This window comes from Columba livia, chromosome 3 (genome assembly GCF_036013475.1).
Source record: "Columba livia isolate bColLiv1 breed racing homer chromosome 3, bColLiv1.pat.W.v2, whole genome shotgun sequence".
Taxonomy (NCBI): Eukaryota; Metazoa; Chordata; class Aves; order Columbiformes; family Columbidae; genus Columba; species Columba livia.
In genome coordinates, this window is record NC_088604.1 from 17,103,764 (window position 1) to 17,216,114 (window position 112,351).

A 112,351-nucleotide genomic window follows, 5' to 3' on the forward strand; every position below is an offset into this window, starting at 1 on the left:
CATAGCACAGTTTAGAGAAAGAGGTCGTCAAGGAAGCAGATGGCTGAGAAATACATGTCCAGTCTTTATCTCCTTTCCCAAACACGCAAGCACCCATCTGTTCCTGCAGAGGGAAAGCCTTTGCAGTTGTTCTGGACAGACTAATTGCACATTGGCCAAAACCAGACTATTGGAGCCCATCAGGAAAGAAAGGGGCAGTTGTTGAATCTCTGTGAAGGCTCGCAGACCTGTCAATGTGCATCCAAGAGAAATGTCTGAATTGTTGAAGAACGGCTGCAGAATCTCTCACCCAAGGAAGACACTGAAGCTTAAGTGTGGTGTGCCTCCAGGTACATGCCATGCCCTACAAGGACATAGGAGATGAAATAAAGGACACAAAAATCAAAAATAAAAAGTGAAGAGAACTTAATCAAGAGTTGGTATAGCCACAGCTAAGAATAAACTGCAGGAGAATGAATGATTTACCCGATTACCATGTCTAGCACTATCCAAAACACAGCATCATCCTTGACTCTTCCAAAAACCAGAAAGCATATGTGAATTACTAAGCAAAGATTGAATAGAAGGGTGGAAAGGAACATCTTTATGCTATTTCCTCTTTATTTAGTGACATTGTTGCATGTATACATAAAAGCCACAACTTGCAATTTCTTGGAGCTGACAGTTTGATCAGGTTCTTCAAATACACATTAAAAATAACAGTCTGTGCATGGTTGAAGCATAGGGTTTCCCAGCAGGTTCCTTGAATTAACAGATTTTGACAGAAACTGAAAAGAATTTTAAACGACTTTTTCAGTCAAAGGTCTCTTTACATTTGGAAATTCCAATCTGGAGAACATCTATTATCAACTTAGCACAGAATGTGAAAAGGAACTGTTGAAGTCTGTTCTGCAAACGTTTGTTCGTTTATACGCATCTCACTCCTGATATGGACAAATCCTGTATTCTTGAATAGAAACTTCTGGCCAACAATGCACCTCAAGGTTTTACCTGGCTCCTCATGTTCCATTTTTAAATGAAGGAATTTATCTCAAACCTTTCTGGCTACCTTAATTTGATAGAATCACAGAACAGTAATATTTGAGGCATGAAGGGACCTCATCACATTGTCTAGTTCAGGCCCCACCGTGCTCAAAGGCAGGTCAACTACAGCAGGTTGTTCAGACCTTATCCAGTTGGGTTTCAAGGACCTCCGAGGCTGAAGACTCTGCAACTCCTCTGGGAAACCTGTTTCAGCGTTTGACCACCCTCACTGTAAATAACTTATTTCTTATATTTAAATGGAATTTCCCGTCTTCCAATTTGTGCCCATTGCCACTTGTCCTTTCTGGGCAGCAATGCTGATTCTGTTGTCTTTTACTACCTCCCTTTCGTTATTTACAAACATTGATAAGATCTCCTGAGCATTCTCTGCTCCAGGCTGAAAAATCCATCTGTCTCAGCCTCTCCTTGTATGACACATGCTCTGTTCTCTTCCTGACCCTTTCCTGAACTTACTCCAGTACATGCACCTATCTCTTGTGCTGGGGGGCCCAGTACTGGGCACAGCACTCAAGGGAGATCTCACCAGTGAGGAGAGGAAGGATTACTTCCCTTGACCTGTGGCAATACCCAGGATCCTGTTGGTCTTCTTTGCTGCAAGCACACATTGCTGGCTCATGGTCAACTTTTTGTTCAGCTTTCCAGCCTTCAACATGTACTACTGCATGGGGTTAATCCTCAGCTGCTGCAGGACCTGGTATTTCAACCTTTGTTGAATTTCATGAGGTTCAGGAACAGGACGAGTTGGCCCATTTCTCCAGCCTGTTGAGATCCCTCTGGTTGGCAGCACATCTATCTGCTCTATCAACCACTCCTCTCAACTTTGTATTGTCTGCAGACTTGCTGAGGGTGCACTCTGTCCCCATCATCCAGGTCCTCAAAGAGACTAAACAGTCCTGGCCCCAGTATCAACTCCCATGGTGCTGCACTAGTGACTGGCCTCCAGCTGGACTTTGTGAAAGGCCAAACCCTTTGAGCCCAACAGTTCAGACAATTTTCAGTCCACCTCACTGTCCATTTATCTAGTCTGTACTTCATTAGCTTGCCTATGTGGATGTTATGGCAGACAATGTCAAAAGCTATGCTAAAGTCAAGATAACATGCACGGCTCCCCCTTCATCTGCAAAGCCAGTCATTTCATCACAGGCTACCAGATTGGTCAGGCATGACTTCCCGCACCTATACCCAGACTGACAACTCCTAATCATCTTGTCCATGATATATTTGAAAATAGCTTCCATGAAGATATGCTCTGTTACCCTCTCAGGGACTGAGGTGAGGCTGACAGGCTTGTAGTTCCCTGGCTTCTCCTTCTTGCCTTTCTGGGAGACATGTGTGATATTTGCTTTCTTACAGTCCCCAGGAATCTCCTCCAATTGCCATGAACTTGCAGATATAATTGAGAGCAGCCCTGCATGCATGGATGAATTCCACCAAATCCAATGGACTTGTGTGTGCTCTATTTGTTTAAATATTTCCTAACTCGATCCTCTCTCCTCGACTGAGATTAATTCTTCAGAAATCCAGACTTTTCCACTGATCTCCATGGCCTGGGATCCCTGAAAGCAAATCTTACCAGTAAAAACAAAGGCAAATAATTTAGTTCTGCAGTATAAGACATTCCATTTTATTTAGCAACAATATTTCTTGTATCTGTATTAGAAGTAGCAAAGGAATAGAGGCAGTGACTGAGGGGTGCCTCTTGAGCAACCTGCAGCTGAACAGTATCTGTCTAAAATCACTGTTCTTAGATGTGAACCACATATGGATATTAAAAGATGAAAATCCGTTAGAAGAAGATGAGACCATTCTCCTGCAGAATCATATCGTGATACTGGCAACGTGATTCTAGTCTAGGGAAAGAAAGAATGAGAAATCTCTCACAAAACTGGAACAATATTTTAACAATCATAAAAAAAGCCAGAATCCTTGTGAAAATAACACATTTTCTTTCTCAAACAAAGCCCGTAACTTTTATACCTAAATACTGGAGACAATGCAAGAATGAAAGGCATCATCTTCATGCCTTTGAGAACTGAATTTTGAAGTTTCTGATCAAATTCCTGTTATTGTAGCGTTAAGGAAGTGGCCTTGTTTGCTGAACTGAAGCGATACTGGAAGAGCTTCCTGTTTAAAACAGCGGGGAGTGCAGCCCCGAGAACATCAATCATGCAGTTCATGCTATTAACTCAACGGGAGCATTGTAGAAACAGGGCTCCATTCAGCTTCAAGGGTCTCCTGCAATGTTCTGTACTGCAGGAGCCTGAAGTTCATATTTCTTCATGGTGACACAGTAACTCCCTAATAGAAGCAGGTATAGTCGGGGAAAGATGGAGCAACTTTACTGTGCCAGGGAATCAGATCAGCAGTCACGCATCCCTGCTCTCTCTAGAATCTTTCTAAGAGCTGCAAAAAATCTGAGTTGTTGTACATTCACATTTCTTCCACAGAACAGATAACAATTGCTTAGCTTAATAACTCAAAGTCCAAAATTTAAAGGTTCATATTCCTTATAATTTTAAACTATGTCTACCATTGCTGGTATTTTTAAAAAGACCTTTAAAATGGCTGGTGTTGTCTCCCATAGAATTATACCTATTTTTAAGTTCATTGTCTGTTCTACATTCTTTCAGAGAATTTCACTTTAATATGGTACTTTTATATGAAAAACAAGAACAGTTAAGCTCTTCATTGTTCTCTCAATTTTACAGTAATTATAATTCACATTTAAACAAGACAAGCAGATACAGCCAGTGCTCCTATGACATCTTTAATACTCACAATTCCTTATTAAAAGTAAATACAATCATAATTTGTCCCTAAAAATGTCAAAACTAAGTGCAGGATGAAACAAAACAAGCAGCAACATGTCAGACAGATTTGGTCTCTACAAGAAATCTATCAGGACAAAATGTTACGAGATGGACTATTTTGATCTCCATAACAGCAAGCTGATGTTATGAATAGTTTTTGTTATGCACAGACACATATCTTAATCTCCACAGAAGTGATGAAGGTGCTAGCAACCTAAAGCAAGAAATGGAATACCGCCTATTTGTTCAGGCTGTTTCACAGCCTTAAATATCCCCCCAGTTAGAGTACAGTTGAGAAATATGTTAAATTTACTATCATCAATATTATCAACTTCAAAAATCATGGAAGACGTAATAGCCAAACTCGGCTCTTACATACAGTTTAGGGGGTTCAAAGTAACAAAGTATTGTATAAAATACAGCAGGAGAAATCCATCTAATGTGATGATAATTTAACTGAACTGATAGGGAAAAAAATTAATTCATCTATATAGATTAATATGCTTCTTCAGTTTCCTAACTAGGTTTTCTGAAAAATAAATTTATATCTTACAGTGTTTCAGGTTCACACAATGTAATTTTAGCTGTTTGACTGAATGGTTGAACAAACTCATAGCTTTATTTATGCAAATAATGCTGCTTATCTAAATGGAACATATACCTGAGCCCATATATGACTTGAAGTAATTCTCAGAGACTTGAATACTGACATGCATCTTTGGCTGCTGTTCCTGGAACGTTACTCATTAAAGCTTTGGCCATGTTGTGGGGAGGACTACATGATGATGACTATATCTCACCAATCTGTGCTTGGACAAGGCTCACATGCTTGCAGAGGGATGCTTAGCAGAGAGGATGTCAAACTTAGATGCAACTGATAAAATTAAATCTCAGTGAAGTATTTCTACGTTCAGTGTCTGAACAGTGTGAGGCTACAGGACCATTTCTTCTCAGGTCTCTGGGTCTCCAAGTTGAGCAAAACCTCCCCTATCCTGCTGCTCTGCTAAGCAAACACTTACCCACCAGAACTGATGGCAGCAGTTTCTTGCTGGTTGTACCCAGCATGAGAAAGGCACTGGGGAAGCAGGTGGGTCCTGGAACAACTGCAGAAACATTCAGGCTCTGACTCAGTGACAGGTTCAATTGTGCAGGGCTGCTCCAGGCTGCTGCTGACAGGTCTTATATCCCCAGCACCTACTTCCCATTTGTCACCTGACACTCACCCCGATTCTGACACACACCACCAGTTTTGGCCGCTGAACAGTCCAGCATGACTTACTGGCTGGCGGAGAGGAGGTACCTCAAGCTGTGCTGACTGATGCTGTTGGAGTTGGAAGCAGCAAGGAATGAATTTTAAGAGCAGGAGTCTCAAAACTGTGTGTGAAGGAGACAGTGGGAACAATGAGAGGGGTCGGAATGAAGTGTCATACGATAAACCCTATCCTTTATAGTGGTGGTACGTGCGCTTCTTCTAAAGAATTTAAAATGAATGGCAGACAATAAAGCTAATAAGATGGATGGACACTAAAGACATCTTACGACAAAAACTTACAAAATGTTCCAGAAACAGGAGAGTAAGTTAAGCTTAAATGAACACAGAAGGACTAACCCCAGAAACCCCTCAGGGAAAAATTCTGACTTCTTACTGAACATAAATATGATCAAAATCGAACATGGTAATTCGTAAGAACAGGGACAACCATTCTGAACTAAGTAGCATTGATCATAGGGACTGAGAAGGCTATTTAGGGTGAGCTAGTCCTGAGGGACAGAAAAAGAAAATTCCACAACCCTCCCTTTCTCTACGCTAAGTTAACTGTGAACCTGAAGCAACTGAAAGGAAAAGTTATTTGTTAAGCTTAATTTTAAGTTGCATTTTTGTTATTTACTTTGCACCCCCTCCTACACTTCAACCTTTGCTCTTAGAATAGACTCATTTTTCTGTGGAAGCTTATCTTGGCATTAAAAGCGACTCATAAGCAACTCTGGGATGAATAAGGCATATTATTATTTCAGAAACAACTAATCCAAATAAAGAAGAGTGTTAGTCCTATCTTGCTGCACTCACCTAGGGCAAGTGGGAGGAACCTTGGGAACTGAGCTCTCTAAGCAGCAAGGATCAGTTTGAGAACCTGTAACATCAGATATGGAGAAAAGTCAGGTTTCCTGTTTCAGCCAAGGAGACACAATAGAAAGACAGCCCAGAAACCTGAGAAACTTGTTAAAAGCAGTTATTTCCATGCTCTGCTCTTACAGTATGACAGGAAACTAAACTAAACTATGTATTCACTGCACATTTATTCATATGCATTTAATATGAATGTGCTTTTGATAGTTAAATCAATAAAAAGGTAGACTTGTCAGATTTTTACTACTGTTTTATAGTAGTAGGTTCCTTGCAAAGTTATCACCAGCCTCCCCCATCCACCATATTTCCCATAGTCTGGTAAATACCTAATTAAGATAAAACAACTGTTCCTAAACTCATAACTTAGCTTTGAAATTCATTGCTTTTGAGTTCTGAAAAAAGTGCCTCTATTCTCCAGACTTTTCAATGAGTGTGACAAGAGTACCCCAGTTGCACGTGGCACTAGTTATTACACCATGACATGTTGTCCACTGTCAGTTTGTACTGGTTCCCCACGAAGAATTTTAGAATAGAATTTGCTCTGAAAAGCCAAGTCACTCATTTATCAGAGTAACAACCTCTTGAAGTCAGTTGTTTCGTCCTTGACATGAAAGCAGGAAGTTCCTTTAGCAAGGAAATTATCTTTTCTAAAATCTGTACCCGAGAGTTGACATTTACAACTGAACAGTAAAGCAACCTTTCACTCATCCTTCTTTACAAGCTCTGCCTCATTTTGTCAACAGACTTGGTGTTATAGTTGAAAACCAGAATGGTCTGAGCTGAACATGAGTCTATGTTTTCCAGAGACACCGATGCATTTCCCCATCGCAGAATTTACAGAACTTAAACACTCAGAGGAAAGAAAGTTGGTCCAAAACAGTTTTATGATAGAAACCGATAGCTGTCTTAATACCAGAGAAGCTTGCTTGCTCTCAAAGTAGTTCTAAGACTGAAACAAAAGAACAAGTCAAAAATCAAAATCCAAAGTGTTCTTCTGAAAGAGCCAAAGGGAGACTTTAGCTATCCTGTAGCTAGCCTGTAGAAAGTTATTTATATTTTTCCTAGTAAGTAGAGAGCCAAACAAATGTTACTTGATCTGGCAATCAGCAGTATGACCATGAAGAATTCCTACTAATATTAAGAGGAATCACACTGGGCACTGCATTACTCATATAGCAGAGCTGGCTAATTAAAGATTATATTAGTTTCGAAAACAGCTGATGCATGTGAGGCTTATTGTGCTGTACAGCATATTTGAAGGGATAGCAAAAGACTGCTTTGGGGGAAGGGTGAGACAAAGATAAAACAAACACCGAAACTTAAAATAGAATTTTCATTAACAGTAATTCAGTTTGACTGGCACTAGCATTTTCAGAAATGTTCTTCTCTTTGGAATTGAAGTCTCAAATATTTCAGGCCAAGCAAAGCCAGATAGGTAATGCTAAAATAAGACTTCACGATGGAAAAGTGATCACCTCTCTGCAGCTGATACTGAAAGCCATTTTCGTTTTAATCTATTTTGCTAAAAGGAGTTTCAATAATTGTTCCTATTTTCTGATTGTGAATATGTTCCCAGAATGACCTTAACAAACAAACAGGGGAACAAGAATTGTATACAATGGTACATCTAGCAACTGTGTCCCATTGTCCCTTCCCATCCTCTGCCACAGCTCTTCTCTTTTTGTTCTTTATTGTATGTCATATGGGAAGACTGGTATTGTAAACACCTGAATATATTAAATTGACATCCAACTAAACAATGTTTACAGGAAACCTCCAGTATCTGTTACATCAATGTTACATCATTTCTGACAGATTAAGCAACATCTGCAGGGCTGAGAGATGTCTTTGTGACTATTTTTATAACTAAGAACTATGAGCACTAATGGGACCATAAAAACTTAAACACAGAACATCAGAAGTTCATGCTATGCCAAACCACTCTCCAGGGATTATTTAAATCAACATGTTCTCCTGCATTTTGACTGACAGCCTTTGGTATAAATAATAATAATTTCCTTGTGGAAGTACCACTTCTTGGTCACTTATATGCAAATGGTTAAAACAGGAGGAAAGTAACTAATGTTTATTGAAAACTGTTCCACTCAGGTGAATAGTTTAACTACTCTGGGTACATTAGGTTCTTTATATCACTGCCAGCCTTCTTTTTCACAGCAGCATTTAACTTTTAGGACTAACTGCACTGTTACGATGTCAATGTGATGTGGAATGCTACCTGTCCCCAGCCAGTGCTTCATCTTCCCACATACAACATCATTCTCTCACAGGCAGGACCTTCTCAGGAAACATTTGCAATGAAATCTTCTTTAAAAAAAAAGAAAAAGCAGAAGACCTAGTTTTACTGCAGTGCCCACAAAAGCCCTTACCATACATTTTACAGCAGATGTCAAAGACAAGTTACTTTTTCTCTGGCAGAAATGGCTTATTTTCCTGTTACTTCAGTCTCAACCAACATTTGTATGCTTCACTTTTAATTGTGAATATAGATTTTAAGCTCTGTGGGACAGGACCCCTTTTGTTTCTCCATGTAACCAATCTCCCCTGTCCTTACAAAGGGACTATTATTTTGTGACTATTTTCAAGGTCTCTCTCTCTGATGTCTTCTCCAGCACACCTGAACAAAACCACAAGAACATCTTCCTAGAACACTGCACTACTCCAGTAGAAACTTGTGAATGATGTAATTATGTAACTTAATGCCATAGCTGTAAACTACTTATAATGACACTGTGATTTACACTATAGATAAATGTATCCTTCAAGTATGAACTCCTAAGATCCTAGAACTCCTGCAGGGAGGCATGCTTGTATTTTCCAAGCACTGCAAGAACACACACATCGAAAAAAAAAAAAAAAATAAAAACTACTGGAAAGTTAAGGGCTGTGTTTTAAAACCAACTGACATTTATGCTATGATATAATGAGCTTTTTCTCAGGGCATTTTGTTAATTGAAAGTACAGAGTTCGTTCAGTAGGTCAATTATTTGCTGCAAATATTTCATGAAAGTCTCAGTAACACCACCTCCACGGATTTATACAGATGCACCAGAATAATTTCTTGTGACTAGACTATGATTCAGAATTAGCTATCAGCATTTTCTGAAGCAGCTCTTTAGTAGCTTCATTCGAGAATGTTTAGGTTAAGATTTCCAAAGATTTGTGCTTAGGTATATGACTCCTTACTAAAAGAAAATCAGATAAAATTAGCTTAGTTTCTATATATATACATATAGTGTAATGCAGACTGTACAGAGCCTAGTGGCATTGCACTCCTATGAAGTTACTCACACATATACAGAATTTTAAGGGACTGATTCAGAATTAATTGGGAAAAGGTGGGGGCTTTTTTCTCCTTTCTGAAAGCAGCTCGCTTTGCTTTACTACAAAACCATCATACTATTGCTTCTGAAGCTGCAGATGCTACCACAATTCTAATTGCCTGTCACGCAGTGAAGAAATCTAATTAAAACCACTTATTTGTACCTATTAGCCAGTCTCTTTAAACGCAGACAAAAAAACCTTACCCCGAGCTAAACCATAAGTACAGAGTGTGGTATGCAACTCAGTCAGAGAAACAACAGATGTTTTCAGATAATGACACTTACCTCCATTTTCCTGCTACTACCAATTATCATTAATCAGGAACTTAAATGGCTATGTAAATCACTATACCTAGCCACCACTGCAGACATGGTTCAGACTGTCAGAATGATATTGGACAAAGCATTTCGTCTCTCACATAGTTAAAATTGTGACATTTTTGTGTTGAGGGTAGATTACTGACCATAGCATGGTTTAGAGGTAACATATACAATCATTATTATAAATGTATAATAAAATGCAAGGAATAACCTGTAGTCTTCTCTCAATAGATCCAGGATTCTTGAGCAGTTTTATAAATAAGAGCAGTATAGTCCTTTGGAGGTTTCCTTCACCACATCATTAAGAACAACTAGGGTTACAGTTACTTCAAAAGAAAAAACTCAACACTAACACAACAGAAAGCTGTAATGTAAAAGAGGCAGGCAGGGCACTAAACCAGAATGATTTAATAAATAGCCTACTGCACAAGCTCATCTGGTTTGCTGCCCTTCCTAATGTGAAGCCCTCACCCAAGACTTCACTCACATTGGATAGTGTTGACCGGGCAGATGGAAGAACTGGCCTGTGCACCGATTTATTCCATCGGCATCACCATGTCACTTCTTGAAGGAAACTGCACCTCTAGGCTGAACCTACTGTAAAGGTACTTGCCCTTGTACCATTTAAAGTATTTAAGAAACAGGCCATTAGTAAATGAAAACCTGTGGCTTATAGTTGTGACAGGCATCTTTAAGTCAACGGGTGGTTGTAGGAACAGGGTTTTTACCCATTTTTTGTGACTTCTTCATGGTGCGAGGCCACCCTCACACCCTGTGTGCATCCACCACTCATCCACAAGCCTGCTCAGCTACAGAACGGCCTCTATGTCCGTTCAGGCCAAGGGGGTGTCGGTCAGGAGCAGAACGGGGGCCAGATCTCGTTACTTCAGCATCCGCCTGCACCCACACGGCTTCGCGCTGCCCTCGGCGACAGCCACCTGGTCCAACCGGCACCGACCCGCCAGCACCCCGCTTCCCCGGGGCGCTCCTTTGCCGGGCCGTCCCTGCTTCCTATCCCGCGCTGGAAAGCATCACTTTCCGCCAGGTGCCCCCACCCATCCCCGCTCCGCGCACAGCCGACGCGTAGGGAGGGGAGGCGCGGCCGGGCCCAGGCCCCTGCCCCGCGCCCCGCACCACCGCCTGCCGCAGGGCGAGGCCGCGCCGGACCCTGCGCGGTACCTGCGCGCTGCGCGCAACTTCGGCCCGCCCTCAGCGCGGAGCGGCCGCCGCGGGACCGTGTCCTTCCACTGCACTGGGCCGCCCCGTGCTTCACCTCAACGACCCCCGCCCGGCCGCCCACCATCGCCGCCCGCCCGCCCCCTGCGCCGGACCGCTGCCGCCGGAGGGGAGCCGCCTCGTCCCGCCCACCCGGCCGAGGGGCGGGGATTGGGTCAGCGTGCCTGTCACTCTGCGGCGGCCTCGCGCGCGGATTGGCCGCCAGCGCTGTCAGTCGGCGGCGGGGCCGCGCCGGCCCCTTGTTGTCACGGCGCCGTGCAGGGCTGGGGCTCTTCGCGCTGCCGCCGCCGCCGTTGCTGCCGCCGTGGGAGCCCGGGCGGGGAGCGGTGCCGCTGGCCTCGTCACCCGCTCTCCCGGCGTGGGAAGAGGCGCGCTCGCCATGGCCACCAGCACCACGGGCTCTACGCTGCTGCAGCCCCTCAGCAACGCCGTGCGACTGCCCGTCGACCAGGTGAGGATGGGGAGGCGCCTGCCCCGCCGCTGCGTCCCGGGGGCTCGCCGGGGAGGGGCGGTGCCGCGCCGGGCGAGCGCCCCGGCTCCGCGCCTTTCCGCCCCGCCCTGTCCCCCCGCGGCTCCTCCATCCTCCCCGCCTCCGCCGGGCGGGGGGCCGAGGGGAGGGTGGGCAGCGCCCGGCGGGCCGGCGGCGGCGACTGCGTGAGGGGAGAGTGGGGGCGCGGCCCGCGGGGGCGGGGGGTCCGGCCGCGCCCCGCGTACAGGTGGGCTCCCGCCGGTCCGGCAGCGCGGCCGCGTCCCGGGCCCGTCCCGCCCCGCCGGTGCGTGGCCGCGCCGGGGTGAGGCCGCGGGGGCTGCGATCGCGGCGCCGGGTCGGCCAACTTGTTGGCATCCGCCTTTGGCCAGATGTGGCTCCGCAGCTGGGAACGGGGCCGCTACCAGCGCAGCGATGCGAAGGCTGAGCGATAATTGCGAATGCAAAGCAGTGCGCTGTGCCTGGATGCGCCTGCCAGGGGTTTTTAAATGCAGCGTTAAACAATATGTGTGCTGCACACAATGCTCTCGGGGATGCATGTGTACTTTGTTGGCAGAGCGTTTCTGTGGCATCTTTTGTCCGAGTGATATAAAAATTCCTGAAGGAAGGCTGTTAATCCTGTTGTCTGCACAAAACACCAGAAGATTTCGGAATAAGATTGGGAAACTGAGGTTTGCAGAGTTTAATGACTGAAGTTGTACAATATTTTTTTTTTAAATTTTTTTTTTTTTTTTTTTTAGTGGGGGAAGTGGTCTAGACCTTCCAAATCTACAGAATATTTATGTGGTTTTGAATACATAAGTAGCCTGAAGTATCTCCTATAAATTTCATGTCAGGAATTATTATTAAAAAAACCTGAAGTCTTTTAATGAATGAATGAAATACATCAAGGAAAACAGTCTGTGTTTATGCAGAGAGAGGTTGATTTTACAAAATATACCTGAGTGAGAAAAGTAAGTGGAAAATAAATGTGGAGGAAGGAACGTGTGTAGTGAAAGAGTTTTGTGATACACTGAATTACTGAACTACGTGCTTTTTCCTTCCCCCATCCTCCCACCATTTGTTCGAATGGAGGAGAGAGAACCTTAGGTTAGGATCCACATGAAAAAGTACCTTCTAGAACACTGACAAAAGCAGGCAAGTTTAAATGGAGCTTGCTGTGATGGGAGAGATACTGTGCACAACTTCCAGTGATACCTCTGCCTGGGGTCAATGGCACCGCCTGGCTCGGTGCCTGGGACGTGCAGGCTGGAAGCTCTTTTTGCCGTGTGCTTTGTATTCATTTCCATAAAGTGCGTAGCTTCTATGAGGTACCGTAAAACAAGTAAGAGATGACCATCTTTTCATGGCATGATGCCGGTGTCATATAATTATCTATTCATAACAACAGCCATAAATTTAATTGCTTCATGACGTAATGCGGCTTCTACCCAATTTATTTTAAATGTTGTGTATTTGGCATTTTGATGATAATAAAGCTACTTTTTATCGAAGCCTGGAAAACTTCACTGTATTGAACGTTTTGCAACAGACGCTCCTGTAAAGCCAAGATGTTTTTATAACATACTATTTGAGCTCTGTTGGAGCTTTTGGGGATAATGACAATGGAGGGTGGCTAAGCACATGGTTTAAAAGATTTGTTATAAGCAGTTAAAAACCATGCATACGTTGGTTTTAGACATCAGTGGGCTGTACGTAATACAGGTCCAGTTGTGTATGATGACTGGAGTATGAATTGGGGACTTACAAAATTACGCTGCACTGAGGAGAATGTATCTATACCTTTTGTTTTTTTAATCAAAGTTAGAGTTTTGTGACCTCTCAGCTTAAGAGTCTATCTTGATTGTAAGTTCGTGATACAGAAAGAATGTGAAATGTGTTCAGTGTAATCAAATCAAAGATAGTAAAAGGAGAGAATGAGGGCAGAGAAGGAGAAGCGTTTATACTCTTTGCTGTGTGTGCTCAAAGATTGTGTGACATTCAGTGATACTATGCTCATACTTGGTATGAGAAGGTCGCAGTGCTTTGAAAAAAATTAAGAGAGTAAAGGTTTTTCTGATCGGTAGGTTGTTTCTGCTACTTGATCCCAATCTGTACTGTGACTACAGTCATATCAGTATGGCGGGGACTTGAAATGAGCACTCCAGAATAATTCCAGCACTCAGAACTGAAGGGGATGATTGGGTTTTGTTTCTTCACTTCTATGTTCAGGTTCTGACCCCAAGTAACTACTACTCTTCACATCCAAAATGTTGTGATTGTCACATTTAAGCCATTACTGTCTAATTATCCTGCTGTAAAGTTGTAGTGAAGGCAAAGGTAGCATGTGTCAGTGACACTCTGCTGTCTGGGTGTTCAGACAAATGGATGAAGAACCTGCCTATTTGGCGGTGAAAGGAAGTAGGAATTTCAGTTAAAGGTGAAGTGGATAAGGTTGAACTAATTAATCAGATCCAAATCTGTGTGTAGAGTGAATGTGAGAAATAGATTACTTTTCGACTTAATGCTTATGAGAACTAGAAGTACAGAATTGTTTGCGAATGGTATGGTTATGAGCTTGTTAGAGATCAGTGCGGAAGATGGAGTATGACAGCTCCACCAGAGCTGTTTGACACACTTTTATGAACGGTCTTCTCTGCATGCCCAACTGTGTTACAAGAGAAAAGCCTTGTTGCTGTAATAGATTGCTGTTCCTAGATCTTTCCTGCTTGTACTAGAGTGCTAGTTGGTTGTAGGAATGGAGAATAACTTATTTTCTGCTTCTATGTACATCCCCCAACCAGGTATTATGTGATAACTTGCCACTATGTTAAGCCTTCCTTTGACTCTTATTTTGCCTTGGACCAGGTTAACTGAAGTGACTACTTGGAAAAGCTGGTGTGTTTTTGATAGGCTTCTTGTTCCAATTTTTCTATTGTTATTTTAAGTCTTGTGGTGCAAGGGAGGATGCTCAGTGTGAACAAGAACCTATGATTATCTCTGTAGATTTGGGAAGGCAAACTTGCACACCTTTCTTTTGTATTTTATTATAAAGGGAAAAAAAATGCTCCTTGGTGGTGAAAAGCCTGAAGTAAGGACTGTATCTTTTCACTTCTTGGAGAGTCTCTTTGCTGCTCGGAAAAGGAAGAATCCCATTGGCAACTGTATCACCTGGGGTCTTTAATGAATGAATGTATGTTAACGTACCACAGTATAACCCTCTGTCTTGCTGGGGGAGAGAGGGAATAAATTCAGTTTTATCCTTACTGCCCCTGAGAGCTAAAGAGAAGTATGGGAAGGATTATCATAAAAAACAGGCTGCTAGAGAATCATGTATTGCATAATGCATTGAGGTTGCAATTTTATTATAGTTATGTCTCTCACCTAGCCTGCTGTTTTTCCTGTGTGTACTCATGTTGTATTTGTGCCTCTGCCACTTTCTTCTTTCTCAGAGGTAAATTGTGACAAATAGCGCATTGGACCTGGGTCAGTTTCTAGTTCTGGCATTGTCTTGCTGATTGTCTATTGACAAATGACTTCTCTTGATGACATGTCAGCCTGCCTGTCATTAAATGGGAGATATTTAAATGTGCTGAGAGACGAGAGTGGTTCTTGGAGAGCCAAGCTTTCTTTTTGCTTTTAGGTCTTCGCAGGGTGAGGTGAGTTCAGAGAACAACCTTTGCTTTCACTGCTTCCACCAGAGGGAGCAAATTTTTTAACTGCAAATCGGCAAAAATTATGTGGGTTACTAATGCCCTTCATTTGCCATAGAAACAGATAACTCTACTGGAGGGGCAGCTGAGCAGGGGAGATAGGAGATTGACTGTAACAATATGTGAGTGTCAACTTTTTGCATGGTTTGTCTAAGAGATTGATCTTTAGATCTTGCAATATGATCTGAACAACTGGATCAACTGAACTTGAGTGATTATCTTCTAGATAAGAAAAGATAGTATGGTTCCAACTGCTAGCAGTATAGCCACGTGGAGATGTACAGACTGAATAAAATGTCGTGTTTATGATTATGCACTTCACATAAATTCCAGGATGTAAAGATAGACAGTGTTACTTTTCAACGAAAAAAAAACCAACACCTTGCTGTTCCCACAGTTTTCTTGGTTGGTGTTTTTTCTTCCCCCACAGTCTGATTTTAGCTTTTATTTGAATAAATTTGCTCATTTGTGTAGAATAAATATAATTTTCTATACAAGTACCATCAACCTTCAAAGAATCTAAACTGACCTTTTATAAATAATAAGCATTAAAATCCAAGTCCTCCTAAACGTGAACGGTATAAATCATATGTACTCCATGAATCTGGTCATCACAGGCCAGTCTGCTCCATCTATATCTTTGCATAATTTTCTGCATGTGCTTCTTTGTGCAAAGGATTAGCCAGGTTGCTTTCAACATGTGCTTAACGCACTAAGTTCCACATAAAAGCAAGTATCATTGACATATGTTGAGCCTTCATGTTTCACCTTGTTGCCTTCAAGGAGAGTGGGCAAGATCTTTTTTCCTCTTACGTATGTCTGAAATGTTCATTTCTTCCATGCACATGGCTGGCAAGATATATCCGCAAATTTTTTACTTTGTGCTTTGGAGATAAGCCACAGCTGGAGTTTAGGTTGAAGAGCAGGCTTGGAGGTGATGTAGAGACTCACTTTGAGATTGCAGCATTTGGAGAGGCTGTATGTGCGTGATCTGCCTGCAGGCAACATCTGGATGTGTCTCCTAGTTAGCACTCTGTTCTTTCAGAAAGTTTTGGGCATTGGTGATGCCTCAGCCTCCCTTGTTTTCTGCCAAGGCAACCTGAGTACTGAGGATTAAAATGCTTTAGTCTGATAAAACCCCTTTTTGTCTAAACATGGAGTGGAAATAAAAAAGTTTGTCCTGTATAGCTGTCCAGAATTTAGTTGGCCTAGTATTTGTATTAAGCATTATGAAACTATAAAAAAGAATAAAGTGAGGAGTGTCTCAGGTTTTATTCTCTTTTAACATTTATTCTTAGACCCTTGTGTGCAGGTGTGAAATACAGAGCAGCATGTTACTGTTTTTTTCCTGATGTGACCCAGGAAACTTATGAGTAATAGAAGTGAGGAAAAGAAGCATTTGTGAGTGTGTCAAATCCAAACACTAAAGATGAGGGAGTGATGGGGTAAGAAAATTGTGCCACTGCTTTGCTCTGTGCTTTGCTTACCCACTGCTAGCAACAGTCAGAAGACCAAAGGGTGGATAGCAAAGCCACAAGCGGGGCATCACGGAATGGTTTGGGCTGGAAGGAACCATAAAGATGACCTAGTTCCAACCCTCTGGCCATCGGCAGTGACACCTTCCACTAGACACCTCCCATGACAATAGATGGAGACTGTAGTAGGTGAAAGGAAGCTGGACAAAGGCCCTTTCTCCATCTGTATGTGCTGTTCTCAATGACTGGATGTTTTGAGGTGTTTGGATTCACTAGCAAAGTCCTGGGATGGTGTTTTTATCAGTTTCTTAGCTTCCCTTTGAACTACTGGGAGAGAATATATCATCAGAAGGGTCCTAGTCTCTCTGCATTGACACCCTTCCCAGATTTTGGGATTCATGTTTGGGTGTTGACTTAACTCTCCTGGTATTGTTGGTTGAAGATACTCCAAAATGAAAAAACGTGTAAAGAAGGATGAAGCTCTTGGGATAAGAGAAAAAATTGGGAAGGGAAGGCAACTATCTTGAATGAAGGAGTGGATGCTGTAATGGGCAGAATTGGAAAGGAAAGCAGACTCTGGTTACGGTGCTGGAAAAGATGAACCCATCTATTAAGGCGCAGAAAGATTTAGTGCAAGAAATAAATACTTATATTTAATTCAGGTTCGTGAATATTGTTGTGAGGACATAAAGTATAGAGCTACTTTAAATTTTAATTTTTAGGGAGGCAGCAGTGAATTTTCATTCTGATACACTCTTGCTCACTTTCATACTGGGTATGTTTTCTCCAGGTTTTTGTGAAGCAGTGGAAAACTCAAATATAATTACAGCCCAAGGTTTCTACAGTAAACATCTAAAATAAACAGTCTTTACCTGAACAGCCTATAGTCACCTGCTTTGTTTTGTCAAATTGTTTTTCCCATCCTTAGGCAGTTCATTAATGTGGTGTAAGTGTGAACACTTACTGACCTATGTTTGCCACAGTACAAGCTGTTTCTGAATTCAAAATACAGTTCAGAAATTGCTACAAAAATACTGCAGTCCTGGAATGTCGAAAAGAAATACAGGGGGTGTCCAAAGAACAGGCGAATAACATAAAAACAATAAGACATAAGGAAGATTACGAGAGTCACTTATTTACTGAGTACATATTTACCACTGTGTTGCTCTGTCTTTGAAGTGTTACTGCTGTAAATCTGTTGTACCACAGGTACGCAGATCCTTTCCCTCTGTGTGCTTTTTCTCAGGTACAGTGCTGACTTGAAACAAGAGTTCTGAAAACCGAAAAAACTTATTTCAGTTATCTTTATCATTCAGTAGCCCTGATATTTGTTGATTTAACTCCTGTTTACCTGTTCCTGTGTTGAGCTGATAAAGCACAGTGATACATCCTTTGCAGCTTGATTGTGGCGTGTCATCTTCACATTTATTATTTTGACTAACGTGCATGTTTCCTAATTAACAGATGTCCAGGGTTTTTTTCTTGTTTTCCAGGCCTTTGAGTGAGAGAATCTAGACTGTGGGGTTTTGTTTTTTCACTGGAAGGTGAGAAGAACTACACATACCCAGCTGAAAGGCAGTTTACTTAATATGTGCATCTTCACAGCTTTTTTTCTTTTCTTTTTTTACAGAAAGTGTTGATGCAGTTCTTGAGTATGGATATTTTGTTTTCCCTCTTTCCTTTGGAAAGTACTTTAAATTCAACATCAGTTATTATTAGACTTATAGCACTTGTTCAAGTGAACAAAGCTGTTTGGCAATTTCCATTTGTCTGTAAATTTAAGTAAATGCTAGTTATGTCTGCTTGTTTTAAGTGATGTTTTTGGCAGGTAAGCCATCTTTTGTAAAGGAAACCATCCATAACTCTGCCTTTTATTGTGGAATAATGTATCCAAAGGTGAAGAAGCTATTTTGGGTTTGGCTGTAATGGTGTGATTTGCTGTAGCTGGGACTTTGGTGTTTTCTTTTACTTCTAGTTAAAGTGACCCAAGCTGCCGAAGGAGGTACTGTTATCCTGAAACATGGCTTGTGAGCACACTGTTTGTATACCTACAGTGGCATATGCTACCCATATAGATCATTCTTCAGCTTTCCAACCTGCCTGCTGGCTGAGTAATGCTCTTCATTCTGCTGCTTCCTGTCAATCATTCATATATAGGTGTGTGTGTATATATATATATATATATATATAAAATTAATAATTCAGCAATGACTAAGCATGTCACTCAAAAAGTGAACTGACAGCCCAAAACATAGTGAATGGGTTTTTATTTTTCACAGTAGAAAAGCTAGACAGAAGTTGAGGCCACTGTGAATCTGCAGGAATATTGTTAGAAGCCCAGTGATGGCTACCAGATCTGTAGATGGTCTAACCTTGGAATGTGTTAATAAATTATTATCTGTAATGGGATTGAATATAAGAAGTTAGATAAAATATCTTAAAATGGAAGCATAATTTTAGATGTTACTAAAATATTATAAAAGAAAATGGAATTAATTTGAAAAACTCTAACAGCTCGAAGTAGTGTTCATTACTTCTGCAGGTTGCTGTGTGTTGCAAATGTTTTCAGGGCTGTTGTGCTTGGAGACTTCGTAGGTGGCTGATTTCATGCAGATGATTCCTCAGCTGGGAAGAGCAGGAGGATAATGGACATGGGGGAGTAGAGACTGAGCTGAACAGTAGTTCATTCAAGGCAGAGCATGGTAAACTCCTTTCTTTTTTCTTTTTTTTTTCCCCCCATGGAGAACACTGAGAAGCTGACTCTCATAAAGATGGAGAACATTAGTTTTACTTGCTAATTAAGTCGACTACTCCTGTTACTGGATTTCTGCAGGCTATACAGACAAGAGAGTGTTACTATCTGTGTTTTGTTTATTTTAAGATGGTTTTCAGTTTCTCACATATCAGCAGAATATAATAGTATTGAGGTAGATCTTAATGGAGAAAAGTGTCTGTTTCCAGTTGCATTTGAGAAGGATACCTCCAGAGATGTTAATTATTTTGCTTTATTTTTTAAGCGGCTAGGAAAGTGAGAAAATGGTAAAGTTTTTACAAAATTTCAGTCACTTTAGTGTTTCTCTGGGCATTAAATAAAACCTTATTGCTCAAATACACATTTGAATATATTGTATACTGATGACACTTATGTGACAAAGAGTAGAGATTTGGAGGTTGATGACTATATGCATGTGTATGTGACAAAAAGCCACACTTCTGAAAATGTCATAGCTCAGCTGGTCTTTGTCTGGAACAGTGTTTTGCCAACATAATGCCAGGCTGTTGTGTTTCAGTGTCGTAAACCCATTTTCCCTGATAGTCTGAGCTCTGTAGCCCTTAACTGACCAAACCAGTTTTTGCTCAACAGGAGCAAGTGCTTTAGGTCCCTGTTGATGTTGAGGAGAGAAGAAAAGCAAAACAAAGCACACAAGCAAGAACCCCAACCCAGTACTATTAGTCCAGTTTCATCTTTGAACCAACTTGTTTCCTGGTTTTTGTCTGTTCTGTGGATAAGTCGCTGTTACATGTGACAGCTCAGAGTCTATAATGCTGAGTCCTCAAGAGCTCATCAAAGAGAACACCCTTCAGCTGACATCTTGCTATCTTTAATGAATTAGTTTTACTTGTTTCTACTGTAAAATGTGTACATTGATGTTTCATTTTGCATCTTTATTCATACGGTTTTTCTTAGAGTAATTCTGAGTAATGGTTTAATAAGCCTTGTTTGAAATAGCTTATTGGATTTGATGCTCATTCATTGAACAAACCAGATTATAATACTTGTGCCCACATCATGTACTTCATGATGTTCTTCGCTCTCTCCAGCATTATTAAGAACTACAAGCTAGAGACTCAAGTTAATACTGGAAATAGAAGTACTATTATTAATGTTATGTCATGGCTGTCTTTGATGTTTTGGACTGAAATCAGCTTGGAAAGAAAGCATTCAGAATCTGATGAGTAAGTCCTTACAGCTGCCAGTGCATTCATATGAAGATGAAGTATATTTGTGCAGCATTAAAAAGCTTTGCCAGTGGTGTCAAAGTTGATAGACACAAATGTTTCGAGTATGGACTTGAAGGAAGTGGCTGCTATTAGAGGGGCTGTGCTTGGAAGTCTCGTCTGAAAATGAGTGTTCCTTTATATTTGGTACTATATAAACACACAGTAACAGACTTTGCTACAAAGCGCACACTGCCTTAACATAAACATCTCCCATATGGATACTACCTTAAAATAAGCATTACTGCTTCTCCTCCATTTCTGCAGATTTCAACCATGAAGTGAGGTTGAGCCTGAAGGGCAGGACTCTTAATTAGCCACATTTTCATCATGGAAGACACTTGTTATTGTTTGATCAAAAACTGCATATGAAAGCATTGCCACAAAATTTACGATCTTTGAGTTGAAAGAGGGATCCCTGTTTCTTTCTATCAGTTAAACAAGAAGAGTTCTCCTTATTAATCTTTTGAGTGTCCCTCACCTTTATCAGATACCTGTACCATTGTCTCTGGACTTCTCTTTCTGACATTTCCCAATAAATTGAAGAAAATTACCACACATTTGATTTTTATTTTTGTCACGGAATTGCTTTTTTTTCAGCTTTACTGTGGAAATTGTTATTTTTTCCTTATTTTTTCCCCCCCCCCTTTTTTTTTTTAAAGTATCAGGGCAGCAATTTTCAGCAAATAGTTGGAAAATTGATCGTTGGCTTTCAAATGATACTTATTCTGACTCTTCAGAATAAGAGCTCTTTCAGCTCTTAGTAGTTCGGCAGTAAGCAATTATTGGATAATTGTACAAACTGTTAGTTTTCTTTTATACGGGATGAAGGTTAGCAATTGGGCAGAAGAAGATCCATCTGTACTGCTGTCTGGTGGCTCTGCAAAAAGCATCAGCTCTCCTGCGTTATAAGTATTAATAGCTTTTTGTGAACATCTGTAGTTGTTTTTAATTCCTTAGCTGGTTGTTTTGGTGGAAAAGGGAAATGGTTTTGACCTAGCAGGCAGCAAGAACAAGAAAATACTGACATTTGAGAAACAAGGCACAACCGAGGCTTCATTAATTGTGATAAAGTTGGGCAATTTTTGACAAGTATGTATCGACAAATATGATGCTTGGAGAAGTTTGTGTTTTTATAATATTGCTGCTAGTAAAATAGCCCTATAGACTCAGGAAAAAAAAAATCAAAGCTTCAGCTTTAAGATCAGTTCTTCTTTTTAAATAAAATGTGCATTATTCTGTCTTGATCTCCCAGCTCTTGCAAGAGCTCTTTTCAAAGAGTTTTTGTAGTTCATGTTATAACACGTTTTTTTAAAATGTCTTTTCTCTCTAATAACTGTTTGTTGAAAATAGAGCCATAAGATGGGAGAACAGGAATTCTGCCCCATGCACCTTGCTCACTAGCCCTGTCAGCCAAGGCAGGAAGCATCTGTGATAACTTTATTTCTGTGGCAGGGTGGTGGGCCAAAAATGGCTGGAGACAGGGAGAGAAAGGGTGCTGGCATCTTGCAGCTCAGAAAAACTGAATTCCATGGAGGAGACATGCCATGGTGTGGTGAAATGGGTAAAAACCCTGAATCTGTGGCTGTAGATTCATTGTCTCTGCAGGTTATTGACTGTTACAAGCGACAGATCTTGCATCTTGAAACTATTATTTTAGGCACTGTGCATGATCGGGTAGGATTCAGTGCTTCTGCTTATATTTAGGTGACCATTTTCCAAAGCCTATTTCATCAGCAGTGAGAACTATACTGCCTTTTTAATTTTTAAATTAACAGCTTAAAACAAACAAAAATACCATACAAAACCAACCAACCAAACCAAGCAAAAAACCCACATGGGCTTTAATTCATCCAGAGTGTGTTATTGAGGCCACAGGCATTCATTGCGGTTTGCAGGTTTGAATACTTTTTTTTTTCCTTCTGAACAGAGAAGATTTGTTAAAAATGAGAAAATACAAAGCACAAAGATGACATAAATTCCAAGGAGGTTATGTGTGACATTGACAGAAGAGCGTAAAATGCAGCATTCCTGAATTTTATTTGGTGCTTTAGCCTCTAGACCACTGTTTCTCTTGTACTTCATAGTCTGTGTTTTGGTTTTAAGTGCCTCTCGGTGCCTTGGTAGAGCTGGTGTGCAAAACTTTATACAGTCGTGTTGCTGCTTCTCAGTGGATTGTAGGCCGTGTGGGCCTGTATGATTAATTGTGCCGTCCAATTAGGAATTATCTATATCAGTTAAATTCCCCTGCTGCTTTGGCTGCTTTTTTGAATGAGGCAAATGCCTTCTGTGCTGTGAAATAGCACGATTCTGGAGGGTTTGGCTGCAACGATTGGCTTTTGATATTAAAAAGAAGCTGATATGAAGAGGAAGCTTAGCCTAAAACCTGAATTAGTGGATAAAAATGGCACAGTAGTGTATTAAAAATCAGTTTTGTAGGATAAATAATATTTGCTTCCATATTTCTTTTTAACATGGAGTTTAAAAACTTCTTTAATGGTTTATTAAAGATGCTGCCTATATCGGAAGGTTTGAGATTTCTCGCGGTTCAAATTAAATGTTTTGCCAGACTTTCTCTTGATGGTGAAAATCCTTGTAGCTGTCAGCGACCTTTTTCTCCTTTTCTTTTGCTACATGTAAAGGTTTGATCCCTCAAACACTTTTTTTTTTTTTCCCTAAGAAATAACTTTGTTTTTACAAATGCATGGCATAAATTACTTTTACATTTTTAAAAGACTTGAATAGATGTCTTTAAAAGTTTTATTATAAACTTTCTTATGACTTTTATGCGCAAATGGGAATTTTTTTTATGTAGATAGCTTAGTGCAGTTAATGACAATGGGTTTGCATTTTCTGTAGCTACGTCAAACATTGAAACTGTGAATTTATGCTCATGTTTTAGAGTTACATTCGGCACAAAGCGTGCCTGTAAACTGCACTAGCTGTGTCACCGGTCTTGCACCAAAGTAGTTGACTTAATTTTCAAATTGCCAGAGTACATACAGCAGGTTTTGTAATAGCTTAGTATGTCTAAGTGTTATTTAACACACACCTACATTAATCATTGCTGAGTAACCAGTGCTAGCAATTTATATTATCAGTGTAAATTTTTTATTCTTCTGTGCACATGATTTTCCATTACATGTTGCTCTCTAGGTGGGACTTTGAGGTGTTACTCTCATTATAAGCTGAGCTGTACCTGAGGAGGTAAAATATTCTGTGTTTGTTTTCTTACACATGTGCTAAATTATAACTATTGAGGGTGAAACTTGCTCTTCCATACAACTGCATCAGAATTTTTTCCCGAGGAAGTCTCAGCTTTAAGTGGATTGGGCCACTTCTTATTTATTTTATAAAATGGAGATGCTGATTGGAACAGGTTTTACTAATTTGAGGCACAGGGGACAAGTTAGAATTTGGTTTGAGGAGTTAATCATGCTGCTTTTGGGAATGTGTTGTCTTTGTGGGTGTTCTGCTCATGTCTGACCGAGTCATGAAGTTCTTAAACAGTGTATATGAAACAATGTAATAAGAGCTTGACCTAAGTTTTCAAAAGGTACGCAAGTGCACTGCTCCCAGATGTTGAAGTTACTGTATATAACATTTGCCAACAAAATAACTGCTTGTTTAAGCACCTGGCTTTTGTGGAAGCTTTCGTGATGGTGATGCCCAGCTCTGTCCTTGTTCTTGCTCTCTTGCTGTCTGAATGGCTGTTCCATCGGTCTGCTAGGAAGCCAGATAATTTTTGTGCTCTATTTCAAGGCAAGTTGTATATCTTCAGTTCTTCACGTATCTCAGTGTGAGGATACAGTGAAGCCATATGTCAACTCCACATGGGTCAGTGTGGGTTAAGATGGGAGATGCAATTAGGAAAAAGCTAAATGTTAAATTTTGGCTTTGTTTACTTCAGCAAGTAGTGCAGTACAGGAGGAAGGCTTCTGTGGAATTTAGTGATTGGCACTGAGGATCCAACATTGATCCTACAATTATTTTGGGAAATACTGCTTTTGCCTTGGGTCAGTCCATGGGCTATATGAACACTGACCTTTGGAACAGATATTCTAGTTTGGTTTAGCTTAAAAGAAATCAGGTTTGTGTATTTGGACACCAATACAATGCACACCAAAGCATCTGAAGCAAGGATGACTGGGAGATTTGCTGCAGAAGCCCTCTCCTGATCTGAACTAAAACACTGTACAGATGCACACATTGTCTTGCAGCTGGAATTAGAAGTGAATGGGATACAATTTGGGAGCCCATATAGTCCATTTCTCTTTCTACCCTCTATAGGATTGGTAAGGGTTTACACTTATTTCCATGTGGAAATTAATACCTGTTTCTAATAGCTAAAGTGGTAGATATCTATGCTTTGTACTGAAGCAGCCACAGGTAATTGCAAACAAATAAGCTTCGACTTTGTGATATATATGCTGTGCTTTCCATTTCTTTATAAAATGTAAGAAATCAGATATTCAAAGTGTTTACCAAGTGAATATATAGCCTGTAATAGCAGAAAAGTGTCAGATGAAGATTACCTTTGTGACTGTAACACAGCCCAGTGGCAGCTACATGCTCTTCCATATGAGCTCCTTCTCTTATTCAGAATACAAATCAGTAGTAAACCACAGAGTCTGAGTGACCTGGAGAAACAAGATGATGAAAGTATGTTGTAGTGATGATTTTCAGTTTTGCTTGCATTTTGAGATACTTTGGGCCTGATTTATGGGCATGCTGATATTCAAAATAGCAGCTGAAGTTATATTTTCAGAGTACAGCTTCAGTTTAAGTTGTGTTAAAAGTACTGACTGAAGAACTAGGCACTGAGTGTCTGAAAATGGGGAACCAAAGTTAGTGGGCATTTATTTTACCCACTGGGTTTTCATCGCTGTGTGCCAGTCAACCACCTTTCGAACAGGAATAGGAATAATGATCTTGCAATGTTTACATTTATTTTATGTAGGCTTCCCACATTTAGGACAGAACTGCATAAGCATGTCTATGGGGAAATGTAAGGTGTTTCTATTCAGTACAGGATGCAGATGGTAAGCATTTAATGGGTCATAGAATGAGAGCAAAAACCGTCAATTGTCTTTTTGCTGAATGAAGCAGAAATCCTGCTGGCGAAAATGGAATAAAGCAGCAGAAAGAATATTATCAGAAGCAGGTATGCGTAAGGGCTAAACTGAAGCTGCATGGCTCACAAATCTTAACTGCTTCATAGCTTGGTTTTACAAATATGTCTTTAAAGCTTCGGGAGGATTTGATGTGATACAAGTCTGCAAAACCTTTGGTGCTTTGTAATCGGCATTTGGTACACAATGAGGCAAGTGTCAGGATTGGATTGTTAAGAGTAGAGAAGAAACACAGGGCGGTGTGTGAACATCCTGGTAATGTCCTTCGTGCATCCAAGTATGCGTATGTTTGTGCAGATTTTGGGAAAAGCAGTTTATAAATACACACTAGTAGTTCTGGAGCCACTTGCGAGGAAGGCTTTCAGAACAAGATTGTGTTGCTTGAGTCATTTAGTTGTGTGTGCAAAACACGAACATAATGAATTGACATCCTTGGAACTTTTGCTTTTGGGGTTGGTCTGAATTTTATTGCTGTTCTCAAAATATTCTTATGGAGGGAGGTGGGGTTTTGGTTTAACGAGTTACTGTTTTTCAGATAGGGATTTTGGTCATTTGGGTTAGTAACTAAGCAAGAGCAAGCACTCGGGAAAGGAGTCAGCAGGTAGGGAGCGAAGAGGGGACACTTTGTTCAGATTCGCTTTGCACATTTTCATGAGGCTTTTCCACATTCCTGAACCTGCAGGCTCACCCTGAATTGTGAAATTCAAGTTTGGTTTTGAGAGATGATGATACAGGTCAGAGATGCCAAGCGCTTCTCCCCTTTGCCATGGTAACAGTAAGTGCCAGATGATGCCTATTTTTCTTCCCTGGGTCTTGCTACCCTCCTTGGAGAGGTAATCTGGAAAAGAGGGACATCATGAGACACCAACAGGCAAATTATCTGTAATGCAGCCAAAACAGTGATGTCTGGATGTTCAGTAAAACCAGCAATGCTGACTTGTCCACTGTGCTATCGCTTATGGACACAGGTATTCATCCCCATTTCCTTCCCTCTGTCTTTCCACCTCAGCTTCACAGTGTATCTGTCCCAGTTTTCTCCTCTGTCTCCCTCTACCTCCTAATATGTCTTGGGTGACAATTTTTTGGGTCAGTAACACGCTCTGTGATATATACATAGCTTGATTTCTGTAGTAAATATCAAACACAAATATTGAGACTGAATTCATAGTTAGGTGATTTGGCTTTTTTTTTCATTTTTTTTTTTTATTTCTTGGCTTCTATTTTTTAAAAAAATGTTATGAGTTTGTTTCCCTGTCAGTGGCTCATTAAACTTGACAGTTTTGTATGAAACCTTTCCACTAAATCCACAGATTCGTCCAGAGTTATAAACCTTGCTCTGTTTCATTTGCATCATTGCTTACAAAGGAGAGAAAACAGGTCAAGTCATACCCTGAAAGAATATTTCCTCATTCATTTAGAATTTTTAAAATGCTGTTAAAAGCATAATGTGGATGTGGGAATAAGAGAATGGATGGTAAGGTGTATGTGATGGTTTAGTTTAGGGAACTACTCTTGTTAAAAAGAGCAGCCCTGTCTTCTGAGCCTCTTTCCCTGTCAGCACTTAATGGCTGTGGAACTTGGTATTACAGAAGATTTTAGGGTGGTTCAGAAAAAGGGGAATTATCCTTGTATTTGCAAATGGGAAATCTATGCAATTGTTACAAAGATGATAGTTCTGTACAAAGTTGGTGTTATTTAGCTTCTACTGGAAATATTACCATGTTTACATACGTTCAGACCTTTACCTGTTACTGCCTGAAGCTTGCCTGAAAAATGATGAAGGAATGGACTGGCTGAATTATAGCACTAGAGGCGTGCACTGTGTTCCTGCAAACATCAATCTTAGGCCTGTTGTCATTAATATAAAAACTGTTGTCATTGTACCCTGTAGTATTAGAATAAAGTATATATTTCAGCTAAGTGACATCAAAGAGGCTGAAACGCTGTTGTGCTAAGGGCCAGTCAAGCGTGCGGTGTGTGCAAGCGTCTTGTATTGAAGTGCTTATGACCTGAGGGAGTGGTCCCCAAACTGTTGCTTAGGTTGACTTGGGATGATGCTATTAGACACAGAACATTGTTAGGCAGTTTTCTGCAGCAGAAAAAAAATCCATGGGATGGGAAATGTTCTTTTCTAAATAAAGGAATTCATCCAGCTTTCTGTAGCTTAAGCCAGTTTTGGTAGCGGTTACTGTATTTGAGGAAATTGTTTCTTTATTATGCTCTTACTGTTAATTTTTTTTCCAGGCCACAGTCAGAATGATTCTTTTCTGCTCATTGGTTTGTATTTTTTTAATTCAATTTTTCAGTGCCCTAATGTCTTTAAATATTTAATATACAAGAGATTTTCTATCTTCTAGAATAAATGGCCTGAAGCGAGGAGGAATTTCCGAAACTATGTTACTTGAATGTACAAGAAGAAAGTCCAGTGCGCAGCCAAGCTGTTTATCTGATTATGTACCACTGAAGTGCACTTTGTTGAGCTCTGCTTCTGCACGGGACACTGAAGTGATCTGCCAGGGATCTGTGTAGCTGATATGGTTTTATTTCAAAAATCCAAGTGAAAACCCAACCTGGGTCTTCACGCTACTGGGAGAATATAAGTGATTCCATGGTTGATGGAGTGGTTTGGTATACAGAAAATTTACGGGAAGATACATACAAATTATTATTTTTTTTCTTGGTTCATAGGGTGCTTCTACAGGTTTGATCTGTGTTTTCTTCTCAGCTGCTCAGGAGAGCACTGGTTTGTGCTCTATGGAGGGGGGTTCTTGGGAGAAGCTCTCTGAGGCTGACGTGCTAAGAGCTGTGGCAGAGCCAGAGGTTCTGCACATTGATTGATTGAGTATTTCTGTTAATCTTTAATACACAAGTGTGTGACAACTTTTTTCTTTTTTTATACAGGTCAACTTTGTAGTGTGCCAACTGTTTGCCTTGCTTGCGGCTATTTGGTTTCGAACATACCTTCATTCAAGCAAAACTAGCCCATTTATAAGGCATGTTGTTGCAACCCTCCTGGGCCTCTATCTTGCACTTTTTTGTTTTGGATGGTAAGTTGCACTTAAATTCACTTTTCAGGGACTTGTAGATTTTCATTTCTTGTTTGCAGGAAAGTGTTATGAAGAATGATCTAATTCTATGGTTTTTAACTGCTGCAAATGATGTAGCTTAAATTTAAAAGCTTAGATTTAGAATTTAAATTTAATGGGAAATTTAAATTTAAAAGCTTAGATTTAAAATTTAAAGCTTAGATTTAGCTTAAATTTTCTGATGCAGGGCACAAATTTTGAAAGATCTTCCATTTGCACACTGGTAAGTAACATGCTGTTTTGGGAGGATGAAGCAAGTGCAGTTTGTTTAATTTGTACCAGCTTTTCTGTAAAATTGCTTGAGAAGTATTTTCTTGAGGCACAGCACAGGTGTGCTGACTAAGGTAATTTCTCTTCATATTCACTGCATGACATAACTTGCTGTGTCTTTTTCTGAATATTGAATATAGTCTGACATTTTGGAGGAAGAGTGGCCAGAACTGCAGTACTGATGAAAAAATACCTGGAAAGGGCCTGGTCTCAATTTGAGAGTGTTTGGGGGGAGGAGAGGCCTCTCTTATGTTTTGGAGGGAAGGCGTGTTTTGTTTTGTTCTTTTGGTGGGTGTGTGTTTTTTCTTTTTAACACAAATTTTCTCTGACTGCTGTTTTCACATCTTGATCTTTTCACAGTGTAGCAAGCCAGAATTTTAGTAGGTCTAATAAAGGATATGCATTTAGTTGAGCAAATTTTTTTTTTGTGTTCACAAATAGCTTACTAAATGGCTCTCATTTTCCCAGGCTGGTTTAAGATTAATTAATTGCCAGTTTTGTTCAATTGCATGGTAAACAAAGTGCTTGCTTGGCGTTAAGTATATAGAAGACTTATACTGACTATTGCTGAACTAGGGGGAATTAATCAGGCTGTTGTGCAGGTGGGAAGGTGCACACTGTGTGCACAAACAGCGTGTGTATGAATAAATCTTGGAATTCCAAACCACAGATTTGGCCTCTGCGTTGACATGTTGGAGAGGCTTCTCAACATGAGTTGATATGTATTACTTTTAAATTTAGGGAAGGAAAATCAGTAGGTTTTATTATTTGGATTTCCATGTGCAATTTACCTGTATATGCAATTCCATAACTCCTGTGCATTTCTTAAACTTTTGGCTGTGGTGTTCTGCTTTCAGAGAATGATCTGATGACAAATACTTCCAGTTTTAGCACCAAATGAGCAGGATGATGCAGGAGATAGGTGCTCCGCTGTGTGGTTTTTGTGAGAGCTGTGTAAGCTTTCGAAGCACATTCTGTATCCATTGTATTGGAAACAGATATTGCTAATTGTCGCTTGTAATTAGAAAGTGTTAACAATATATTCATGTCTGAAATATGGGGATCAACGACTTTAGAAAGAAACAATCTCCATCCCCAACAGACAGAAATAAAGGTTTGTAGAAGCTTCTCATTGGCAATACACACTGGAAAAGAAATTTGAGAGAAATTATATGCCATAGTAGAAATCCTGATTATTCTGGTTCATTTTGGATCATACTTAAAGCAATTATTTCAGTAATTAATTTCTGTTTTACGAAAAGATTTTTTTCTTGCAATCATGGAACTAAAAGCTTTTTAAAAATGCTGAAAAGAACATAATTTGAACTGTTAAAAGTATATGTTTTCAGAAAGCTGATACTTCTGTTGCACTTGTGCCAACTCTTTTTCCTATTGCTTAAGTATGTGTTACGCAAGCATGTTTTTCAAGAGTTTTGTTTGGTTCCACTCCCCCATCCCCAAGGAATCTGAGTATATGTATAGGTTACAATCCTTGTTACAATATTTATTAGTCATTATGTTGTCCTCTTCAATTTCGGGTATGTTAGTTTTTAGTCACATTTGTAGTGCTTGTGGTAGTGGTGTAGGACAGGAAGAGAAGGAATAATTTCCTTGGGACAACAGCAAATAGCATAAAAGGCCTAGAATACCCTTTGTATATAGCTAAAATGTACTATTTTAGTTTGTATTTAAATGTTTCCCTTTTAATTTTTGAATTGGAGATCAATCATACTGCGACCGTTAACAACGCTGGAAGAGAACTATTTTCAGAGAGTGTAATCCTGATGTAGTACTACATGTCAGCCCCATTTTGGTCAGGTTTTGATATTTTATCATGTCCCTTTCTCCATTTAAGAAGCAAACCACTTAAATTTCTGTCATTTCACTAATGCCTGTTTTTGCTACACAATGTTCGTAATACATGGCTGCTATGAAAAGAAAAAGTGAATATGTTTTTAATTGGCAATTGCTTAAATTAAACGTGCATTTGAATTTTAGGTAGTCATATCTTAGTTGAGACTAGCTAGTAGTGAAGCATGGCAGTGTGTGCAGATTGGACCTTCTGTTAAAAGCCCAGATTTTCAAGGTCAGTTAATAATGAAGTGAATTGTTTTCCCACAGTTCATCATGTGTAGACTTTGTGGGATTTTAGCTAAATAGAACTGGGTTTCTTTTTGAAAGCTTTTGAAGACAGTTCTGTATGAATAGATGACTTGTGAAATTAGGAAATTGCTGATGATAAGCCGAAAGGAAGTATCCATATAACAAAATAGTAGCTGTTTTTGATGGGAAAAATTCCAAAACTAGATTGTTGTGTCATTCAGCACATGTAAGTGTGCTGCTGAGGCACTTACAGTACCAGAGCCAAAGAGAATCAACCTATCAGATGCTTTTCCCCGGTGGTTTGCCAGCAGTGCTCTGCTAGTGCTCTCTCTTTAAAAACAAAACAAACCTCCCAAACAAGGATGGTGTGGTAAGCTGTGAAAAGTAAATAAGAACAAGAGGTTAGAACACCTTTGTTAAATAAATCTGTGGGTTTGCGGTACGCAGGGGTTTTTTTTTTGTGTTTTCGAGACCATCATCGCCATGATCCCTTTATGACCTGGGGTAAATAGACTGGCTGTACAGAGTTACCATTTATATTGACTGGGAAGTCCTCCCATATGCAGATATTGTGGAACTAAGATATTGTTTGCCTTATCAGAGATACCTGTTGTTGGAAACAGATAAAAGATGAGTATGGAAATTGAACCACAAAATATTAATGTTATTTGTACATGAAATAATGCCAGGTGGAAGTATTATGGGATAGAATCCTTGTATTTTAAGGATTACCAGTATTTACTATCTTCTTGTTTATGAGTTCTAGCCAAGTCTGTAGTTTTTGTTAATTGCTGCTGTCTGTGTTGTGCTAAAGGGCAAAACTCTCAACAGAAGGCAGGGCTGTAGGAAACCTAAATAGAACAAAAGGCTTTGCTGGAAGCAGTGATGGAGTTAAAATTTGGCAAACCTGTTTAATTTCATGTTAAATAAATACGTGCAGGCAGTTTACTAGCATTAATGAAAAAGCCATGAGGGTTTACTATTATTTTTTTTCCCCCTAGGTATGCCTTACATTTTGTTATACAAAGTGGAATTTCCTACTATATCATGATCATAATAGGAGTGGAAAATATGCACAAGTAAGTTTCCATTGTAAAATATTATTTTGCTTTTACAAGAATGCTACTGTTTAGGTTTTTTAGTAACTGTGTGCATATGTCATACTTCTAGTTGTCTCATAATATTTCAGTACTTGAATTCCGCTAACCATGGTTTTATTTCCAGGAGATAAAATGGCTTCATCAGTATTTTTGCCAGCTTTTTGAAATATGTAAAGCTCGTTAAAATTGGTAATATTCTACTGAGACTTCTTTTGTGTTCTCAGCATTCTGGCTTTTTTTTGTCATTACTTAATCATAAATAATTCTAGGTGTCTCACAAATGAGTTAACTCAATGTAATTTGATAACTGCCAGTGGTAGAAGAAGGAAGATGTCAACAAAATTTGTGTGAGAAATACTGTTAGGTACTAAATGTTTGTCATTTCCTTTTTGGGTGTGTTGTTTTGTAAGAATAACACGGTGTGAATGCTGTCTTAGGTTAAGAATACTATTGTAAATTTCCATACATAGGGCATTATTTCAGGTTTGCTTGAATGCATGATTAGATTAACAGTATCTGAATCCATATAGAATGGTGCTTGTTTCTCTTTTTCAAGCATTCTTAAAAGCAGAAAGACATTTATTTTATTACTGCATGCATACATCTTACTATTTCACTAGCCTAGAGATCAGAACTAAATTAGGTTCCCACTGTGTTAATTCCTGCATAAATGTTTAGTAAAATAGTAAATCCTTGCTTGAATAGGTTCCTGAGGTGTGTGAGGCTGTCAGGAAAGATGCTGGTAAAAGAACCAAAACGTGTCGCACGGAGCCCAGGGGTAATATAAGGTTGAGTGCTGTATCGCAGGATGCAGCTGGTACCGCCTGGCCTCAGGACTGGTGAAGGGCCCTGTAAGTGTTTTGCTGCTGCAAAACATGTGCGTGTATATCTATCTATCTATCTATCTATCCATCTATCTATCTATCTATCTATCTAATCAGAGTATGCATATATACCTGCATAGCCCAAGTTTGGGGATTTACTTTGTACATCACAGAGGGACCCACTGGCTGGTAGTTCTAGTTAGAGGTTATTTGTATTGTTCATAAGCTTCTTTAACTTGGAAATTGTAAAACATCAGATACCTCTACATGTAAATATGGATTCAAATTATTTTTGTATTGGAAAAGCATTTTTGTAGTGTACAAAATATTTTTGTCTATTATCTAAATTCACTCATTGAAGTAAGTTTCCTGTTTCTTTACCTGCCCTGCCTGGTGTAATGTGGATTTCATGAGTGTATGGATTAGGAAAACCATTTTCTTTCAGCTTCGATCATCTCACGGAATCACAGAATCGACAGGGTTGGAAAAGACCTCAGAGATCATCGAGTCCAACCCTTGGTCCAACTCCAGTCCATTTACTAGATCATGACGCTAAGTGCCATGTCCAATCTCAGTTTAAAAACCCCCAGGGATAGTGAGTCCAGCACCTCCCTGGGCAGCCATTCCAATGCCTGACCACTCTCTCTGTAAAGAATTTCTTTCTAATATCCAGCCTAAATTTCCCCTGGCAGAGTTTAAGCCCATGCCCCCTTGTCCTATTGCTGACTGCCTGGGAGAAGAGACCCATCCCCACCTGGCTATAACTTCCCTTCAGGCAGTTCTAGAGAGTGATGAGGTCACCGCTAAGCCTCCTCTTTTCCTAATACAGTTCCTCAGTCTCTCCAGCCTCTCTAAAAATTGTTTAAACAGGTAAGAAGCACCTGAAGTTCTTGGACTGCTTGTCAGTTCAGCTGCTGTGTGCTAGGCATGCCAGCCTTCTTTACCATGTGAAGCAAGGAAAGGTTTTTGATAAACTTCTACGTTCTGCAAAGCAGACTTTGAAGTCTGAGACTAATACTCTTCTAAACCTCTGTTGTTTTATTTTGGATCCTAAAAGTCTCTGCTCCACAAGGTTCCTACCTTTGTGAGTTTCCTGAGGGAACTGAACCTTGTGCAGCTGTTGCTTCCAGGTTGGTCTTGACAATAGGTGGTATGTTAAAGCCTTACTTGAACAACAGAAAAGGGAGGCGAGTGTGAAAAGAAAGAAAAGGATAAAACCCTGAGGCTTGTGGGGTGGGGAGGGAAGAACTGACCATATTGAAGAAAACCTCACCTTTATATTTTAGCAACTTTAGAGCACAGTTAATTAACAGAAAATGAGTTACCTGAGACTTAGTTTTAACAAAAATTGTTCAATTTTAGCTCTTTTCTTTTAGCTCTTATCTTCTAATTTGTGGCTAAGCTATCTTAATATTTATTTGATGGTTTCATGGCTCAGGTAATTGTGAAACTGAAAAATGTGTTTAAACAGGTTCTCAGTTCTGATGAATTTGCATTTGGTAACAGATGTTATGCTAGTTGTTTTTTTCCTTAGAAATTCTTCTACTCCTCTTAAAATACAAAATCCCAAATGCTACAAGGTTTTTCCTTAAAGCATTTGGCTACTGTTAGCTAAGAGCTATGTAAGCAATGCTTGCACATGTGTTTTGATGACAGGGGTTTTAAGGTTTCTTGGTAACTCTCTCTCTCTTGACTTGATTGTTCATTTTATGGTTGGTAAATAATGTTGCTCAGCCTGTGGGGAAAGTTAATCACAGGGCTCACAGTTGCTTCACTGGAGTCAGTAGTTTTTTCAGTGACTTCACTGACAATATATAGAAGTCCCAGCTGTGTTGGTGTAGAAAATAAATCTGTTTAAAAATAATACCTGTTGAATTGGTCATTTAAATTTCTTAAATGTGCTAATTTAAAGTCAAATGATAGACATGATATTCATGTCTGATATCTTCTGTTTTATACTTAAAGTTTCAGAATGATAGTTTTCTTGTTCCAGAGGTTGGAGCTGAACTACCAAAACTTAAGGAGGTTATTTCTGGCTTTAGAAAAGAAAAAAAAAAACCAGACTTATCTGTTTTCTGGCACATTTAAGTTACAAAAAGTAAATTTATGAGGGATCCAGAGACCTGAGATAATAGCAGTAAATCTGTAAGGAGCTGACATGCGTGTGTGTGTGCCACAAGGGCCACAAAGCTGCTGAAGGGACTGGAGCGTCTCTCCTGGGAGCAGAGGCTGAAGAAGCTGGGACTGTTGAGCCTGGAGAAGGCTCAACGGGATCTCATCCATGTGTGTAAATACCTGGGGGAGGGAGCCAGCCTCTCAGTGGTGCCCAGTGACAGGATCAGGGGTGATGGGCACACACTGAAACACAGAAGGTGCCATCTGAACAGCAGGAAACACTTTTAGTTACTGCGAGAGAGGCTGTGGAATCTCCCACCTTAAAGGTATTCAGAAGCTGTAAGGACACGGTCCTGGGCAGCTGGCTCTGGGTGTCCTTGGGGGTTGGACCAGATGACCTCCCGAGGTCCCTGCCAACCCTGGCTGTTCTGTGTTTCTGTTTTATGTTGATGTACGTACAGTTCTTTGTGCTGTACCTGCATTCACGTATGTGAGCTGTCTGAACATGGTAATGTGAAGTGATATTTAAACAACTTTATTTTTACCTGGTCTGGCCCTTGTGGAGGAGCTTCCTGGTTATCCCTTCCCTTGGGATTTGGAAACATTAGTCTGTATTAAGTTCCTTCCCTTGCGCAGCCAGAGCCGGGACAGCGCAATGCCTTGGGCCCTTTTCCTTCGCGCCTTGCAGTGGCTTTGACAAACAGTGGGAGATTTGGGAAAGGAGGGGTGGAGGAGATTTTATGATTTGATTTTAGCAATCTCAGATTAAGAGATGTATAAATCATGTTCATCTGAGTAAGCAAATTCACTCAGGATGTTAATTGAGGCACTTAATTTGTCAGGCAGGCTTTGGTCCAACTAGAGTTGGACCAAGGGTTGGACTCGATGATCTCTGAGGTCTCTTCCAACCCAGTCGATTCTGTGATTCTGTGATTCTGTAATAATGCTGAATGTCACAACTTATTGATAGACAAGTTTGCTAGTTAGCCTACAACTTGATTGCTGTAAATGCTAGGTAGTGTTTAGAAGTTACGGTTTCAGTGAGATACAAAATGGATCAAGCAAACTACTCTCACTCCTCCTGTGAACTATTGGCAAGGTTTTCTTAAGCATCTTTGTCTCTTCAGAAGTGAGAGCATTCATAACCTGACATGATTTTTAAAAATGGGAGTTATGCTGTTTTTTGAACTTCTGTCTTTTCTAAAGGCCCTTGATCAAGGTGAATGTAAGTTTTTGTGTGGTTTTTGTGTGTGTATGTGTGTGTGGGTTTTTTCAATTGCTGTCTGCTTTTGATTTGATCACAGATGGCTTAGTCTATGAAGAACATACATGATAATGGGTAAAGATTTTTTTTAATCTGCAAAAGAGGATCTGAAGCAACATCTAAAGTTAGTCACCATCAAATCAGACTGAAATAACAATATCTAAAAATCATTAAGGGTTTGACTAAGAAATGCTATCAATTTCTAATAATAATTTTTCAGCAAATATAGGATTGGAAGCCTGCCAGTATGATTACAGTTCTTTGATGCAGACAACCGTAAACTATCTGGTATAAGTTCTCAGTTACAAATTTGTAATTGATGTAACTTGAATAAAAAAGTCTGTACATAGGTAGCTGCCAAAGAACAACAGGTATAGCACTGAGAGTAGCTGGATTCAGAATTTGAAGTATTAGTAGCTATGAACTGCTCTGCATATGTAAACTCAGTATTTCTGCTCTTCTGCTTCTATGGTTAGTGCAAATGAGATAAACCTATTTCAAGAAACTAATGAGAGCTGAAGAATATTAAGTATGTTCTTATCATTCAAGCAGGTATAAATGCAAAATGGAGGAAGATGAGATCTATTGGTTCTGTAGACTTAAATAACACGACTGAAAAAACAAGTAGTGTTCTGTCACTGCAGGCATTTTTGTTGTCTTATCAGATCTATGTTAATGGCAAAAAAACCCTACTTATAATTGTAAAGTTTGTGTTTGATTAAAAAGCAATTAAAAAGTAGGTTTTTTAATGAGAATCAAATACATATTAAACAGTATAATTCCTACAGTATGCATAGAAATCTTAGCCCTTTCTATTAGAAATAAACACCAGGGCTAATGAATGGCTGTATTTAGGAGCACATTTCAATCATTATTAAATAAAAATAATCGGTTTTCCGTTTTGAAGTGATATGTCTTTTCTCAAAGAAAAGGGGTTGCACTTGTTGATTTCCCTCTGTGAAAGGGTAGATGGTCATTATATGCGGCTGTCTCAGCATGAGCAGTGTTGTAACTCAAATAGCTAGTGCAAATCTTTGATGTGTAAAAAAGATGATCAGTTTTTTTATTTCCAGAGAAGCGGTGAGATTGCAGAATTTTGTTCCTTTCTAGTAGCCAGGATTAAGGAATGATTTGGAAATACTGAATCTAATGTGAAGAGCCATAGCAATGATTTGGGAAACTGAAACCAAGTATTGTTAAGAACCTTATTGGGTTCTTATCAAGGAACTACAAGACAGTAATGCATTTATATTGGAGACTATAATGCAGAGAACTTCTAGTTTAGCAGACAAAGCATTACAAAAAATTGAGTTAATAGTATTGAGAACAAGATCGCTATTTTCCTTTACATGGAAACACTTTTCTGCTGTCAGAACAACAAGGAGGGGCTGGTGGGGATTGTGAAGCTCAAGGGCAGCGTTGGATGCAGTGACCATGAAATGGTGGAGTTCAAGATCCTTAAGGCAGCGGGGAGAGTGCACAGCAAGCTTGCTACCCTGGGCTTCAGGAGAGCAGATTTCAGCCTCTTCAGGGGTCTGTTTGGTAGAGTATCATGGAATAAAGGCCTGGAGGGAAGAGGGGCCCAAGAAAACTGGTTAATATTCAGGGATCACCTCCTTCAAGCTCGGGAACGATGCGTCCCAACAAAGAAGTCAGGCAAAACCACCATGTATCCTGCATGGATGAACAAAATGCTCCTGGACAAACTCAAATGCAGAAAGGAAACCTACAGAGGGTGGAAGCAAGGACAGGTAGCCTGGTAGGAATATGAAGAAAGTGTATGAGCAGCCAGGGATCAGGTCAGAAAAGCTAAAGCCCTGGAAGAATTAAATCTGGCTGAGGATGTCAAGGGCAACAGAAATAGCTTCTGTAGGTATGTTAGTGATAAAAGGAATACTAGGAAAAATGTGGGCCCTCTTTGGAAGGAAATGGGAGACCTGGTTCCTCAGGATATAGAGAACACTCAATGACTTTTGTGCCTCAGCCTTCACCAGCAAGTGCCAAGGCAGGGACTGAGAGAATGAAGAACTACCGTAGGAGATAAAGGTTGAGACCACCTAAGGAACCTGAAGGTGCACAAGTCCAAGAGACCTGATGAAATGCATCCATGGGTCCTGAGGCAACTGGTGGATTAATTTGCTAAGCCACTGTCTATTATATTTGAGAAACTGTGGCAGTCTGGAGAAGTTCCTGCTGGCTGGAACGGGGAATCATAAACCCCATTTTTAAAAATGGGAAAAAGGAAGACCTGGGGAACTGCAGGCCAGTCAGTTTCACCTCTGTACCTGGCAAGATTATGGAGCAGATCCTCCTGGAAACTCTGCTGAGGTACATGGAAAACAAGGAGGTGATTCATGACAGCCAACATGGCTTCACTAAGGGCAAATTGTGCCTGACAAATTTGATGGCCTATTACGGCAGGATTACGGGGTTGAATGGATAAGAGCATCTACCTGGACTTATGTAAAGCGTTTGATGCTTTTGCACACAACATCATTGTTTCTAAACGGGAGAGACATGGGTTTCACGGATGGATCACTTGGTGGATAAAGAATCGGCTGAATGGTTGCAGTCAATAGCTCAATGTCCAAGTGAAGGCCAGTGATGAATGGTGTTCCTCAGGGGTTGGTATTGGGACTGGTGCTGTTTAGCATCCTTGTCAGCGACATGGGCAATAGGTCTGAGTGCACCATCAGCAAATTTTGTTGACAACACTAAGCTGTGCAATGCAGTCGACACGCTGGAGGGAAGGGATGCCATCCAGAGAGACCATGACAGGCTGGAGAGGTGGGCCTGCGTGAATTTTGCGAAGTTCAACAAGGCCAAGAGCAAGGTCCTGCACATGGGGTGGGGCAGTCCCAAGCACAGATACAGGCTGGATGGAGAATGGATTGAGAGCAGCCCTGAGGAGAATGACTTTGGAGTGTTGATTAATGGGAAGTTCAACATGACCTGGTAATATGTGCACACAGCCCAGAAAGCCTGAAAGCCAGAAAATCGTATCCTGGGATGCATCAATAGAAGTGTGATCAGCAAGTTGGGGGAGGTGATTCTGCCCCTCTGCTCTGCTCTCTTGAGACCCCACCTGCAGTACAGCTGCTGGGGGCCCCCAACACAATAAGGATGTGGACCTGTTGTAGTAAGTCTGGAGAAGAGCCATGAATATGATCAGAGGGCTGGAACACCTCTTCTGTGAGGACAGGCTGAGAGAGTTGGTGGTGTTCAGTTTGGAGAAGAGAAGGCTCCAGGGTGGCCTCCTATAAGCAGCCTCTCAGTAGCTAAAGGGGTCCTACAGGAAAGCTGGAGAGGGACTTTTTACAAGGGCATGTGGTGATATGACAAGGGGTAATGGCTTTAACCTGAAAGAGGGGAGATTTATATTAGATATAAAGAAGGAATTATTCACCCTGAGGGTGGTGCGGCACTGGCAGAGGCTGCCCAGGGAAGCTGTGGATGCCCCATCCCTGGAGTGTTCAAGGCCTGGTTGGACGGGGTTTTGAGCAACGTGATCTAGTGGAAGGTGTCCCTGCCCATGATGTGGGGGGTGGAACTAGATGGTCTTTAAGGTCCCTTCCAACCCAAACCATTCTATGGTTCTATGATAAGAAATACTATTATGGCTCTGTGCAGAAGGGTACTTCATCTCTCCTGTTGGTTAGTTAGGTTGTTTTTTTTTTTTTAATAGCAGAGCATATAGTCTGGCTGCTAGATGGTCTTCCTAGTTAGATAAAATCTTTGAGGTTTTAAGTGTGCAATGGCAAATGATTTTCTTGTTTTATTTGCAGAGGTGATCACTATTTTTTTTTCTTCAAGAATGTAGCTTATATTACACACATATCTTAAAAAGGTAAAAAACAGAGTTAAAATACAGAACTATCACAGATAACCGAAGCTTGTGATCTGAAATAGGCTTAATGTTTTCATTAAAATTTCTCATGGCTGTTGATTTTGTCCATAACTGCCAAGTTTCCTCTTTATATGGTTAAATCAGATGATCTACTTGAGAATGTCTTGAGTTAGCTGTGCACAGCTCAGGTTCTTGGATCCTGCTGCTGCTATCTTGGTAATGTGTGGGGACAGGACGTGCATGGAGCACATCCGATAGTTCTTTGAAGTTTAATAGCTGCCTCCCACATGCTCTTTGCATCACTTCTACATCAAGTTGCTCATCAAAACCACATGCAGTTTCAAACTGACCTACCAAATTTAAAGAACAAACCAAACAAAAAACCAACAAACCTCCTCCCCCCACCTCTTCACTTTTGTGGAGCTTGGAAACTGAGATTAATAGTGCTAGAGTTTGGATTATTTTTTTTTACATGAGTGTGCTTTATTGACTTATTTATCTTCATAATTTGTTAAATGTTTGATTTTTCTGATGCTTACTTAGAGATCAGACTTGTGTATTCTGATGAGTGTGAGTGGAAACACTGACTAGCACCAGGCAGAGATTCTCTGTGCTGGAGATGTGACCATTACAAAAATAGCCATGGAAATGTGTGGCTGCATTCAATAGCTTGAAAAGTGAGTGCTTGTTGAAGTAAACAGCTGTGAAGGAATTTCCTAGTAATTCTTAAGAATTTATTTTGAAAGTATTTGTTTTAAATAGCTTTGATAATTTCCTGTAACTCTCCTGGCTGTTCTTGGATAGAACTCAATGCATTACTTAAAACAATAAAGGTATAAGTTGAAAAATAACTTGATATATTATCCTTCTTAGAATTTGCATGTTTGGATGGAAAGGCCTTTATTGATCATATTTTTTATAATTACAAAAATGGAATGAAAAGAGAATTGGAATTTTCTTATCTATACTGCGTGTCACTTTTGCCTTAAATAAAGATTAAATACATTATTTAATCTTTGGTGTGTGTGTTTCATGTATATATAGAGAGAGAAAGAAGGAAGGACAGGAAGCGTGTGGTGTTTGCAGCTTTGTGAAGGTTGACCCTTAAGTAGAGGCTGATAAAAATAATAAGAACAATGCAAAATATGGCATTTTTGAAGTCTTGTAGCCACTTCAGTTGCTTGGGTACAAAAGGAACATATGCTGCCTTAATGCAATTAGAAAATATTTTGATTGTATACTTTGTATTTCTAGGGAGAAGATTCTAAATTAGTCTGGTTTTAAATTCCTTCTTATTTTTTTAATTTTATTTTTGACTTGGTTGATGATGTTATTCACAGAATGGAGTTCTCAGAAGAACAAGCATTTTAGAAATATTGTTTGCATATAAATCCTCTATCACCACACTTGATAAAACTCAGGTGAAAAGATTTCTGGATTTCTGTTTTATGAAGTAGCTACACATTATTGATGCTTGTCTGGAAGAGGGTTCTCTTACTTCCCAAAACTTTACATTGATAGGTAGTTTCTTTCCACTGTGTACTTGGTTTCTATAAGCACGTAGAGGTCAACCTTTTGTTGGAGGGAAGCAGGAGTGTAAGATGGCTTGGGACTGAGTAGCTATGGCTTTTTGGCTTTCATAGATCTCAATTTTTTTAAATCTTAGTGCTCAAAGTGAAGCTGAGCACAATCAATCCTGCAGAAGAAGATTGATAGTGAGAGTAAAGTAATGTTTTCTGGGCTCTGTATTTGTTTGGTAATCTCTGAAAGCTGTAGCATCTCTGTAGATGCTTCTTCAAGGTGCATTACTCTGCCTGTCATGCTGCCAAGCAGCCTGACTGCCAGCAAATGAGCTCTGAGTCATGGCATCGTTGCTGCATGGTTTATTACCTCAACAAACTATTGATGTCAAATAAATCAGGCTCCCTACAAAATGAAGTGGCAGAATAAATTGTATCTAGAACAGTTCAGTGAAAGCTGTGTTCTTCTCCATCTCTTGGCAGAGACTGCTGCTAGTAAGAGTTGATTAAAAATTCTGGTTGCGTGGCATTGACTGAATTGAAGCAGCAGTGCTTGTGATAGATTAGATGCAAGGATCCTGTATATTATAGTCAGGTTTCTTCTCTAGGTGCTTCTGCATAGTTTATTATTCTTTGGTGAAATATCTTGTTTTTGAGACAAATTCCATTTGACTAATTATGACAAGCTCAGCAAACAATCATTTCACTGTCCTTAATGGACCAGTTGGCTGTAAATTTTGCAGGCTGGGTTTGCCTGCAGAACTGCAGGTGGTGGTGTACCACGTGTCTGGGTTGGAGTTAAAAGATATTTGAAGAAGTAGAAGGTGACGCTTTTTGTTACAGATGCACAACAAAACGCAGAAATTCTGTTTGCATTTTGTTTCCTTTAAGGGCAGGTGGTTGTAAAGAAAAAGACTTGGTATTTAAAAAATACAAACTACTTCTGTTTAAAATCCAGTGTCTTAATTAAACATGTTAAGAAGTTTTGTAGAGCTTTTAAAGCTGATTGGTTTTGCAGGTCAGGTGCCTTTACTGGAAGTCAGAGGGGAGATCACAGAATCACAGCATAGCTGAGGAGGGAAGCATGTCTGAGTTCAGCCGACACTTTTCAAAGCAGGATCAACTAGAGCAGGTTGCTCTGTGAAACCTGACTCTTCATTACTATGAAAATGATCCTGGATAAGTCCAGTTGTCATAAGCATGCAAGCCATTTCCTTTTGGTGTCTTGCTTCAGTGTCTATTACAGCTTCAGATTAATTTCAGGTGACTTCATGCAGTTTAGTGGTCTGATTTGGACTTGCTACAAAAGCTTTCTTTATTCTTTAATTTTCCCCCACCCAGTAATTGCACATTATTGTCAAATTTCAAGGAAATGGCATAGATTTAGCCTTGTTAACATAAATCTATTAGGCTCATTTCAATTTAAAGTGAAATCAAACAACTGCAATTGAGACAATTATTTTGGCAGGAAAAGACATTGTTAGGCAACATGAAGTAGCAATCTGTCTTCTTATCCTCCTTTTTTTATAAGAGATAGTATCGATAATAAAAAAGGTGGTGGGGTGAAACACACAAAACAAAGACTATGCCAAGAGAAAATACATTAACTCTTGCGTCTTTAAGTCAGTAGAAACAGGTGGAAGCCTGGCTGAGTAATAAAGGGACTATTGAATACTTCAACTTTGCTTTTACTTTCAGTTAACTTTTCAAATGTGTTTGAAGACAAACGTGTTTCCAGTATTCAAACAAGAAATCCATTCTTTTTTTTCTGTGCTGTGAGAAGATACATAAGGGATTTACTTATACTGTCTTCAGTACAGATGAATTGCCTGGAAGTTCTGAGAGGGCTGGGTGCAAGGGGTCCTATTTCCTTCTGTTTTGGTTGGCATAGTTTATAGTGGGGAAACTTACTGGTTTATGATAGTAAATTTCAAATTTGCTGTTTAAAAGATGCACCTGACTATGTTGAAAGTTGGTAAATTAAAAAAAGGTACTGTAAATAACTCTATTATTCCTGTCTTAAATCTGACAAGTGAAAGTGGAGCTTCTGGTGTTCTGTTCTCTGAGAAATTTTGGCTATATGCTGGTTTGAAGCTGGTTTGCTGTGTGTCCGCACCTGGATGCAAGAAGATGCAAGTACCTTGGACAATGTAGTGTGGTGTTATCGTCAAAACCGAGGACGAAATAAAAAATACTCAGTATAGCCAAGTGCTAAGCAGTTGCACAGTCATTACTAATCACAGGCACAATGGCAACTGTGAAGTCAGTTGACTTGCAAAAGGAGCCTCTGGGTATTTCAGTGTATGATTACTCAAAGAGTGAATAATCTCTTTTATTAATAGATTGTATCACATGGAAATGCACAATGCATACAAGTAATGCATAATTTTAAACAAAAGTAATATAACTGGCTTTCTTTTTCTTAGTATTCTGCCTTTCCTATGAGTTTCTGTGATGTTTAAGATCCCATATTCTGGAAACTCTTTTGTAAGTCTCAGGCTTTTTGTTTCATTGGGTGTTCCTCTCTTATTTCCCTCCACCATGGTATCCATTTGTGATGCCATGTTTAACATATGCTGTGGCATCATCCATGTGTCTAATCAATGTCTTCTGGCTTTGATATCAAATGCTAATTTTTTGTAATTGGTATTATTGCTTCTGTAGAGAGCTTTTCATCTTCAAAGCAGCTCTCAAGCTCCTACAAGGTAGGTCTCATCGATAAGCAGTATTCATGTTTTGTCTCCAGTTGTAATGAAATGAAGTCCAGGCTCCCCTAGCTCTCTTCCTCTATGTGACCATGGTGCTCTGGAAAGCTGACCAGTAAACGCCATAGGCACATTCTTCTGCAGGCAGAGGACATTCGTATGAAATTGTGGTCTTGAGGGTGGTGTTTTTCAGTTGTATTGACTGCAGTCGTTACACTGGAAAGTTGGCTTCAGAAACTCATGTAAGCAGTGATTGCAATTTCTTAAGAACTGTCCCTACGGTAACTTCTTACCACTTTATATGGTAACAAAATTAGAACTGGTCTGTGTGAACATGATGTGTTATGTTGTATTACTGGGCCTAAGAGAGCTTTCCAGAAGAACGGGAGCTGCTGTCAGAGCCACAGTCAGAAGTCAGTGGCTTCATCCTTTCCAGCTGGAGAACAGAATAATGGATGTTGCTGTGTTTTATATAAATGTCTGAAGTAACAACATCTGTATTCAGGCAAGGTATCTCCAAGCTGAAATAGTATTTCTAAACCTTTCAAATGGGTATAAAGCAAAACTTGGTTCATAGGTGGCTTCCGAAATGTGGGTTGAAATAAAGCTTTTTTTCTGGTGTTGGTTTGGTATGTGGCTTTGGAAGCTGGTTGGTTTCTCTGGCATTTTTCCATGCTTCATATTTGAGCAATTAGTGCATGTGACACAATCTGTATAAACAGTAGAAGGGTCTAAATAAAGGAGCCTAAGGCACCTAGAAGCAGATTGAGTTGAGTTTGTTGTGCCAGCTATGCTGTGCTATTCATACAACTACTCAGTGCATTTTTCAAAGATCCTGCAAAGATATTGCTTTTGCAGTGTAGAAGTGCAAGTACCTCAAGGCTATAAAATGATTTCTGCTCCTCAACACTACCATCTTAAGAATGAACACTGAGATACAAAGTACAACATCAATCATCTAAAACACACACAAAAATCAGAACTTCTGAAGGGCTGGAAGGAATGTCCTATGGGTAGTGGCTAAAGACTCTGGGCTTGTCTAGTTTGGAGAAAAGGAGGCTGCAGGGCGACCGCATTGCTCTCTACAGCTTCCTGAGGAAGGGATGTGGAGAGAGGTTCTGAGTTCTTTGTCCTGGTGTCCAGTGACAGGACATGTGGGAATGGTTCAAAGCTGTGCGAGGAGAGGTTTAGACTGGATGTTAGGTAGCGTTTCTTTATTGACAGGGTGGTCAAACACTGGAACAGGCTTCCTAGAGAGGTGGTTGATGCCCCAGTTCTGCCAGCATTTCAGAGGCATTTGAACAGTGCCTGTAACAACTTCTTGTCAGCCTGAAGTGGTCAGGCAGTTGGACTAGATGACCACTGTAGGTCCCTTCTAACTGAAATATTTTATTCCAGAAAGGTGGGGTCCCTGTCCAGTTCTTGGGGTAGAAGAGATACTTTTATGGGAAGTAGTAAACCCCATATATTTTAGCAGTTGTTAATTATGCATAGGATTATGAGGGAAGTAATGCTTTCTAAAATTGGTTAAATGGGCAATGGTAGAAGTAATGCCAGTGTTGGCTAATACAGCCATTCCTCACAAGCATCACCTTCATGTGTTTGTGAGCAGAATCAATGAAGAAGTAAAATCATTCTTAATATTTTGAATCTTCTGCTATAGGTGTTAACTAGATGTAGGAACATCTGTTGTTCAAGATATTTATTGGAAACTTCAGATGAGCACTGGGAGCCAGTTGTTTAAAGTATCTTTTTATCAGGACAGTAAGGACCTGCTGTATACTTGTCTTCATTGTGAAATTAAGTAATTATCTGATTATCCATAGTGTATTTCTCCACTGTTGCATTATAACATATTTTATTTATTTGTTTTCTTATAGTAAGAGTGAAAGCATGTGAGCAATCAACAGATAGTTTGTGTGTCTTAATTGTTCTTTTTCTCCTTCACCATCTGCAAACACACAGGAACACTGTGGCAGGCTGTCTGGTTTGTTCTGGATACAAGCCTCAATTTCCTTGTCACAGGTCATTAACAGTGATGACATATGTTTGAAATGGCATTTGATCAACTCACTGAGCAGATAATCTGACCAACCTGCATTGGTCAAGGTCATTTTCCATTGCTCACCTTGTTGACAAGGTCTCTTGCAGCGTTCCTGTCCCTGTGTGTAGGTATGCTTAAGAATTGTAGTAGGTAGTGATTAACAAGTAACTCTTGCAAATTATGGTTCATTCAGCAGCTGAGTGAAAGTGGAGGAAACCAATCAACCCAAAGAGAATATTTAGTACTTGAATTATGGACTCTGTGTATTTATTGTCATCCTGACCTGTTAGTCTCTTATCTTTGAATAATCAGTTTTTGTCATTGGGTAACTTAATCAGACAGTCCTTGAACTATTGAGTATGGTCAGTTACGGATTGTCTGTCAAAGGGAATCTTTTGCAGATGGAAATATTGATTGTTTTTGCCAGAGAAGTTCAGAGTACCCCACCTCTTAGAGGGAGCCTGAAGGATTCGAGAATGGGACTCCTGCCAGATAGGTGCTGGATGCTTTAGATGCCAAGAGATCCAAGGAGGCAGAGGGAGAAAATGGATGGTAACATCAACATTAGCCAGACAGTTCTAGTTATGGGCTCACCAGCGAACTTTCCTCTGCAGCAACTGGTTGCTTTGCCTGTTCTGTCAGCATCTTATTTTCTAATGGCAAAATTCTGGGCTTGAGGTTCTAGGATTGACTCATACAGGATCGAATCCTAGTTTTGTGATGCTTACCTGAAATAATCTGTTTTGTTAATTGTAATAGGCTGAAATGTCTTTGCAGTATCAGAGAATGGTTGAAGTTGGAAGGAACCTCTGGAGGTCACCCACTGACTTCCCAAAGTCCCTGGGGAGCTTATGCCAGTGCTCAGTCACTCTCACAGTAAAAAAATGTTTCTTGTTGTTTGGACAGCACCTGCTATGTTTGTTTGTGCCCATGGCCTCTGGTCTAGTCACTGGGCACAACAGAAAAGAGCTTGACTCTGTCCTCTTTGCACTCCCCCTTCAGGTGTTTACATACCTTGATGAGATCCTCCTCAACCTGCTCTTGTTCAGGCTGAACAGTCCCAGCTCTCTCAGCCTTTCCTCATAGGAGGGATGCTCCAGTCCTTTATATTAGCAGATGTTTGTAGGACTCTCTCCAGCACGTCCATGTCTCCCTTGTGCTGGAAAACTGAGCAGTGGACCCAGCACTCCCAGGTGTGGTCCCACCAGTGCTTAGGAGAAGGGACAGATCAGCTCCCTTGGTCTGCTGGCAATGCTTTGCCTAATGCAGCCTGGATTACCATTAGCCTTCTTTATGGTAAGGGCACACTACTGGCTCCTGTCTGATGTGAGCTGTTATCTAAGTAAAAGGAAATTTTCTTTTGGAAAAAGTGGTTGTGAAAGTATTTTCCCTTAAGAAAACCTATTAAGATATTTCAGTAGACTATTTTTGAAACAATCCAAACTTGCTTTTGTACAAATCTTTTTCTAGCCACAGTATTTATTTGCCTAGTTGCTGTATTTGAGGCCACACTGGTTTATTTTATTGCATACTCAGTTTTGCTTTTAAAATTCTAATTCTAAAGCAATACCTTAAGACACTTGCAGATTTCTAAAGATCAGGTCCTCATTTTAGTATTAATGGGGTTAATTGTTCCTACACAGTTCAATCACTTCCTGGTCCCCTTTATTTCTGAAAAGTAGAAGTGCATGATGGGCTGTGTGGTGTTGGTTTCCTTCTCCTGCCACCCTCCCCTTTAGTTTCTTAGTGCATTTTAAATTGGCCAACTAGTTCAATCAGCTTGGGCATAAATTAGACTTTCTTCAGATAATTTCCTTTGCATGTCATGGAAACTGAATGCTGAGTGAAGAGAGTACTGACTGTCCTAAGTTTTACGCTTTCAAGACCTTCACCCATCTCTTGCGGACTTGCTTTGTCCTTCATGCTGAACTTAGCCGTCCTCTCATACACACACGTTCTCCATCACTTGTACATACGTTCCCTCTCACTAGCTGAGAACGGTTGTATTCTTGTGAACCTGTGCAGCTCCTTGCTGTTTTCCTTCTGCTTTCTGCCTGCCTCTTCTGCCTTTCTGTAGAACGTTTTGCGGTGCCTTGACCTTTGTCTGTGAACTCCCATTGCCTTGCTGTGCTCTCCAGTTCATGAGTGACACGTTCAGTTTTGTTGAATTTGAACTGGTGATATTTATCTGTTATGTACTCAGCGCTCTCATGTTTTCCTGTATCATGTCTGTTATAAATGTTTTCTGCAGGTCAGCCTCCAGCCTAAGTTTGGGAAGAAGAAGGCCCTTTTGGCTTCAGGCAGAAAAGAAGCTGTCACATGCCTTTTCCAGGCTTTTGTGGTCATAAGCATTGGACTGTATTAGTTAGATAGACAACTGCTTCTAAAGGATTTTAATGCTCCTGTTCTTTTTGAAGGGATTGACTACTTTCTCTTTTCCTTAGATAACAACCCACATCACACATTATGCTATCAGTGTGTACTAGAATCTCATTTCCTTTAGGTTTCTTTTAAAAGATCATTTTGAGATAATCTTCCTTGTTAGAGTGTCTTACTTGTAAAAAAAAAAAAAAACAGGCAAACAAACAAAAATCCCCAACCCCACAAAAAACCAAACCAAAACACCCCAACCAAAAAACCCCCATCCCAAAACCAAACCAAAAACCTCCCAAATCAAACAACAACAAAAATAAAACCCCACAAATCCTTGTGTGTTTGCTGTCATTTTAGAGTCTGACAGAGTTCAGCACAGCAAAAGCTAAGAAGAGGCAGGTACGTGAAAGGTGAGCTGGGAGCAGGTCCTCTGGCTTGATTACTTTACGCGTGGTCTTTGGTAGCTGTTACTTTTTTCTACAAGTAGAGTTTGTGGGTTTTTTTTAAGAAATAATCTTTGCATCATGCTTTCCAGCTAAACCTTGGGTAGGGGGTGACTTAATTTCTAAAAGGAGACTAGCAGCTTTACCCTTTAAATGTCATAGGCTATTTTGGAGATTATTTGGCTGCAGTAATGAAAGATATTATTTCATTCATGAAACTTCAGATGTCCCTGCTACCTGAACTAGATAAGTACAATGAGATGTGATTTCCAGAGGCTGCATAAATAGAGCTCCAAATTAATAGGAAATGTTTCTAGATAGTAGAGAGCATTTCTGGGCTTCCTTGATGACCTAGAAATGATTTCATACATCTGGCTGTCCTGTTCCCAGGTATTCCACTGGGACATAAAGCTGTATAAAATACAGGGTACAGAATGACTACCAGCCAACTACTAGTGTGGAGTTCACCATTTAAATGAAGGAAGTATAAACCCTCCTTTAGATGAGCTTAGAGCGATTGATATATTAACTGGAAATGGAAAGCTTTTGCTAAGCTGAAGAATACTGGAAGTACTTTCAATTAGTGGGTGGTGTGTTGTTGGATATTCTTTTTCTCTTTTTTGTTTTTTTCTCAAAAGCAGAGAAAGCCTCTGTATTGAATTGCATTACTGCCTCTGTATTGAATTGCATTACTTTGGTTTTGATATTTAGACCCTTTGGCCGACTAGGGTAGACTGTGAGGATGTTGTGGTTTAGCCCAAGCTGGCAACTAATCATGATGCGGCTGCTCTCTCAGTCCTCCCTGCCCGAGTGGGGTGGAGAGGAGAATTGGATTAAAAATGGTAAAACTCATGGGTTGGGATAAAACTAGTTTAACAGTGTAGCAAAGGAAAAGATAAACAACAACAGCAATAACAGTAAAAGAATATACAAGCGAGGAATACACAGTACTCACTATCTGCTGATGCCCAGCCCGTTCCTGAGTAGTGATTCTTTCCCCTGGCCGGCTCTCGCAGTTTATATACTGAGCGTGATGTTAAGTGGTATTGAGTCTCCTTTGGGCTAGTTTGGGTCAGCTGTCCTGTCTGTGTCCCCTCCAGGTGTCTTGTGAAAATTAACTCTCCCAGCTGAACCCAGGACGACAGAGGAGACCAACAAGAATAGGCAGGAGTAGACCAGATACAATATTATGTTTCTTCCTAAACTGTCTTCTTCCAGTTGCTGAAAAGGAGAAAGCAGTAACTTATGTCAACAGACTAATGCTCCTGGAAGTGCCTTTTTGAAGGAAGAAGCCTTTATTTTTCTTCATACTTCTCTGCCTGCTTCTTTCTTATTGTGCTGATCACGGGGTGTCTGGTGAGAATCAATGTGTGGGTGCAGTTCTGCTGCAGAGTCCAAGATTCCTGCTCAAGGAGAAGGAGCAAAGCTTTTAATGGCATGTGACTTTCAGTTTTTTAATCTGCAACTTCTTTACATCTGTTCCGGAGTTAAATATGCTTATTTGGGTTTGTTAATGGAAGTTTTAGGAATAACTTGCCTCATGGAGGGCTCCTGTCAATGTTGCTTTGGCCACCAACTTTGTATCATCATTTAGGACAGTGCTGACTCGAATGCCATGGGACTATTACTAGATTTGCATCTTGCTCAATATTTTGTCCCCTTTTCACAGAAATTAAGGAATTTCATATTCTAAGCATAGATTTTGGGTTTCTGAATTTCTTCAGAGATTGTCCTCTTTCTCGCAGTCTGTGCTTTCTCAAAGGTATTATTAAGACACATTCCATCTGTCATTTCCAGGCGAAACGCATGTAAAGCGCATGGGAGATACATGTAGAAGGAAAAAAAGAGTACGTGAGAACTTCACCATTTTCTACATTGCTTGCATTTTATTTTTGCATTTCATGGTTTGTTCTGTGGCTCATTGCAAAGAAATTTGATACACAAAGTATTTGAACCATCTGTACGATACAAGATAGGAAGAAGATTATGGGTTACCTCCCTGTTACCAAACAAATGTTTCTGAAATTACTTGTGCTAAAGCCTCATTCTCACTCAAATACTTGCTTGCATTGATCAGGAGATAAGGGAGGTGTATCCTGCCCCCCCCCCCCCCAAATAGCTGAACTCCCGAATCAAACAGTGTTTTGTGTATGGAATATGTGTTCCAAAATAGGTACATGACTATATACTGCGAAATGTGAAATCTTTGCAGCGAACATAACCTTGGTTTGACAAGGTTGGAAACATTTAAAAGAAATATGACTAGTACAAAATGTTACAGCACAAAACCAACTCTAGCGGGTGTGTCTCTCTCATTCCTCTTCTTAAGTTTGTCCTGCCAGATCATCAGCATCTTGACTGGCTCCTGCAGCTGTTTTTCCTCTCTATTGCGTCTGAGCTCCTAACAGACTCTAAATTATAAATACTTTAAATACAGACGTATTTTTATCTACATAGTGAACACCTTTTTAGGCAGATTCTTTTTCTCTGATTTCTAAAAATGTTTATTTGGGAAACAAAACCCGATAATAGAATTCTGGAAAAGGAGGCTGGGAAGGATTTGAGAGTGTATCCGGATCTCTAATCAAAGGCAGTTTGAGATCTTCTAGAAATAATAATAATAATTTAAAAATCCACAAAGACTTTCTAGTCTTGTTAGGCAATCCGTATAGGTGCTTAACTCTGTAGTTAGGTTCTCCTCAAAATTAGGCTAGGTTTAGCCTTAGTCTTTGGTAGTTTAAGCCTCTTCATCTGTGTAGGGAAGTGTATTCCCTTGCAGCAGTCTTCTATTTATTTTGTCCCCTTTCAGTCCAGTAAAGCCTGAATGAGTCTATTTACATCTCTCCTCAGGTTGTGTTTTCAAGGCTTCTTTCCATTTTTGCATAGCTGCTTTTGGAATTCCTTCAGTTGTTCTATGTCATTTGGAGATGTGCTTTTCAAAACAGGATGAGGTATTTGTAAAGCTAAGCAGAGCAAAAAGCTTATTCTCTCTGTTTTGCAATGTTGTGACTTTCCGCAGATCCTTTTCTGCTCTAATTCTAACTAATAGTTGGTTTCCATTACAGATTTGTATGGTTCACTGTTTACAGCCAAAAATCCTCGTGATTGATGGTGTTTCATCAGAACTTTTTTGTGTGTGTGTGTACAGTGTAGTCTCTACCAACTCAAACATTAGGATTAAGACAAAGTAACTACCTCGCACTGGCTGTGCTAATAGGGCAGGTTTGATCTTGGCAGTCATTAGGCTTTGGGTGTACCTGGTGTGGCTCGTACAGCAGACCATGTCTGTTAGTTGTGGTTGTCTAACCAAGTAGTTAGAAATAGGCTATTTTTATAGTACTTGTTCTGGACAAGCCTTTGACTGAGTTGTGTTGCATTGTTTACCTTCTAGTTTTTTATAAATATATACTGAGTTAAACAAAAATACAACCCTGTATAGTATTTGATATCAGTTTTACAGGTCTGTGATTTTTTGAGTTCCTGTTTCAACTTATAAAATTATGGTTCTAAGGAACCTTAACCCCTTTTTCCAGTTTCAAGGAAATCTTACCCGTGCTAAATTTTTCTCAGTGGATAATTATTAAATATGACTAATTAAGCTGCATTTAAATTATTATCTCTTAAATTTTACTTACATTTCGATTTGTGAACTCTCGTCTCTCCACATTGTCTCTGAATCTTACATTTGAATTTGTTTTCTGAAATTTGCCATAATGCCTTTGTGATTTGCTAGCTATTTGATTTACATGTTTTTGAATGTATTGTGTTAGGAAAGATGGATCAAAACCGGCTTCTTGTGATTTGCTCTTAAACATTAAGTGTTTGTTAGAGACTAGGGGCTGCTGTCTCTTAAGTATCCTCTACTAATAGGGAGCTAGTGGAAATAGTATTTTTCTGGGTAGAAGTTTAGGAACCCCACAACTCAGGATTATATGTATTAATGAACTGGAAAAGACTTTAAAAATCAGAGAATCACAGAGTGGCTGAGGTTGGAAGGGACCTCGGGGGTCATCTGGTCCAGCCCCCCAGCTGAAGCAGGGCCACCTGGAGCATGTTGCCCAGGTCCATGTCCAGATGGTTTTGGAGTATCTCTATGGATGAACACTCCACAACCCCTCTGGCCAACCTGTACCAGTGTTCAGCACCCTTACAGTAACAAAGTGTTTCCTGATGTGCAGGTAGCACCTCCTGTGTTTCAGTCTGTGCCCATTGCCTCTGGACCTGTCACCGGGCACCACTGAGAATAGCCTGGCCTCACCTTCTTTGCACCCTCCATAAGGTATTTATATACATCAGTGAGATCCCCCTGATTCTGCTCTTCTCCAGGCTGAACAGTCCCAGCTCTCTCAGACTGCTCTCACAGGAGAGATGTTCCGAATCCTTCATTATCCTTGTGGCCCTTTGTTGGACTCCAGTATGTCCACGTCTCCCTTGTGCTGAGCAGCCCATGACTGGATGCACTCCTGCAGATGTGGCCTCACCAGTGCTGAGTGTAGGAGAAGGATCACCTCCCTTGACCTGCGGGCAACACCTTGCCTAATTCAGCAAACAACTGCAGGTAATAGTGATTTCTTTAGACAGAGGAAGACTTTGAGGAACTTCAGAACTAATTGAAGACAATAAAGGGATAAAAATGACAGGCTTAGTTCAACACTGAAAAAGCAAACGATATTTGCTTGATTTGAGGATTTCAACTGTGCATATAACGTAGCTTGAAGTTAGGAATGGGGTCTATATACCATGAAGGTCCCCCAAGAGAAGCTTCATAAGGCAAGCTATGTGATATGGAGAATAATAGGCAAGACGTAGCATTCTTATATGGATAGCAGATGTGGTGTCATACAGAGACAACTGTTGAGGACCTTATTTCTCATGGAGTACTGCACAATTACTGAGGATTTGGAGGTCAGGAAAAAAACCAAGAGGGATGGAAAACTCTGATGAGAAACTGAGGACATTTGAGTTGGTTATCTTGAAAAGGAAGTTAATTAGAAGTGATGTATGATCAGAACCTGCCTAAAGCTGTTTGCCTGCATAGGTGAAATTACACTTCTGTTGTAGACAGTGGAGAGGAGACTGGGAAGGGATCTGGGTTGGAAAGCTGGGTTCAGTGTTCCTATTGCTGCTGGGAAAATAGAAGGGCAGGAGTTATGACTGACCTGTCCAACAGGGATACCCTTTTCAAAGTAAGTGTTTTTGTTCCTGGCAATCTGTTGCTCTAAGCAAGTACATACTTCTAAATATACCTAGCTTGGGCCATGAATAGAGATGTGTATGAACAGGATAGGAAAGTCAGCTTGTTAACTTTTCTCTCATGAAAAATGTAAGACCAAATTGCTTTTAATATTCTATTTCCAAAAGTTGCAAGGATTTACTTCTATCTCATTTCACAGTGAAATGCCAAGAAGGGGTTCAATATTCTTACTAAAGAGAAAAGAATTTGGGAAGGTTCATAAATGCTAGACATCAAAATCTAAAATGCTTTCCAGCTATAAGGAATTAAGATAAAGCCTTTTAAAGGGAGATTTTTGAGTTCATCTTACCTAGCTTCTGATACAGCACAGTCATAGTATTTCCCATGGTTAAAACAATAACTTGCTTAATGAAGTGTATTTCAAAATCAAGATTGGATGCTTTTGCAGCAGATTCTGAGAGTCATAAAATGTTTTCCTTTAAAAGCTGATTCCTGTAATCACTTTTATTGATTCTAGTCTGAGTGCTTTTGAGCTGTATTCCTGGCATTATTTCTTATTTTGGCCACCTGGTTTTCACCTTTTTAATAGGTCTCCTGGTGGATCTCCTATTCTTTCACTGTGAAAGTAACGCTTGTTTTCTAACCAGGTATTTTCTAGTCTGAGCTACTTTGCCTTGTGGTTCTTGCATCTGCCATTGGTTTGATCCTTTATGTATAACAAAAGTTGCCCAAGAAGTACCAAAATAAATTGTGGTGAGCAAAATGCATCGTGGATCTCTCATGTGGAGGGGGAAATTGTTTCTTCCTGTGGGAGCTTCCTTTGGGATTAAGGGACTGAGAACCGGCTGGTGTGGCACAAGGATGGTGGCAGAGGGAGCTGCTGATGCCCATGGCTGTGGGCTTGGGTGAGGGGCCAAGGGTGGGTGGCCAGGCCTTGGAGGGGACAGAGGCAGAGGGAGCTTCCGAGGGACTGGAGTAACTGAGCAGAATCCGCCACTGTTCAGAAATAGTACAATTGGCTGGAAGCTCAGGCCTGTCTGCCAAGGACACAATGAACAGAGGGAGGGATGAGCTTTTTGTCCTGTCTGCCCTACTTGCTCTCAGGTTTTTCTGTTTAAAGTGTAAGCTTCTAGTTCTTGTTCTAGTAATGCATGCGTGCCTTGTTTTTGTTTTGTTGTGTGGCGTGCCCCTCCCTTGTTAAAAAGCCTTCTGGAAAGACATCTGTAAGGAGGTGGGGAGACCCAGATGTAATTTTAAACCTGTGACTATCTCTGGGTGCTTTGCACAACTACTGCCTGTCTTTGACAAAGCGGTTTGGGGCATGCAAGTGTGGAGATTTTTTTCTAATGTTCTCCCAGAGCAAATTGTAGTGACTGGTGGAGCTTATGGTTGTTAAAATAAACAATCTTTCTTTTTTACTCTCTTCCTCTCAGGTGCTCCTCTGTCATTTCCCCAGTTATTTCTTTTAAAGTATCTTTACAAATGCTTGGCATCTTTAATAAAAATGTGCGTTTTTCTACAATCTCTGCCACCTATACTAAAAGTTGAGATGACACATTTGCTGTCATCGTTACAGGCTTCTACAGCTTAATGTGTATTTGGAAGTAAATACTCTTGTAGATAGAGCAGTAAGAGAAACCTGAGATTTAACTGTGATACTTACAGTGAAACAGAATCTTCTATTTAAATTCACATTTAGAAATTTATAAGTTTGTATAGGAGGTACATGTGTCTACTCTTACATTAAAATATTGGGATTTTAAAGCTCAATGCTTTCAGTACAATTCCATAAATACAGCAGTATTTTATAACTTGCTATATGATGATGTATTGTGTAGATGCACAGATGAAACTGTGAAAAAGTATCATTGTTGCATTTATCCCATGTGGCAAGATCTCAGTTGTGCTCCAGTATCCATCACTGCAGTGTAACTTCTCCCAGTAAGGTCTGCCTCACCCTGAGTCCTGTGGTGCCCTTCCTGGGCAATGCTCCTCTCTCACAAGTGCTAGGAAGGATTTTGATTATTGCAGGAAAATTAACTTGTTTGGGGACAAAAAGCTGTTAGACGCTACTATTTTATGCTTGGAATGCTGCTATGTTATTATTTGATGGCAAACTTCAGTAGAAAAAAGTTTCACGTTTTCTTTATCACATTTTATCTTAGAAAATTAACAGTTAAATAAACTGAATAAATTCTTAGAACAAGAGGTTTTGGGGGGAAAGGACCTCACGAGGTGTCTGATCCAGCCTCCTGCTCAAAGCAGGGTCAGTGATGGGGTCAGATGAGGTTACTCAGGATTTACCCTGTTGGGTCTGGAGAACCGTCACCATTCTATGCTGGTCACCTTCAAGCTGAGAATCCGCTACAAGTAGATCTAAAAAAAAAAAATATCAAAGTGGGCCTTGAGAACAAAAACCTACCCTACACTTCATCGTCCACATTGAATTAAAATTCACCGCAGTTAATGTATTTTATTAGCACTTCGTAAAACATACCTTAGGCTAACAAAAAGTGGAAAGCTCTGGGCTTCTTAACAGTAGTTCTGATAGCCTGAGGTTTCCCTCTCTGCCTTGCAAATCTGGTCTCATGGTTTTTGCAGGGGTCCAGTATGATTTGGACAGTGGTGGATAACCACTCCTTTGGATTAAAATCTTTGTCCCTTTATTCTTGCAGTCATAGATTTTGTAAGAGATATGCGTTTGTACTTTTTTTTTTCTACATGATTACATTGACAGGCTTTATCGCTTCACTGTTGAAGTAATTAGAGAAATAAATTGAGTCATTGCAGGGATGCAGCACGTCTGTATCTAGTGGCAATAATGAGTCTAGGCTAGAGGTGTGCTACTATGTTCATGGTCTCCTAGAAGTGCATTCTCTGGCACAGGAACAAATTATTAAGAGAATACTGTTGATTTTTCTTTTCTTTTGGTCTGTGTCACCGCTTTTAATTTGTTAATTGCTGAAGGCTAACATACGTGCTGCTTTCAGTTATAACAGAAATATCTGATTGGCATGGTTAGAACCTTCATATAGAGCCTTCAGGAAGGCATGGTAGGGCCTTCACATAGACTGAAAATCCTTCAGTGAACAAACAAGTGAAAAGTTTAAAAATATTGTCTTTAGCTAGTAAGTAATTAATTCACTATGAATTGTGACAAGACTGCAGCTCCCTCTCATAGGTGTAGTTTACAGTTGGTGCTGCCTGAAGCACAGTGCTTTTTGTCATGACGACTTCTGTTGATTCTCTTTTCTCCATCCTTTTTCTCTCTACACTTCTCTTGTTATCTTTGCATCTCCAGAGATGGAGTATGACAAGTTTCTGGCATTCAGCTGAACTCACCAAAACAAAATATGAATCTTACAATCTGTTTGCTTGTTTTTAAGTCTGTGCTCTTCTCACAAGACTGCCACCAACTTTCTTCTTCATCTTGCCTCTTTCTTCTTTGAATGTGTGTGCTGGCATAAGGCTCCATGTGAAGTGGCGTTACAGCAAACAGTATTTGTCTCTAACACCTAGCAGAAGTTAGAAAAGTATTCCTTCTTGACATTTTTTCAAACTGACACCATTTAAATTTTCTCTTCTAAGTAACAAAAAGGCCTCAACAGAGTATGTTTTCAGACTAATACTGTTTTCACAGAATGCTTTTTCAACTTGCCTGACCAACTTAATTTAATGCTACAACAAGGTTACCCACCTAGTCAACCAAGGGAAGACAGTCAATGTGATCTTTTTGCATTTCAGTAAAGCCTTTGATACTGTCTCTCCCAGTATTCTCCTGCATAAGATGTGCAGCATACAGCTGGGTAAACATACAGTGCAGTGGGTGAGCAATTGGCTGATGGGCTGGGCTCAAAGGGTTCTAGTAAATGGGTTATGTTGGGTTGGTGGCCAGTCACTAGTGGGGACCCACAGGGATAAATCTTAGGGCCAGTGCTCTTCACTGTCTTTATCAAAGACTTAAACTCAGGACTTGAGGGATTGCTTAGTATGTTTGCCGATGACACAAAATTGGAAGGAGCTGTTGACACCCTCGAGGGTAGAGATGCCCCGCAGAGAGTTCTGAACAAATTAGAGAAATGGGCAACCACCGACCATATGAAGTTCAACAAGAACAAGTGTCGGATTTTGCACCTGGGGCACGGCAACCCTGGCTGTACATAAAGACTGGGGGATGAGATGCTGGAGAGCAGCCCCGCAGAGAGGGATCTGGGGGCTCTGGTCAATGGCAAATTGAACGTGAGCCGACAGTGTCCCTGGCAGCCAAGAGGGCCACCCGTGTCCTGGGTGCATCCAGCACAGCATTGCCAGCCGGGCAAGGGTGGTGATTGCCCTGCTCTGCTCTGCACTGGTGCGGCCTCACCTGGAGCACTGGGTGCAGTTCTGGGCGTTACAGGGTAAAAAAGATAAAAAGCTACTGAAGAGTGTCCAGAAGAGGGCTACAAATTTGGTGAAGGGTTTGGAGAGGAAGCCATATGAGGAGTGGCTGAAGTCACTTAGTTTGTTCAGCCTGGAGGAGACTGGGGGGAGTCCTCATCACAGTCTATGGCTTCCTCACAAGGGCGGGAGGAGGGGCAGGCACCGAACTCTTCTCTTTAGTGACCAGTGACGGAACCCGAGGGAATGTCAAGAAGATGTGCCAGGGGAGGTTTAGTTTGGACATTAGGAAAAGGTTCTTCACCCAGAGGGTGCTGGAGCACTGGAACAGGCTCCCCAGGGAGGTGTCACGGCCTCAAGCCTGACAGTGTTCAAGAAGAGGCTGGACAACACCCTCAGACACATGGTGTGAACTGTGGGGTTGTCATGTGCAGGAACAGGAGTTGGACTGGATGATCCTTGTGGGTCCCTTCCAACTCAGGACATTTTAGGACTCTAACTATTCCAACAACTAAAGGTGGGAGGAGAGTGATTACTAGTAGAGCAAGAGCATTATAAACAGTTGCAGAGCTGGGACTCTTCAATAGTAATTCAAATAGTATTCAACAGTAATTTAAATTTAGCCCTGGCTGGAGGGAGGGGATACCTGGTGGTCTGAATATCAAGCAATGGATTTATTTGATTTATTCACATTTTGAAAACATAACTGATAATCAAATAACTAAGGCAAAAAAAACAGGAATATAAACACAATGTGTTTTGTTTTACATGAATAGAATATAGCTGATTCAAACCCCTCATGGAGGAGTTCTCATTATTCTGTGACTATGTGACTAGATATCTATGGATTTTGGTGGCCAAACCAGTATGAAATTCTGTTTACTTAAAAGATACAGTTTGCTTCCCATCACATTCTTGAGTCACTAGGAAGTGTTATAAACCCCAAACATGCAAAACTGTGGGCTTTTTTTGTTCTTTTTTTTTTTTTTTTTTCTTTTTTTGTTGTTGTTGTTTTTCTTTTGTAGAGACATGTAGAACAGGGCATGCACATTTACCTGAAACTTTTCTTCAAATTTGGTTTGTAATGAAAACACAGAAGGAAGCTTAAGTGCAGTGACACTGCCAGGCATCGCAGTAATGAATAATCAGAGTGTGCACTGTGTGCTTGTGTTACAGATTAGTTTGTCTTGACTGTTACACTATATGTGATTTTTCAAAGTCTTGACATTCCTGGCAAGTGCAGCGTAGGAGCTTCTGGATGCATGCTGAATTTCTGGCTGACTGACAATCACACTATTTTTAGGCTTGAAGGGTTACAGCGTGGAGTTTAATAGACTTAGAATGAAATTTAAAGTTCTCTTCTGCCTGAAAATTAGTGATTTTCCGTAACTTGAACACAATTTATATGTATGTTCAACACTTTCTAACAAAACTTGTTTTGGAGAGCAGACAAGTTTAGTGTTTAGGTGTTCCCGTAATAGTGACCATAAAGCAGTTCAGTGAATCATTAATGCACTTACTCATAGAATGCTCTTGTGAACTAGCTAAGTGTTTCTATTTGTGTTTTATAGGTGGGGCAGTCAGAGAGATTGAAATAGCTCCATAAATTTAGCTCCTAAATGCCAAGATTCTGTGGATCTATACAATGGGAATTTGAATGCCTAGAGAACAACTATGTAAATAGGAAAACTTGCATTGTGGATCTTGGTTTAAGTCGCCCGCTTGTAGCTGTTGGATTAGTCCGCGATGGGTCTCCCAGGCTGCTGGAGCCCAGTTCTCTGCCTTGGTCATTGTGCCCGTCGGTGCTGGTGGCCGGGCGGTGCTGTGGTGAAGTGTCTAATGCACAGTGGCACCTTTGCAACCGTAATAATCATAATCTGCTTCTATATTATGTTAAATATTTCTTGCTAGGAACAAATAGGTATAAGCTATTGCATGTAAGTTACTTTTTTGATTGTTGCTCTAAGTTTAATAAACTTATTTTTAGCTGATAACATTTGGCTTTTGATAGCCTAAATACAGAGATTTCCATTGCATAATAGCTAGAATAATGATTAAAAAGAAATTTGAGCGTATTTCCCAGTTAATACTAGTACCAGTCATGAAAAATACAAATCAAGACAAGCTCTCTTCTCAGTCTCTTTTGTAGTTCAGGTTTAAAAATTCATAAATATCTCTTTAGAATTCACATGTGACTTTTGTGGTACCTGTAGATAAAGGAATTTAAGTAATGAAAATTTTCACAAAGGAAGCTTTGAGCTGGCAAAATGATTGCAGGCACTTTCCTTGTGTGTTCCTTGCAGCTTCCAGGCAGTCCTGCTGGCAGTGAAAGATTTTGTTCCTCGATAAGTCAGTGGTAGAAAAGATTTGGGAGCAAGAAGTTCATTTGCTTGGACACCCTGTTTGTGACAAGAAAAATAACTGGTCTCAGCTCGCACAAAGAATGGCTCTTTGTGTTTGGTCATATCCATACTTGTACAAAACAGAGTAAACCAGTCGTATGAGGAAATTTCCAGATACTCTGCGAGTATGAAAAGTTCTTGAATGCTGGAAGAAATTGCTGAAGTGAGATGCATTCTTTATTTCCTTGAGATTTTTTTAAGTGATTTTTCTCAATTACATAAGTTCAATGAATTAAAAGTTGAGATCTGCAGTGGGTTTTAGAATACAGGAGAGAATAATTCAGGAAGGTAATGGACGAAGAGTGATAGGCAAATGGCACTAATATAGGTATACGCATAGGTGAATAATTCATTATTTTGATTGCATATCTCAAAGGATAATTGATGAACAACCTGGCATTCCTTATTCTTTTTAGCATTGACATGAAAACTGCATATATACAGAAATGTAGCCTCTTCCACTAGCATAAATTGCGATTAAATCTACCCAAAAGCTTCTGCTAGTTGAGTTGATACAATATGTTGTTAGGGACAGGTCACACGACTCTCTTAGCTGGAATAAACTGAGCAATTATGGGGTTTTGTGTGTTTGGTTTGGTTTTGGGGTGTTTGTTTTGGGTTGGTTGTTTTAGTTAATTGTGAGATAGTTTGATCTAGACATTTAGAGGGAAAATTTTGAAAGGCATTAAAAAATCGTGACCACAAGCAGTCTTTACCCGAGAGCAAGGATAATATAATAATAATATTGGAATATTTTATATATATATAATATTATAATAGAAAGCAGAGTGCAAGCAATTTAGCTGCTAGTGTAGGCTGAAATTGCAGCTAAGCTCAAATATACGTGGAGATAGGATCAAGACAGTATCCAAGTAAATCGAAAAGGTATAGTTTATGTAGTTATAAATATGTGTGTAATATATACGTAATACTCTGAGAATACAGTTACTTCCTAACTTAGAGCTCTTAAATGCAGCTTTGAATAATTACTGTTTGCTTGAGGTTAACATTTGACGGTTCCATGAGCGACTGTGCCATGACTTGAACTGTCAATGAGTAGGTATTTTTCTTTTTTCAGTTTCCCATTGTTAACTGGAAGAAAAATGTTCCAAAAATAAATGCCAGGCTTTTTTCATAATGAGTTCCTTGTGTACTTACATGCAACAATCTGCAGGTCCTGATTCTTCCCAGCCACCAAGCTGGAGTATTTCCCTGTGAGGCTGCAGGAGGACTGCTAGCTGCCATAAATAACCATTATGCACAGAGCTCGCTTTGCTGAGGGCTGGTTTCTTGCCATGCCATTTCTATTGCACTTTTTGTGGAGTATCTCAAATTCACCCCTGGAAATAGTCAATAGCATTTCTGTCATGAGGAAGAAAATAAATCTGCATGAGAATAGAAGTTGCCATCCTGTATTCAGGAGTAACCTGTGTCAGGCTTCACCTCAGATGGGACAGAGAAAATGCAGCTGCCAACAGGTTTTTTCCAGGCTGGGAGCAGGAGGCAGCTGACTTAGATCTACATGTGATGCTACAGGAGCATATGACAGATATTGTGACAGTGGTGAAGTTGATGCATCATGAGAATGTTATATACATTTCCATGAATTGTTCAAAGGATATAGAAATATGAAACTTGTGTGATTGTGGTGCTTTAACTTAGCTTGAAGTGGGGGCTATGTGAGAGAGAAAATTGGACAGAAGTTCAACAAGTCATCTGAAGGGATACGTCTTTCCAAGTTAGAGGAATGCTGGTTGTTGAAGCAAAGCAGGTATGGGTGAAGCAGGCATTTCACTTAACCTATATTATAAGTAAGTCAGATTTTTCAGAAAAGCTTTTATTCCAAATGTTGTGCTGCTTGACATGTGTGTTTGATTGCGAGACAACATGAATAGCTCGGGAGGGGACAGGGCTGCAGTCGATTCCTTTCGATTCCTTTCTGAAGGTGAAGCAAGAAATAGGGTGGGAAATAGAATACCATCATCCCCTCTGGTAACTATCTCTGTAAAAGAGAGCATTTTGTTTTGAGAAATGGTTTAAAAGGAAATGCAGCTGTGTTAGGTTGTTAACACAAACTCCTGGCTTGCCTTGATACTGGAATCATTCAAATATTCTGTTCCTGGAAAAAAATTTGATTCCTGTGGCCTTTCACTTTGCATACTCCACCTTGCAGGGATTTGAGTTGTTTGTTAATCTGTTAGCTGCCCCGTGTGCTGATTCTGGCTGCACAACCACCTTCTCAGCACATCACATCCCGTATGTTTCCCAGCTGCTGCCATCCCGAACAAATGCAGAAGACGTCTCCTGGCTGGCTCAGCACAACTTCCAGCTGGCACCACCTCGTGACTGAGCTGAACTCCTGCTCTCCCGGTGGCATTGCAGCCACGCTGTTTCTCTGTCTCAGGTGTTGTGTCTCCAGGCAAAAATGTGGGGGTTGCAGAAGAGCTTGGGGGGCTGGGACAGCTGGTAATGTGTTCTGCTCTGCAGCTGGGAAGAAGCAACAGCTGTGGCACATGGGGGTGTGCGCAGGGTACGAGGAGGCTGTGCAGCGAGCACGGGGTGATGAGCAGGTGAGCGAAAATAACAGTTCGCTCTTTATCCAAGATGATACTTGCCAAGTACCAAGTTTATGGCCATAATGGGTTTAATGATTGACCTCGCTGTGGTTTTGTCAGCAGAGAACACATTCTGTTTTACTGGCTGTGAGCTCTTGTATGAAGCTTTATGGTCCATGGAAAAAAAATGATATAGTTTTGCAGAATATTTTGTGTATAGCAGTTATAGTATACAGTTGCTAAACTATTATGACTAGTAGGGCTGTACTTCAAAATAGTACTTTCAATAGTCCTATTATTGTCAATGTTCTGTAGTAACATCTTTATTTCCTTGAAAATATTCTACAGAAGATGTGATGCTGCCTAGCTCCTAAAAGGAGACCACTTTCTAGCCATGTTCTTTATGGGCTTCTGCCTATTTGCAAAAGTAAAGATACTAGGCATGTTTCTGATGTTTGAAAGAAGATTACTTCTGTATCACATGTGCGAAATATAAAGGATAAAATGACTTGCATGCTGTGATGCTGAAACATCCTATAGCCAGGCAAATATTATATAGAAAAATCCATATAAAAGTAGGTGAACAGATGAAAATTCACAGTGCCAGCGTAGAAATGTTTGTGGAAGCTTGCAGGAATTTTATTTCTGAGTACTCTTGTTTGTCAGAAGATGTGTCAAGAATTACCTTCCTTCACCTGGGCTTTGTAAGGTAGATTTTAGCGTAAGGGGGTTCTGTCTTTACATATTTTGTGTTGTGAAGCTGTTAGACTTTCGTCTTTGTGTGTTTTTTTTAGTCCTACGTACTATCGTCAACATTTTAGAAGATAAACGTCAGATCTGGTGCTCTTATCTGGCTTGTTTAGTGTTATACTTTCAAGCGATTGCAGAAATAGGAGTTGATATGACACACTGTGGTTTTTCAGGTGAGAGAGAAATTGGGTGACCTCTCATGTCTCATCTCAGTTTAACACTGATTTTGGACTGGGTCAGCTTCACCTCTCAGCTTTGAGTCTGATAAGGGATAAAATCAATTCTTCTATTCCCACCCTTCCTGGTTCCGTGTTCCTTTCAAGACTTACAGGGAGGATGAAGCACAGAACTTGTTTTTGGCATCCCAGGGAAGAAATGAAAACTCCCTCCCCCCTGCCTCCCCTTCACTTGTATATGATGTGTCTCCTTTGTACAAGAGCCTGAAGCTGATGTCCTTGTACTTGAGACGTTTTAGATTTGGAGGGAGTGAGGTGAGAGGTCAGAAAGCAAGAGAATATAAACTCAGAGAGCATGTGGAAAATACCAGGTTTTTAGTATGCATTTTGACAAGAATATCTGTGTTGTATTTGTCATACCTTAATGTTGTGTTTGGGCTATGGCCTGGAGCTATGCATGGAATGATCTTTTAATTTAGCTTGTTCAATATTGACTTATCAAGCCATTATGTTGCTGCTATGTAGCAAGACATCAAAATACATGAGGCACATAATAATATCTGTAGTGAATCTGTAGTAAACAAAACCAGCAAACCCATTGCCAAGGGTTCTGGGTGCAGCTGAGCTAAGGAAGCCTCATGTCCCATGGCGCTGTGTGTCTGGTTATATGCAGGAAGCCTCTGGGCCTGGATAGTGTTTGTTTGGGCTGAGCAAAATCCAGCACGGACACTAGTGGGTCTGGAGGTGTGGGTCTGACCCATGGCCAGCACCTCTGAGCAGCGCAGTGAGCTCTGCGCTGTAGGGTGGGCAGGCCAGGCGACTGATGCTGGAGGCCACATGCAGCCATTGTGCCATATGTTGTGTAGGACTGTCATGGCATCAGAATGTTGGAGAACTCTGCCCACTTGTTAAATTTGCTTTGAAGTAACTTAGGACAAGGGGTAATGGTTTTAAACTAAAGGAGGGGAGATGCAGACTAGGCATGAGCAAGGTATTTTTTGCAATGAGGGTGGTAAAACAAGTTGCCCAGTGAGATCGTAGGTGCCCCATCCCTGGAAACATTCAAGACCAGGTTAGATGGGGCTCTGAGCAACCTGATCTGGTTGAAGATGTCCCTGCTTATTGCGCAGGGGTGGATTAGATGAGCTTTGGAAGTCACTTCCAACCCAAACTATTCTATGATTCTGTGATCAGATCAAAAAATCTTCTATTGAGGGTTGAAGAGGGATGGGATGGGATAGCCAAATTGCTTACTACTAAAGCATGATGGTTTGAATGCTTCCTTCTCTGGAAGTGAGCTCATACTCAGTCTGGTTTTGTCTTTTATATATATATTTTTTTCCAATGCACTTTGAATCTCTGCTTGAAGTAACCAGGAGGGACAGTCTAGTGCATGGATTAGAAGGCTTCCAACTGGCTCAAAGGGATTAATATTGCATACATTTTAGAGAGTGCTTTCTTGAAATACAGAGAGGATTGGGACTTGGTTAAGGCCACACACTCTGAGTCTGTTACTGGTTATGTCAGAAAACTGGTCCATGTTCTGAGAAATACCAGTGATGTATGTCAATAGTGCATCCATAGTCTGAACAGGGATTGAGAAAATAGGAATTTCTTTTTGGTGTAACAGCAGGTTGGGGCAGGCTACCTTATTTTGTTGCTCTTAGGACAGTCAAAACTAAACTCGGTATTTTGATTGGCTTGTACTTGATGATTACAAAATTAGATAGATGTTCAACTTTGGTACTTTGGACCTTTTTGCTTGACATATAGTTTTTCCATTGAAGTTTTGCAATCAGTATTTCATAACATAATGAAAGGAGTGGATCTTGACTGAATGTGAAACCTTTGTTTCAAGGCTAAATCCATAGTATGTGTGAAAAAGTGCCCTGTGTCGATTGGTTTGTTTAACTTTCTTCCAGCAAAAGCACACTGTGCTGTTGTCCTTCCACTGCATGGGAAGAGCCTAAAATAATAGAAGCTGTTATGACATCTCACAAAGCATGCCTTTGTCAAGGTCATGGCTCTATTTTTGCTGCATTTTGTGTGAAGAGAGAGATAGGTATCGTAGGTACTTGACCAAATATTTTATATCTAAGATGCTAAGTCCCACAACAGTGTAAAATCAAACAAAAATACAACTCCCACCCCAGTTATGCTCATGTATGTGCGGCCTGGCTTGTCCGTCTCATTGTATGCTATCAAATTTGTATGTAATTATATGGAAAATGTGGAAATTAACAGCTCTTAAGTGTATTTGGGGCAAAAGAGGGTGGTAAAGATGTGGGCGTGCTGTGGAGCAAAAAGTTGATAGAGGATTAGTATGCAGAGGGTTATTAAATGTGTGGACGCCGTGTCTGAATCCAGGTCTTTAAAGTGTTGATGGTTTGGGTCTGGGAGAGCATTGGGAGGTTGTTTGTAAACTGAATTCCATTGAGATGTTTGCAAACCAAAATAAAGTTAATGTAATGTGGAAGAATTGAAGCCTCTGTATCTGTACATGTGTTATGTTCATCTGTTTATGTATAAATACAGTTATAAGGAAGCATTTTGTCCTTATATATATGCAGGTAAAAAACCCTAATGTTTATATTCATTAATGTTACTTGACAAAAATGACTGGACAAGGCATAATGATATAGGGCAGTGTAATTTCTTTACTAGCAAGAGATTATTTTCCCCCTTTAAAAATTTATTTTTTAAAATGGAATAAAAGCTTTCTGATGATGTCTCCCAGACATGTTGCATGTGTTCCATCTGTTGCTAGATACAGTAAGGTCATTTTAACAAAGGTCCTGTGAATTAATCTTAAACATATTCTAAATAAATCTCGTTGTATAGAGTAGCAGGTATAGAGTAATGTTGACTTTTAAGACCAATTGCTTTTCTGCTGAAGGAGAAAATTTAGCCTTGGGTAAACTGTGGCATTTATGTACAGCCTGTAATTAATTTTGTTGTAGTTGGCTACGACTTGATGTGGTTGAGCTCTGCAAAACATTCCGTAATTTTCTGACTTAAGGGGTGGTTTTGGTGAATGAGCCTTTGAAGAAGGTAGGAAAAATGCAGTTAGTGTACTTTTATAAAGTTAGTAACAGCTGTTGCTGGCCTCCAACTCAACTTTGTGCCACCGATCACCATCTGGACCTGGCCCTTCAGTCTGTTTTCAATCTACTTGACTGCTCGTCCAGCCCATATGTCATCAGCTTGTCTGTGAGGATGCTATGGGAGACAGACAGCATCAAAAGCTTTTCTGAAGTTCAGGTGGACAATACCCACTGCTCTCCCCTCATCTACCAAGCCAGTTATTTCATCATAGGAAGTTAACTTGCTGTAGAAGTTGGAAGGCGTTTAAGCCACAGGAACGTGAAGAAGTAACCTTTGTACTGCCCTACACACTCCATTGTTCCATCGTCAGGCAGCATTGCTACCTCAATCCCTGTTCCGAAGTGATAAACACCACAGTGTGGCTTAAACTCCTTGTGTTAGCTACAAAAATAATCTTTCACCTTTCATGGAACACCCATGGTTAGGATTGTAGAAATACAGAACTCGTGTGTGTGTGTGACTGAAATGTACTGGTGATGGCCTTTCTGTCAACTTTAAAAAAGTTCACCCAAGAATTAATTGACCTTGCATCTCACCAGTTTGGTATTCAGACCCACATAATCTCTTTATTTCTCAATATCCTCATATATGTAAAACTGGGATAACATTGACTATCACTGAAATTTATCTTAAAGAGGAATGCAATTTTCATTAAACATTTGAATGCATGGAGAGTAACTGGGCAAGTGCTCATGGGGAAGCCCAAACTTGAGTGCAGCATGTGGATGGTACACAATACATAAAATCACTGGATGTGTCTTGAGCTTGAGTGCAAAGCCTTTAAAAGATATCAAGATATCAAGTAATGACTTGTTTCTTCAATTAGAGAGGAATTGCAGTTGCATGTTCCCATAATGCTGCAGGACTGTATCATAATGGCTATATAGAAAAGAACCTAAGGGTTCCTGAAATCTCAGTGCTTTCCTTTTAGAAAATGTATTAGTTTTTCTTCACCTGTACTTACCAGCATAGCTTCTCTGCTTGCAAAAAGAAGGCTTCATAATGTTTTATTTAAAAACAGCATAAATATTTCACAACATAAAGTGTATGAGGTAGAAACTGGTGTCTGTTTACTTCCATCTGAGGGTATGTACCTAATCCACTAACATATTAAGTGTGTTTCTTGTCCTAACAAATTATATATTGCTCCTATGGATAGCGTTTTAAGTTATGAAAGGTGTAGTTAGTGTCACTTTTATAATTCTGTTTATTCTAGACCTAGTGAATAGACTGTTGTTAATGAACACATGATCTTGCCAGTGGGGATAAAATGAGATTCTCCTAAAACTACAGTATTTTAATTTTTCTTGCCTTTTTAGTGAGATATTTATGGGTCAGTGTGTAGGTACCTCTACACGTTACTTTTAATCTGGGATTGTTTCGTATGTAGATCAGGAGGCTGGTAAAGCTGAAAGTCATAATGAGTTTTTCACTTTGGAAGATGTGGGACTTAGTCTGGGCAAACGAAACCCACACACTCCTCACCCATGTGAAACCTGGCTGATTGAGGCATGGTAGATTTTCTTAAAACAGCTTGGCAAAGTTTTAATTACAAACTTTAAGAAAAGAATTATACACTATATCATACTCCTGATACCTGCAGTTCCACTACATACTACTTAATTGTGTTAATTTTTTTTTTCTTGCTGAAATAATTTGGTATAATTCTGAACCGATTGTATAATTTTGCTGGGTTCTTATTGTAAACATTTTTCGGTTTTGTACCAATTAGCCACCCAATATAATATTGTTTCTGGTTTATTAATATTCATAAAAACAGAAAATAAAATATTGCTAAAACAGGCACCCTAAAACCTTTTTTGTAAAAAAGTAACAAGTGTAGTTTAATGTAACTACTGATACATAAGGTAAACTGTAATGTGAATGTTTCAAAATATTAAATGGTTTATATCTAGCACAATTCTTAATTAAAGGTTAGATTACAAGTGTTCTGTGCAGCAAAACTAAGTATCGCTATCGGACTGAAGAATGATTTCTAAGACTTCAGAATTTATGATGTTGACTTTTTTTTTTCCAAAAATATTTATTTGTAAAAGAAGGGAAAAGCACGTTCCAAACTCTTCTTGTGGTGTCCCTCACTGTTTAACCTAAATCCAGTCCTAGTCATGACTTTCCATTTGGTGTGTGAATATTCTGAATGTATAATATGTTCTACTATATGGATTGCACATTAGCCTTGTGAACATTAAACAAGTGCTTGTTTTCATTACCATGAATGTTTCCTGAGTTATGTGGAAATGTTCAAGGCTGTAAAGTTAATGCATAAGGTGTTTAAAGGATTAGTTAAGTTCCTGCTGGCGTTCACCATCCTTTCAGCTGCTAAGAGTATCTGGCAGGTTTTGTGAGGTGTGTTGGCAAATCAGTTCTCACTAGTATAGTGCTGTTCATCTTAAAAAGGGGAGAGAAGAATCCTAACCCTGACCTGAAAAAATGGCGTGTGGAATTAAAATTATAATACTTAATATAAGATGGTTCTTATCTGTGTTTTTCTTACCTGTGCTGAGAATCAGCTTTAAGAGGAGGCATAAAGGCATCCCCTTCCTTTTTAACTCAGATATGTTTTAATGTGTGTATTTGAAAATTAATTGCCTTTTCCAGTTCCTTTGAAAACAGCATCAGTGGGATGTGTGGTGCTGAATTTTGAATGTATAGAAAGACATTCAACGGAAATGATGTCTGATCTATAATTTGTCAAATTTCTATACTTGTATAGGCAAACATTAGCTTTGCACTTTTAAAAAAGCTTAACAGATTCATTTTCTCTTTATAGGACTTCTAGTTTTTACAATGGTGCTTAAAATGATGAATCCTGCACTTTATTTACGTGAACAAATATATTGGCTGATGACAATAGAATTTGTAAGTTGGTACTGCACACTTTGAAAACAAAAAACCCCTATGTGCCTGTTTAGAATAAGTATTACTAAAAAACCCAAGAGGTATAATTACACACTCCAATTATGTAATATTCACTAGAAATAAGAGATGAAACTCGACTTAAACAGTTCTCCGTGGGATAAACTACCTTTTATGGTTTTTAATTGAAAAGCTTTTTTTCCATTTTCTTTCCAGGTATTGCTTTGTTTTTGCTTTGGGATACCTCACCGTGTGCCAAATTACTAGAGTCTATATCTTTGATTATGGACAGTATTCTGCTGATTTTTCTGGGTAAGGAGAAGAATAATCTTTCTATCCTGTCCTCCTGAGTGGTACTGTATCAGCTACTGGTGTTTTACCATGTTGAGTGTGTCCACCTTTTAACTTTGAGAGAAAGCTGGGCATGTGTGTGCCTATTGGCATCTGTATTTTAATTGTGCAAACTGAGAATTTTGGGAACGGTTGTTGTCTGTTAGAACCCTGAATGCGTTATCTGCTGCCTCTTGTTCTTCTCTGACGGGCATAAGGGATTTGGTGGCTGTGGGATTTTTTTATTTTGCTTTTTTCCCTAAAATCTCTGTTGGCATCCATGACAACATGATGAAACTTGAGTTGTATCTGACGTACTTGCATGCCTACCACAGTCTGATAACTCTTTGAGGAAAATCTGAACGTTTTATGGGCTTTAGCTTTTATCTGCCTTTGTTTGTTTGTTTGTTTGTTTTTGTTTTGTTTTATGTTAGATGTTCCAGAAAGAGAAAGGCACCTGTATGGTGGAGTAGTCACAGCCCTTGGAAACAGACAGTTTTGTCTGTATGTGGTCTTATTTTACATAATGAACTTAAATGTATGTTGGGCTTGAGCTGTATAGGAGCAAAACTGAATTGAATAGGCAAAGTAAAAATAAACCACATTGGTGATTCTTGTTTGTACTGCAGACATGGAGATGTGAAACACAACATTTCCTGTAAATAAGTTTGCTACTGATGGTGTTTTTGGTGATCTAAAGGAGAATATGTATTTTGGAAAAAAAAATATGGGAGTTTTTGTTAGTCTGCTTAAAAAATACATTAAATTCTTTCTAGGAATACTATGAATGGCAGTGGTCTTTGTAGTTCAGCGTTACCCGTGTTGTGTAGTAGAGTTGTGCTTGTCAGCCTGGTTGCTTCTCAGTCTTCACTGGTAACAGGCATGTAGTCCAGGAACTTCTCTTGTAGGCTGACACCAAAAGCTTTCATGGTTAAGTTCATCTTTTCTGCAAGTTTTAGCTGGATCTTACCTTCTGAAACATCTTTCCATGTTTATGCCTACATCCAAGTGTCTGCCTTCAAGCTGGATGTCCAAGTTCCAGTTGTGGTCAGCAGAGATCTGACTGATGTAGACAATAGAGCCTGGAGGCACTTGAGCTGACCCACCGCTAAGTGTCTACCTTAGTGTGAACCAGGTTGCTTGCCAGATGCCCCTGACTGTATTGACCTGTTCTCCACTGGCTATAATGAGAACTTGCAGCACAGACGCTCATAATGGCACTTTAAAACTAGGTTTACTGACGTTAAATAAAATTTCACCATTACAAGTGGAACTGTAATCCAAATGCTGTCCCTTCCAGTTCACTGTAGGGCCAAAGTGTACAACCTTGGCAGTGATCAAAACTCTGAGCTGGCTCTGGAAACAGTATAATTGTGCTTGTTTGTTGCTGCTTTCAAACTATTAATAGAGCTTGAGCGCAGCATTGCTCACATGCGACTGTACTGCTTTCAGAGAGCAGCTGTCTCTGTGCCTCTGTTGGTTTGGTGCTAGCTCAGAGATTTCTGCTAGCTATAAACACAGCCAAGGATTCATGAGATCAGTGCTCTGGATAGAACTGGTCTGAAGCCTGGATCCAACTCTGTTATGTTTGAGCTGCTTGATTGAAACCATCCTTTCATGCAGTGGTTTGAGAGCTTGATGTGTGTCTTTCCCATTGAATCTCTGGCATATACTGCACCTGCTCCCCTGAGGCCTGAGACAGAGGCTGCTTCCAAAACAGGAGGAGAAGGAGAATGAACCAAAGGGGGCTATTTCATGTCAGTTTTCTCTAGTTCCAAGGGAAGAGAGTAAGCTCAAGAAAATAATGAGACTTGCCTAACGAGCTGTTGAACTCCAGTACCAGCAAGCTCTTCCAGAGATGAATTCATTCAGTGGCTAGCTCCAAAGGGACTTTGAATGTCTGTTGATGTAGATATTTCTCCTAGCATGCCATGCCCATCTGAAGTGTCCAAGCCCAGAGAATCTGCCAAAAGTCTGAAGGAAGGTATCAATGCACTGGCAGTGGAGACAGCTGAGGAGACCTCACGCTGAAGGTGCCATTGGTTGTGCAGAGCTGTGTGGCCCTGGCTTCAGTACCTGATGGATCCCAGATGCCAGGGAGCCATCCAGCCAGCCAGCCCTCCTTTGCCCTTCTGCCAGCACCTAAAAGGGAGCATTAAAACCCTGGTTCACAGCTTCACTGTTCCAGGAAGGATTCTTCCTCTTTTAGTCTCTAGGTTGTTGCTCCTCAGCCAAATCTCTGGAGATACTGTAATAGCCACTTGAGAAATAAAAAAAATACTGGGGTCTGCTCTGATAACAAGAGATGTATGAGCTAGAATTAATATGAGGCCTGACTGAGCTCCTCCTGAGCTCCATCTTTCCGCCAGGCGGGATCCATGCTGCCACATGTCCACTTACAGAAGGAAAAACCCCATTATGTTCAGAATCAGTTGGGGATTTCTGCCAGCAGGCTAAGCGCTAGAAAGAGATACAAGGGATTTTCCAGACTGTCTGTTCTTGTTTAGTTTTCTTCCTTGCTGATCCTTGCCTGTCGCTCTAGTTTTGATATCAGTATTTTGTGGCACTTGATAGTACAGTAGAAATAACTTTATCCCTGATTGCGTTTTGAGGACTGGAAATATTGTGCTTATTGAAATAACCACAACTTAAAAAAAAAATAGTTTGACAGACTGAGCCATCTGGCAAAATACTGACAGCCCTGTCAGTGAAAGAGGGCTCGATGGCTCTTGGATTTCTTTTCCTGTGCCAACTTAAATATGTTAAAAAGGCCAAGTGCAGTCAAAAGACTTGAACAAAACTATATGCCCATCCTACAGAATGTTGTGTGTGTGGTTTTGTTTTGTTTTGTTTTTTCTTCAGCTCACACACTACTAGGTAAATACAGTCCCCGATATGTTTTTGAGATATGATTTCAAAGTTAAATTTCTTAATTCTGGTAGCTTACTTTATGGTCTCCCCCGTCCCCTCCTCACCCCCAGTTAGGGAGTTAGCAGTGCTGGGATTTACATCAGTCAAAAACTCTTCAATACCACAAAGATGGTTTAATTTCTAAGTGAAAAGCTGACTCAGCCAGGGAAGAATATGTCTTGGACAGTTTAAGATTGACTCAAGTGGACCATATTCAAAACAAACTAAACTCTGTTGGAGCCAGCATAATTATGCTGGGTTTTTGTTTTGCCAGGTATGTTTACTTAAAGCAAATAATAATTCTAGATGGAAAAATTAAGTGTAGGACCAGGTATTAGTCGGAACAGCAGAACTGGTCTGCAAATCTAAATAAATTATAGTACTGTTCAACTTTGGTATGGTTTCTTTGTCCTTGGATTACTGCTGCTGTAGTTTACAATGAATATAATTGCTCTTACTGCCCTTTCTTCTTTACTCTTCCCACTGTAAAAACAAACAAACAAAAGCAAAAAACCCTATGGAATTAAAAAAGTGAAATACTTTACCAGTGTTGGTGGAGCCTAATGCAGCAATAAAAGGCAGCATTTAGCAAATGTTATATCTAAGGATTAAATTAATTGCATTTAAGGAATGGTTTGAGGTCCAAAAACTAATCATTTTGTCTTTACATTGAAAGTCTTCCAGTTGAGAGTAATTGACCTGGACTATTAGTATAAACTTTGTTTGACATTTACATGTGAAAGAAACACCTGAAATTTTTTACTAAATCGTTCTTTCTTCCTTTTTTTTTGTAACAGTCCAATGATGATAATTACACAGAAGATCACTAGTTTGGCATTTGAGATTCATGATGGTAAGACTTCTTTAAACTGTATTTAGTTTTTTGTACAAAATAAATTTAAGGGAAGTTAGTCGTGAGTCAGTGAGTTACTATGGACAGTTTGTGTTTCAGGACAAAATATATTAATTTTTTGTGTCTCAGCTGATTCTCTTGATGCTTAACTAATGGAAGGACCAAGAAATGTTGCTCAGACACTAGAAAAGCTCTGGAAATACTTCCATTGTGCAGAAGACACTATTTGTCAGAAGACCGATGACGCTTCTAGGGCCACTGACCAAAGATCACTGACATGTCGTTGTGCTGGAGTGTTGATCCTGACAGCTAAATTATTTCCAAATTCAGAGATCACTGTTGCTGACAGATTGGTGAAACAAGTACATGTAATTTCAGTTATGGAACACCTCTTATTTTAAAATACTGTTAATCTCACCCTAGTTTGTGTCATGTATATTGATTTTTAGAAAACCTTTGCATATGTTCCTATTTAGTTTATTATCATAATTGCACTCACTGCTAACGTATCAGTGTGAACGGGCAGATTATCTAGTTATGTTTCTGTCTTTTCTCATGTCAGATTTATCCATCAGTTAAGTGTGCCCTGGGTTGTGACAAAAATGAATCCTGATGTTGGCTTTTGCGAGTAGGGTATCCAGATTTTTAGTTACCTTTAAATTCAAAGGAGTAATTTTCATTTTAAATTTGAAAAGATCATTCAATAAACCTAACCAGTTAGCTTGGATCACTTGGAGCTACAGCTGTCAGTTGAAGATTTGGGAGTGTAGCCCCAGACACCTGCATCAAACCAGCTGTTTTTGTGTAATTTCTTCAGTAACATTATGTATGGAGTTTATGTTTTTGTTTCATTTGCATCCTAGCTCTTGGTGTTTCATTTTTTCCCATTGTCATTATGTTACTGTCTTGAGAGGTCTGTAGGCAACAACATTCATGAATGTGAAAATTCAGGAAAACATATTTTTGTAACAATTTTTGTATGAATGGAAATAAATAATGCTTGACATATCTGGTTGGTTGAAGAAGTTGATGTCTAACTTGCAGAGAAAATATATTCAGAAGTATTAGTCTTGCAAGCTATAATCAATTAGATTATAGAGTGCACAAGTTAGAGGAAACAGCTTATTATGAGAAAGCAATAATTCTGATATCAAAGATAAATGCTTCGTCTTACTGTTATTTTGCTAGGGGAAGGAGCTATTCTCAATTTGCTGACATGGTGCACAATAGTGGAGTTGTGGTATGGGACGAGCCTGTGAGTGTTCCTGGTAATCCTGAAACAAATGTTTCATTCAGTCAGCTCTATTCTTAGCTTTCATCACAAACTAAACTAGATTTTTTTTTTTCCTACTTTAATTAATTCAGATAACTTGTATTTTCTTCATAAGCCCAGTTTATTTTTTGTCAGAACTTCTTTCAGGTATCATTGAATTCTGAGCATCAATCTTGGCATTTTGTTCCTTGTTCTCATGTCAGAGATCCTCTAGGATATTTGTCAGCCTGTGGGGAGTAGCCGATTATATATTGGAAAAGTTCTCCCTAGTTGCATTTGCAGTTCAGTAGAGCCCTTGACTTGAGCTGAATGATCATCGTTGCTGGGAGCACAGGTTGAACATGACTTTCAAAAGTTGATGGGACCAGTGTGAATTCAGGAGTGACCGCTAGTCTGGTGTCAGGAGATGCTACAAAAGATGTACAGGAGAAACTGGGGTTGTATTAAGGTGGTGATTTTTAACCACAGATGACTTAGAAGGGGTCTGTCATGAGAAATTGATGAAAATAACCCTGCTGTCAATGGGCTTTTGTTCGCTGTACAAAGGTCCACGCTTCCACTGGAAAATACTTTGAGATATACTGACAGGAGGAGATAACATTGAAAATCATTATACTAAATGATTAATGGCACTCTGAGCCTCTAGTCACATTGGTTTGGTTATATTAATCACAAATTACTTTATTTTCCACCACCATTTTTTGCCAGTGCATCCAAGGAGAGATAATGAAAATAAACAGCTGAAAGAAAGGTGTTGGTGTGTTGAAGATCTTGGTCAGCTTCAAGACTCTAGCTGTAGTTATGCTGGTTTTGTGGTAAAGGCGAGTCTTCTGGACTTGATCTTTTCCTGGCAGCCTGTTGCTTGTGCTCAGCTGCTGGCAGTCTCATATTTGAAGGTCCTGGAGAGCACTGATGGAATCAGGAAGGCTGCTCACTTATGCCTATATGTTGAAGAGTCTGTCTAGCTACGTGGATATGCTTGATTCCAAGTTGAACACTAGTATGGTATCCCATGAATAATAAAAACTACCCCTCTGTTACAGCCCTGTGCACTTACTGTGGGCTTTTTTTTTTTAAGCAGGAAAATTCTATGCAAGTTGCATAGGATTAATTTAAGTTTGTTGTATAATACTGAGTTTTCAGAAGGCTACGTGGATCACAAATCTATACCTGAATAAATTTAGGGTATGCCTTTGGTATACTCTGATTTATATTTTGAACTTAAGCCCTTGATATTTCTTGCCTTCTTGCAGTTTCTTGTTACTTAAATGAACAGGACCAGAAATGAGTAGCCAGTATGTTAAGATTTGCTCTGTATTTCTTTATGATTATCTTTGGCAACACACGTGTATACTTTAAAGGCAGAATTTTTTTTACATTATTTGGAGACCGCTTGTGTCTATATTCATTCATTATGGCAAGAATTAGATTTATTTATGCAACACTTTAAGGTAAAACAGAGTCAAGGGAGAAAAGGAAATTTTTTTGTACTTCGGATCCTATATTCTGGAGTCCCTTTTTTCATCAAACTTAAAACTAGCCGATTTTGGAGAAGGAAAGGTGCATTGCAGTTACTCTAGAAGGAGGGATCATTTCTGCTGGTGCAGTTTAGGAGGTCTGTAAATTGGAGGATTGTACTTGCACGAGGAATTTCTAGCTAAGAGATGGTGCGAGTAGAGAAGCTTTTGCAGCTATAGCTGTAAGGTACTAAATGTTTAGAAGGGGAGAGGAGTTCATGAGCTCCTGATTTCATACAGCATTCTGCTTCTTTTGCTAATAACCCACTCATCCTCCCAGAGCCTCACTCATTTGCTGCAAGTCGCCATGAACTCAGAGATTTTTACAAGAAGGACCCATGTCCTAACCTAACCTCAGTTCTAGTTCTCTTCAAATATTTATATTCATAGCCTGCTGAAGTTCTGGAGCTTGTAATGTATTTATTTTAAATCTCCAAGAGATTAAGCCACCAAAACTAGGAAATGTTAGACTTGATATTTGGTATTTAATGGGAAAAAAAAATTCTCACAGCTTGTTCCAACCTTGTTTGGATTTCTTTTCTCTAATTTACATGAAGTAATATAAAACTTCAAAGAAAAAGTCATTTTAAAATGTAATAGCCATCCACTAAACATAAAATCTCATTCTTCCAAATTATTTTTTCGTATTATTATGTTACACTTGTCCATAAAAATGTGTGGCTAGATACAGGTGAGAAACCAGAACCATAGCACTCTTCTGTCAGCTGCTGCTTGGTTCCCAGGGGCTTATTTCACATGCTTTCTGACCACAAAAACCCTCTGTGTTCCTGTGTGTACCCTTCTCCTATCTTGGGTTTCAGCTCTGTAGTTGCTAATTTTTAAATGTGCTTTTCCTGGAACACTGCTTGCTTTTTTTTCCCCTAATTATTATTTCCTCCTATGTATCTGGCGTTCTCCATTTTTAAAAGCAATAGAGTCGACATTGATGCTCACCTGGTAAGGGATTGCATTTACTGTGAAAACTCAAAGGAGCACAATGAATATGCAACTCAGAGGGTTGGTTTTTTTTACCTCTGCCTTTTCATTGGAGTGATATATTGGCAAAACATAGTTAGAAGCTAGTCTTACACCATTATTTTAGGTCTCATTTACTTTGCTTCAAAAGCAGGCTATTGGAACAGTTGTTGGATTATTTCATGCTGGTTTTCCTCATATTCCTATTGCACTATTACGAAGTTGTAAGATTTCCAAATAGGCTATTAGACCCTATTTCCTCCTGCAAAATAATAAAAGTTTAGTCTATGTCTAGTATGAGACACTTCAATAGATGGAAGAAACACATGGCAAATGGGAAGGAGATGAAAAAAAAGAAACGAAGGTGATGTTGGAGAATCTAATGTGCAAACACTATATTAATTGCTGTGGTCTTAATTATCTATTCCTACCTGCCCCATCAGGTTGTGGTACTGCACCATACACTTGAGATATTTTTAAGACAATGCTTTTTTGCAAATTAAGTTTCTTATTGGTTTCCAGCTAACGAGCAGTCCCATCCAAACTGCAGTTCCTGCTATTATGTTGGTAGTAAAGGTTTTGTTAGCTATTCTTGAACAATGTAATAGTGTCAGAAGTATTGAAGAATGTTTCTTGATTTAGTTGATATAAATGTTTCTTCTTTATTTTTGGTTAACTAGGTTCTCTGCCTATTACATTTCTCAAAGGCAAATACTTTTCCACGTTCAGCAGAAAGACACTGCATGATTCTACAGGCGTGCAGGCACCTTGGGTCTGCTCTGGCTTAAAGGGTGGAAATGTGGATGTACTGAAGCATTGACCAGCTTATGTATTTCTGTACATTAGATGTGATATTTCAAATTTATTTTAAGTAAATACCTACAAAACCAGAACAGGATTACCAAGTAATTACCAGGATTACCCATGGAAAAAAGGAACATACTGTGTTTTGGCCAGCTTTTGCAGTTAAGTGGATTTTTTTTGTTGTAGCGAGAGGTGGTCAGTCAAGAATGTTGTTACATTTATGAAAATAAAGGCCTCATAAACTACCAGTGTACCTTTCTGATTTCAAATAGGCCGATTATTATTATTGTTATTATTATTAATTTTTAAAAGTGTATTTGGATTATTGCTTCGTGAAAACATAAGCAAGAGAAAATGGAACAATTCTTGAGACAGAGAAATGTTTGCTTAGGTATGTAGAACTACATACTCTTAAGAATTTTTGATAGGTCATCCTGACCCAATTTCACTTCATAAATGTTGGTAGTACAGCAAAAAAGTTGCAGTTGTTTAACCAAGAATGTTGTTTTCTAATTAATCTGTTAATTATGTCAGTGAAACTGCCATGGTGTGGGGGTGTATTTTTAATTTCTTTTTAAGTAACTTAATGCTTTCTTCTTATGTCTAGGAGACTTTTTTTTAATGCTCTCTCTCCAATTGTCTCTTGATCTGTATCTATAGATATATATATTTTTAAAATGCTTCCTCCTGTGTTAGTGACAGCATGGTCATTCTTGTTTCAATACAAGTTACCAAATCACTTTGATTACAGTACGTGTCATTAGTGTTTTAAGGAATTATGTTGTATTTCTCCCCTCCTAAGTCTTCAGGTGTTGTTCTGGGCCTACATTTGCTTGCACGGCTCTCTGGATAGCAAGACTTCTGATTTTTCTTGCTTTTTGTAGTTTGTTTGCGATTTTACTCAGCTGGCATCTGTGTCTGTCTGCTTTTGTTGCTGCCAATGTGCTAGTAGCAACTTAAACTGTTGTCTGTCTTCTTCAGGTCTTAAAATAATTTAATAACAGCATGCATTTGGGTTTAGCTGGTGATCATTTCAGAACCTCAAATTAAAATTTGCTGTAATTACAGCATAGCCTGTGATATGATCTCCATGTTTAAGTATTATTAATGTAATATAATCTTATGTCGAAGCATTATTAGTGGTTACTTATTAGCCAGATTTCATGCAAATACAAAGGTGGATATATTCAAGCAGATTAACCATAAAGCTGGGGTAGTACTATGATGATAGTAAGCATTGTATTATTGTAGTGAGATCATGGTTGTGTGCACAATATGCTTTAATAAAGCCTATGTGGCAGGATATCGATGTGTACCTTAGATGTTGATTTTGTTACTGTTAGGATGTGATCTCCTGAGGAGGAATTAAAAGATGCAGCCTCCTCATGATCTAAACCACTGGGGATAAATTTTGTTGCCAATGATTTACAAAATTCTTTTACCGAGGAAGGAACGTAGGAGTGTTTCCCACTTTACAGATGAGAAAACCGACTTATAGTTGCTGAGTGACAAAATGATTTCACCTCTCTAACATGTTTAATAAACCCCATTTTCTCTAATCCTCACTGTGTGATTTGGTAGCAGCTAAGAACTGCAACCATTGCAGTAGCCTCCTGATTTAGGACAGGAGAAAGCAGTTCTCCTGATCCCAGAGGAAGGTTACAAACCCTCCCGAGTTCTCTAGCAGCAGCGTGCTGCTCAAGTGTGGTTTCCTCATATCCAACATGTAGCAGGTAGGGAACAGTTATGATTTATGAGGCCTCTGTTCCCATGGGCAGATACACTGCCTGGGCAATATTGAATGTATATATTAGTTCATGTCATATTAGATAAGTGTCAATGTAAGAGCACCTGTTCTGTGTGTATTTTCTATGAATTAAAAAGTGTTAACAGTAGCTTCCTGAAAGCTTTCAAGAGTGTGACACAGCCAGAGATTTATTATTTCCTTGTTCTTGCGTGCTATGTAAATATGATAAATGGGCCTTCAAGGAGCTGAGAAGACATTTAAGAAAGAAAAAAAAGGGAAAGCTACTGACCTGACTTTGAAGAAGCTCTTGACTGGAGGGAAATCTTAGTGAGATAGGGAAATGAAAAATTAATGGAGACTTGCATGTGGTATGTTTGAGACAGCAAGTGTATTGCTCACCAGGTTATTTAGGCCTCAAGTGACTTTTCGTGTATGTATGTACATAACTTGAACCCATTTTAAATATGCTGGTTCTTTCTTCGTCACCCTTCCAAAAATAAAGGTCATATTCAAGTGGTTAGATTATTCTGTTTGAGGTTTGAGGTTTTTTCTCCTATTTCATATCGCATAAAGGCGTGAAATCTTCCATTTGACTCATTAACCTTTATTTAGTAGTTAGTCTGGCTTTACGCAAGTTCCTTTGGACACATTTGTTGACGGCTTCCTCTTTCTGACTGAAGGGTAAAACACTCATGGAATGTAACAGCGAAGGAGGCTCCTGCTCCAGTCGGTTTGCGTTGCATGTGCTGTGGGAGACCAAAGGCTCTGTACGGGCTGCTTCCCTAGTCATGGCATGTGATCCACATTTATCCATAGGAGTCTTTGTTTTAAATTTCAATTTAAGTTTGTGTTAAATTCAAAGATTCTGAGACTACCTGAGAACTGTGATCTTGTGGCCTTAAAGGTTAAAGGACCTTCAAAATGCTTCTCCCACATTTTTTTATTCAATACAGTTATCAGAACAGAAAACTTTGCTTGTAGCACCAAGGAGTTGATGTGAAAACGTAATGATGGGGACAAGAAAATGCCTGCATGAAGTTAGGGGTGATGCTTTGTCCTTCAGTTTCTTGCCTTGAGTGGGTATGAATGGGGATGACTTTCCACTGAGAAGGATCAGGACCAAGGAAGGTATTTTTCCAGGTCATATTGGAGAAGAGGAGATGACAAGTTCTAATCCCTCCATATTGTTGGCTTTGTTGAAGATTAAATGTGTAGTTTTAGTCATAAGTGTGTATAGGTCACAGTTCCTGGAGTCATGTGAAGACAAGAGACTTATTTTCCTTTCAGATAACATGTATTTCCATGAGTCATAGAATTAAACAAAATTTGACTTCTCTCCCCCACCCAAAATCTTTTTTTGTCTTAAACCTGACTGATTTGGCTCCCTAAAAAACATTTGGCTCCAATTGAAACTCTCCTTACACTTGGATCAAATGTTAGGGCTCCCCTCTGTGGATTTACTGGCATCAAGCGGTAGGGTTGAAGGCAACCTCTCAGTGAGTGGAGAAGGATCTTCTATAGAACCACCTGTTTTCATAAAGCACATATGGATTTCATATCTATGTTACCTCTACTCTTTCATCAAACTTGGAAGTTGGCTGTTGGGTTTAGCCACTGCTAGGGAGGAATATAATTGAAGTGCGATTCCGTAAACTTCATCTCCTTTAAGAAGCTATGCTCATATAAATATTTTTTTTAGTGCTTGTTATGGCCAAGACAGCTTGCAAATGGGGATAGCAGGGTGGCAGGGCATGGATGCAGCTGCTGCTGTCTGGAGCAGTGGAGAGGCTGGAGAAGGAGCTGAAGCAGTCACTTTGGCAAGCAGTGCTGGCCTGTGTAAACCTGGGCTGTCTGAAAGGAGGAGCTCTGCTTCTTCTGTGCCCCTGAATTGGTGTGTTTTGTAATAATTTCAAGTGTTGCAGGTCATATTTTTTTACTTTTGTCTTTTATGAGAGTACAACTTTTGAAGCCTGTTTTTCAGGGGTAGGCCATGAGCATTTCAGAAAGTGCCACATATGGCAAGAAGGTAAATTCAGTCTTGCTGCGGAACTTGGACTTGATCGTTCCTCTTCTGTTAGCAGAGGTCAGAGCTTCTCATTATTGCTTGTGAAAGATTTGAGCACCCTTTACATTTGTGCCTGCTTCGCTGGACCTCGTTGACAGCCTGTACTTGCAGCATCTTCAGCTCTGCCTTAAGTTTTGAGTTGCTTAAATCTGTCTTGGGCTGTGCTCATACTATACGTCTAAAGTGCAATGACTAGTGTAACATCCCTGGGTTACTGGAATGTTGAAAGGTGTTTGGGACTTGTCTGGTCTCCAGGACTGGGAATAAAGGGTTTTAAAACCTGCAGACTTTGAAATCTTAACCAATGTAAGGGAATTGTATTTGTCAACACTTATTACAACCTTCTTAATGCTTTCCTGAAATCCATGTGATTTCAGGATTAGGCACTGTTGGACATAACTGAGGATGTGAGAGTTTGTAATTTTGTCAACAGTAAGAGTTGTTTGATCTGACTCCAGCAAAAATATTCTGTGACATAATACCTCTGAAATTACTTGGGGACGTAAAAAATTACATTGCAGCATGAGGACTGCTCTGAGTAAAGAAAATGCTAATTAACATGTGGGGTTTAGCTTTTCTTTATTTTTCCATTTTCCTGTTCTCTTCTCTAGGAATGTTTCGGAAAAATGAAGATTTGACCCCATCGCAGAGGTGCTTGGCTGTAAGGTAGGCTTCCCGACATCTCAGACTCTGGTCTTGGGGATGCAAGGAGCTGCTGTTTTCTCTGTTTTATTAATGCCCTGTGGAATTGCTGCAGTTCACATTCAGGACAGAGTTTACAAACTCATGTAAAACAGATCCATGTATTTTATATTTGTAGCTTAATTCATACATCTGTTTTCCTGGAATATATCACTAGAAGTAGGTTTTTATACTTTTTTAAGAAAAATATTCGGAGTTCTATACGTTCTATGCAAATTAATGCCATAACAGACGGGAGACTAGTTTACATTTAGCACACATATAAAGTAGCTGGTGAAAGAACATGCTTGTTTAATTCTGTTTTTCAGTATTTAACTTACATTTTCTGCTCTCTTTATTCAGGAGACTTGAAAATAGTATGTTGTCTTGGGCAAAACAATCTTGACTTGAATAATTTTCCTTAACTGGAATTATTGCCAGTTAACACAAACTTTTGTTTACTGATTCAGTTGTTGAGGGGGAAAAAAAGAAAACATAAACAGTTGAACAAGCACTTAGGGAAACACCCTTCCTTCTCCTTGCCCAGGCTCAGCTTCAGCCAAACACCTCTAATGAGCGAGGAGAGAGGCACCAGAGTTCAGGAGATGTGTTTGAAAATGCTCAGTATGGATTGGAAGGAAATACTATGTATAGAATGTTTTAAGCTGTGATTACGAAAGACACACAAACTGCTTTTCTGCATGTGGTTTTTACTGCAGTTAGAGTAAGCAATGACATGGGGTATGACTTTTCCTACTGTGGAAATTCTGTAGAACTGCACACTCCATCTCACAAGCTGCTTGTCTTTGAATTACAGACGCATGCCAAGTCTACTGGAGTATTTAAGTTACAACTGTAATTTCATGGGTATCCTGGCAGGCCCGTTATGCTCTTACAAAGACTATATTACTTTCATTGAAGGCAGATCATACCAACTGCAACAGTCTGAAGCAAATGGGAAAGAAGATACAAAATATGAGCAAACGGATCCTTCTCCAAATGTAAGGTGTATGACTCTTGCAGTGCCGATGCTTACATGATCATTGCATGGAAAGCTTGGTTTGCACTCTCCATTTACAGGTGTAACTTTCGAGCTCTATCTGGAGTTTGTTCATCAACACTATAGTTCCTTGTTCAAAAAGTTAAATACTTGCTTTTTTTAAGGCAGGTTTTCTCCATGGTTTCCAGTCTGGGTTTTGTGGATAAAAGCAAATTAAATTGGAGCTTCCTAACAAGCTTATATGGTAAAAAGCCGTCTTTAAATTAAAACAGCTCAAGCATGTTTCCTTCAAAGCATATACGGTGCATAAAAAAAGTTCTGGTAAGGACGAAATTTGTGTTTTGTCATTTGAAAGCTGGTGAGACTTTAAAGTTCCAGCGAAGTTCCATGAACATTCTCAAATTCGACTGTTTTTTAGTGTCTTCTTGCAGCAAGTACAAAGCATGAACTTGTAACAAGCTGAAAAACACGAATAGTTTCATTTTTCTTGCTTTTATTCATGTATAAAAGATGGATTTTGATCTGCAGGCATAATAAAAGATGTACTAGCCATAAAACTGTGGCTAGTAATCCATACAGCATATTTCTTGTCTTTGTTTTGTTTATTGGAAAAGAGACTAAATACATAGAGAACAAAGTCTAGTTGATCATACCTTACAGAGATATTGTATGGCCTGAATTAAAAGCTTCCAAAGCTTGTTGCTTTTTAAATTTAATCCAATTAGTTTAACACTTGGGTACTGAATATTATCTTTTCATTCTTTTCACGTTTTCTTAAATAGGAGTGTAACAGACTTCTAAATTTGTGTGTGCCTTACAGAATCATTACCACACATAAAAAGCAGAATTACCGTGGAGTTGGCTGGAACACTTCAGATCAATAGCTTTTGCTAATTCCAGCACCAACTACCTGTTTTCTGCTTATCTCGTGGGCCCCCAGCTGTTTTTGGGGCAGATGAAGGCACTCCCATGCATAGCTGCTTGTCACGTCCTACCATCTGGATGTTCTCTTCCCCACAGCTGGGCTAATGGGGAGCACTTCCCAATCAGTTGTGTCATCTCCAGCCACTTCCATCCTTGGAATGTGGATGTGGACTCTTTGCACGTTCTGTTCTACCCATCTTGTGTGGTTGTAGTAACTTGCACCACAGGAATGTAAACTAGTGGCTGGAGGGTGAAAACATTTTAAACTTCTCCTTGTATTGGTTAAGTACCAGAGCTCCTAGAAGTGTCCTGTGGAGCAAGTTCTCAGGAAGGGAGAAGGGCAAAGAGACCTCCTGTCTCCTGGCATAGATTAGCACCTCATACTCATTTGGTCCAACACTGGTGTGTTGGATTGACAACATGCCAGAGGATTATTTTGTTTTTAAACATTGTGTTGACTCAGCACAGGCATCGCATCTTATGTACTACAATCTGATTTTTACAGAAAAATATTGTAGTAAAATTATTGCAAATAAATGGAACTAACCAAGTCTGCCAGTATCAGTGCTTCTGGACACGCATCTACTGGTTGCCTGGCAGGACTTCCTAGCTTTTTACCATGTAATCTAGCTAGCAATCTGAACAAAGCCAGTAGAACTCAGTGTAAACCTGTGATGGATTCTTCTTTCAGGTAAGCAGTTTTCCTTAAAATGAATTGCTCTCAAGATGCTTGAAACTTTTTGCGACTTATGCTGCATTAGCTTGTGACATAAAAATAAAGAGAAGCTCACTATGCTGTTGATACTTCATTTCCCAACTGGTGTTAGAGAAATCTGGCTGCATTTTATAACACCAGAGAGTATTGTATGCTTTTGGGGAAATATGGATGATATAATTTAACTGCATTTGCTGCATCAATTAGAGCATTCATTGTCTTGTTCTAGAAGAATGGTTAAATATCATTAACTTCATATTAATACTTTAAATTTGTTCCTTGATTCTCATATTCAATAAAAAAAATGTTAGGTAACTCAAAAAAATGAAATGTGATGGGGATCAGCAAACGTTACTGTAGTAGGTGAAAAAAATACCCTTCAGCTGAGTTCCAGTAAGTTTAATTTCTTGTTAAGTATAACTACGCAACCAAAGTAGTTCATGCCAGCCTCCTCCTCTATCCTGTGTGTTGACTGCATGATGTTAACTTGGTTTAGTATTCCGTGTTCGTTGCATGTTAAATGAATCAAGTTAACATATTAAAACCTATTTCTTATATCCCTCCTATTGTGCCTTTTTGCAAGCTATCAGTTGTTGGTGCTCAAAGTGGTGTCACCTCTCAGAAATTAATATCTGTCTTTGTAAGTTTCTTTTTATTATGGCTACCCTTAAAATGCAAGATTCCTATCAGCAGGTATCTGCTTTCTTGCTTATTATGCAGACTCTTCCTACAGGTTATAAGGTTCTTGCTTAATTAATTACCTGTAATTTTGCCTGAGGTACTAACCTCCTTAAAATAATACACTTGAACATAGTTCAATATTATATTGAGCTCCTTATTGATTGTTTATCAACCTAGGAGAATAACGGATTCATTCAAATGAAAGGTTAAAAGATCCTTTTCTACTTTTTGGTATATATTTATATGTATTATGCATCTTTATACAATAGTATATTTATACAATTCCTGACCTCAGTGACTGTTTTACTGTTACTGCTTCAACTAGAAAGCTGTTCCTGAACTCCTTTCTCTGATTCAGAATCCAGCTTTCAACCTAACTGTATTCCCATCTAATAAATGCACATTTGGGTTTGTCTTGGCACTATCTTTTAGCTTAAGTACCCTTTTACCTTCCCAATGTTGGCCATATAGGATATTTTTATACAGATATGCTCAGTTTTTGTTCATCAAAGCTAAATTAGCCAAGCTTTTCTCCCTTTTTGTTGTAAAATAAATTCTATGTTCTACGTTGTGCAAGATCAGTTGTCCTGCACTTTGAGTTCTTTTAATTCCTTAACAGAACAGGTATTTTGGCGAAGTGCGGTTTTTAAGTTATTCCACAATAGCCAGGTGTTACTTTTCAACCTGATACGTTGAAAACTTTAAAGAGGGTATGAAATTAAACTTTGAAGTTCTAAAGGAGTTACTTTATCCTTGTGAAAACTGACCGACCTTCCTGTGCATCTGCAATCGAGTGATTACCCATTTATATCTTAGCAGAGCTTTATCAATAACCTAGTTAATTAAGCAATAGGAAGGGAATTAATGTTCTACCAAATACTTTTCTGTAGGTAATTGAACTATAGATTATTTTGGTGTCAGGTAAGGACTTCTGTTTCCATATAAATGTATCTGAAACTGGAGTGCTATAGCCAAGCCTCAGGCTGTAGTTGAATCATCTATTTAGATCAGGCCAAGTATAAACTCTTGCTGAATACGGTACGTGCTGGCTGTGGGTTCTGGGTCCTTTGCTCAGTGTAGCAGCGCTAACGCGCATTGCGCTGCGTCGTGCTCTGGTTCAGATCATTTGATCCAGTCTGAAAATAATCTGTCATTTAAAAAAATAAAAAGGCAAACCCCTCAAAAGCTACATTTTTCACTTCATTTGCTTTTCTGATCTGACTCACTAGAAGGAAAAGAGCAAAAATACGCAGGCAAGGTGAGGAGACGGCAGCACTGCTGCTTTGTGTTGCAGCCTGTGTTTGGATTGTCTGCTGGAAACTGTTTAAACCAGTCTCAGAACTGGTTTTTGTAATGGCAGGAGATTATCTCCATCGCTGCTTGCTAAGGACACCAATATACCTGATACTGATCCCTGTAAGTGGTATCAGCATATTTGATTTGGCTTCTGGGATTTATAATTATCAAGTGAAGTCATATAATTTAAAAAACAAAAAATCGTCACATTGTTTCTGGATGTAGCTGCGTTTGTCCCTACATCTAAGTGTTGCTGCTAAAAAGTAGTGTAGAGATACCTCAGTTGAATACATAGTAAGTTACTTAAACCACCTTCCTCCTACAGTATTTTTGCTACAACTACAAACTGAAGTCTGCAGAGTTTAGTTTTTAAGTGTAATTTAGGGCAGAACCCTGTATGAGTTAATTTTTAAATATCAAGATAAATGTTTTTGAAAGTCCGTGATTTAGTTAAAAACCTTGGAGAGTTACCAAGTGTATTTTGGGTTGAATAGCCAGATTAATGATTTCAATTTACCAACAGAAAAACTGGTAGATAGTGAGAGCAGCAAAAAGCAAACCTTCAAAGAGAGGTAGTGTTGCTTATAAGTTGCCAAAATGCATTTTGAGTCTTTATAGAGATCTCCACATGGAAAACACCTATTTGATATGTTTGTGCTTATATTTTAAGTCGCATATTAATGTTTTAAGTAGCCTGTTAATGTTTCCAACCTATAAATAGTATTTCTCATGCTTAAATTGAACATGACTTTAATTTCTGGTTTAGACTTTGACGTTAAATCCTTGCAACTGTCTTCAGAACTTTGGGATGAAGCCTTTTGGTATTTACAAATATCCATCTTTTGCATGTATCATATATTGCATACCCAAATTAAAGATTCATTAATGTTACTATAATTGGTTTTCTGAACAGTCATTTCAATTTAAATTCCTTAAGAAGTTTAAGCCAACTGAACTTTGCTCTGGTAAAGAAAGAGATGGATTAATACCTGCTAGAAAAACAAAGGAACGCTTTTAGAAATTTAATACCCTTTACTTTTTGAACTCTTGTAATAGAGTAAAATATTAAAATGAAGTTTATTAGAAAGCAAGTAGAAATAAATATTTAAACACCACCTTTATCTGTTAATAGGATGTTTCCTCCTTAATTATCCAGCTGGTTTGTTTAATTAGCTGGGTTTTCTGATCTCTGAAGTATCATCTGAGATGAGCCTCATGAAAAATATGCAATAGCCAAAATTACCCTCACCATTTATACAGCTTTTCGAAGTCTAATGTTTTATCAGTTTGTACCACATCTGTGTGCCTGGGTGAATCTTGGATACTGTGTGTCTCACAGAAATCCGTGTTTTCAGCTGGGCGCTTAATATTCCATTCTGTATCATGGAACAGAATTACTCTTTATTTTGGAAATAGGTATGTAAAGCTACACTCTTAATTGAAGGCGAGATGTTATCTTTAAAAGTTTGGCCAGGTATAATGGAAGCAAGATGGACAGAAAAAGGATTGTGGTTATCTTTTTATTCTGATGCTTCAAAGAAGAACAGCTCGATTGATTGTTTACCTGCCAAGTTTAGCATTTGTAGAATTGTAATGTAAATTAAAATTTTAATGTTTAAATGTAATTCCAAACTTGAAAATTACATTTAAGTGTATTAGGTCTCAGATTTTCATAGGTGCTTGGTTAATACATTAACTTAGAAACTTGCACAGAACTTGCACTTTGGCGTGCGGATGAGACTCGCTGCTTAAAGCAGTCAATGTCATGCATTACTGCTCTGTGCATTTTATAATAGAACCTTAGAAATGTTTTCTTAAAAATACATACTCTGTAGTGTGGTGGTTATAGAAAAACTGAATTTTGAGAAAATCCGAGTCCAGGCCCTACCTGAACAATGTATTTTTACATGTCTGTGAGCATATCATTTGGCCCTTTGTAGCGTGATCGCTCTAGTTGGGAAAACGGGTCTATGTAAAACTGAGGTATTTTGGCTGTAAATTCATAAATTATTCAGTATTTCAGTTGGTTTAGAATTTAGATATTGTGTAATAATCTAACAGAGATGATTGATATATTGGGTTGGGCAGCAATTGAACTGCATTATGCCAAAGATTACCAAAAGTGAACTGAAGCTTTGCTGTTGGTTTTGGAATCTCTGCAGTAACTGTACTCATTGTGTCCTACATTGTATGCTTTGTGTTATGATGCTGTAACAACTTACTTGCGTCAGTAATTTGACAATGAAATAAGGAAAAAATAATGGAGTTGCAAAAGATGTTCCCATTATTAAAAGGGTTTTTAGAGACTCACTGTAGTCAGATGAGATTTGCTGTGTTTGCCAGAAGTGGTGCTCACAACTTAATCAAGGTAACAATATCCCGTGAGCCCCTCTAAAGTGTTACCAACTAGTTTAAAGTTTTGAAGTAGTATATATTACTGAAAAGTTGACATACATACACATCCGTATAGGGAAGGAAGATTATCACTTGCCTTTGTTTCCGGAAGATAAACAAAAAATGAGGCTGACAAAGTCTCCCATCTTGAACTTTTCAGATAGCCGTGGCACAGAAACTTCTCATCTGTGGACTGTCCTTACTCTTCCACATGACTATTACAAAAACTTTGCCTGTGGAATACAACGTTGATGATCACTTCAGAGCTACAGCATCGTGGCCTGTGAGGTTTTTCTACCTATACGTATCTCTTATGGCTGCCAGACCCAAGTATTATTTTGCATGGACTTTGGGTAAGTATATCTACACAAATATCTCTGTAAAAGAAAATGTATTGAGTTGCATTTGAGATGAGGCACACTAAGCACGTATTAAAAAGTGCCAGTGCCCTCTTGAGGCCTTAGGAAAACATTATTACATTTAAGTATTATGAGGTTTTGTCAAAGTATATTGAATGGTGTCTCTTTTTGAGAAACAAAACTTACCATAAATCTAAGCATAGTGTTGTATCTGAGTTGCAAATGAGATCACTGGTCTCCTGAATAAATCTGAGCAAAACATGGGGTTTTTGGGAGAGTGATAGTGTGTTAATGAGCAATGGCTTTTTTGCTTTTTAAAAGTTTTAGTAAAAATAGTCAGATGTACAACATCTGGGTTTTTTTTTTAATTTTTATATGCCCTTTGATTTTGGCATATCTGAAAAGTTACTCTAAGCCTCTTTCTGTGGTTAGTTATCAGTAATTTCTGTGGTTACTCAAACATGAAGGAAAAATCAATGTATTGAAATTCACATATATCATAGTAGATGGCATTCACATTAAAATTTTATGAATTTGATGGGTGACACTTCAGTTTTAGCCTTTTTTCCTAAAAATTCTAATTGAACACCCAGTCACTGAATAGGTGATACAGTTTAAAAAACATTTTGCTTTTCACTTGGTGTTATATGAAAAAAACCCACCCAAACAAACCCAAAACACACACAAGAGCTGACATCTTGGAAGTGGCTCACAAACCAGATTTCATCAGCTTCCTCCTCCTCTCCAGTTTTACATATTTGTTTCATAACCCTTTGGAGAGAGAATCTGTGGGAAACAATGCAATAAAGGAAGCCTCAGTGTAGCTGCGCAGCGTGACTCACTTACAGCTGCTGGTTTCATTCCTGGTCAGTGAATGAAGTGCTTTGAGCTTGTCTGGCTATGGTAATTCTGGGGCTTGTTGTGGAATGAAATAATTTTGAACATTGTGCTCTTATGCACCAGTATCATCGTCTGTAAAAGAGTAGGAGTCATCTGAAAAATGAATAATCCTCATTGGTTTTTTCCTTGTAATACTTCAGATAGATTTCTCCTTATCCACTTGCTAGCAGCATAGAACGGCCACTCCTCTACTAAAATACTGAAGAAAATAAACTGTATCAATTCTCTACTTTCAGTTTGCTAAATATGTTTTTTTTACCTGCTTCCTTGCACTTTATCCCATTTAAATTTCTAATGATATGAGTAGAATGTGAAGTTTTACATCCAGTTTTAATGGATGTTATGCTTTTGAGCTGTATATTGCTGTTCTTGGCACTTAAGAAAAAAAAATTGTTAATAAAATTAAACACTTAAAATGAATATTTACTAAAATGCTGGTAAATAAATTGAGTTTTTACGCTAGCTGTAGTCTATGTACTCTGGCTAGCAAGGGGATTATGGAGTTCATATATTCAGCTGTTTCTAATTGAGCATAAAATTATTATCTAATATTTGAAGTTGACAGCAGTGATATCAGATGTGTAATAGCAAATTTCATTGCTTTCAAAAATGCTTTTTGAAAGGGTTATTGATGAGGAATTAAAAATGTTATAAACTACCCTATACTAAATGAAATGTCACGGAGCCCTCTTCCGGACTAGAGGACACCTGGACAAACTGAACTTCAGGAAAGGAACTGTTTGAGTGTTTGAGTCAGTTGTTTCCTTTACTTTCCAACCACTTTGGATTAATATCTTGAAAAAGATGTTGAGAAGAAAGGAAAATGCAAAAGATATTAATGTCTTACATCTTGCTATTGTATAAAGTAAGTTCTTTTTAATATGGTAATAAAAACCAAGCAGTTTCTGTTGCCTTGCTAGTTATAATTTAAAAGGTGACAGTCTAATTACAGCACTTCAGATGGATTTTGAGCTAACAGAGAGGGCTCATGTCCTGGAAGTAGAGGACTGGATCTGTGTTGCTTCTGCAGAGCCTTGTGCCTGCCTCACTCCCAGTTCCTTGGGCCTCCTGTGGCCTGACAGAGGAGCTGGCATTATAGAATCATAGAATGGTTGAGGTTGGAAGGGACCTCTGGAGATCACCTAGTCCAACCCATCTGCTAAAGCAGGTTCACTCAGAGCAGATTGCACAGAATGTGTCCATGTGAGCCTTGAATGTCCCAGAGAAGGAGACTCCACAGCCTCTCTGGGCAGCCTGTTCCTGGGCTCTGGCACCTCAAAGTAAAGAAGTTTCTCATATTCAGATGGAACCTCCTGTGCTTCGTTCTGTACCCGTTGCCCCTCATCCTATCATTGGGCACCCACCCAAGAGGGTCTGGTCCCACCCTCTTGACATCTACCCTTCAGATATTTATAAGCATTGATGAGATCCCCTCTGAGCCTTCTCTTCTCCAGGCTGAACAGACCCAGCTCTCTCAGTTTCTCCTCATAAGATGCTCCAGGCCCCATTCATCTTTGTAGCCTGCTGCTGGACTCCCTCCAGTAATTCCCCGTTCTTCTCCCCATGGTCACTTATTTACCCATGTAAATGGATACGCAACTGGATTAATGCCTCGTGGATGTGCGTCCATGTTTGGGTGCATGCAGCCAAGCACCTGCCTCAACAGAGGCAATATTTTGGGAAAAAAACAACTTGTTTCCTTGTATGTGGCCATCCTAATTTGATGAGTACAGCCGAGGAAATTTCAGTGCCTGAGCTAACAAAGCTGCGGCAAAGGTGGTGACTGAAGTGACAGGCGGTATTCAGCCTGAGATCGCTTGTATTTTCCTGCATCGCCCAGATGATGGTGGCAGCTTTTTCTCCTGGGAAAATAATGTTTGCTTTGAACTATTTGACCTTTGCCATGCACTGTAAACACTTCACATTCCAAAGTGGTGTTGACAGCGGCCTAGTGCTGTTAGTGGGAGTCTGACAAACTCTGCGTCGCTTAGTAAATGACTGTTTTCTCCTGTTGGGTTTGCTCAGCGCCTGGTGCTGTGAACATGCACCTGCTTGAAGCCAATCATCAATTTCTGTCTTTATGCTTTAAATGTCTCTGTTTCTGCATAACGAAGACCAAAGACCTGCATCTCAGTGCTGAGCTGCTCTCTCAAATCATTACAACCAGTCTTGATGCATCTCATTGAGCTTTTCTGTCAGATCGCTCAAGCAAATCTGTGAGAGAGAGAAGGAACGTCTGTACTGTGCAGTAGATATCGCTACCTTTCATTCTTTTGCTTTTATACAAGGTTTTTGTGTTGCTTGCATTATTTTCCTTTTGTACAAGTGTCTAATACAGTGATCCTCAGTATTAAAAAAAAAAAAACATAAAATGTGATAAATGTTTTGAACAGACTACATGTTGTGTGATGTACAATTTGTAATACAGGCAGTTTGTAATTTATTTCTTCTTCTTTCATTGCAGCAGATGCAATCAATAATGCAGCAGGGTTTGGTTTTAGAGGCTATGATAAAAATGGAGTTACACGTTGGGATCTAATATCAAATCTGAGAATCCAGCAAATAGAGGTTTGTTTCTGGCTCTTTCAAGTAAAATAAGTGTCCATGTAGATAGCTGCTTGTCATTTCAGTACATTTTCCTGCACGTTTTGTGATAGTGTGTTCTAAGTAAAAAATGACATGTTCACCCATGTCGTTAGGAAAGGATGGAAAAGAGAGGCTGTTTTGAACATGTTCTACTTGTGAATTGACTTCCAAAATATTTTGTGATTTTAATTAGTTAGGTAAATACCTTTTTCAACTTATCACAAAATTGTTTTTTTTTAATTTAAAATAATTTCTGTGTCAGAATTTTGAAATATTTTGTAACACTTTACAATATGGAAGTAATTAATTTGTTTTTACTTTACAGTTTTCAACAAGTTTCAAGATGTTTCTTGATAACTGGAATATCCAAACAGCTCTTTGGCTTAAAAGGTATTTATTGTTTCAAGGAAACCCTTTCTCCACTGAAGTTTCTTAGATAAATATTTATTTGAAGAAAATGTAAGATTCAAAGCAAAATTCCACAAAGCCTCAGTTGTTTAGCAACTGCATGGAACATTCTTCTTGTAGTACTTGAATTAAAGCCTCTGAATTTAGGACTTTTAGGACTTTTCTTTTTTCCTTGCTTAGCATTCAAAGTGCGTGTTGCTGAGAGCAGCAGACAAAATGTACATCTTGGCCTGGGGAAGCTCTGCATTATTTTTAGCCACACAATGATGCAGGAACTTCCATACATTCTGTGAGACAAGTTTCTGCACTCCTTCCCTAATTAGCACATGGCAAATATCAAACAATGTGCTGTCAACAAAAGTTGCAAATGAATATCCCTCAGATGCACTTATTTCCTTGTCTAGTAAATGGGTATAGTGCCCAGTGATCTAAATCCCTCTGCTTTTACTGCTTTTTTGTGTTAACTTGAAAGTAAAAAAGTGTTATTGAATAGTATGCGGCTGCTGTTTCCCTTCTCCCATTCTCTGTGTAGCTGATGTTTTATCAATAGGTGCAAGTTCACCTGAGACCCCTATCTTGGGACTACCCAGGGGACTTTATGTCTTATTCTAGGATGGCTGGCAACAGGATGTTTCTTCCATAAAATTTCTTTACAGTGTATTCTCTTTCTTCCATAATTCCTTCCCTAAATATTCTTCTGACCAAATTAAAAATGGAAATTGAATTTTATGTGATTCTTCTAGTTGTCTTAATAGGCAATAGAATCTATTACTGGGACAGTCAGCAAGGAAGAATTGCATGATTGCAGGTATTGGGATGTATCATTTAATAAAGCAAGTAAGCTATTTAAACATGCATTTTAATTTAGTTAGAGGAGTTTGTCAGTATTAAAACTTAATAGGAAAAGATTGTGTTTCAACAAACTTTCAAATCTCCTAAACAGAACGATTCTAAGTGAAAACGCTTAGTGGCAAAGAGTAACATTTCTGTGAAGAATTGAAAGAAAAAATGAAAATCAATTGCTCAGGGTGACATTAAAAGAAAATGTCAAGAAAAATTAAAGCATCTCCTTTAATAAATATTTTTAAGAACAGTTGTAGAACAATCTTTAAGGATAGTCTGAATCCATATTGATTCTGCCACAGTGAAAGGAATAAGGGTGGATATTTTCTTAAGGTTTTGTTGCAAGTAAAAGATTGTTCTAATGGTTATAAATAAGCACCCTAATAGTGGTACAGAGTGTCTGTTGTATTAGCAATCATTTGGTTAGTTGCAATGCTACAGCAGTTTGAATAGAGGACGAGCTCATGTATTATTTTAAACATCCGCTTTTAATACTTCGCTTGTTTACTCTTCACAGAAATATCTAAAATCTTAGTCATTTTTCTCACATGAAACACCAGAAACAGCATTTCTTGTTATGCTACTGTCTGAAGAGAAACGGAACCGTTAGAATTACAGGACTTAAACCCTAACTGTGTGTAAAAATGAACCCCTTGTAAACCACAGCTAATGGATCTACCGATCATAAAGAAGTTTAATAAACATTTAATGTAGATCACAAAATACAGCAGTTCAAAGGTATTATTGTTAGAAGCATGCAAGTTAAAATAGATATTTACATAGTAGTATATATCAACAATGTCTATCATCATAATGTTTCCTGACTGGGGAAGCTGTTATGTTTCCCCTCAGCCTGTTCATTCTTTTTTTTTTTTTCCTAAAGAAAACATGTAATTCCATGTTGTCTTTGGTCATATTTGCGAACCCCCTGTGGCTCTTGTTGCTCCCTTCTGGCATCTTTCCAAACTGCCTGTCGTCTTACAGCAGACACGGTATTTCTGCTGAGACCTCTAAGGCCTTTCCCTGGCATGTTACAGGCAGAGTTGGATGGTTTGAGTGGATTAACTACCTTTCTTTCCTTTAGATGACACTACTTCTAATACATCGTAGTATTACATCTGTCTGTTTTGCAGCAGCAAGCTGCTGTTGATTCACGCTCAGCTGATACACAGTGTTTCATGCTGTTGATTCATAGTTGTACTCAGCTACACTTGTTCAGTAATGTCACAGGGACGGGGACTGTTTTTTATCTTCTGCTTTTCTTACTAGATGATCTATACTGTGGACCATCTTCTTGATTTCAGAACATCATTCAAGTCTGTCAAGGTCATTTTGGATTCTAGTGCTCTATGTTAAGAAAACAACACCAATCTCCTTCATTGCTACCACCTCCTCCACACTGGCCCCCCCTTCCCCCCCCCCAAAAAAGGAAGGGAAAGCAGGGTGGAAAAACATACTCCTCAGTCTACCACCCAAGCTAGTAATAAAAGTACAGAACGAGACCAAAGGCAGTACCTTGTTGAACAATTAATGCATCTTCCCACTTCTAGAGCAAATTATGGGTGAGATAACCTGAACCACCCATATTTGAATACATTTTCTCAGCCTGTTATGATGACTTAGTTTGCTTTTAGGATTGTCAAGGAAAGCACTTCAACACAATTTATTATTGACAAATCCATGGAGGAGTTTAGGCTTGCGTTTCGCTTTCTGAAATTAAAGCCCGATTATTTTTTCCAAGTATGTATCTTATCTGACTTGCATTGATATAGCTGTAATTTGGTTAGTTAATTTAGTTTTGCTAGCTTCTGAATGCTTTGCAAGGGAAAGTTGCTTAGTGAAAGTATTTTAAAACAAGTAAAGATTGGAGCCATTTATTGATGAGACCTAATTAACCACCAGTCAGTGAAATATACATTCAGAATTAGTATCAGTACTAGAACAGGTAACGCTTTGTATATGTTTAATGTTCTGGTTTAATAAACATTTCTAAATGTTCTTCTGTAACTAATCCCAAAGAGTTTCAAAAAGAGCACAGGCACATACAGTCACATGTGAACTGTGTGTCCCACTGCGTGTCCATGGGACACAATCCCACTCCTCTTTCTGGGAGCGTGGGCCCCCTGCTTGTGCACCCTGCCTGGGGGAGACGTGGGTGCTCCAGCTCTACCCCATGCTGCTCATTCACACACCAGTTAGTAAGACCTGTAACGAGTTCATGCTGTGCAGCTGCAGGGACAATGTGCCCCATGTATTGTCCCCCTCCTTGGTGTCTGCCAGGCAGGATGCTGTCTTGGCCGAGACACAGGTTGTGATGCTGGTGGGCTGACTTCTGGCACTGCCAGGTCAGGTTTTCATGGCTAGAATTTTGCTCCAAGATGTCTCCCTGACTTGTTACACATGTTCCTAGTGCCTTTGTATTTTCTAGGCTGACAAGATTCTTTACCTCAAAAGTCTCTTTGAAATTCCCTGGTTACTGTTTCATCTAGCCAATGTTGATTTCCTCTTTGAGGTGCTCTATTTTAGGCAAATGTCCTCAGATAGTTTTGTGTACTACACATGCATGCACCTCCACCCTTCTTAGCCTCATGTTCTCATTTTAATGGGCATTGTCAGCAAAGCCCCATGGCAAGAGGAGAGGGCTGTGCTGGCACCCTGCACTAAAGACCTCATACAATAAAATTCACAACATCTATTTGACTTGAAAAAACTAAATTAGCAAAATACACTTTTGATCTTTACCTATTCAGATCCTGCCTTTTTACCTTCTGCTCTTTAACACTGACTGCATCATTTGATCTCAGCAACCTTTGTATACACGGAAGTTGTAGCAGTTACATTAGCAGTGAATGTTTCAGCCCTCTGTATCATTAGTTTGTTGTCTTCTTGGAATAACAGATGTGCACTCTCTTCTCTGTTGCTTGCTATGTGTGTGTAAAACCTTTTTACATACTGCTGTCTACGGCTTTTTTTTAGGTAGAACTCATTTTTGTATATTAGCCTTGGATTTGTGTTCATGCATGCTTGTGCTGTTTATTTTTGCTTCATGTTAGTGTGCATCTGTTTCCATATTTCCTATTACTTTTTGGTTTTCAGATCATTAAAGACATTAAAGAACTCTTGATGAAGCCATATCAGAACCTTACCATGTTTCCTATCATTCTTCCACATCATGATGGTTTGTCATTGTGTCATTTAATGTTGTCTTCTAGAAACTGCCTTTCTTGGATTCCTTTTTCCCTTCTTCCTTCTAGAATTCCTTACTGTAGGACCTTGCCTAATAATTCAGAGTCTCTATTTTTAAATAGCAGAGTTCAGCATCCTCCTTATTTGATATTCTTGCATCTCTAGAGTCATTAATTGTAATTTCATCATCAGGCTCACCTAATTGCCCTACACAGACACATTTTCAGCTGTAGTCTCTATTACTTAAAATTGAAGATAGTTGTTACTTTCCCCCTTCTCCTATAAGCTGATTTCATTTTATGAAAAATACATCACCACAAGAGTTTGTCGGGCAGTCTGTGCCTTCCAGTGTAGCTTTTCAGATGTGTTCTTGGATGGTTCAAGATTCCTTATTAACACCAACCACCATCTTCGGATGCTTGTTTATCATGTCATTGTAAGTACCACATGTGATGGCACTGAGTGTAGATTAGCACTGAGGGGTTAAATCAGAAGCTGTGAATAGCTTTAAGTATAATATTTTTTGTAAATCCTAATGTAGTGGCAACATTATTAATTAATAGCAAACAGCAATTGCATTGCAAGTGATATGTTAGAGATGAAACTGCCAGAAGTATAAACGGTAGCTGGGAAGATTGTTGGTGATTTATCTGGTGTTATTTATATTGAATTGTCTTTGATTTGCTAGAGTGTGCTATGAACGAGCCACCTTCAGCCCGACCATCCAGACCTTCATCCTTTCTGCCATCTGGCATGGCGTTTACCCAGGATATTATTTAACGTTTTTAACAGGAGTACTAATGACACTAGCAGCACGAGCTGTAAGTACCAACCAAGTATCTTCTTCAATAATAATAATTTTTGTAAAAGAAAATTGTTCATGTTTTGTAATCCAAAGATACACTTTACAGTTGATACACAGTCTGTCTGATAGTGGTGTTTACTTTTTTTAGTTATAAGAGCAGTCATGTATTACTATGCCATGCTGAACAGGATGATGTTATTTAGGATCATTTACAAAAATGTTCTGATGATGAAAAAATCACCAAGTACCTTAAAATTTTGGAGTCAATACTATATATTTCTGGAGTCTGCCCCCTCCCTAATTTCTGTCCAGTACTACTGTAGAGATGGTAACTAAAGAATGCTCCCTCTCAACCAGCAGATAAAAATCTCTAGTGCAGTTACTATTCAAAACTGGCCAGCCAGCAGTGCAGTCACATTAACAAGCTTTTGTAGCTGCTATTCAGAACCATATGGAACCAGCAAATCTGCCAAGAAGTGTCTCACAGTTCTGCTTGAGAAAGCTGCGTAAGATAAGAACAGAGGCAGGTTTATCAGTTACTCAGTAGGAAAGAGGAACAAACAAATTAGGTGTCAGTGCAGAGCAGCGTAACAGATTGCTTCTCTGTTTGAAAGAACCAGGAGAATGAGAAAAGAAGCAGACTGCTCTTTGTTGCTATAATAGCTAAGGGAAGGTGTTAGTTCACATTAAGATTGTTACTAACAGTAATAAACCAAACGCTCCTCCTCTTTCTTTGCAAAGATGTGGGTATCGTCCTTGTTTGACAGAACTGACTCCTGTCTTTACAATAGGTATAGCTCCCTACTCCTTTCCAGATTCTATCACACTGAACTTACGACATTTATCAGCCAGAGGCTGGTGCAAAAGCCAAGGTTCAGGGACAGTTCACAGGTAAAAGTTGTTGTATTCCCCCAAAAAGGTGAGTCCAGTGAATCAGGAGTGCTCGCACTGCACTTTGTCCTGGGCTTCGCTAGTCAGCTGCGGTGTGTTCACATTTCATATATAGCAATTGGTAGGCTATTAAATAAAAATATTGTTAGTTTCTCTGTTAACAGGTACTTAATGTTAACTGATATGTTAGAGGTAGTTCAGCATGTTTATTATTTAACTTTACTAGCCTTTAATTGCAAAATGTGGCAGCTCTGAATCCACACTTTCTTCTCCTGTCCTGCCTAAGCGTGTATTCAACAAGTTTTACTCCCTTTAATCACTACCTGTTTCACGATCAGGTGTTTACTAGGGACAGTTAATAGGTTTATTTTAAAAGTTGTCCTTCAAGTCCTAAAATACCAGATTTCTCCACAGGAAATTACGTGAAACTTCACCCAAGTTTTACAGAACTTGGGAATAAGTCGTTGTGTGTAACCATAGGGGAAAACTGGGGGGGAGATGGCAGGATGAAGAGTATGTGGCTGGAATTATTAGTACTTATTTTATTTAGCTTAACTAAAAAAAAGGCTGAGTGGGAATGTGGTATGTACAGGGGAATTGGGGTAAGATGCACGAGAAAGGTAAAAAAGGTTTTTAATGTAAAGAATGAAACTGGCAGGAACCGCCTTGGCTATGTTCTTTAGAACCAGGAGGTCTAAAGAAAATGAAGGTTGCAGAAGCTGAACTGTGTACTCCGGTGTGTAACTTTCCGGAGACCGTGGCCTCAGTGGAGGTGGTTGGAAGGTGGCAACTGAGATATGAAGCTACACACAGGCTGAACTGAGCCCATCTTGGCTTGGCAGCAAATAAGAGTGTCAGCAAGGGTGACAGTTCAGTCAAAGGAAGGAGGGGTAAAGACCTACTGAAGTATTTTTAATTGAAGACTTAAATAAAACTGAACCCAAACTCATGCGGGTTTCGGATTTTTTTTTAATACCTTTGATATTCCATTGTTTGAGCAGAATTTTATGAGTACAAGAAGATTCAGCATAGGAAACTGAGTCATTTTATAGTAGTCCCACTTGATATTAGTTGTTATTAAGGCTCCTGAAATATGTAATTAGAACTGATATTTTGTATATTCTTACTTCTCCTAAAACATATCTGATTAGCAAGTATTTGAAAATGGCTTACTGTAGAGAAGCTTTCAATAGAAGCATTCTGGCTTTCATTTACTCCAGCACTATATTTACAGAATGGCTTGGTAGAATAGTGTGTTTGCCTTGTTCAAACAAGCGGTCTGAAGTTGCATGGGACTGAGGGGGTGGATTCATTTACTTAAATTCCTAACTTCTTAAATTCCTGTGCTGGGTGAAGCTCCCTATCCTAAAAGGCAGGGATTTCAACTGACTGCTGTTGAAGTTGATGGGCATTTTGAATAGTTCAAAGATACTTGACCAAACTGTAGCATTTAAATTCATCCTATGAATTTTGTAGACGTGCAACCAACACTTTAAGATAGCTCTCAAAGTTTATCCCTAAGCTAACTTACCATTATCTGTTTTTTCAGATAAGAAACAATATCAGACACTATTTTGTTGAATCTCCTGCTGTTAAACTATGTTATGATTTTATAACATGGATGGCAACTCAACTAGCAATAAGTTACACAGTTGTGCCGTTTGTACTGCTCTCTGTAAAACCCTCTTTCACCTTTTACAGGTAAGCACATTCTACCTGTTTCCTTTTTCTTTAACTTGGAATAGAAGTATTTTCTGTGGCATAAGATTTCTGAAGCTCTTCTAGTGATAACTGTAAGATGGATTTGTTAGCTGAACAAACTGTATTTCTGTTCTAGTGCTCAAAAATAGTTCGTGTTGTGTGTTGGAAACCATAAAGTACTCTCATTTTCCTGTCATAATAGGCTTATTTTTCCCGGGGCAGGGGAAGAGACAAACAAACAAAAGCACTCACCATAAACAAAAACAGAGGGCACCTTTGAGATTCCTGTACGTCCGAGAACTGTTTTATAGCAAGATTAGATAATGACTTCCCAAAAGTTAACTTGTGAAAAGAAGCTGAAAGCCGACTTCTCTTCATTTACATCTCTGTTACAGCCCTAAGCAATGTGAGGGAAGACTTCATTTCTGATTTCCCTCTTATGACTGCTCTTAAAGGAATTACAAATGTCTTTCTGTCTTATTGTATGCAAGTAGGTTTTTACAGCTTATTCCTTAAGCATCCTGTAAGAGTGATCAGAGTTTTACTGAATTATTATTTTTGTTTCTTTTTTAGTTCCTGCTATTTCTGTCTTCATATTGCCAGCATCCTGGTGTTGTTGGTATTTCCATTGAAAAGAACTCAAAAAGGAAGTAAAAAGCATGAAAGTGTCCAGCCTCTGTGGTCCAGAAAACTAGAAGAAGAAAATCTTTTGCAAAAGAACAGTTATTCCACAACAAATAATAGTTTTGGTCAGAAACAAGAAATAACCTGCAGATATCAAGCATTAAAACAGTGATTGAGGAAATACTATGATGAATATATTTTGTATGTTTTCAGAAACCCATTTTAGCACCTTTTAAAGGGGTTTGTATTTGTTTGCAAAGATGTTTAGTAAGAAAAGAATGCATTACCTAGGAAAATCACATACAATAGCAAGACTGGAAACAAAACAAATTAACCCCTCCCATGCCATGTCCCTGTGGGTCACGCCTTATATGAAGATATTACCATTATTTCAATGGGCACTCAGGACTTGCAGCGTATGTCCATAGGGTCATATGTGTGCCCTTTGCTGAATGTACGTTGTGTATCCCAAGGCACTGATGGGGCGGAATAAAATTGTGTCAATCTAGGATTAACAAATGGAAATGAATTTTTCCAAACGAATGACTTGCCTTAAACCCTCTATTTACTGAAATATTGTTTCTAAGTGGGTGTTTTCAAGTTTGATTTTATGTGGAAAGCATATTTGAAATATATAACACTATACGCTATAAAGAAGAAAAATATAGGAAATGTGAAGTCATTAGAAGGCTTTTGAATCTTTAGAAGGGAATTGCAATAAGCATCTCAGTATTTGGAGGGTTTTCTTAAAGTATCTCAAACTATTACAGTACATTACAGAACTGTAAACATTACTGATGCCAAATTATAGTTAGGTTTCTTTGATAAAGAGTATAATTACACATAGCCCTTCTGAATGGATTAAAAAAAAGTAAAACACCTGAAGGTTCACCTTTTCCAGGGCTTCATAGCTCCAATGTAGGTTTCTTTTACTTTAAAGTACCTAAAAAAAATGAAACACTGCCACGTGGGCTTTGCAGCCAGCGAAGGAAAGACAGCAGTGGGACACAGAAGACAATGTGCAAGCACCAGGATTTCAATGAAAGTGTGTTTTTACCCTCAAATACCAGAAACACTTGTTCTAGAATAGAACTGTTTTACAACAGAAGATTTTTAATACTTAAGTGTTTAATACTTAAAGTTGTTTTGATTTCCCAGGCATAAGGTAGATAGTTAATGTTCCTTTCAGTACAAAATACCAAAATTACCTTGAGCTCTAGCGCATAGGTAGCCAAATGTGAAATGGCTATCAGAACCAATTTCTGTATGCTTGATAACTGATGGCCCTTTATCCCAAGAAGTAGATGAGTTTAAGAAAAAACTTTTTCTTTAAATTAGAATTTTAGATGCAATGTTCACACCATATTTGTGAGTAACACAGTGAAAGAAAGAAATCCTTCAGAATATTTGACTTACTGAATTTTGGGAGTGTGTCAAGGGAATAATGCAGTGGTTGTATCTATTCCAGACTATTTATTGTGATGATGTTCCCTGCTAGCGTACTACCGTTAAAGGGCTACATTTTAATTGCTTATATTCTGTATTTTCGTGTAATTTTTTTAAGTAAACACAAACTGTTTATCCACATGGGTTTTTTTAGCTTTAAAACTGACACAAAATACTACCAGAGAAAAATAATGCAGCTTGTTGATTAATAACCTAGAAATGAATGAGAAAAATTTTGTCATAATATTTTGAACGTTAAATTTTTCATCAAATAATCTGGCACTAGTGGGGTGAATATTCTTAGTACCAGAAGTGCAACGATGGTCCTCAGCTTTGGGGATAGTACCATGCAAAAACAGTCTCCATACTTTTGGCTTTCTCTAAAGAACCAGATCTAAGTAAGGTCAGAGCTGTTTCCTTGCTGTGATAGTTCTGTGTCTGGCCTTGGGCTCCTTGCCTAAAACCCCAGGAGGTTAAACTACATTTTCATACACGTAGGTTAGTAGTAATTAACCTACACAGTTAGAAAGGAGGAACCAAATCTGGAAGTGGATGAGTTTGTTTAGATGGGCAATGATGTTTGTTGTATTATCTTTAAAAAAACCCAGTGTGATTCCTAAATCCTTACTTTGATTACCCAAGTAGACCTCCCCTTACCATGGGGCTGTAGTTGTCACCTGCCTCTTTGGAATGGCATTAGGGTTTCTTCTGTTGTTTATACGTAAGGGCACACTAGTTCCTTATGTTTGATTATCCTTATTAGATACAGAATCAGGAAAGACATTTTTCCACTTCCTGTTCTTGAAGGGACATTTACATAAATTAGAATTGCACATTTCTGCGTGGGCAAGTAGATTTAGGGTTGATTCTTTCAGCATTTGTTGCTGTGGAACTTAAATTCATCTTGTTGGTGCAGTCTACGTATCTACCCAAACAAGCACTTTTGGATGCCAGTACAACATCTAATGTGCCATTTTCCCCATTAATGTTCTGGTACTCTTGTTTTCTTGTTTTGGCATCTGTGCCCATATGTGCAATGGAGGCTTCCTATTTCTTCATTATGAAATATAAAAACAGTTGTAAGCACTCCCAGAAGATCAGCATGTTTAGGATAGTGCAGACTGGTACTTCAGTGTGAGTGAATTCACAGGTAGAGTTTTCTTCAGAGATTTTGTATATGGGGAAGTTGAAACAGGTAAGAAAATACGTACAGGCTTTAGTCAAGCACAAGTGGCAAGATATGGGTTTCAAAACTGGATGTAACTGGTGTCTGTGTGCAGTACAATTACTTTCTTCTTTGTGATCTCAACCCCTTAAATAATTGCAACACAAGAAGATTATGACAGTTAATTAGTTCTGCACATAATTTATTTTTAAGTGTAGTGTCCTAGAATTTGCCCTTTAAATGTCATTGCTGAATATGAAAGTACTTGAACCAAAATCTGCTCTTAATGCAAATGAATTGTCTTGAGGACTATGGAAAGAGGTTTTTTTGTTTTAATGGCAGCGCTCTGATTTTAGTCAAACTGGGGGTTTGTAGTTGTTGCTTTCCTTCTGCTTTACTAGTTTTCTGCCTTGCTATCACACTGAATCCTTTTTATCCACTCAGTCAGAAAGTCAAGAGCAGCCAGCCACGATGCTTTAGGTAATTTTTAGGTTTTACACATGTTTTATAATACTGAATTTGAAAGGATGGCGGCAATTTAGTATTGCTCTTGCTGAAAAAAAGAGTAGAAAGTAAATTTCCTAGGAATGTTTTGGGCATGAAGGAAACATGGGTTTGAGTGTTCTTTCACTTACTAACTAATGTATATCCAAGAGGTAAAAGTGTTTTCAGTATTGCAGATCAGCACACTATGAAAAGTAAATACAACATATCATTCATAATTTTATGGTGCTTTGCATATATTTGCCTATTGTGAACAATTCATTCAGGCACTTAATGAGTAAATGTTAGTTAGTCAGTGTAGTCACCCTGATAGTAACTATTTGCTTGCTTAAGCTTTTTTTAACCTTTATGATTCTGTATTAATGAAAGAGATATATATATTGTATTTAAATAATACTTCCAGTGGTGCCTACTACTGTTGTAATTGGGAAGGCTTTACAGTTACAGATATGCCCTTCTTGTTCAGGAAGCAAATTCTTCCACGGCCCTTCCTTCAGTTGACATGTAGATGAGATTTCAGTAATAGGTGACATTTTAAAATATATTACCATGTAAAAATATTGGTATGCATTTCAATATGCTCTTGATAACAAATCATACATTAGTGAGAAGAATTTATGAAGAGATCTTTGCGTATTCCCTGCTCTACACTGACTTGTGGTATGAGTTTTACCACTATGTTATTTATTAGAAGAATTTTACACTTAAATAACTCATTCTGTTCCCCCTGTGGGCATAAGCAATATGACTATAAATGCTATGGCTGTGTGACAGGATGCATACTAGGTAGTTGTGCCTCTGTTGACAGGATTGATTTGGTTAGTGGTAAAATGCCCTCTGAGGCGGAGGAGACCTTTATGAAATCCTCACCTCCTGTCAAATTCATATCAAAAGTTATGTTAACAGAGCCTGAATTTTTCTCTCAGAAGCTTTGCAAACAAATTGTTAACAATATGTTTAAATACATGGTCAAATATGTCCTTGTGTTTGCCTGCAAATGTGTCATTGTTGCTTACATGTGAACTTTCACATGCTCAACTTTATAAGTTGGCTTTGAATGACAAAGAAATTTAAAAGCACAATTTACAAAAATTTAGGCCTTCATTTAGATTATCCTTAAGTCTTTCACTTTGTAATTCTCACTGAATTCTCAAATCAGGTTTGAGAATTTTTCGTTTCAAATGAAAATTTTGAAATATTGCCATTTATGCTGAAAAGTGATCAGTGTTAGAAAAACATATGGAAACAAATTTAAGGATTTTAACACAATGCAGGCTCTATGTATAAAAAAATACGTTGATTCTGTGCTGATTCATCACAGCATGTCATTACATGATTAGCCTTTATGTATTTATTTAGGTCCAGTAATACTCAGAAGACCACTTGGGCATATTTTTAAATTTCCCGTTACAAAAATCATTTGGCTGTAAGTACTTGAACAAGTGCTTAAATGCTATGCTGAGTTAAGTATCTAAGCAGATACTCTCTCATTGGATGAACAGACCTGTCTGGATCTAAGCTAGTTGGCACTGTTGGTCTTGACCCTCTTCATAGTGATGGTTGAAAAGCTGTCTGAGAAGTGGTGTCTGGTAGGATTGTGTCCCGTCAGTGGCTGGGAGGGTTTGCCACAGGATCCCCCATGCAGAGCTTGACAGAGCTCTATGTTAGACCTACATGGATTTTTGATGCGTTTGCTGTCTTAACCTGGACATTTTGCAAACACCGTGAAATCCAGGCATCCGTGAAGTCACCATGCAAGGGCAGAACTGCAAATATTGCAACAGTTCCTTGTGACAGTTAAAACTAAACAAAAGAAAACCCCACTAATTCCTTAAAAACCTGTTTGGAGATGAGTTTTTAGTATGTTTTCTACAAAAGCTATCAACTATAAGAATTTTCATCCCATTAAATAATATTTAAACCATAATTTTGCTCACTTTAGCTATACAAGTGTGCAAAAGAAGATTTTTCCACTTCATCGTCTTCTGTATATTAGCTATGTGTCCACTGACTTAGGCCTGGTTTTGGTTTTAGACTACCTAAATCCATGTGCATATCCATATAAGCATTGTGTAAATGTTATGAATTGACAAACTGTAGTTACATATAGTGTGCATAAATATACTTAAAATAGGGCATATCAATATTTATGTGAGGTCAGTGTTGAGCCCCCCAATTGTGTAGTAAATCTGCTGAAGGCTGTTGGGCTCTGTTCTCAGAGTATTAAGCTTTCTGCTTCCGAAAGTGAAAACAGAATCTGTTGGTTACACTTTTAAGTGAAAAGTAAAGGGCTTCATCCGCCCAGTTGCAAAACCAACCCTTCCAGGATATTCTGCTGAAGGCTACGAATACAAAATGTGACTTCGGATATATGACTGAAATTTGAGTTAGGGCCACTTTCGGAGGAAAGTTTTCCTATTAATAGCGACTCAGTCCAGCACCTTATTCCAAACAAACCTCTTGGCAAAAGAGACCTCTGCACAATCTTCCTTCCTTTTGTCCTCTGAAGAAGTACCCCAAGCTGGATTTTCGTTTAGATTTCACAACAATATGTCATATGAACAGACAGCTGTGGTCTGTGGTCTCAGATGAGGCTTCCAAATGTGAAGATGTAATCTGAAACAAAAAATAGATGTAATCTGAAACAAAAAATAAGAGAATCAGCGTGCCTAGAGACAGACCGGTCATTAGAATAGCGCCAGAAGATGTATTAAAGGTGCAACAACCTTTTGTCATGATAAGTTAAGGAGTATTTGCCTACGCGTATTTTGCCTTTCTATGTGTTTATCAATTCTCTTTACATCATTTCTTTGTACCTTCTTTTGTCCAGTGGTGTTCACTATTTCTATGAAGAATCTTCTGATGTGTCTTACTGTGACAAAGGTGTCAAAAATGATACAATAGTAATTAGGTAGTTATTCTTAAATCCCAGACCTCAGATGTGTTCTAGATCAGTTAGAAGAGAACGTTCAAAATGTATTGAATGAAAAATAGTGTAAGATGGGTAAATATAGAGTTATTTGAAGATGTTGTAATAAGTTATTCAATTTAAGAATTTAAAATATGAAACTTTGTTCTTTCCTGCCTTGGTTACACGTTCAAGGGAATAGTTATACCTCAATGCAGAAGTAGTTATGCCTCCAACTACCCATATGTTAAGGTGAGAAAGCACCCCTAAAAGTGGATAGCTACAGTATTCCTAAATTTGCCTTTCCTGGTTCAGATTATAATGCATTGTTGGTGAGTTTCATTTTTATTATTGCAAAATATATATTTTTTAAAAAGGTGTTATTTTTCAACAGATCCATAAACTAAGTGTTAGTGTATGGTAAAATTAAAATACCACTGTTAGTTACACTGTGATTGTGATATTTTAATAATTACTGATTTCTAATTTGTCTCAGCAGCGCTGCAGAAGCAGCATGCTCTTATGTTTTAAAGGTGTTTTTAACTTGCCTATAAATGTTTTTTTCTAATTTGTGTCTTTAAATCTGATTAAACTGTAGTTTAAAAAAAAGTGAAGTTGTTATTCTAAATTCTTTGGTGTCTGTCTGGCTTTAATGAGGGTTAAAGAACAAACTTATTTTAATGCAGCTTCTCCTTTACTGTATAGATTACTAAACATAAAAGTGCATGCATTTACACTATGTTAGCTGGAGTATTCTGTTTCAAAATTGCTTTTATCCCATTTGTTGTCTAGAGCTTATATACAAATACATGCATATAATTATTTCCAGTAGAGCTGGTAAACAGAATTTCAAGTCTAGCTTCTTGTTGCTTGGGAAAGGTACTTAAGCAGCTTTAAAGTATCCATGTCAAAGCATATTGCTGCCTCGTGCCCTATCTCTAAATATGACAGCTCAGATGTCGTTAGTTTGATACATGGAAACTACATAACTAACGAGTCAAAATCGATGCTTTGAAGAAGCTGCTTATTTAATTGATAAATCCAGAGAAGCAGAAACAAATGTGTGCCATACTTGTGCACTTTTTTCCTTTTTGAAACTTGAGTACTAGAGCTCCAGTACGGCACTTTCTGTTGGCTGGTGACAGGAACGCGCTGAGACTCTGTGACCTGCAAGTTCTTCACCATGTACATTTAGGTTGTTACGGAAAATAAGGGACATTATATGTCACTACTAAACAAAGGCTGTTTCCATTGCTTCCTGTCTCATACTGGAGCTTTTACTCTCTTCTCTTGTGTTCTGGTATTAATTCTGCTTCAGTACAAACTTTGTTAAGCCCATGCAACTTTGTAAAGATATCTTTACAATGATCTGTTTCTGCAGATGGCCCCAGCCTAGAGGAGTACTGGAATGTGGGTGTTGGTCTCTTGAAAGACCCTGCTGTATTAATGAATTTTTAAGTCTTGTGTGTTTAGAATTCTCTTTTAGCAAGCTGTGTCATCGTGGAGACTAAAAATACTTCCCATTTCAACATAAAGGACTACAGATGTGGTTTTATTAATTTTCATAGAAGCTCTGGTGGTTTTTGCAATTTCAACCAGATGTTATCTAACTGCCATGAAAATCACCTCCTCAGATGTGCATTCACAATGGTGTGGGTCAGTAGTATGAAAAGGATGTTAATGAACTGCATTTAGCGAAAAACTTACTTGAACAGAGTACGGTAAAAGCCTTCTGTTGCTACTTCAGGATGTTAATACTTGATTAATATGATTATTCTCATAACAGAGATTTTTAGCTCTGCTCTTGTAAGGTACTGCACAGAAAGAATCCTGATTAAGAACATCCTGGAGCCAGCAGATATTTTCCTGTGCCTATAATTAACTTAATTCCATCTGAATAACTTCTGATAACATGCAGGATGCTTTGATACAGAATACAAATGTAGGTCTAGGGCAAGGTGTCTTCAACTGATTTAGTAGATTAGAGTTGGAGACCTGTACCCTTGGCAAGGTTTGCCAGTGCATCTTACAGATCTTCCTAGGACAGTCGTATGTGGTACCCAAAGAGTGAGTTCTTTGTTGGGTTTATTAATTATCTCTCCAAATAAATAAACTCTAGCAGTAAAGGGACTCTGCACTTTTATTCTAGTTATCCTGCTGTCATAAGAAATTTAAATACAAGTCGAGCATGAGCTGAAAAGAAAAACACCCTTGTATTACGCATGCATAAAGCAATGTTTTCCCAGTGATTTCCTGATGGGATACCTACATTACTTGCTTGGTAATTAATAACTTATTTCATTGGAAAGAATTCCACACCAGCTTTCATTTTGCTTGAAACAGGTTTGCCTTTGTATCAAATCCTCCTGGTTTACCGCCCATTGCCTACTTCACCATTTAGGCTGATAAACCGTAAGTGGCGTGTCTGCCTGTGTGCTCCACCCCATAACAGCATCTCCTCATAGTAACCCTCTCTCAGATGGCAAAAATATACATTTTGCATGATCAGGATTTTTATCAATTTAAGTTGAGGAAATTGGAGGAAGGAAAGAAAACGGTTTTAAATATTACAGTAATTACAATCAGTAGAATAATAATTAAAGCAGAGCAATAATCTTCAGTTTATATTTGTGTTGGATAGACGTCGAAAACTGAAATAGTGGGGCGATTTCGTATCTGAGACAAGCTTGGTTACTGCGACAGTTAAACTTTTAATCTTTTAGTTTAACAACTGAAAAATCATACATCTGTTATGAGGGCAGCTAAACAAAAAGGGTAAGAATTACTTGAAAGTGATGTTTGTTTTTTTTTCTAAATTTTTAAATTTAGAAATTACTTACTAAATTAATTGCTAATTACTAATTAATTACTTACTAAATTTTATCCCTAATTTTGAGCATTGAACATGGGGGCTATGGCCCTTTGTTACTGTCCCCGGTTTAAGCCAGTCTCTGTGGGCTCTGGGGGAGATGTTATTACTGTAGTCATTAGAGATCATCTCTCATCCAGTTACCCAAAGGAATTAAATAAAGCAGCATTCTGGTATCGCGGATTTGGGCTGTGGC

General features: G+C 39.1%; 1 protein-coding gene and 1 long non-coding RNA gene across 5 annotated transcripts; one reads left to right on the forward strand and one right to left on the reverse strand.

Annotated features, from left to right (window-relative positions):
• Window positions 1–582: 582 nt before the first annotated feature.
• LOC110362087 (uncharacterized) lies at window positions 583–11,015 on the reverse strand. Of its 4 annotated transcripts, none has more exons than XR_010471859.1 (4): window positions 10,824–11,015; window positions 10,132–10,258; window positions 5,923–5,986; window positions 583–2,894 (listed from the first exon to the last, which is right to left on the reverse strand). It is a non-coding gene; the product is annotated as an uncharacterized LOC110362087 (long non-coding RNA). The 4 variants fall into 4 exon arrangements; XR_010471858.1 differs by lacking the exons at window positions 10,132–10,258; window positions 10,824–11,015 and adding exons at window positions 8,219–8,307; window positions 9,856–10,123; XR_010471857.1 differs by lacking the exon at window positions 10,824–11,015 and having other exon boundaries at window positions 10,132–10,814.
• Window positions 11,016–11,113: 98 nt separating this feature from the next.
• MBOAT2 (membrane bound O-acyltransferase domain containing 2) lies at window positions 11,114–104,955 on the forward strand. The gene is made up of 13 exons (XM_065059556.1): window positions 11,114–11,331; window positions 28,567–28,712; window positions 32,126–32,203; window positions 71,012–71,107; window positions 74,833–74,888; window positions 83,881–83,935; window positions 84,768–84,951; window positions 91,121–91,313; window positions 94,684–94,787; window positions 95,131–95,195; window positions 99,931–100,063; window positions 102,488–102,639; window positions 103,213–104,955. The coding sequence occupies exons 1-13, from the start codon at window positions 11,260–11,262 to the stop codon at window positions 103,433–103,435; spliced, it is 1,557 nt and encodes a 518-aa protein (XP_064915628.1). The 5' UTR covers window positions 11,114–11,259; the 3' UTR covers window positions 103,436–104,955.
• Window positions 104,956–112,351: the final 7,396 nt, after the last annotated feature.

What these genes read in the sequence shown, in the direction of transcription:
- MBOAT2 (XM_065059556.1), top strand. Translation starts at nt 11,260, where the DNA reads ATGGCCACCAGCACCACGGGCTCTACGCTGCTGCAGCCCCTCAGCAAC. An exon ending in TTATTTTGCATGGACTTTGG is followed by an intron (nt 91,314 to 94,683) that starts GTAAGTATATCT and finishes CTTTCATTGCAG; the next exon opens with CAGATGCAATCAATAATGCA. An exon ending in CCCTCTTTCACCTTTTACAG is followed by an intron (nt 102,640 to 103,212) that starts GTAAGCACATTC and finishes TTTCTTTTTTAG; the next exon opens with TTCCTGCTATTTCTGTCTTC.